We start from the raw sequence: 144,179 nt of genomic DNA on the forward strand, positions 1-144,179 counted from the left end.
GAGTGACCTTCCAGGGAGAGTAGCCCCTAAATCATCCCCATTTATAGACAATTTGATTAACTGTGGACAGCTGAATATCTAAGCTCTTTGAGATAACTTTGTAACCCTTTCCAGCTTTATCTTCTGATTGCACTTTTTTGTGTAGCATGGTTCACATTAAAAGTTGCTTTGTGTAAATAGATACTCAAAATATTTTTGTGTTTTTTATAAGTAGCTCAAACCCACATCTCCAATTTTGTTTTATTAATTGGTTGCCAGGTTTGGCCTCCTGGTGGTCGAGCGGCAGGATCCCGCACTAAGTGGGAGGGTTGCGACAGGAAGAGTATTTGGCGTAAAAACTCGTGCCAAATCATGTGGATCTAATGATTCACTACCAACAGCAGACCCTGCAATTGTGCAGGACAAACACTAGAAAAAAAAATTGGATGCCAGGTTTGCCAATTTTCAACTCTTATTAGCTTTTGTTGAAGTCATTAGGGGCAGCACAGTGGCTTAGTGGTTAGCACTGTTGCCTCACAGCAAGAAGGTCCTGGGCTCAACTAGGCAGGGGCCTTTCTGTGTGGAGTTTGCATGTTCTCCCCGTGCCTGCATGGGTTTACTCTGGGTACTCCGGTTTCCTCCCCAGTCTAAAAACATGTACATTAGGTTGATTGGTAATTCTAAATTGCCCATGTGAGTGTGTGTGGTTATCTGTTTATATGTGGCCCTGTGATGGAGTGGTGACCTGTCCAGGGTATATCCCTGCCTTTCAGCCAATGTGTGCTGGGATAGGCTCCAGCAGTGTGTTATTGTTGATTGACAAAACAGATGAATTGAAGATCAAGGAAACAAAAACACATGATCTTGTTTGTTCTTGGGTGACAGGAGTAGAACCTGTTGTGATGATCTGCTTTTATAGCTCATCCATCTCATTCTGAGATGCTTTTCTGCTCATCACAGTTGTAAAGAGTGATTATTTGAGTTACTATATGTTTCCTGTCAGCTCAAACCAGTCTGACCATTCAATTCTGATCTGTCACCAAAAAGGTGTTTCAGTCTGCAGACCCTCATATCACAGGATGTTTTTTGTGTTTTGCACCATTCTGTGTGAACTCTAGAGATGGTTGTATGTAAAAATCCCAGATCAGAAGTTTCTGAAATACTCAAACTAGCCCATCTGGTACCAACAACCATGCCACGTTTAAAGTCACACTTTTCCCCATTCTGATGTTCAATGTTTGAACATTAACTGTTAACTGAGACTCTTGACCTGGATCTGCATGATTTCCTGCACTGTGATGCTGTTACATGATTGGATGATTGGATAACGGAATAAATGAGTGCTTCTAATAAAATAGAGAGTACGTGGATATTTCTCTGTTGTGGGGACTAACCATAAAGCCTAGAATCATTTTAACCCTTGATTAAAATCTCATGCAACAGGCTTTTTATAGATCCTGCCTCTATGCATCTATGGCTGAATGCCTTACCCCAGATTCTATTACTGCACCTCCCAATATGCAAACATTAGCTCTTCATTCCTCAACAAAGTAGTGTAACAGTAAGCAGCACAATGGGCTTAACATTTTGTTTTAACAGTAAGCATCCAAAGTAGTATCACATTGCAAAGTCTTCTGCAGTTTACACTGGAGAGTTTCACTCCTCCTAACCACAAGGGACAGGGGGAATCACTTAAAAGCCTTCTAGCAGAGATGTATTATGAAATGTTTGCAGTAAAAACTGTTGTCCTACAGTTCTCCACTTTATGGAGCTACTGTATCTCTGAAGGTTCAGGATTCTGCAGGCTGTCCAAAATGTCTCCACACAAAGGGGAAATTCTCTACATTTTTTTTTGTAAACTCATGGAGTTGTATCTCCCAGATTTGGTTACCAGTTTGGGACTGTTACAATCTTGTGACAGTTTCCTGATCCAGCCATGAGAATGATTTCAATACTTTCTTCTTTTCTATATATATAAAAAAAAAGCTATGTTTTTTTCTGTTTTTTTTTTTAAAGACATTTTGCTAAAAAAAAGGGGGGTGGTAATTGCCCCTCTGTATGGAGACTTTTGGGAGACCCTGTGAATAACTGGCTCATATATGAACCCCCACCATGGACTGCTCACATATATGATCGTCATACACGTTATGACATTTAGTCTCACTGTGAAATCATTAATGAGCTTCCTGCTGCTCCTGAGATAACACTCATCAAGACCCCTTCTGCTCTCTGTACCTGCCTGATTCAACCTGATGACCTATTTCTGGTTCATCACTTGGAGGCTCTTCACTGTTGCGGAGGATGCTCCACATGGACAGCCTGGAAATATACAGGATTGCTGTGGATTGTACCACTTAGAAAGTACACAGGCTTTAAACTGCAACTGCCACAAACATTTTGCTCTCAAGTCTTCAACAAGTCTTCAACATGACATGTTAGAACCAATGAATCTCCTGGTTACACAACTGTCACAATTTTTGACCATAGTACAGATAGTAGTACAGATATAGAAGAGAGATTTTTTCTTTTGTAAATCACTGTCCGGTGTTACCCAGATGAGGAGAGTTGTTCCATTTAGAGTTTGGTTCCTCTTATACTTTCTTCCTCATATCATCTTATGTAGTTTTTCCTCAACACCATTGCTGCTGGAGTGCTCGTTAGAGATACATTTCAATTTAAAATGTAAAATTTGTATCCTGAATTGGTATTTTAATCCAAAACTGCTTTGTGTCAAAATCCAGAGTTAAAAGTGCTATAGAAATAAAATTGAATTGAAAATGAATTCATCAGCACCTGCAGCTATGGTCTATGGCCTGCTGTAATTAAAAGATTAAAAGCAGCCTGTTATCAGACTGTGGCTAGACACTAACTACCACAGAGAGAAAACGTCCTCAGGTCAGCAAGACAGACACAATCTTTAGCTGTATTGAGACTGAGTACTGTCCACTTGGGAGCCATTGCTCGAAAAGAGATCACAACACTCACTGGTTAGGAGATGTTGTGGTGACACAGGAGCACAGGGAGCATGTGGAGCTCCACTGTAGGTTAGAACACATTAACCATTTTGAACTGAGAGGTCACGAGGGCAGAATGAGGTCAGATGGTTCTTTTCTGCTGTGCATGAAAGCTCCTCGGGTGGGCCAACACACATATAGCCATACTGTCTACACCCAGAAGAGCTTCCTGGTCTAAAATATTTTTTCCCAGGTTATGTAAAAACCTGTTAAGTGTTAGTAGATAATTAGCACAGAAAACATGACTTGAATGTCTTTAATCAATCAATGTGGATAAGTACTAGTGAAGCTGAAACAAAGCCAATAGTTTGACTAGCTCAGCTTTTGTTTTGATTGAGTATTTTAGGCCAGTTATTCTAAAATGGCTTTCCAATTATAATTTAATGACAACTGCCCAAATTGATGAGCATTTATCAGAATGTGCTTATATATATCATCTACAAATAGGCCTATATTAAATAACTTTTTTCAGATATCTTCAATTACTAAGATTTCATTTTTGGCAGTAAGCACAAATGACTCAAGCACATGATCCATTATAAGGACCAAATGGCTAAGAGTGCAGAGTGCAGGCTCGTTTCAGACAACAAGGACAAATTACTTACAGGGAAATTAGCACATGAAGTGTGCTGAACTGAAACAAGTGTCTGTTTGCTAGTGTTCACCTAGTAATGATTAAAACCGCAGGTATTGGTGGCCATACGACTCGGGAAATGACCTAGCAGGCCAGAGATTCTACACCGTTTTGTAGCCAATCAGCTGACCTCACAGTGTTCCATGAAGGTGGATCCGCAGAGTATTCCTTGTGATGTCCACTCTGTTCACTATGGTACTTTTTGTGTAGTGAAATAAAAATGAATCTTTAGATAAAATGAACATACAGGTATATCATGTTTTGCAACTGTTTTCCATACATCATTTTTCGTACTGCTTATCCTACACAAGGTCACAGCTAACCTGGAGTCTGCCCCAGGGGACACCCTGGACAGTGTGGCAACCCATCACAGGGCACAATTTCACACACTATAGAACATTTAGAGATGCTACAGCAAATGTCTTTACATGTACCATGTTAATAGAACAGTGTTTTACAAAATAACCAAGGGACTTCAACAAAAAACCCTTATTTTGTAGAAAACACAATGATCAAAATGAGAGAACAGCAATTTACTGTAGCATGGAAAAAGATTACAACTAAAATTTCTGAAGGTTACAACAGTCAACAATTAGTAGGAAGTGTACAGGCCCTTTCTTTGAATGACTTTAGCACATTTGCGGCCACAGGACGTCACTAGTCTCTCACACTGCTCTGGTGTGATGTTGGTTCACTCTTCTTCTAGTCTATTCCACAGTTCGGTGACTGTAGTGGGTTTCTTGGCCATAACTTTGTGGCCAAAGATTTTCCAGGGGTTTTCTATTGAGTTTAGATCAGAACTCTGGGCTAACCATTTTATTATTTCAATGTGTTCAGCTTCAAGGAACCACTTTACCCCGTTTTGCTGTGTGACAGGGGGCATTGTCCTGCATGAAAATTTCTGGCTGATTGGGTGATGAAGGCAGGGGAGGAACCCCATGTTGTCAAAGAAGGGTGTGTTAAACATTTGCATTCACTCTGCCATGTAGCTGTATAAAAGGCCCAACTCCTGCTGCAGGAAACATCCCCAAACCATGATGCTTCCCCCTCAACCTTTCACTGACTTCTTTACACACTCTGGGTTCAGTCTTTCCACAGTTTGACAACCAACATAATGTTTCCCATCACTCCCAAATAAATTAAACTTGCTTTCATTGCTAAAGTGAACTTTGGACCAGTTCTCCTCTGTCCACACAACATGTTCCTCAGCAAAGGTTTGTCCAGCCTTTTGATTCTTTCTGCTAATGAGAGGTTTGGTCACTGCAGAGTGGGCTTTCAGTCCAAATTCTCTTCAAAGTCGAGACACTGTATGACGAGACAGATCCTTACTCTGTTCAGCGCTGAACTGGCAAGCAATCCCAGCTGCAGTGTTAAATCGATTGCCCATTGAGATTCTCTGCATTATCCTGCAGTGTTCTCTAATTTTGATCAGTGTTCTTTTTCAAATCTCATTGAAGTTTTTTATTCTGTGCTTCAAAATATATGTAAGTCATGAAACATTTGGTTAAAAAACTGCTATTTATATTCCTGTTTAGATAGTTTCAAATAGCACTAAGCAGTGACCTTGAAAATTAGGAAATTGTAGGTTGTTCTCTAATTTTGATCTCCACTGTGTATATATACAGCTCTGGAAAAAAAAAAAGAGACCACTGCCCAATCTCCAGATTTGAACCCTATTGAAAACCTCTGGGATGTCATCAAGAGGAAGATGGATGGTTACCATCAAGCAAAGCTGAGCTGTTTGCTTTTTTATAAAGTTACCCAACAGCAATGTGAAAAACTGGTGGAGAGCATGCCAAAACACATGCAAATCGGGGTTATTCCACCAAATACCCAAGCATCAAATATATATATATATATATATATATATATATATATATATATATATATATATATATATATATATATATGTAGCTCTAGAAAAAAATAAGAGACCACTGCAAAATAATCAATTTCTATTGTATTGGTGAGATGAACAGTTTTGTTTCATTTTTTGTGAACTGCTGACAATCTTCTAAATTCAAAATATAACTATTGTTATTTCGAGTGTATATTTAAAGGAAATGACAACACATCAAAATAACCCAAGACCATGCAGTATTTGCAGAGCTTTAATAACTCAAATAAAACAAAATGCAAATAATTTGTAAACAAATTGTGTTAATGCTTTGGCTAAATAACATTATAAAAATCAGTATTTGGTGGAATAACCCTGATTTGCATGCGTTTTGGCTCCATGCTCTCTACCAGTTTTGCTGTTGGGAAAATTTATACCACTCTTTTTGCAAAAAAGCAAACAGCTCAGCTTTGCTTTGGTTTGTGACCATCCATCTTCCTCTTCCATCATCCATCTTCCACCATTCTAGAGGTTTTCAATAGGGTTTAAATCTGGAGATTTACTCCCCATGTGCATCAAAGTGACTGATAACTATACTGGAATTAAACGCCTGAGACTTAACTCATCTATTGACTATGTATTTTTGACTACATAGCCTGCAGTAACCATTTTTTGAACTATTTTGAAAGAGAACCCAACAAGATATGAAGTTTATTTACATGCACATATGCTCCCCACTTTATTAACATCATTTGCAAACCTGCTTATTCATGCAATTATCCAGTTAGCAAATCATGTGGCAGTAGAACAATGTTCAATATCTACAATATGTAATATTCAAGATTCTGGCCTATTTATAGGTTCCTATTTTAAATGTAATTGTAAAAATGTAATTTTAAAATGCATATATTTTTTGACTGATGAGAAATTTAATTTGCCCTGAGAACCTGAGAATTTCTTTATTGCTGCTCACAAAGGTGCACAGTTTAGTGTTTTAGCTGCTGCAGGATAAGCTTGGAGGTGAGCGCTTCAACACCTAGGGTGTGAGCTTGAGCAGTCTGTCATAAACTAGTCTATAAACTGAAATCATGTTTTAGAAAGTCTCTATACACTGCAAGCATGTTCATCAGACCATTCTGTGCAGCCTAAGAAAGTTTCACTGGCATCTAAGCGACACCCTGTACATGATTTCCAAATATTCATCAACTTGTGTGATTCAAACTGCCATGCAAAAGACAATGAATAAAAAACATTCACAATACTTGGAAGCTTCTTGCAGTTTTGTTTTTATTTAAAATAGACAGCTGGCTCACTTGAATGGCACTAGGTCTGTGTTTTGAAGCTGCTGTGATGGTGCCATCTGGCTGTACCAACTGGCCCACTGGTTTTATTTTATCCTTTTCTCCGAACATTGCTCCAACTGTTCTTCTTCTAAGCCTGTTTATATTGACTATTGAAACATCCAACTTAGTCTGACCAGTGACCAGCTGCCAAAATGCCGAGCTGATCAAACCGGTAGACCATCTTTCCCAACCGGTCATTTATATTTTCCAGCTACTGACTAAAGTTGATTGGAAAATATCTGATATTTTCAAATTGTCTTAATGTTTTCAATTGAAAATATGTTTCCTTTTCCCCAAGCTGGTAAAGATGGTCTACCAGTTTGACCAGCTTGCTCTGTTTTGTGGCAGCTGGGAGCACATTTGGCTAAGCTGGATTTTTTTTAGCAGGGTTTAGTCCAAATCCCAGGACTACAAGGAGAGCCTGTTTTTGTCACCTAAGCAAGACACTTATCCTTTAACTGATCATAGGGGTGTGTGTGTGTGTGTTTACTAGATCCTGTCTCAGATCTTAGTTGCTTTGGACATTGTGTGAATGCAAACAGTCCAAAAGACGCATTAAAGAAGTGTGCACCTTCAGAGGAGTGTTGTTGCAGGATTGTGTGCAGAAATCCTGAAATGTGAGATTCACACAGACAGCTGCAGATTTCCGTTAGAGCCTCGAACACTGCGCTCTATCGCCCTCCACCGGGAATGCGTGCTCCGTGATCACGTGACTCCGGCGCCATGGCACAGGCGGTGAGGCGTCGCTGTAGCTGAGAGACCTCTCTGTTCTCCGCTGCTGCAAATCACTGGCGAGGGCAGCATCCTGATTTACCGGAGCCGCGTCTTCTCTCCGCTCTCGTGGCTAATGCTCGACCCGGTGATCCTTTAGAGCGTTTGTCGTCTTGAGTCGGATGTTCACTCAGACACTCATGCTGCCCGTTCGGGCTCTGAGAACCCTAACCCGTGTGTAAGACTCAGATACGGGGAGGAGACCGAATGGCGGAGCGTGATGCATTACCGCTGCCGCTGGACATCCGAGCGCGGATCGCCGAGCTGGAACTGGAGCTCTCGGAAGGTGAGTGGCGGTTTTTCCCGGTTGACTAGGCCTACATTACGGCGACTTCGGTGGTTGTGGGATGAGGGTGAAGCGAAGACAGACTAAACACATGCAGCTTAACGTATTTAAACTGCCACGGGCCTTTTTCTTTCGTGTTTACAAGCTCCGTTCAGTGTTCATGCGCGCGCTGATGTGGGCAAAAGGCGGACCGGTGTGCGCGCGACCTTGGATGACACGAATTGGGCCTTAACGGTTCCGCGTTTTTATATTTGGTACTGGTGTCAGAAGAACCGTGTACTGAGATTTTTGCCAGTTCTGACCATCACTCACACACACACACACACACACACAGTCTTTCTCTTTCATGGAGACACAGTACGCTGTCTGAATGTGAATGTTTCCCCCACTAGAGAGAGAGAGAGAGAGAGAGAGAGTGTGTGTGTGTGTAAGTAACGGGGTTTGTTTTGTTCACTCTTTTAAAGGCAGTGCTGTCCTCTCTGTCTCTCTGACCTGTAGAAGTCAGCAGATAAACGAGACACAGATTTGTCTTCCTAATATAACACACATGCTGGCTCTCTCTGTTCCGCTTTCTTTGCATTCTAGTGACTTTTGTCTCGAGGGCTGCACGATGCATCGTTTGCTTATCGTTATCACGATTCGGTTTAGGAAGGTGATGCTGTGAAGCAGTGTCTTGTGGGTTATACGCCATTTTAGCAAGGGTTAGTCAGAAACCTAATCAGACAGGCAGCCAGCTGGTAGAGGAGATGTCATGTGAACTGAGTGCTCTGAGGGCTCCAGATAGAAGAGTGGTCTAGATCTACAGAAAGTCTCCCAGGACCCCAGAATAAAGTATTAACCAACAAAAAAATATTTAGGGTTCCAGTCTGATCCTGTGTCCAGATCCTGATCGTGTGTCTGCTTGGGTTCTCTTCAGGTTTTTTCTCCTGCATGGGTATGAATGTGTTTGTGTGCTTTGATGAACTGGCCTATTCTCACCTTGTGCCTAGGGTTCCTGGGATAGACTTCAGTTTCTCTGCAGCCCTAATCAGGATCAACCAGTTACGATGATGAATGAAGATAGATAGATAGAAAATATGTATACATATGTGGTGAGGTGGTTTATTCAAAAAAATATTTTTTTAAAAATAAAATAAAATTTTGCATTGAATTAAAAAACAAATTAGGAAAGAAGAATTTTAGGTAACATGAGCCTTATATTCTTGTATTTTTTTTTGCCTTTCAGAATTACAGAAACTCCAGCCTGTGCTCTTCCTCCTAAACCTAGTGCATTTTGATTGATAGAATTTGTACCATTAGTTTTAAAGGACTTGGGGAAAATATGTCGCATCAATCTAGTATAAGCTATGCAGCTTTTTTTTTTTTTTTTTTTTTGCACAGTTAGGGAAGTGAAATTTTAATATTAATTTGTTTTCTAATATAATACACTGCCTTGTTCTCTATGTTAAAGCATTAACATTTAATGCAATTCATTATGTTTGAAGTTCCTTACATCACCTCATGTGAATTTGTATGCTGATGTGAATGCTTAGTTACTTAGACAAAACAAAACCTTTCCCCATCTCCTGGCATCTCTACCTTTTCCCCTCCTGCAGAATAGCAGGCAGATAGGGGTTCTTTCTCTAATTTAACATCTCTGCATGCTTGACCTTTTAAATGGTTTTGACAGAAAAGAAAAATAAATAATAATAATCATACTAGATCTTTTAATCTATAGCTGCCAAGTGTAATGTTTTATTTAACTGTATTATTAGCAGGAAAATATCAAGAGTACAAAAAGTAAATAGATTCTTACCTTAATAATTTTTCGATACGTCTGAACAGCATATGCTAATTGCAACTGTTAGCAACAGTCGGATAAACATAAAATTGCTGAGGAGAACAATTAGGCCTCTGTAATGTAATGTTAGCTGCCACACTGGTTTGAATGACTGTTATCACTTTTTGTAATCTTGTGGCTCTGCTGGTTCTGTATGCCGTTTTTTTTTTACTTCTAAATACTGTACATGTGACTTGTAAAGAATACACACTTAAGCCACACAGGAGATGGAGAGATGTCTGGAAATGTAATAGGAAGAAGCACGTCCAGATCGTTACTGCACTTTTAACAATTTGCATGGCATCCCTCTGGAGTTTGTCATGAGTCAGTACCACTGATTCACTCTTAATTATAAGTAAAAAATAGTCCAAATATAAGCTGCACCTCTTTGAGCTGATACTGTGAATGTGAGCATGTTTGTAGCATGAGAACAAAGAACGAACCCAGCCAAAATGGTAGAATGATCCTTTTTAATGCAACGTGGCATGACGTTGATTCCTGAGTCTCACTATAGCAATACAGATATCACAAAAGTCTGCAGTATGCAAATGAGCTCTCTAACAAACCACGTTATCTGTGTTCAATGAGCGCTGTGACCACAGCTTCCAGGACATATTTTGTGGATGGGTTAATTCATGTCATTGTAGTAGTAGTATTAACAATAATAGTAATTTACATAACCCAGCTTTAAGCATCACCTCTTCACTGGTTTGTTTCCAGATGCTGTTAGACATATTGCTTCTCCCAGTGTGCAGAATCATACTCATGCTGCTATTTCTGTCCACATCTTGCAGACTGAGTGACTGGTGTTGGGAAAATGACAGCTTTTTTTTGACCCAGGACAAACGTCTTGTGAGTAACTGGGTCAAAACCAGATGAATGTTGCCTGCCCCTGTATGGGAGTGTAAGTGTAGGCAGACTGAAGCTGAAGCAGAGCAAGTTTCCTGTTGATTGCATCATTCCACCAAACAAAAGGATAGAGCTTTTCCTCATGCGCTGCATAGTGTGCCTATCTTTCTGTTTCTTTGTGGGAAAGAGAAAAGTGCTTGTTAGCATTAAAACCCGTCTCAGCACCGAACAGAACCGTGTCTGAAACGGTCAAGAAATATCTACCTGCTTTTCTTCACAATGATTTATGACATGAGAGAATTTAGCCTTGATCACACGGGATTTTAAAGCACTGTTTTACAGACTCGTTTCGATTTTCTAATGTTTTTTCTAATGTTATTTAGCTTGTTTTTGTGCACGTTAATATCATGGTACGCTACATGGCCAAAAGTATGTGGACATGTGCCATGACACCCGGATGAACTTCCCGTTCCGTAGGCATGGCATTAATATGGAATTTTCTCCTCATTTGCTGCTGTAACAGTTTCCGCTCTTCTGGGAAAGCTTTGCGCTAGATTTTGGAGCGTGGCTGTGGGGATTTGCTCATTCAGCCACAAGAGAACTGATGACATCAGGCGAGGAGACCTGGGCTGTGGTCTGCATTTCAGTAGATCCCAAAGGTGGTGCTGAGGTCAGGGCTTTGTGCACACCACTAGAGTTTCTCCACTGCAGCTTTTGGCACTCCGTGTCTTTATGAAGCTCGCTTTGTGCACAGAGCCATTGTCAACAAGGACAGTTAACACAGGTTTAGGCCTTGAAGCTCCAGTAAAGGAAAATCATAATGCTACAGCATACAGTGTATTGAAAACAAACATGTGCTTCCTACTTTCTGTGCAAAAGTTTAGAAAAAGTCCACATTTAGGGGTCATGGTCAGGCGTCCACATATAGTCCAACAGGAGTTAAACGATGACCGTGTGGCAGTCAGTAAAACCTGGTCACCACCACCACTGATAAATGCACATTTGTTTATGTCGTCACTTACATGATTTCTAATTATATACATATGTCAGTATAGCCATACATTGTGGAATGAAAGATTTACTTCAGGTAACAGCCAAAAACCTTCAGCTTGTTGTATCCCAAATATCACATAGCAGATTTTGCTCTCAGACTCTCGTTGTTTCTCATCACTCTACTTGCAGCTAGTCCACACCTTGTTCACTGCTGAAAAAAATCATACATGCTCGAAAATATTGGAACATCTGTGATCGCTCTTGGGTAGATTTTGGAAATTTTTTTTTTACAGGATGTTTTAATCCAAAACCTGGTTCTTTCTTCCAGAAGGTTACAGACCTGTCGTCTGTAAATTGATTTTTAGCAGCCTAATGACCTCAAACAATACATCAAAATCAACACACACAAGCTTATTGGACACATAATCAATGCTTTGCAGTGTTCTGAATCGAAAAGGGTAGAAAAAGAGAGAATAGAAAGATGCTTGAAATGTTGTTTATGGAGAAGAAGCCTGATGTTCCTCCAGAAGGCTCTCCAAATTATGGGAAGTAGCTCTGTGGTGTTAATGACTTGAATGACCAGCGTTTTGAGAAATGTCAAGCAAAAGAATACATTTGAATGAAAAAATGATTTCAGTAAAACTATAAATTTCCACCATAGACTGAAGCTCGAACAGTAATGTATTATATGTGATGTTTATTTTAGTTCATTTAATGCCTGTAGGCAGATGTTGAGAATTTCGAGATTTTATGTGAATAGTTAAGTACCATTACACATACAGCTAATATATGTGCTAATTTTACAGAAAACACAAGTTAACTTATTAATTCTAGTAAGTATACTTCACTTTACAGTAACACAGACAGTCACAGCAGCTGGAAAACCCAGTTGGATGTCACTGTAGGTAAAAATAAATGATTAAAAACTATTCTTAATCTAAACTATTCTATTAAAAATTTTCTGCCTGTAATATACTTTGAGATCGTTAAATTATAAAAATAAAATGTAATTTTAACTAAACAAAGTGGAAATATATAGGCTTCTTTCCAACCTTGCCTTAGGGTCTACTCAGAAAAAATCAGTCAGTGTAATGAAAGATGTCTGAAACCTTGCTAAGGAAGTGTGGCGCACTAGGGAAGTGTGAGGCTAGGTTTTTTTGATATTTGGGAAGTGTGATGCTAGGGTATTTTAGATGCTAGGGAAGCGTGATGCTAGATATTTGTGATGCTAGGTATTTGTGAAGTTAGGAAGGCATGATGCTAGGTATGCTTCTCATACAGTGAATGTCATGATTTGAATAAGCTGTTGGAGAGCCGGGTACCACAGTGAAATGGACATAACCAGGCACTGTTCCGTTTGTAATCAGATAGTACTGTTGTTTTTCTGTTAGTGGATTATGTTATAAATATAGCAGTAGGAGGGCTGTCCATTAGACAAGCTGGAATGGGATGTAATGCAGTTTTTCCATTTCAGTTTTGGGGGATAAGCAGACTGTAAAAATGTACTTGACTTCTGGAGATGCATGCAAACAAGAAGGATGCTTCACCTCAGGACAACTTCAAGCTTTCAAGTTTATATAGTAGATAATGTCAAAACCACATGAAGGATTTTCCCAGCCCTTCACACTTGTGTTTTGAGTATTATATAATAGCTGAACCTAAATGTTCTTACAGAGCAAATCAGTCACTTCCACTGTGTGTAGATCCGTGAGTATACCAAAACTAATGTAATAACTCACTGAGAAAATGCTAAAAATGTAAGACACGGTTTAAATTGTACATTTTAAACACAATATATATATACAAAGGTATAAATTAACAGCAGATGTGCTTGATGTAATATGTTAAATGTTAATTGAACAGAACCTGACAGATGTGACACATTTTATCTCCTGGTTTTAATGAGAACTAACGCTACATTCACACATACAGCCACAAAACGACCGGAGATCATTCATGTTCAGTGAGAGCTGCCGGCTTTCTGTGACAACAGCAGCAGCGTTGGTGATTAGATGTGGGCGTGTCCAGCAACGCAACGCATTTAATTTTATGCAAATATAGAGCAACTTGCTACAGCGACTACCAACAGGAATGAAGACAGTAAATAGAGAGCACTGATCCATGGCAAAGAGCACACACTGCTTCTCCTTTATCTCGTATGATATGATGCAGATACACTGCTGAGTTTTACACAAACATTTCAGTTTCATTTTAGCCGCAATAAAACTGATTCGAAATGCTAGCTGCCCCACCCACTGATAAATGTTATTACTATGCCAAAGTTTACTGACGACTTCATAGTACAGCAATAAAATCTGTGTGTTTGTGAACGTAGCATAGGAGACGAGACGACTCCTCTTCAACAACTGCTAGATAACTAACCCAGTAACTTTAGTAAGCATTCAGTTTGTACTTAGTGTACTTAGGCTCTACTTTATCATGAGTCTCTGTCAGAAAGTGAAACGAGATTAGCTAGCTCATCTAGCCATCATCACATCGCGTCCACAAACTGTCTGTTTAACCGGAGTGGAATATGACTTCTGTATAATTACATTACGCTCTACTGTATAATGTCCTCATATTCCTTATGTCATCATTTTTCTTTTGGCTGCTGATGCTCTAGATGTGTACTTTGGGTAAAAAAAATGCAGATGCTGCAGAGTAAAAGTGCTGCTGTTTTTCTCACACAGTATAGGTCTATAGTTTGTGTGGGAATCGTAGCAGTGTGTGACATCTGAATCCCAGTGATGCCGCTTGGACAGGAGTCACCTTGACAGCTGATTTTAATGCAGTCCACCATTTGTTTACCTGTTTACCCATGCAGATTGCACACGTGTGGGACTGCGTTAGACCAGTGCTAGTCTCAGCCTCTGATGTTACTCTCAGGAATCGATGGCTTAATGTCTGATAGACATGGCACACAAAACTGGAAACCCTTCAGGAGTTCTGAAGTTGTCATCTGATTGGACGGATTCTACAGGAGACGTGTGTAGTGTATTTAACGCTTTGCCTGGAAACAAAGCCATGATGCTTCACTTCCCTCATGAAAGAAGGAAGTCGTCGTGTTTACAGCTCTCACAATGAGTGCTTATGAGGATCAGCTAATCACTGGATTTTCCAAATAATGTGAAGTTCACGGTATAGACTCATTAATTTACACTTCTTCTTTCCCTATCTTCTGCATCCTCAACACTTGCACCCACTATCTTCATATCCTCATTTATTACATCCATATACCTCCTCTTTGGCCTTCCTCTTTGCCTCCTTCCTGGCAACTCCATGTCCAACATTCTCCTACCAATATACTCACTCTCCTTCCTCTGAACATGTCCAAACCATCTTACTCTGGCCTCCCTAACTTTGTCTGACTCATTAATTACACAACTTTCTTAAATGAAGGATCTCTGGTCGGTTTTTGTAGGAACATCGAGGTTACATTTTCATGACTGTTGAACAGGACTCTAAACAAAACGAACTGTGATTGGTTGCTTTACATGGCAGTCACATACCCTCTTGGGCAGGCCTTGGCCAATAAAAGCTGCTATGGAGTCCAGACCTTCTGCTGTCAGTCTGAAGTTCTGGCTACACAAGACTATCCAGAGCCTTAGTGGTAATGGATTAATGGTGTTGTATGTAATATATTAATGCTGTATCGTGTCTGTTGTTGAAAAACCTCTTACACAGTGTTAAGGAATACAGCTGAAGATACTTTATGCCATGGAACATCTTTTGTTTTCGGCAGATCACAGATTACATCTGATGCCTGATGGCTGACTGTACTGTGTGCTTGAATGTGTCAGCACTTGTGTTAACAACTTGGGATCTGTTTGCTTGTCGGTTAATCTCTCTGGCTCTCACCCAGTCTCTCTCTCTTTTTCTCTCTCTCTCTCTCTCTCTCTCTCTTTCTTTCTTTCTTTCTTTCTTTCTTTCTTTCTTTCTTTCTTTCTTTCTTTCTTTCTTTCTTTCTTTCTTTCTTTCTTTCTTTCTTTCTTTCTTTCTTTCTTTCTTTCTTTCTTTCTTTCTTTCTTTCTTTCTTTCTTTTTCTCTTTCTTTCTTTCTCTCTCTCTCTCTCTCTCTCTCTCTCTCTCTTTCTCTCTCTCTGTTGCCATGTGTGTTGTTACAGGGCAGGTGTTCATCCTGCTCTACAGGTATTTTATGTAAACTAGCGTACACAGACCCCCATCATCTTATTGCTTACCATAAAGTGTGTGGTGTTGTGGATATAGTGATGCCCTAAATCCAGACAGCCGTGAGTTAATATTTTATACTTGAAGTCGTTTACATATTTATTGTGTGCATGTGGGTCATAAATTGAGGAAGGTTTTTGACCTGACCTACATTCTGTGTGTGTGTGTGTATGTGAGAGAGAGAGAGAGAGAGAGAGATGTATTCTATATTTACAGCATGTTATGTTACAGCTTCCTGCGTAGAACATGCGTATATGAAGGAAATACTCCTTCATATACAGATGGGCAAAAAACCCTGTTATCTTGTTCATGACATTTTGCTGATGTGGTTTGGGTCTCTTTCGAGTGTACGGTCACTGCACAGTCAGTAAGTTTTTCGGACCAATCACCTTCAGCCTCTGATGAAACCTTTCTGTTGTGTTCTGCTACGTTCACACATACAGTGATTTTATCCTTGCCAGTCGCTGTACTGTGAAGTCATCAGCCATTTCCACTACTGCTAGGGAGGTAGCCTGAAAAGCAGGGATGGCACGCGATTGGACAAGGTGGTCAGGAGAGCTGGTTCGGTGGTTGGTGTGGAGCTGGACTCTCTTGAGGAAGTGGTGGAGAGGAGGACACTAAACAAAATGCTGTCCATCATGGCCAGTTTTCTGCAAAGCTGCTCAACGGACAGACTTAGGAAATCCTTTGTTCCCAGAGCCATTCAGCTCTTCAACACCTCTCTACAGGGACATGGTAATGTGGACTGGGAGATCTAGGCTAAGGCTCATCTGCTATATAAATCACTGTGTTACATGTATAACACTCTCAACTGTTAGATCCAGGATCTGCTCAGTTACTCTCACTATTGCATATCTTGCCTTTATAAACAGACTCAGTTTCATTGTTACTTTAATGCTGCTTTTTGCAGAATTACTTCGGTATTTGAACAAATAATACTATTTGCACTGTCACTTTGTTACATATAAAACTGCACATCAAGGGCTGCACTGCAATTAACCTCATTTCTCTTATTCATAACCTCATTTTGTCTTATCCCCCCCCCCATTAACCTGTGATTTATATGCTGTCTTTATATGCTTCGTATATATCTTGTAGTTTTTGTTCTTAGCATTGCACTAGTAACTTCTGGTCAGTTATCACATTACCCTGTGTATACTGACTATACACCTGTCTTTGTGTTACTGTCTCTATTGCTGCTGGATATCTGGAATTTCCTTTGGGATCAATAAAGTATCTATCTATCTATCTATCTATCTATCTATCTGCTTGCCATAGTAATAATGTTTATCAGAGCATGGCACACCTAGTATTCCACTTGACAACAAATCAGATTTCTTGCGGCTAAAATGAAACATTCTGGACAGAGATTTGCCGTGTATAAAATTCACCAGTGTATCTGCATCCTATCATGTGAGATGAAGTAGAAGCAGTGTGTGCTCTTTGCCACAGATCACATGAGCTCTTGTTGGTAGTCGCTGCAGCAAGTCGCTCCATATTTGCATAAACTTTCCAAACTTTGTCACTGGACACGCCCACATCTAGTCACCAACGGTTACTATATCACTCATGTCACTGAAAGTGGGCCTCTCTTATTGAACACGAATGAGATCTGGTTTCTTTGCCGCTGCGAGTCGCTGTATGTGTGAATGTAGCATTAGACTGTGTTCTTCACCACCGTCTTCAGTCTGAGCCAATTTGCACTTAACTTGATATGGATGCATGTGGAAGCTTAACACCTTGTTAAGAACCTTGGTGATTTTTTTTTTAAAGTCAGGTCACATTACTTGTGTCTGGTTAGTTATTCAGTCTCAGTATGTTCGTGTGTGTGTGTAAGGTATGTGTTTGTGTATGAATGAATGAGTGTGTATGTGCTGGTCAGAAGGAGAGTGAAGTGGAGAAAAGGACAGAGCAGGAGGAAGGATTTGCTCTGTGGATCAGGTTGCTCAGCTGTCTCATAACTCCTGCTTCTATTTTTAATTTCTTCTTGAGTATGTGAATGGAACCGTTTATCCTGGGCCTCATTTTGCATTCCTGACCTAAGAGCTCAGATGTTCCCAATCCACACCAGTCCATGCTGTTGTTCTGTTCCTGCTCTCAAGTCACCTAAGCAGAGTCAAGAATGTGGAATAAAATTCAGGAACAGAATAAAACAAAATGTTTCTGTATAGTAGAAATCTGTCGTATTTTTTTTTTTTTAATTTATTATAACTTAGATTTAGAAATTTCCATTACTGCCATGCAGACAAACAAACCTACAACCTGCAACCTCTTTAATATAACATTACTAACACTCCCTTGACTATAAAACACATTTGGTCTGCTCTGTTCTTTGTCATGAGACGTCTCCTTTTATTACGACAAACAGAACGACTTGCTCTGTAAGATGGACCTAAGAAAACTGTTTATCACTAGTAAATTTAAAGACTTTTAGCGCATTTTCTTGTTGTACAAATTGTTTTTGTTATTTTTTCTTTAGAAGCTGAATATTTCTGAATGTTTGGAATATCTGATGTTGCATGAGCTAGCCATTGAAGCTGGCAATGAATTTAAATACCAAACAAAACAGCGTAAAGTTTCTGTAGCACAGGGGTTCACTAACCAGACCCCAAATGGGTTTATTTGATTTATTAATGAAGTCATGAGTAACTCACATTCTGCTCTTCGTTTCAGTTCATTACTTTGCAGATTAATATTAGAAATGTAGAGGAGATATTTTGTGTGCAGTTATACTGAACTGTTGGTGGTCAGCCACTTATTTCTGTCACGTTGGTGCTAATTACAGAAGCTTGGACTCCAGCTGACTTCCTCCTATATCCCTCTGACTTGTTGTCAGTCTGACCAAGTCCTCCCACCTGCACACTGGTGCTCTCCTACTTCCTGTAGCTTCCTGCACTGAAGCCAAAACCTGTCCAGCCCCCACCTACCTGAAGGGAATTATCAAACCCCGCTCCGTACCATTTTCACTACAATCATCTTGCGTAGCTTGGACTCAACCCCCCAGTCTTTGACATAAGGTAGACATGCTTGAAGACTCTTCTCTGTCCTGTCACCCAGGTGCTGGAATGAACTTCCTCTGAGTGTTTGAACAGCTGAATCACCATCTTCAAACAAAGACTCAAGACTTCACTAAGCACTTATATGAGCACTTGTTATACTCTATGAAGGGGTTTTAGTTGATAGTGCTTTTAAAGTCTGACCTTTTTTGCGCTAGTCTACAAAACACTTCCACAAGTTGCATCTTCTAAATGAACTACATGTAAGTGTTTAATTACTTAGCAGTGTATAAGTACAGAGTTCTTAAATATCCTCTTTATTATTCAGAGAAATGAATTTTTATACCATTTTCAATTGTAAATCATGTCATCTTTGCTTGATCCCAGGGTTGATTTTGTGCATGTAAAAATAGCAGACAATACTCTATAGATGGCTGTCTTTCTGTGGTTGACCCACCCACATGATTACACGATGATGTCTAACGGCTGAAGCTGCAGGGGTTTGACAAAAGGGTGTGACGACAGGGATCCAGATCACTGGTGTTGCTGTTTAAGGCCTGAAGTCCCAAAACGGAAAGCTGCATGATGGGGCTGCTCCTGTGAAACCCTGTGCTCTGGGCTCTATGAAAATAGGATCATCTGATTTGTGCACATGCACATTACAGTAAATGTTTCGGATGCTTCAGATGCTGTTAGGAGTCGTGCTAAAATTAGCGTGTGCATGTGTGAGGGACACCAAACCTTTGACCTGCAGGTTTATTATGCCACATGACACTGTTCTAGAGAGTGGAGATGAATTCATAAACAGTGTATATGTGTCGCAATGAAACAGGAAGGTTTGAGGAAGACATGACACGAGGAGGATGTGTAATGTTAGTCTTGGCTTGATGCATGGAATTGTTTTCGTTCACTGTGCTCTGTTGGAAGTGTTATTCAGCTCTTAGTAGTGTAGAAATATGCTCAGGATAATGGCGTGTGTTTTAAGGTGTAACACAATGCCACAGTCTGAATCGGTTTAGTGCTCCAAATATCTGTCTTTGTATTCGGCTTTCATCCCCGAGTGGGTGTGAGCTAAACCAGAGAGAGGTTTTCATTTCGATTGATTGATTGATTGATTTATTTTTTAACATTTTTTGTTTGTACATGATCATTTTTTAAATAATGTGCATACATGTCGTTATATCTGTTTACAACAAATCTTTCTATCCCAAATTGTGTAAGTGAAATTTTGCCAAAGAATTAAGATCATGATAATTGATTACGGTTTTTTGACACACCACATTTTTTGGAATGATTGTGTACATTAGTGAGGGTTTGGTTCCTGTCTCTGCTGTGTGTGTGTGTGTGTGTGTGTGTGTGTGTGTGTGTGTGTGTGTGTGTGTGTGTGTGTGTGTGTGTGGGGTAAGCATGTTCCCCCGTGCTTCAGAGGTTTCCTCCCCAAGTCCAGTGGCATTTCTAAATTGTCTGTAGTGTGTGAATGGTTGTGTGTGTGTGTGTGTGTGATTGTGCCCTTTGACAAACTGGCATCTTGTCTAGGTTAAACCCTGCTTTGTGTCCTGGGTGTCCTGTGATAGACTGCAGGTTCCCCGTGACCCAGTAGAATAAGTGGTGTAGAGGGTGGATGGATGGATAGATTGGGTGTATTTATTTAATTGTAACACTGAACCTTTGCGGTGTTTGTAACAGCTGCTTAGGGATTCCGTATTGTTATAAACATATAAACAAATGTACAGTTAAATGAAGTAAAGGGTTTATGAAAAATGAAAAAGAAATAAGCTGCTTGTCGTATTGCTGTGAAGGTCTTGGAGCGCGTTACATAAATGTTTCAATAAGAACATGTTTGATTAAATCACAGCTGAATTGCAACTTCGATTTGAAAATTGCTAAGGGAAAGAATGAGGGGAAAAAGTGATTAATTCAGTCTCATGGCCACAATCTGCACTATGATTTGGTACACTGACATGGCAGAGGAGCTGAATGCTGCTACCGCAGGCTGTTGGCCTGTTTGGGGATGTGTTGCTAAAAACAAGCTGGTAGATCTGTCCAGAATGAAGTACATGCAGGATAAAATGTTAGCTTAAAGCAGCCTGGCTATTCAGATAGCTATCCCAATTCTACTTATCCCCCTGGTACATATTTTAACATCAGTGTACTGTGTTTCTTCCTCTGAATGCACCTTCAAGTATTCCAATAAATAATTTGGTTGTTTCAGATTTTGATTTAGTCTTGCCTGACATTTCTCACCTCATGCTAAACCACTGGTTCTCAATCCTGGACCTGAATATTTACTCTCCACACGGATGATTCAACTATTCAGCTAATTAACAGTCTTTAATTAAGAGTGGTTAACACTACAGTGTGAAGAAATGGACTTGGGCTATAAATCTGCGAGCTAAACAGTGATAAATGATCGATTAGTTTCATCCATTACATAAAACTAAGCACCACTGCTCCTGCTTATTGGCTGCTGCTAATCACTATATAACGTGTTCTGTACATCTACAGATCTGAAATCTGCAGAATTAAGCGAGAAGAGACAATCTTAGATAACTGTGAGTGAATTTTAAAATGACCCCAAAATGACCCCCTTGAAATTAGAAGGAACAAATTTGTCCAAATAAAATCAGAATAAAACCAAAAGGCTTGTATCATGTACCGAATATTAACCTCCAAATACTAAACAAACGATGGCTAAATGTATGAAATGACTGAGGAGAGTGAGTCATGACTGCAGCGTCTATCTCATGAGAGTCCTTTTATCAAGACTGATCTCAAATGATGTGACTTGCCATCAGCAGAAGAAAACAACACGACTGCTTATTTAACCAGGCATCAATACTGCTGATTGCTTGGATGCAGCTTTGTTTGTTTGTTTGCTTACTGATTGATTGATTGATTGATTGATTGATTGATTGAGAAGGGCTGGGGCATTTGTGTGCATTTCTGGCACAACCCATGAAAAAGATAGCACTTTGTTTTATTCTAACCAGCAGATTTAAAAAAGCTTGCAATAATAACAGTATGATGCCTTTATTATTTTATTTCCAATGAATTGTGTTGCTGCATTGTGTTGCACTGGGAGGTCATAAGAATTAAATAAGGCAATCCAAAGGGCACGGATAATTACATTAGCCGTTTGACTCACTACTATAGCCAGTACAATGCCTTATTCTTGTATGTGTGCTACAAGAACACGATCTGAATTGAGACTAAATGGCTATTAGAAAGCGTTTAAATCCTTTTAAGGAAACAGTTAAAACAGTATAAAAATGGTATGGAAATGCATCCCCAGCATACGTTCTGCATATGCTGCCTTTGAGAGAACACGCTGCTGCCACAACATCCTAAAAGCAGCAGATATTTAGTTCCACCAGTTCCATCTCAGGATTCTGTTGCTTTCTGAATTCGCTGGATCTTTTTTTATGGAGACAGCAGTCGAACCCACTGCACAGCTGACAGAATTGTGTTCATCTAGTCTAAAATACTGTCAGGCTAAACAACTAAATACACATTCACTCAACACCCCTAAAGCAGTGTGAGGCTATGCAAATCTGAGCCCAGACAAATGGATGGTCCTGCTCTTAACAATTCAACACAGTACTTTTACTCTGAAAATATATGTTTATAAGGCTTCTGAAATGTCTCACTAGGAAAAATACTAGAATTCTTTATTGTATATTAAACTGAAGGATTATAGTGTATAGCTGCAGTTGAAAAGTTGGGAAATTTTATGGCTGTAATACTGCAAGAATCCACTGAATGTCCTGTTTTACCTGCATGGAGCTTGTGCTAAACATAGCTGATGCTGACATGGTGTAAAAAGAACATTAAATAAACCAACCCCAAACATTAAGGTGGTGTTAATGTCACTCAGTGATGGTGTGAACATTAATTAATGCAGATGTTCATTATTTGGCTTATTCGGTTTATTATTGGGGGGGACAAAAGACATCATACATGTGCTAGTTAGGTTTTTATGTAAATGACAATGTTTTTATGTTGTCTGATATAGTGAAAGCATGTACAAAGTTATTGTAAAGCTTTACTAAGTAAGTAGAACTTGGGGATGTTTCCGTCACCTGAATTCTACTTAACATATCCTCCAAACAGGAAGAGAGCTATTTAAAGAAAAGCTATTTCAAACATTTGACCTTGCTGTGACCTTAACCCTGTTTGGATCAATTCCACAATCGAATCTGCACATCTGCTGGTTCCAGTGATAATTTCATTAAAAATCTTACAAAAGAACCCAAGCTATCATGCTGACAAGAATAGTGGACAGTTGCACAGATGGAAGGACAGACTGATTTCTTCAATAACAGAATTATTGAAAAGGGCTCTTATGTTCCTGAACATGAACGCACAAGAAACATTCCACAAACAGGAAAGAAGCTAGCGATGAAGCCCGTTTAACCGTGCTCTTCCATTGCCCCTGTTTTCGACCCTGGATCCAAAATCTAATCAGCTCATCTTCATGCCTTCCACTGGCATATGTTCGGGGTGATCTGATTGTAAGTGCTAAGTATAAGTGTGTCTCAGATGCACGTTGTGGTCTGATCACTCAGACTGTGTTTGGAGGTGATCTTGGACATGTATAACCACATAACATTTATTGTGTATTATCAGGTATTGTGATACCTGCGTACTTCCTGATCTGCCTAATCTACTGTCCTAGTTGGAAAATATCTAAAAATTACAAGATGAAGCCGTGGAGTTCTCCACCACCAGGCTTAGTCTATGAAGGTGCTGCTGTAAAAGCAGAGACTAAAGCAGCTGCTTTTCATATCGGCTTTCGCCCTCTCAAGTTTCATTAGCAGGCCTCGCGATCGAAACCTTTGAAACAGTCCAGACAGGTACCTGACCCAGGATTTACTGGACATTTCTGCCTGAAAAACCAATGTAATCCAGTGTAAGACTAATGTATTAAATTTATACGACACCATTCCTCCAGCAGAAATGATGTGAAATCCACATCCAGAATGCCACATGTAAACAGCTGACCACTTTAGAGCAGGATGGAGCCAGTAAGAATCCTGTATAATTCCTACAAGCAGTTATTCTTAAGATGCATTCTTGAGATATCACACTAACCAGATTCAGACCTAATTCTGAAACCTAATGCCTCCACCACCTAGTGATAGAGGCATAAAACACTCTGGTGGAGAAACTCATCCCCCTCCTCATTTCCCACTTATGTCTGTCATCATGGTTACAGTTTAAGCATTCAAGATGTAAGGTGTGAATGGATGATAGGAAATTGAGCCAATCAGTGATTTTACACAGCGCGTCAGTAGTTATAAAATTATGATTCATGGTCTTTTTACTCTCTCTCTCTCTCGGTCTCTCTCTGGTTTTATTGGTAGCATGACATAAAGTTCTAAGTGTTGTACTGTATGTGTAGATACATGCTGCGCTCGACTAATGCTCTGCAGATGATATTTAAACAGTAAGAACATTTAGTACACGAGATTTGTTCCTGTGTACCTCACACATTAATTTGTTATTCTGTTTGCAACATATAAATATCACCAAATCAGCGGGGTTGCTTTGAAAGAAATTGACACAGTTTTTGAGTTCATTGAAGTTTCATTCTGCACGTTTTTGTCAGTACTCAACGCTGCTGTTTGATTTGCAGGGGACATCACTCAGAAGGGTTACGAGAAGAAAAGAGCCAAACTCATTCGAGCCTACCTGCCCCATGCACCAGGTACTACACATGTATATAAACTCCCCTGCGTTCAGTCAAATGCACACTGTATAGCGGATGATTAGCTTAAGGTTTTGTGCTTTTCAGTAGGAGCAGAGTCTCGAGTCCCTGTGACTCCTTCTTCATCCTCTTCGTTCTCATCTCGTTACCAACGGCGACGCTCCACTGGCTCACGGGATGAGCGATATTGCTCCGGTAAGAAAAAAAAAGGTGCTAAACTTAACAAGACTCAAGTCTTGTATCTTTTAATATGTACTTATAACCTGTTTAATAATTTAAGGTACATAATTGGACCTTTTAGAGTAAAGATTTAAAGGTACAACACATGCACCTGTTAGATACATGCTATAAAGCTAACATTTGAGGGTACAACCCTGTCTACAAGCAGCAGTACAGTTTAGTACACATATTTTGTACATAGGCAAACAGACACAGAGCAGTTTGTGGCCATCTGTCAGTCACACCCATGTGTGGTTCTTCTCCAAACTGTTACCACAAAGCTGGAAAATCACAATAGTCTTGAATGTCTTTGTGTGCTGTAGAGTTAAGTTTTGCCTTCAATGCAACTAAGAGGCTCAAACCAGTTCCAGCATGACAATGCCTCTAGGCAGAAACTGAAGTCCATTAAGACAAGGAAGTTGAGTGGCCTTCACAGAGCCCTGCCCTTTGCCCCACTGAACATATTTAGGGTGAACTGTATTGACAACTGCATTCTAGGACTTTCTACAGACTTGAGCATAAATCCCTAAAGTCACGCTCCAAAACACAGTGGGAAGACTTCCCAGAAGAGTGGAGCTTATTATAATGGCAAAGGTCGACTAAGTCTGGATTGGGATGTTCAAAAAACATATGGGTGGCCATGCAGTATATCAGTACACACACACACACACACACACACACACACACACAATACTGCTTTGAAATAACGTAGTATTATATTAATGCCTAATTGTTTTTTATTGTTGTTCTCTTAGATGTTCACTCTGAAGCCGTTCAGGCAGCACTGGAGCGTCAGTGTGAAAGAAAGATGGCCGTCCCCATGCCCTCTAAACGACACTCCCTCGTTGTCCAAACATCTATGGAAGCATACACACCTCCAGGTCACTATGATGAGGGTGTGTGTGTGTGTGTGTCCTTGAAAAAGGGTTTATATTTCAGTATAAACTGTATATATGTATGTTTATTAACACATATTCTAGCAGATAAACATCAGCCTCAAGAACATCTCCTTCTGCTGTTCTTGAAGACACACCAACAAACCAAAACTAAAGTCAGTTGTCCCTCTGTTTATACCCAATACGTAGAAAAAAAAAGACGTGTGTGCATGTACAAATCCACACAAACAAAAAGTCCCACCTTTGCACACATCTGAGGCCCTTTCTTCATATGCCTCATAATAAACACAACACAAATACACTGTAATATTAAATTTTCTGATGTGTTAATGTTGTTCACTTGCTCATGTTAAATAATTGTGTTTGTATATATTATGATTTGAAACCAGCATTAGCATGATTGGCTAAGAACAGTAAAGAACACTGAAGCAAACAAAATGATTTGTGTGTGTGTCTGTTTATGCATTTTTGCACACACATATCAGTCCCTCCTGGAATTTGCATAGTTTTTCTGTTAAAATTTTGCAGCCAGAAATGATTGAGTTTTTGTACTTTTTTGTGCAAAACTACTTCAATCAGCCAACTTGCAAGCTAAGAATTCCTATTTTAAACTCCTGTGAAAACACATACAATTTCTTGTTATGGTAGCTGTACTCATGCTCAATGCACATGATTCGAAGAGGTCTTTGGGTGTATGTGTGTTGTGATTGTGTAACATGCCTTGTCTTGGCTTAAACCTGCTAATTTTACATACAATTCTGTGATTGTGAAATCCTAGAGCAGGGGTAGGCACGTTCGGTCCTAAAGAGCCACAGTCCTGCAGATTTCAGCTCCAACCCTGAACATACCTGAACAAGCTAATCAAGGTCTTCAGGATTACTAAGGCTACAGGCAGGTGAGTTTTTTTTCAGGGCTGGAGCTGAAATCTGCAGGACTGTGACTCTCTAAGACCGAACTTGCCTACCCCTGTCCTAGAGGGACTGATGTATTAGTGTGTGATTTTTGTGCTTGGATTTTGTGCATGTTCTGTGTATGAGACTGGCTAGTTCACTGCGCTCTCTCTCTCTCTCTCTCTCTCACTCACAATACTGATAGACTCGTCATCGTGCTCTGAGGGTGAAGGGTCCCTAGGAAGAGCCAGAGGTGCAGGAGTGGAGGCCTGGATCAGCCGAGCACTACGCGGCTCATCATCTTCAACCACATCTTCATCATCATCGCACAGCAATGGATCTGCCAATGCAGCACGTTTGGCAGAGAGTAATGCACACACTTACAGCTGTGAGTACACATGAACACATGTCTTTTTGCATAATACTTTTGAGCACACACACCTGCTGTCAGTGCTCAGGTCTCTCAGGTTTACTGATAGCAGCTGTGTGTAGTTTAGCTACTTTATAAGAGTAAGTCAGATTGTCAGTAGCAGTGTTTATATGATCATTAATCTGAACATCTACATGCAACAAGCAAAAACTGGACTCTTTACTGTCTATGTAATCTTATAAACACACATTGTTTCTTTCTGCCTCCTCTCTTTCCCTCATCAAGTCGGCCAAGTTTCTCATCTGTCCCTCAAGAGGCGGGGCTTAAGGGAGATGGGTGTCTCGTTAGAGAATGGTAACGTCGGGCAACGTTCTTATGACTACCAGTCCGAGCGTCCTTGGTCATCGCTGGACTCAGAGGGTCAGTGTGCCATGTCTCATTAAAGTACGCCTGATCCTGCAGTGTAATCTGTGTTCAGCCTGAAGCACTGTAATTGTTCTTGCCAGCATCAGGAATGCTATCCAAAGTCTCTGTCATCTGTGGCAGGCAGCCCAGGACAGCATACAGGGGCCTGACAGTGGGTAGGCAGGATGTCCTCATTATTCAGAGCTAAATATCTGGTGATATACACCGAAATCAGACCCTGTTTGTGTGAACATTATAATGAACAGGAGATCACTTGTTCACCAAACCTGGGAAATAATCCCATATTATCAGTTTGCATTTGCTCCTGTAGATAACACTGGTATGCAGCAGCTAAGCAGATCACAAGTAGGATGAGAACTGAGTGTACTTCATGAACATTTAAAAGGTAGCTTACCCTCTGGCGATTACTAAACAATCAACTTCTGTTTAGATTAATGCATTTCCTACACATTTAATGATATGAAATGAATATTGTTCAGCGCTAATGTAAGCTAAGGTTCTGTGATTATATCCAGTTATGTCATCATATAGATGCTCAAAGCCAGGGAGGTCAGAGCCAGGGAGCAGATTCTTTTGTAACATTACAAAATGAGTTCATAACAAGCTCCTTTTTCTAATTTACGGATTTTCGAAGAGTTGAAAAATTCCAGTTTGGGCTCTGTAGGCAATGTGACCGACTAAACCTTCACATGCTCTATTCAGTTAAAGAGATCTTCTGCTGAATAAATCATAAGCAGTAACAGTAATGCGTCATGCACTCTCACACACAAAGTGTAGAAAGAAAAAGGATATGTTGGTCATAGTTATAGGACTGAGATATGAGTATTGTTTTTGTCCTGTATACAGACAGTCATCCTGCACCTCCTGACATCACAAGCTGCATGTCCGACCCGCCCCTCGTTACCATGGAGCGCCCGCAGGTTGCCTTGCCAACCAAGCCTATGCCCAAATATGGCAACGCTGAGCTCATGGAGACAGGAGATGGTGAGTAAGGAATGAGTGTGTTTGTGTGGTGTAAAGCTGCCATGGAACAGTTGCATGCATACTTGAATCAAATAATTCATTATTATTATTTTTATCATTATGGCGTGTCACATAACCACTAACAGTGGGAAATAAGATTAATAAGCTCTGCACAGCTACATGAGAATATCAAAGTCAAAGGAATTGAATATTGGTGTCAAAGGAATTGAAATCATGTCTGAAGCTTTCTTCTATAATGATTAATATATACTTTCCTGACATTTTAATAGGAACACCTGCACATCTGCTCATTTATGCAGTTCCCCGGTCAGTCAGCTGTGCAGCAGCATCCCAGTGCCTAAACTCATGCAGATTAAAGCGTTTCAGTTAACAGAAAAAGACCAAGTGTTATATGTATTTTTCTAATATTCAGCTGTCCAGTTTGGGGTAGTCTGTGTCCATGATAGCCCCAGATTCAGCAGTGATTTTCTGCTGTTGTAGCCCATCTGCCTCAAGGATTGATGTTTTGTGATTGCTGAGATACTTTTCAGCCTGCCACAATTTTAAAGATCTATTGTATGTGTTATTGTGTCATTTTTCCCCTGATCTTTTGTTTTTGTTTGTTGTCATCCCCCCCCCTCTTATTGTTAGTAAAAGTGACAATAAGAGACGAGGCTAAACCAAAGCTTAATCAGGGCTTGCCTCATTTGTACATAAGCTCTAATATGTGTAAGAGAATGTGTACATTAATGTGAAGGTGTATTTGTGTATGTGAGTGTATGTTCATATCTGTGTGTCTTTGATTTGATATGTAGGTGTGCCTGTGAGTAGTCGTGTGTCCTCTAAGATTCAGCAGCTGGTAAACACTCTGAAGAAACCCAAGAGACGTCCTCTGAGGGAGTACTTTATTGACGACTTTGAGGAACTGCTGGAAGGTACGGACACAGTGATATTTGGAACACCTCAGGTGTCACAGAGAGACATTCATATGGGTTATTGCAGTCCTTTCTGCTTAACCCTCATAGTTTGTTGTCCTGAAACAATTAGATTTGTAGAAACAGAACATTAGCAGACATTATTTGCTAGGAAAATGATTTAAAGAAAACCCCATAATGCATTCATTTAGAGCTTAACTTTCCTTTCAAGTAAGTAATGAAAAAGGAAATAGTCTTACCAAAGTCCAGCAACCACACGACAGTGAATAACCACCAAGGACAATGAGAATCATCTCAAGAACTTTACAAAAATTGGGTAATAATGACCCAAGGTTACACCGCAACCAGTGCATGCAAAGCAAGGCTTATCGCTGAAGCATGTAATTTACACACTTTTTAGCTGAAGTACAAAAGGAAGACCCAGGTCATCATCCTGTGTAGACTTATTAGGAGAGGACCTAAGGGACTCCAGGACCAATGCAAAATCCCAGGGTGGGACTCATGGTGGATGGAACAACTACAAGTCTTTCAGAAAGATTATAATGAGTTTATAAGCCCTCTGAGAGATTCCAGCCATGATGCTGGGATATGGTGCATGGCCTTCACATAGACTTGCTGCTGTCTAGCAGTCCTTGAAGAAGCATTGGTGGTTTGGGAACTGGGGAGTGCCACAGATCTACAGACACTAGCAAAATGTTTTCTGTTTCCCAGGAAGGAAGCCACCAGAGTTTCCCCCTAAGTAAACGTAGTCACATTGGAGCCATAACCAGGGCTTTGTGACTTAGTTGTTGTATTCTGTGAAATGTACAGTAGACGGTGGGGCCAGTTGAAGACCAGGCGTAGTCATGTGGGTGAGGATGTCCTTGTCTGCCAGCATACTGACGCCTCTAGCCATCAGAGGAGATCAGGTTGCTTGCATATATCTGGAAAACACCCATGGTACTAAAGAGACACAAAAGCATAAAAGAGTGACTTGGAATGCCTGCTCTTCTAATGCAAATGTCAAAAAGCACTGGTGTTCAGGGACAATGGGAAGATGGAAATAGGCATTATGTAGATCCACAGACTTTTCATGGCTACTTTTCATGGTAGCAGGTCCAAAGAGCATTGCTGGCAGTGGATATTTCTCCATGCATGACATGCCTGATGCAGAACCCTACACTCATCAGTATGTCATCATTCTATCTGCTTGGCCACTGCACACTTAGGCACAGAGATTTGTTGTGAGCCCACCTGTGATGGAATGGAGGCATGCGCATTTGGTATGTAGCTGGAACCGACCTGTGGCACTAGCTAAAGCATACTCCACTTAGTGCAGTTAAGCTGTGAATCTACAACCTCCTTAAAGCTCTCGATTAAATCCTGTCTTGTTTTTGGACACTGCTGAGGTCTGAGAGGGACTTGACTCCAGCTCGAATGCTGTGTGTAAGTGGATTTTGGTTGTGTTAGCAGGCTCTCAGCAAACAGCACACTGTACAGTGAAGGTAACCACTTTGGCAGTTCTAGCCAGTTGGTACATAGCAGTGAAGCAAAGAAAAAAATACGTGAAGCCACTTAAGTGTCATGTATGCACAAGTCAAGCTAACAAGACTAGCACCCATTGAATTTCTCAGGAGTGTAGAGGAAAGGTGCTAGAATGTAAAAAAAAATGCACTCATCCTGGCAGAGGAGAAATTAGGAAATGATGGAGTCTGTCACCAGATTGGGAAGATGTGATGCCTGTAGCTACATAGTGACAGTAGAGCAGATGGCTCTGTAATGGTGTACATGTGGTCCTGTACAAGACGAGAAGAAGACAAAGCTAGACAAAGACTAACCCTGAGGCTCCAGATCCACCGTGACCCTGTCACACCTTTTAAAGATCTATTATATTTTGTTTTCTTCTTGAGTGTTTTCAGCAAAATTTTATTTAATGTGTAATTGTATATAATTATGTACATAATGTGTGTGTGTGTAGGGGGATGTATATTTGTACATGAATTTATAACGTAGTGTTGATTTTTCTTACAGTTCGACAGCCTGATCCTTCCTTACCACATCCGGAAGGGGCAGAATCGAAAATATCCCAAGGAGAGGAACTGGGAAGACTTAAGAATTGCCCCGCATCTCTAGAGGCAGCCTTACAGCGCTGGGGAGCCATTGCACCCAAAGCACCATGTCTGACCGTCACACACGCCGGGGCTAAACAACCTTACACTCTCACATATGGTACGAACGTAAACACCTGCACAAAGAGCCGCGTTTTAACATTTTCATATGTCATTTTTTACAAAAATTTGTACACATCTAGAGGAAGCATTTAGAGAGATCCTTTACTTGTATGATGAAACAAGTCTGCAATGACAAAAGCAGGCTGGATGTTAACACCTTTTTTCACTTTTTCAGTGTCCGTCTCATAACTCTTCACGTGCTTACTGGTCCATCCGTCTCTCTCTCTCTCTCTCTCTCTCTCTCTCTCTCTCTCTCTCTCCCTCTCTCCCTCTCCCTCTCCCTCTCCCTCTCTCCCTCTCTCCCTCTCCCTCTCCCTCTCCCTCTCCGTCTCCCTCTCTCTCCCCAATACACACAGTGTAGAAAAAGCCCTATGTTAACTACCACCAGGTGCACGCTCATTCCTACCACTCATTCCCCTGGTTCCACCCTCCAATCACAAACCAGTGCTCGACCACGTCCCCCGCCACCACAGAAATATTAACTTTTTAATATTAACTGCTAAGTTAATATTAACTTAACAGGAATATTAACTGCTTCCTGTATGATTGGCACTCAGTTTGTAACTTACAGGAAAATATAATAGGATAAAATTTGTGACATACAGGAAAATATAATAGGATATAAGAACAAGATGAGGAAATCTGCTCCAACATAAAAGCTGATGTTACTCAGACTGCCATGAAGAGGCTAATAATACAGTGGACTGGGTGTAAAGATGCCTTGTGCCCCGAGTCTCCTGGGATAGACTTCAGGTTTATCATGGCCCAGTAACATAAGTGGGATGGATGGATGGATGGATGGATTGAGTGTAAAGACTGGCATCCTGTCCAGGGTAAACAGTGCCTTGTGTCACGAGTCTCCTGGGATAGACTTCAGGTTTAGCGCAATAAAGTAGGATAAGTGGGATGGATGGATGGATGATTGGATGGATGGACTGGGTGTGAAGCTGCAAAAAACAAAAAAAGTGGAGAAGCTTACAGTTCTTGTTTGCTCTTTAGACATCTTTACTAATCCCACCCTGTCTATATTGATCTCCCACTTACAGGACCAGCCACCTCTAAACATTTCATGAGACACTGAATAGTTCACATGTTCTGATTTTGTCTCCCCATGTTGATTTTAACTTTAATATCATGTAGTGTATCTTAACAGATGCAACTGCAGTTTGCATAATCATTGTAGATTATGATTTTTTTATATAAAGTGCACAGCATAGAGACTGTGGTTTTATGTGGAAAACAGGTGAAAAATCTAAAATCGAGTTTAATATCAGCAACCTGAAGATATTATTCTGGGTAAATGGATAAAAAATGCAAATCTGAACCAATGACGTTTATCATAAAAGAGATATTTTGAAAGGTATGCTTTTATGCAGTTCTGTCTGTATAGCAGTCTTACAGGCTCAGCAATGTATATAAATTCAGTCAAATATTAAATCTTCAAATCTAACTCTAAAACAAACTCATAAGACAACTGAAATGTATTGAAGAGTGACTCATTTTTGCAGCCTCTGTTTTACCTTGCCACTTATCACATTTATGCAGTGTGATTTTATGGGGAATGTATTCACTCCCATCAACTCCCTTCTGCTTTTAAAGTAGTTACTCGATGAGTTTAATGTAGAATAAATTCATCACACTGACTGTATCTGTGTAGGTAAGCTGTGGTCCAGGAGTATGAAAGTGGCCTATTACATCCTCCACAAACTTGGAACCAAGCAAGAACCCATCGTTCGTCCAGGAGACAGAGTAAGTCTGACCTTAAATCACTTCCTGTTACTCACAGTGATGAACATCCCCCAAAAACCACAAACTAATAATTATTTCAGTCTCTCAAGGGACCTTCAAGAGCTGAATGTTTGCTTAAATGGTAAAAAGGGAGGAAGAAGACTGTAATTTTTTTTTCTTTACTTCTTTTGTGTGTGTGTGTGTTATAGGTGGCATTGGTGTACCCCAATAATGACCCTGTGGCATTTCTGGTGGCGTTTTATGGCTGTCTGTTAGCTGAAGTCGTCCCAGTACCCATTGAAGTGCCACTTAGCAAAAAGGTAATAGCCACTTTTACTAAAAAAAACAAACAACAACTGTCATTGTTGTAAAAAAAATGCAAATTCATCTGATTTTCTGTTTTAAAAATATAACTCTTTCTCTTAGTTGTGAAAGTCATGACTTTCACATACTAGTATTCTTCTGTTTTTTTTTCACCCTCATATTTTTGGCTCTTTTATCCCCAAAGGATGCTGGGAGTCAGCAGATCGGTTTCCTACTGGGCAGCTGCGGGGTTGCCGTGGCACTGACCAGTGATGCATGTCACAAAGGCCTTCCCAAGAGTCTCAGTGGTGACATTGTCCAGTTCAAAGGTTGGAGACTCCATCAGAGTGATTCAGACCTCATAATATTAACTCTCACTTCAAGTGCTTTCTGTATTCTCGAACAGCCTTTCTGTTGTTCTAGTGTTCTACCCTTACAGAGCTGCACTTTGTTGCTTTCCACTAGTTGGAACTTGTGCTTATGGTTCATGTTTGCCTTCTTATTTAATTTTTTTTCCCAGGCTGGCCAAAGCTGTTGTGGGTTGTGACGGAGTCGAAGCATTTATCGAAACCTCCCAGAGAGTGGTACCCTCTAATTAAAGATGCTAACAATGACACTGCGTATATTGAGGTTTACATTTTTTCTTATTTTGTTATCTTTTAATATCTGTAAGATTTGTATAGTTTTAACTATTAATAGTTCTGATTATTTATTGATGTTTGTTTGTTTTTTGCTTAGTATAAGACATGCAAAGATGGAAGTGTTCTGGGAGTGACTGTGACAAGAATGGCCATGCTCACACATTGCCAAACACTCACACACACATGTGGATACAGTGAAGGTAAAAGACACAGATGCACACGGTCAGCTGTACACAGTAACAGAAACACACACTCTTCACTCTTGTTTAAGTAGAAAAACCTTTATATGAAACATGAAAACACAGTTATGGTGTGTGTGTGTGTGTTTCAGCTGAGACTCTTGTGAATGTGTTGGATTTTAAGAAGGATGTAGGACTGTGGCATGGCGTTTTATCGGTGATTATTTATCTCCACAGTTAAATATTATATAGAATTGTTATTTCTTTTCTGCTTTTTGACAAACTTGCTGTCCATGTTTGCAGAGTGTTTTCAACATGCTTCACACTGTGAGTGTTCCATATGCACTCATGAAAGTAAATCCATTGTCCTGGGTTCAGAAAGTCTGTCACTATAAAGGTAAACACATTGGCAGCCTTTTTCCCTCTACTGAAAACAACTAGGCTTTGTTCAGAATTTCAGTCTGATCTTTTTTTGATTTTGTCATCATTGTTTTCTTTCTCTTTTTCACCATATTGTGTGTGTGTGTGTGTAGCTAAAGTGGTGTGTGTGAAGAGTAGGGATCTTCACTGGGCTCTGATAGCATACCGAGATCAGAGTGACATCAACCTGAGCTCCCTCCGTATGCTGCTAGTTGCTGATGGAGCAAATCCATGTGAGTGTGTGTGTGTGTGTGTTATGAGGAGTGTTAATTCAGAAATATCTCATCCTGCAACATTCATTCCCTTAAAGATACATCCATCTCCTTGACGTTTTTTCACACTTCTTCTTTCTTTTTTTTGGATTTTGTTCTCAGGGTCAATCTCATCATGTGATGCATTCCTGAACGTGTTTCAGAGTTTAGGGTTGAAATCAGAGGTCATCTGTCCATGTGCCAGTTCACCAGAGGCTCTTACCGTAGCTGTTAGAAGGTAAACCCACTGTCTCCATCATACTGCTATAACTGTGAGAAGACATCTGTGTAACGCTTTTCTGCTGGAGGCTGAGGGAAAACTGGTGAGCTGTTGTGATGCGTGGTGTGTCGTGTGTGCAGGCCGTGTGACGGCAGCTCTAAGCCTGTAGGTCGAGGAGTCCTCAGTATGATGGGACTGAGTCATGGCGTCATCCGGGTGGACACGGGAGAAAAACTGTCTGTCCTCACGCTGCAGGATGTTGGCTCTCCCATGCCAGGAGGTTAGCAGTGTGTGGATAACAGATCACAATAATCACTCAGTTGAGTAAAGGAGTGTTTTAGAAGATCTACATTTGTTCAGTTCTCCTTGTCTTTCTCTGTCTCAGCCCTGATGTGTGTGGTGAAGCTGGAAGGTGTTCCTCAGTTGTGTAAAACAGATGAGATAGGAGAGATCTGTGTGTCATCCATTGCCACAGGAACATCCTATTATGGTCTTACGGGCATGAGCAAAAACACTTTTGAGGTATGAAACTTTCTGATTGAATCCAACAATAAATGCAACCCGGTGTTTTTACTGAAGTGCGTTAGAGTTTGTTCCTATTAGTGTGTTATAGTTTGTTATAGAAGTTTCCAGATTTCACTTATTTCAGTAAATACATCTCTTTATTTTGACGTGATTAGAACACGTTATCAAGAACTTTCCTTTATTCATGGATTTTTACAAATAATCCTTGATTGAGGATTTTACCCCAATGTAGCTTCAGTAAACTTTAGAGTGATTTGTGACTTGCAATATTACACTTTTTTAGAAAAGATTTTTCTTAATAATGTAATGTAGAAAATACAATTTATTCAAATTAACTGTATGATGTTCATTAATATTGCCTTGTTCTTTAATAATTTTGTTTCCTTTCTCTCTCTCTCTCTCTGTTGTAGGTGTGCCCTATATCAGGCAGTGGGGTGTTAGTCAGTGAGTGTGTGTTTGTGCGCTCAGGATTATTGGGATTTGTAGGACCAGGTGGAGCCATCTTTGTTGCCGGGAAGATGGATGGATTAATGCAAGTTGGTGGCCGGAGACACAACGGTGATGACATTGTTGCTACTGCACTTGCTGTTGAACCCATGAAGTTTGTGTACAGAGGAAGGTGTGTGTGTGTTTTGTGTTGATTTTGATCTCTGTAATTCTGTTTATGAAAAGTATAAAAGGTTTCCACCCCAGAGTGTATGTGCTGTAATGTGCGTGGTTGTGTGTGTCTGTAGGATAGCCGTGTTCTCCATTACTGTGCTTCATGATGAGAGGATCGTGGTGGTGGCCGAGCAGAGACCAGATTCTACTGAAGAGGAGAGCTTTCAGTGGATGAGCAGAGTACTACAGGTACATTTGAGCCATTCTGTAGTCATAATGTATTCCATAATTCTATAAAAATAATGCGTCCATCGGTATAGGGTGTATATAAACTATCAAATAACAAACTAGTTTTCCCTCCTGCTTTGCCTAACACATTTATCATATAAAAGAATTAATATAACGTCTTAATATAATTTTTTGTGTGTGTGTGTGTGTGTTTCTAGGCTATAGATAGTATCCATCAGGTTGGTGTGTATTGCCTGGCACTGGTTCCATCTAATACTCTGCCTAAAACTCCTCTTGGAGGAATCCACCTGTCTGAGACAAAGCAGCTGTTCCAGGATGGAGCTCTGCACCCCTGCAACGTCCTCATGTGCCCTCATTCCTGCGTCACCAATCTGCCCAAACCTCGACAGAAACAACCTGGTAAACATCATTTTTGTGTGTATTCATCATTCATTTATGCTCATGTGATTCTGTGAGTGTGGACTGTGTGTAGAGTGCTGTATGTGTGTATTTTGTTCTGACCGCATGCCAGTGGCATTATCAGAGCGGCCTGTTTTTGAGGGCTTGGCCAACTGGAATTGTTTACATGTATGGCATCAAAATAAAAAATAAAAAAACATGAACACTGTGATAGGTTTTGAAAATAGCAGAATTATTATTGAAATGATGAATCCATGGTCCAACACTCTGTTAGATCATATTAACTCAAATATCTACATGGCTATAAAAATATGTACAGTATGTGTCATCCAGTGCATAATGTATGTTTTAAATAATAATAATAATGATAATAAAATGGTCCTTGGGAAATAATGTTTGGTTATTATATTTTTTTACGTTTATATATAAGTATTAGTAAATTTCCACATCTGCTCATGTAATGGTTTGCCTCATAGGCCTAGTCCAAGTTTTCGTCCAGTTTTATTTTTCATCCGTGTGTGTGTGTGTGTGTGTGTGCGCTGCAGAGGTTGGCCCTGCCTCTGTTATGGTGGGGAACCTGGTGGCAGGAAAGCGGATGGCTCAGGCCAGTGGGCGAGACCTCAGTCAGGAAGACAATGATCAGGTTTGTATGCATGCTCATGTCTGTGTCTGATACGTCTGCCTTAATGTGCTTCAATTTTCTATTTGGAGTGAAGTAATGAAAGACGTTGAGTGAATCCCAAATGCTAATAATTTATAGTTGTCGAGAAAAATGTCAAGACACCATTCTATGTGATGTATTCTATGTATGTGACAAATAAGAGGATGTCAGATACAAATATCAGTCTCAAATATGCGTGGCCATTTTAATAGGATTGCCTATATTAAGATGTTTATAAATATCAGTCTTCTACGTTCACACAGAATGATGCAAATAAAACCAAAAGCTGTTAATTAAGCTGTGGGTGAGACTTGTATGCCTTGTTGATGAAAGAGTTCAGAGAGGAATGGCCAGATTTAATGCTATGCTGTGGTCACTCAAACAAACTCTTTTTACAGCCATGGTGAGCAGAAAAGCATCTCAGAATGTTAAACCTTGAGTCCAGATGGGTTACAACAGCGGAAAACCATATTGGGTTCCACTTCTGTCAGCCAAAACTGAAAACTGTAGCTACATTAGGCACAGGCTCAACAAAACTAGACAACTGAAGATTGGAAAAATCATTGCCTGTCTGGAAAAATCTCAATTTCTACCCTGACATGCAGATGGAGGGTTGAGAATTTAGTGTCAACAGCATGAACACATCGACCCAACCTGACTGAAATAGAAACCTGAGCTGACAGGAAGTCTCTAAGACTTTCTGCATTGCGCTGCAGCCACATGATTGTCCAGTTAGATAAATGCATAAATATGTAGGTGTCAAGTAGTTCCTAATAAAGTGCACGGTGAATGTGTACATATGACATTTACTTATTTGTAACAGATCGTTCAGGCCGTGTAGTTGAAATACAGCAACGCAAGTGACTGATGATATGTAGATGTATAAGAACATGTATTGGACACTAGGAAACTTACGTTTTTATTCTGAACATTTTCTTTTTTGTGTATGATTCAGTTCCTTTTCCTGCCTGAGGTGTTGCAGTGGAGAGCTCAAACTACACCTGACCACATACTTTACACACTCATTAATTCAAGGGTAATACAAACACACACACACGCATCACGTGACACTGTAAACACGGTGTGTGGTTCTTTAGATGCCACTCATAGCAGAGCATAAACTAAACTCTCACACACTCATTTCTCTCACTTTAAATTGTTTGCTTGTGTGTTGAAGGGGGCAGTGGGGAGTTCTCTAACATGTCTGCAGCTCCATAAAAGAGCAGAGAAGATTGCTGCACTTCTGTTTGAGAGAGGACAACTGCGAGAGGGAGATCATGTAGCATTAGTGTATCCACCAGGTAACTTCACTTTTTTTTTTTTTTTTTTATTTACTCCTTTTCGGGTTAGTCATAAGAGGAAGAGGACAATTTTAAACCTCACTGAGAGAGTGAAATAAGGACAGCCATGTGGACTAAAAGTCTGGGAGCACTAGTGAAGTGCTTTTATTTTTTGTTCTTTTCTAATTTAATACAGAAAATGTTTTACAAATTATTTTACTGAGAACTAAATGTATATTTAAATATTTTATTTCATTAATTATCAATAATTTTATTTATTGATTTAAGTTTTACATATTATTATTATTATTAGTAAAATGTATTTACATGAATTTAAGTTCTTGCTGTATTTAGTATGTTCCCTCTTTATCTTTTTGTGCATTCAAGCCAGCATGGACGAGTTTGCCTATAATAATATCATCCTTTTCGGAACAAATCAATCTTCAACGGAAGAGATTAGGCATAAGAAATATCGGACCTTTTGGAAATACTGCAGAGTCTTTAATATAGAGCAAAATATATTGAGCAATTACTGTCCTTGTTTTAAACATTTCAAAATGACTAATATCTTCTACTTATTTAAAAATAAATAAAAATAAATAAATAAAGTCTCAGATTTTCAGTGTGGACTCAGATTTTTGGAGACCATTATAACTCTGCATGTTCTGATGTGTGTGTGTGTGTGTGTGTTTGTGTGTCACAGGTTTAGATCTGATTGCTGCTTTTTACGGTTGTTTGTATGCTGGCTGTATCCCCATCACTGTCCGGCCACCTCATCCCCAAAACATCTCTACAACTCTGCCAACTGTCAAAATGATTGTGGAGGTAAATACACCAACACATCCTCATACTGGAACGAGAAATCTATACATGTAGAGGGTTTTTTTTTTTTACTTCATTTTACAGAATTATGAGCACAGCTTATGCAGTGATGATTACACAACCTGCATTAGTTCTGGGTCTGGGCTTATCAACTGGGGAACAGGGGTCCAGGTTTCAGTTTTTGTTCAGTGGTCCGTACCAACTAATTACTGCAGCAGAGCAGATCAGCGTAGGGGAAAAATTACTTGTAGTTCTGTGACTTTTAACTTGAGGTTTCCATAGCAGATCTTCTGTTGCTCCAAACATATGAATTTTTGTATATTATATAACTGAAGAACACTCATATGATCAGAGACTAGCTACCAGACTGGACACTGACTGGACATTGACACTGAGTTTTCACAGACTGTAATAGATTTTTCAAGAGGTAAAATGAAGTGTCTCTGCAAAACAACACAACCACTTGGAAATATCTTATTTACAGCCCTAAATCATTTATAGTTCAACACTGGAATTTCAGCCATGTTAGTTGAATCATTTTTTGTTGAATTCTTCTGGTCTATGTCGCCTTTGAAAAGACTTTAGATGACTATAACAAACAGCCTGCATGAATCTACCTTTTTATATGACAGCCCTGAAAGCCAGCGTCACACATATGGAAAGTACACTGATCAGCCATAACATTAAAAGTGTGGTGAAGTGAATAGCACTGATTATCACAGCATGTGTTGGCTAGATGACTGTGTCAGAGCAGATAAGGTCTTTGAGCAGTTCCCAGTGTGCAGTCACTAGTACCTACCAAACATGGTCCAAGGACAAATGCTGAACCAGCAACAGGGTCATGGAGCAATAATGGCACCAGGATGCACTGTAGGAAGACGGCAAGCCAGCAGAGGCAGTGTGATGCAATGTTCTGCTGAGAAACCTTGGGTCCTGGCATTTCACCAAATACCACATACATAAACATTGCTGCAGACAAAGTACACCCCTTCATCAGAACTGTATATCCTAATGACAGTGGCCTCATTCAGCAGGTTTAATACACTCTGCCACACTGAAAAATCTGTTCATGAATGGTTTTAGGAACATGACAAAGAGTTCAAGGCTCCAAATTCCCAAGATCTCAATCTACTTGAGAATCTGTGGGATGTGCTGAAGTCTGATCTATGGAGGCCCCACCTCACAACTTATTGCACTTAAAGGATCTGCTGTTAAAATTTTAGTGTCAGATACCACAGCACATCTTCAGAGGTCTTGTGGATCCATGCCTTGACGGGTCAGAGCTGTTTTGATGGCACAGGTGGACCTACACAATATTAGGCAGATGGTTTAATGTTATGGCTGACTGATGTATTAAGAATTACACTGGTTAAATTATTGACTATAAAAATGATTGTGTTCTCACATAACTGCAGACACTTAACCACAATTTTGTGTGTGTAGGTGAGCCGTTCAGGGTGTGTTATGACCACACAGGCAATCAGTAAACTTCTGAAGTCTAAAGAGGCATCAGCTGTGGTGGACCTACGATCATGGCCACCTGTCCTGGACACAGGTGAGGGTTATGTGAGAAAAATAACCAGAGCAAACAGACTAGAGAGAACTACATGTTTATATATCTATATATTTATATATATATTTGTGTGTTTGTGTGATTAAGACGATCTGCCAAAGAGACGGTCTCATTTGCTGTATAAGCCATGTGATCCTGAGTCTTTGGCCTACTTAGACTTCAGTGTGTCCACCACTGGCATGCTTGCTGGAGTAAAGGTACTTACACACACTCTCTAATGTAAAAGTAAATACTGTTACAATCGCAGAACATGCTAAGATGAAGGTACACAAAATTCCTGCTTATAATGTTTTTAAAGAGATGGGCATGACTTGACTCTATCAGTGTTTTCACTCAACAGCACACTGGATATAAAATGAAATCTGGACTATAATGTTAAAGTACATTTATTAAAGAGTTTTTCTGTGTAGAGTATATCTGACTGCATGTGGAATTCAATCAGACGTGGCCTTTCATGTAGGAAACGCTGCTTTTTTTATTCTTTTGTCCTCACATTTTTGTATTATGCAACTGGTTTCTGTGATTTGTGGCGTTATACAATGTGCAGCAATGAGTATCATTGCCAGTAAAGCAAATTAAAGATCAGATAATTGCGTTTGGCCTTTAATATCAGAGTGTACTGATATTAAAATGTCTTGAAAAGACCTGTGAGATCAACAGTCATATCCACGTACCTCTTAGTGGTCCATGTGCAGAGTCTGAATCCCAGTGAAAGGGATGCTTTTGATTTGTTTGCTGTTTGGGTTTTGTTTAGGTAGATTAACATCATTAATCTAACCTTTCTTTACATTACATGCATGTTTGTATGTTGCAAACCTGGCAGCACTGCAGCCCTCTGCTCATATCTACAGAAAAATGCTGCCTGCAGCCCACAATACACACTTCGTTCTCTTCAAGCACTCGGGTCGATTCAGTCAGGATCACTTTTTGACATTAATTGAACCACACTAGAGAGTGAAAGTGGAAGTGAAGATGAAGCTGCACTCAGATTATATGCAGAGGGAAGCCTGAAGGAAAAGATCTGCCAAGATGCAAAACATACCAGCTCACATGTAGAAGATTATGCAAGTGAACACTGGAGTGAACTTCCTTTTGCATTAGGACTGCTCTGAACCCTGCTAAACACCCTGTTATCAGGGCCAAAAGTGGAAAATAATCTGCAATTGACTTAATATCTGAATATTGCCAGATATACATTTAAATACATTTCACAGAAGACTTAATAGGAACTGAAAATATACAGAATACAGAGTGTCTGGTTAAGTCTGTTGCTCACAAAATTCAGGGATTACAAATCAAAATGCATTTTCATTGATTAATAATAATGAATGTTTTCCCCAATTTGTCCAATCCCTGATGACCCCTTCGAATGACTGGCTTAAATTAAAAATGTATTTAGATTCTGCGCCTCAATTAATCCAATGTGTGTTATTACAGAGCCAAAAAGTGCGATCCACTGATGTAATTTCGTGTAAATGTAGTCAGTGTGGTTTGATCATTTTCTGGTGGTAATGAAGATGATGACATTCTGTCTCGTTTTTGTCTCTGTCTTTTCACCCCACAGATGTCTCACAATGCTACCAGTGCTTTATGTCGCTCTATAAAGTTGCAATGTGAGCTTTATCCCTCCCGTGAAGTAGCTGTGTGTTTGGACCCTTACTGTGGACTGGGCTTTGTCATCTGGTGCCTCTGCAGGTAGAAAATCACTTTATAGTCGTAAAACCCATCCTCTCCTCAGCCCACTGAATTCTAGCATGAGAGAAGTGAAAAGATAAAATGTTGCTCTGATGCAAATCTCTTGCTGCTTAGGGTAGAATGCAGCTTGATAGAGAGGTAACAGAGTAATGGGGGCAGATGAAGTACTATTCGGCCTGGATACATTTTTGAGACATGTCTGTTAGGAAATCTTGCCAGAGAGAATGTATGTTGCACAGGATAAGTGAACGCTGAAAAGTGAAAATACAGAGATGAGTGTTTCCACAATGTATACATAATCACCACCCCCAAAAGTTTCAGTGTGGAGACTACATAATCTTTATTATAACTGCCAGTTGCAGTTATTTATTGTCACCTATGTAAGAGACAATAGAAAAAGTGAAACTTCCTTATCTCACAGAATCTTTACCAACATATCAGTACAGACAGATTAGATATTTATTACCCAAGGTCATTTCTACTTGGTCATTTTACAGTAGCAAAAACAGGTTTGACTTTTTTTACTGGGCGAAAACCTCGTAGCTCCATCAGTAATACATTATTCCACCTCCACATATAAAACTAATCCTGATTAGGGTTTAATGAGGTTTTATGTTATGTTTATATTATCTGTAATTAATGTAATGTGTGTGTAGTGTGTATGCAGGGCACCAGTCCATACTGATTCCTCCAGCAGAGTTAGAGGTAAACCCGGCCCTGTGGTTGCTCTCCGTCAGCCAGTTTAAAGTGAGGGACACTTTCTGTTCTTACTCAGTCATGGAGCTCTGTACCAAGACCCTTGGCACACTCACTAACTCGCTCAAGGTGTGTATCTACACACACACATGCACACATGGTCCCTTTCACAAAAGCAAGACTCGCATGTATACTACGAATGACAGGATCCGCTCATCCATTTATAAACACCACTTTTAATTGCAGTACCTTACCTTAGAACTTTTCAGCACTCATATGTATTCCTTGTAACTTTAACTCTTTCTCTGTTTATCTGTCTCTCAGGCACGAGGACTGGACCTGTCCCGTGTCCGCACGTGTGTGGTGGTGGCAGAGGAGAGACCTCGCATCTCTCTGACTCAGTCCTTCTCCAAGCTTTTTAAAGATGTTGGGCTTCACCCTCGTGCTGTCAGCACTTCCTTCGGCTGCAGGGTGAACCTTGCTGTGTGTCTGCAGGTCAGTTAACATCAGCGCATTTAACCAAAAATAATACAACTTCATTACTTTAATGGATTCATAGTCACTATATAATGAATACAATATAATAAATACATTGACTGCATGAAGGTGAATAAATAACCTTGAGGAATCCTTGTGTGATACAAAGAAGAATGTTTGTAGACCCAACCATCATAACGATTGTGGGTGGCCACTCCCACATATTTAGCCACAAAGATGGAAGCACACAGTTGTATAGAATGTTTCTGTATGCAGAAGCATTATAATTTCCCTTCACTGGAACTAAGAGCCTCAAACGTGTTCCAGCATAACGATGTCCCTGTACACAGTGGGTTATGGTTTATCAAGGTTAGAGTAAATCAACTCAAGCATCCTGCTCAGAAACCCGACCTCAAACCCAATGAACACCTTTGGGATGAACTGAATTGCTGACGACACCCAGGCCTCCTCGCCAGTGCCTCTGCACCTCATCACACTAATGTTCTTATGGCTGAATCTAGTGGAGGTTATTATAGCACTACACAGAGAACTAACTCAGGAATGGGATGCTCAAAAAACACATAAGGGGTATGATGGTCAGATGTCCATATACATTTGACTATATATTGTATAGCTGAATGGCCCGTTGCAGCATTTGCTTCATTTGTAAAAGTGTGTGTGTGTGTGTGTGTGTGTGTGTGTGTGTGTGTGTGTGTGTAGGGGACCTCAGGACCAGACCCCACGACTGTCTATGTGGACATGAGAGCACTCAGACATGACAGGTAGCACATCCATATGAAAAGTTGACATGCTTTCTGTAAGTAGAGTTTATCTTTGTTGTTGTTGTTGTTGTTGTTTTTTTAATCAGAGCTGTTAATGTGTGTGTGCTGTAGAGTACGCTTGGTGGAAAAAGGGTCTCCGCATAGTTTACCTCTCATGGAGTCCGGCAAGGTCAGAAATCAAATATGCAACCTTTTTCGAAAGTACTTAACAAACTTAAATATATCGTGTGATTTGATGAAAATATTGTATTTGAGTAAATACAAACTCTTTTGCTTTTATATGCAGATCTTACCAGGTGTCCGGATCATCATCGCCAATCCAGAGACGAAGGGGCCAATTGGAGATTCTCATTTAGGAGAGGTTAGACCAATCAAAGGCTGTTGTAGAGCAAATGATATATATTAACATGATATACTGGAATTGATAACTTGTAAATATAGGTGTATGTATATATGACAAGCATATGGAAATTGTGTGTGTGTGTGCAGATATGGGTGCACAGCAGTCAGAATGCTAGTGGATATTTCTCCGTATTCGGAGAGGAGAATGTTCGCTTGGATCATTTTAGCTCCAGACTCAGTTTTGGAGACACACAAACTGTCTGGGCAAGAACCGGCTACCTCGGCTTCCTCCGCAGGACAGAACTCACTGATGCCAGTGGAGGTGAGTGTGTATGCATTGTATACTGTATATATATTGATATATACATCTTAGTGTGTGATGTCTGTACTTGAGAGCAGAATTTTATTTTTCTCCCAAATATTATCTGCCCAATCCTCACCCACTAGCTCTAGTTGCTAACTCTGCACCCTCCACCCACCCATTACACAGCTATCAACTGGGAAAGGTGGGCAAACACCTGCTTCCTCTGAGGCACGTAAAATTAACCTCAGCAACTTATTTGAACTGTGTCACAGAGAAGCATAACAACCTTGGAGAAAGCCTGTACACTCCGTTCTGTATACACAAGTTCACTGACACCCTCTATTGGGTAATGTTACTGTGACTTACAGGGGAGAGGGAGTACACTGTCCCACTAACCGAGGAGCATTTTGCTCTTCTGACTTTCGGCCACGGGCTCAACTCGACTCACGATCTCCCGACCCTGGGGTGAACACTTTTTGAGTGCCCTCCAAAATGATTGACGCCCTTCAGAAAAGTGTGCAAAAATAAATCTAAAAATGCAATCAGTATTTTTTTTTAGCTCAGACGTACAATGGCATGGTGTAGAATTCTATAGACATGTTTATATAGTGCACTCGGTTTAAAATGATCTGCACCCTTACTGTAAATTGTGACACCGTACCCAGGGTGAATATAACAGTGTCTTACAGTAAAGTTTTAACAAGTCTAAAGACACTCCCCCATACAGAGTGAACATATCTTTTACTTTTCTGCATGTGATCTTGACTCTTCAATTCATACCACAGGGATTCATTAGGGTTCAAATCAACAGAGATGGTCATTGCATACAATTTGTTTTGTGTTTCTTTGTCCGTTTCTGTGCTTATTGAGAAATATGTTAGCTTCATCATCTTGTTGAAAGTTCTGCGACCAGGTCTGAGCTCCTGGCAGAAGCAACTCTTAAATATCCTATTTGCATTGCACTTATGGGTGTCTCTTATTTTGGAATAATCCTCAGATTGCTATAATAAAAAAAAAGTTAAATATTGTGAACATTTTTTCGATAGAACAAATATAAAGAGTTTCTCCTGTTTGAGTGGAAATGTTGCAGGGATATGTAGATGGTTTTCATTTGTGATTAGTGTTTGAAGTGTGTTTAACAGATAAATAATGAACGGAACATTAAATACATAGGATGTCAGAACAGCATGCTTACGTATTAATTAAATTTTAAATTTTATGAAAGTTAGAACTAACACAACCGCATGGTTTCTAATAATCTGATGACCAGACTTTTTTTTGTACATATATTTAGTGTTGTATATTTATTGGTTGCCTTAATAAACATAGTGTAAAATGACTGAAAGCATGTTGACTTCTGCCAAAAAGCTACAACTGAGACATGGTTTGATATTCCAGCAGGGTAATGATTGCAAAAGGTAAATTACTACAGAATCAAGGTCACATGGCCACCCAAGTCCCCTGGGGCAGATTAGAAGAATCCACAAGCATGGAGCTTGGATACTTTATTGCTTAGTATATTTGTGCACACAAGGAATTTGTTTTAGTGTCACAAGCTCCAGTGCACAAAGACAACAACAATATACAGACATAAAAAATAGGATAAGAAATAGAAATACACATTTAAATAGAAAACTAAAATTAATTGTAGGTATAGAATAGGATGAGATGTAGGGATGTAGGGTGGTAACAAATAAATATAAGGTTATTGCACATATTTTTATTGCACAATGGGGGGAACATTTAACTGTTCATGAGGTAGATTGTTTGGGGGAAGAAACAAGTTCTTGTGCCTGGCTGTCCTGCTATTTGGTGCTCTGTAGCACCGGCCAGATGGCAAAAGTTCAAAAAGGAGCTGTGATTTTCACAGTGATTTTCTGAGCTCTTTTCCTCACTCTGGATGTATACAGTTCTTGAAGGGTGGGCAGGGGAGCACCAATAATCCTTTCAGCCGTCCAAACTGTTCTCTGTAGTCTTCTGATTTTGTAGCTGAGCCAAACCAGACAGTTTATGAAGTGCACAGAACAGACTCAATGACGGCTAAGTAGACCTGTGTTAGCAGGTTGAACTTCCTCAGCTGCCGAAGGAAGTACAATCTTTGTTGGGCCTTTTTTACAATGGAGTCAATGTGAGTGTCCTACTTCAGGTACTGAGAGATGGTGGTGCCCAGGAACCTGAATGAATCCACTGATGTTACAGTGCTGTTCATGATGGTGAGTTGGGGGAGTGCAGGGGTGTTCCTCCTGTCACCTATCATCTCCACTGTTTTGAGCGTGTTGAGCTCCAGGTTGTTGAGACTACACCAGACAGCCAGCTCGTCAACATCTTGTCTGTAAGCAGACTCATCACCATCCAGAATGAGGCCGATGACTGTAATGTCATCCGCAAAACTTCAGGAGCTTGACAGATGGATCATTAGAGGTGCAGCCATTGGTGTAAAGGGAGAAGAGCAGTAGGGAGAGGACGCAACCCTGGGGGGCAGCAGTGCTGGTGGTATGGCTGTTTGACATGAATTCCCCCAGTTTCACTAGCTGTTGCCTATCTGTCAGAAAGCTGGTGATCCACTGACAGATAGAGCTAGAAACAGAGAGCTGGGTTAGTTTGGTCCGGAGGAGTGTTGGGATGATCTCGTTAAAGGCCGAAGTGAAGTCCACAAACAGGAGCCTCACATAAGCCCCTGATTTATCTAGATGCTGTAGGATGAAGTGCAGTCCCATGTTGACTGCATCATCTACCAACGTGTTTGCTCAGTAAGCAAATTGCAGGGGGTCCAGTAAGGGTCCAGTGATGTTTTTCAGATAACACCAGTCTTTCAAACAACTTCGTGATCACAGACGTTAAAGCAACAGGTCTGTAGTCGTTGAGTCCTGTTATCTTGGGTTTCTTTGGGACAGGGATGATTGTGGAACATTTGAAGCAGGCAGGGACTTCGCACAGCTCCAGTGATCTACTGAAGATCTGTGAAAAGATGGAGGCCAGCTGGTCAGCACAGGTTTTCAGACAGGCTGTGACACCATCGCCTGGTGATTTCCTTCTCTTCTGCTTCAGGAAGACCTGGGGCACATCATCTTCACTGAACTGAAGTGCAGTAGGAGGAGGGGGATTGCTGGAGGTGTTAACAGCTGTGTAGAATGTTCAGATCGGGCAAGGGGTGTTAGACTAGGATTTTAAATCTGCAGTAGAACTCATTCAGGTCTTCAGCAAGTTGTTGATTGGCCTCAATGCTGGGGGATAGTGTCTTGTAGTTTGTAATGTCTTTCAGGCCTGTCCACACTGAAGCAGGGTCATTGGAAGAGAACTGGTTTTCCAGCTTTTTAGCGTAGCTCCTTTTAGCCACCCCCCTCCCTGTAGGCATCCTCTTTGGCCTGACGAAGATGTTGGAGTTTTACTGTGAACCATGGCTAATCATTGTTGAACATTAAATTAGTCCTGGTAGGAATGCATATATCTTCACAGAAACTGATATATGATGTTACAGTCTCTGTGAGCTCGTCCAGATCAGTGACACCAGCTTCAAAAATACTTCAATCAGTGCAGTCGAACAGGCTTGCTCTGTTTCGCTGGTCCATCTCTTTACAGTCCTTACTACAGGTTTAGCAGATTTAAATTTTGGCCTTTGAAGATGAACCAGGCAGTGGTCAGAGAGTCCTAAAGCTGCTCTGGGGACAGAGTGATATGCATCCTTTATTGTGGTGTAGCAGTGGTCCAAAATATTGTCTCTGGTGGACCATGAAATGTGGTGGTTGAATTTTGGCAGTTCATTTGAATACTTTATTATTTTCTTATAAATGTACTCAAGCTACCTATACCCAGGGTGCTAATAATTTTGTAGTTGACTTTATTATCTCACTTTTGGACCTAATAATAAAATGAAATCAAATGATGATTTGAACATCATATTTTCTGTACATGTTTTCTTGTAGAGAGGCACGATGCTCTGTATGTAGTGGGAGCGTTGGATGAGGCAATGGAGCTGAGAGGAATGCAGTACCACCCCATTGACATTGAGACTTCCATCATCCGAACCCACAAGAGTATTACAGAGTGGTGAGTACACACAGAGATGCACATTACTAGTAATACACTAATACACACTAATACAGAAGCAGGTGTATTGATGATTTATGCAAGAAGCTTAGTGCACAAACAGAATAGTTTGGATCTCTCCATTGTGTGTGTGTGTGTGTGTTTTGATCTTGATTGCATTCTGAACTTGATTTCTGATCGTGTGTGTCAGTGCCGTGTTCACCTGGACTAAGCTCCTGGTTGTGGTGGTCGAGCTGGACGGTTCAGAGCAGGAGGCCCTGGACCTGGTTCCCATGGTAACCAACGTAGTTCTGGAGGAGCATTACCTCATCGTGGGTGTGGTGGTCGTCGTGGATACCGGCGTTATTCCTATAAACTCACGTGGAGAGAAACAGCGCATGCACCTGAGAGACGGCTTTCTCGCCGACCAGCTCGACCCTATATACGTTGCCTACAACATGTAGAAAAGACAAACTCAAACACTTCCAAAAAATAAACTTTAAACATGTAGAAGGACTGAGCTGAGTGCATAGACATGGCCCAGAAATGCAGAAAAACAAACATTTATCCCTAAATATGGAAACCCACTGATAGAAACATGCACTTTCTCCAACACACTCCCATATAAATGGCTTACAAATATGTAGAAACACAGGCATATCCATTAATGGAAGCTGAAAGCACTAACCGATACAATGCAAATAATTAAAAAGTGGCAAATTCTGTAGCCATCCACACACACACACGTAATGAGTAGGTATGTGATCACCAGTGTGTCATCAGTCTGTAGTCAAACAGGTTGCACTTTTTGTCTCTCCATAAACACAGGAGAATATGCATTTTTTACTGCATGCAGCATTAATACAGTTTCCAGTGACTACATTGAAGGACACAATGGAAAGAATGTGTTGCACGCAATTTACCACATGAAGCCAATCCAAAAAGTGTAGCTTTAAAAAAAAAAGAAAAAAAAAAAAGATGTTTATCAGCCAAAATATCTACTCCAATTAGCCAACAAGACATTTCTCAGCTTTTTGCAGCAGGTTACAGAGCCCGTAATCAGGATGTGTGCTGATGCAATAGACAGGTTTACAACGTTCCATGCAAAATCAAATAACATACATAATCAAGCACTCACCCATATATGGGCCATGGCGCCTGTGTATATAAGGGACTTGGAGACGTATCTTAAATTTTCTTTGGTGTTTGTGTTTTGTTCATGTGCAATTCATTGTTTTGCTAGTGTTGCTTAATTTTGTTAATCCTGCAATATTTTCAAGTCAGGGAATTTTATAAGATATTTACTGTCAAGTCTGACATACTGCTCATATTATCTGAAGGCTTGCTTTCTTTCTTTCTTTTTTTTTTAATATTTGGTGTTGCAAACGTAGCCGTTTTATACGAAGACATATCAAACAAAACATTTTAATGACCTATTTTCCTTAATATGTTTTAAATGTGATTTGTGCACAGGTTTTTGTCATCCCTTTATTTTATGCAATAGCATAAGTTATTTTTCATGCTATCTTTTATATTTTTGTCTAATGTGTCTTCATGGTTTGGCATCTTGTGTGAATAATATCCAACAAGCAGATACATACATGTGTATATTATGTATAGCTTGTGTTTATGAAGATGACATAAAGCACTGCTTCCTCTCTGTTCTTGTATGTAGCTAGGGTGGAAAAAGAACGAGGCTCCACAAAAAATAATGACACAAGGGAAGGAATAACAGTCAGAGGTGGAGATCACTGTGTGTGTAAATCCTGGTTCATTTTTTTTTATTTTAATTTTTTTCCTTGTGTCTTAAAATTCCTGCAGGACTGTGAGCTGTGGGTTCTGTCATCATGGTAAAAGCGAAAAAAGATGTCTTTTAAAATGTCAATAAAATATTTTCTATTATTCAGTAAAAGCAAGAAAACTGGTCTCTTTCTGGCATGATTGATCTTTCATTTCCAATTGTTCATACATTTTAATGTTTCATACCATTTTTTACTTAAAAATAAGGTAGGTAGGTAGTAGACGATGTGTTAAAGCCTTTATACCATTTTTATAGCAGAGTTTGAAAGGAACTTTTTACTGTCTGAAGAGATGAGTCACTCTACATTCACCTCATAAATGGTATTAGTACGTATAACGTATAAGTAATGGTATAAGTGGTTCTAGAATGAATCTGAGATTATAAACTAGGAGGTAAGGAGGAGGAATTGTTCATATGCTGTAGGTGAATTATTACCGAGGGTTGATTTAAAGTCATGTACATTTACATTATTTATTTTGTGTTCCATTTAAATTCAATATGTTCAAAACTAAATGGATCGATTTAGTGCTAAGGTAGATCTATGTGTCATTGGTCTAACAATAAATGTTGAGATTAAAGTGTCATGTGAAGTAGCCAAGAGGGAGTATGTAAATAATAAAAGAGACAGGTCCCAAGCCTCCTTGAGAAACACTGGAGGGGATAGAGGTGTGGTCACTGTTGTTCCAGTAGAAGGAGAGACAGTCTAGAGCCCTTAATCCTAGTAGTGTCATAGACCTGGGTCTGACAATTTAAGGATAATTGAGGGCTCCAGATTTGAGAAGGTCCCATGCGTACATTACAGAACATACAGATGCTGCATATGACTTAAGCAAACCTAATATAATGAAGATTCTTTGTCACAAGAAAATGCCACAGTCTGCTAACACGTTTGTTGTGTCAGTTCACATTGTTACTAAAGAATGCACTAATTTATGGGCTCATATGTTTCCAGGTTTCCTGACCATTTTATCTGATTGTAAGCTAACACTCTCTAAGCCCTTACCTTATAAAACCATGTAAATATTTTTTATGCATACTCATTCACTCATGCTGATATTACTTTATATCAATATTTTATCACCTAAATGTATTCGTATTGATTAAAATGGCACTGATTCTTCCCTCAGCTATCAGATGAAGATTATTGTAATAACCATACCTGTACCCCCTTTCTCTCTTTGTCGAGCTACACATGCTACTCCTGAGGTGCCAGTAATACAGGTCTCTCTGGACCTGCTTGGACCCTAATGGTTGAAGTTATCAACAACTGGAAATCATTCACTGCTGTTGAGGATAGTTCCATGTGGTCAGCTAAAATACATGAACTGGACTGAACGAACCAAACTGTTTTATTAGGAACTCTGTAAGCTTGAAAACATTCTGGTCCCTGTTGTGTGAGTGTGTGTGTGTGTGTGTGTGAGAGAGAGAGGGAGAGAGCGCACGCGCGAGAGAGAGAGAGTGTGTGTGTGTGTGTGTGAGTGAGTGAGAGAGAGAGAGAGAGAGAGAGATTTGCGTGGTCTGTGCTCACAAGGTGGCGCACTTTAACCGCAGTGCTCGCGCTCTCTCTCTCTCTATTCCCATTACTCACTCTTCCGCGTCACAGCTCTGTTTTTGTAAAATGAGAAGGGGTTGGTCCTTTACCATGTCGTTTGGGTGTGTGCCTGTGCCCGGACTATGTGCGTGTCTGTTCACTGCCCCGAGGAAAAGCACGCCTGTGGCAGGATGTGGAGAGACACTACCGTACACGACCGGAGTGCGACGCCATGCTGCTAGAGCTCGCGCTTCCGTGCGAAAGGCAGATGTGTAGGTAGGTCACTTACTGAGACGTGGCAGGCGCTCGGAGCCGGCAAAATGGCAACCGAAAGTTTTTAACAATTGCAAATTTATTAAGTAAGTACGTGAAAATTTCAAGCCCCTCCCTGTTAGTCAAGGTCAGGCGAGGACGCTGCGTAGTTTTCCAATCAGCCGAAAGTGATTCAATCATCTGTAGTCTCAGGAAGTAGAGGAAGTGCGCGGACGACGCTATGAGTGGAGAGTAGTTTTTCCAGGTAGTGTGCACTTTAATGAAGTTATTCTTTACCTCTCCTGTATTTACACCAATCTCGTTTAGTGGAGGTTTATCACACGGAGTATAAATGACTACCACGGTAAACGGATCGGATCCCAAATGGACTGGAACTGCGCCTCGAGCCCAGGCTCCGGACCCAAACCCTTCTCCATCCAGAACCCAACTGGACCCCCTGGCGGACCTGGAGCCGTCCAGCGAGCCTCAGACCGCCGTCTCAGATGCCAAGAACTCTGGACTTAAATTCGCCAAGTCGTTCCTGCTGGTTCTCCCTGTTTATGTATTGGGTTATTTAGGGTTCAGTTTCAGTTGGATCCTGATCTCACTGGCCGTGCTGTTTTGGGTCAGACGGAACCAGGGCACCAGGTTTTCAGGAGTAAACAAAGCACTGGCCTTTTTCGAGCACGAAGAGAAAGCAGTGAAACAGAGTTTACCAACTTCCGAGCTGCCGCCCTGGGTGAGTACGAGCTGGCGAATTTCACTCACTGTTCCAGTTAGTGACCAATCTTACATTCAGTGACATGTTAGAGTAAGTGACCTCTCAGTGTTTACCATCGGTGCAAAAAAATAAACGCTGGCTGTAACCCTTAACCTATAAAAGTGACGCAATTGCAAACCTGGTGATTGAGAGAGAAGTGCTGAAGAGTCAGGTCTGACTCAGCTGACCATCAACTGTTTCAGCAGTACTGAATTTCAAAACCCTGACTCCAGTCTGCTGGAGGCACTTCACAGTTGGTACCCTTTAGCATGTACACTGGGACTTTTTCAGATAGAATATGCTTGCGTTACTACTTTGTATATAGATCATGTGTATTTGTGCTTGTAATTACTTTAATCTTTCTTTAAGGAACCCCTTGGTGGGTTCTAATGGTGAAGGAGATGTGTGTAATTGTTCTAGTATGTATGTACAATTCTGTTTGCATGTATGCTGCTTAAACCTGCGTGTTTGTGTTACCTGCGATAAATAAAACAAGTTGGTCAGAGATGTATAGTATAAGGGGCTGTCGTGGTGGTGCAGTGGGTTTCCTGGTTCCCTTACACCTCCAGAGTACTGTTTATGTGGAGACTTGCATGTTCTCTCCATGTTCTAATCAGTTTCCCCTGGGATCACTGGTTTCCTCCTACTGCCCCAGAACATGCTGGTAGATGGATTGGTTGAGTATGTGAACGGGTGTGCATAGTACACTTTGATGAACTTTATTCCCATTTCACAGCCAGTATATACGGTATAGGCTCCTGAGCCACTGAGCGAGTTATGTATGTGCAGGGCCTTTTTAAAGGTGTATTCCCACTTCATGTGAAGTTGACCAGGATAAAGGTGATTACTAAAGATGAAAGAATGAAATATGCCACCTATCTAATACTTTATTGAGGTTAGCAAAAAAAAAATGTGGCCAAATCTGACTGTTTGAGCCTACAGGTTTGTTGATGGTGTGAAACTCATTTGGGCACTTTAAGTAAAGTGAACATTAGCAGTTTGACTTGACAGTAGGCAGAATTCAATGGCAATTAAAGTTGGACTATTTAAATGTGGCATTGTTATGGAAATGAATTGGTTACTACTGTGTAGTATTGAAAATGTATAGAAGATTTGATACCTTGTGCAACTCTACTGCTATTGTCATTTTGAATAACCTGGCAACCGAGGTCAAAAGTGTCCACAAGGGATTAGTATCAAGTATCAGCCAATACTAGAACTTTTAAGAAAGTAGGAAAATACTTACTAAGGTACTTCGTTTTTTTTAATGTATTTATACAACATACCGCTTCTCTCGATTTTTTTCTTGTTAATAGTTATTCTTTGTGAAGCAGGAATGCTCAGTAGATAAAGCCACCTGAAGTCATCTGTTCAGGAATCATCAGAACGAAAAATAATGCTCTTGATTCTGGTCTCAGTCTACTGTGAGAAACACATGCAGACTTGGTCACATCAGGAAACATGATCTAGACCAATAATCGTAATCATACCTGCATTAATAAATTCTATTAATTGGAAAGTTCAGCATTGGAGATAATCAGCCTCCAGTTAAAGCCTGTATCTATTGTGTGTTTCTGTGTGTGTTTAGGTCAGTAGAACAGGTCAGTGTAGGAAACCATGACCACACTAATGTACTCTGAATGAAATCTACAGTAGGAATTGTCTTTCATTCCTTTTAGGTCTCAGCAGTGAAGAGCTCCTATGAACAAAAATAGCTTTAATATATCTTCCTATAATCTACCTCAAGGCAGAAATTAATTGAAGCAATGATGATAGCTACAGTTAATTAGTATCTTAAATGAAAAGTGTGAGCCATGAAAAACGTTAGGAATTGTATATGAATGCATAGTGTAAGACACATAGTGTAGGACACATTCTTTCCTCATTAGAAAGTCATAACTTACAATATGAATTGACAAGTTATACAAGTTTTAATTTTTGCAACAGTCTAAGCATAATAGTTAAAATAAAAGCATAAAATGTAGTAAAGCCTAAAGTCCACTGGTCCGTAGTCCAGTTTGTTTACAAAAAGAAATTTGTTGACCAGCCTTTAAAACTATTGAAACAAGGCCATTAATATGATTTTTACTGTAAACTCAAGACATTTGAGTTTGAGACCAATGAACATTTTCATTGACAGACTTTTCAATTTCAGGTTTCATGTCCTGATATTTATATGTAGATGTGTTAAAAAGCTTAGAACTTTTTTTTTTTATCAGATCACATATATTGTAATATTTCGGTGAGCAAAAATTTTGGAACACATGATTGACAGGTGTTTCTTGTTACCCAGGTGTGTCCTGTTAGATTAAACAATAAGTAGCTCTGAATGTCTACTCATGGTTTTAGTCTTCAGTTTCATTTGTGAATACTGCATTTGCTGTTAAAAATGATAAGCAAAACATGAAGCCCAGAGAGCTGTCAATAGGGGAAATCAAGCTGTTTTGAAACTGAGAAAAGAGGAAAAAATCAATCAGAGGCATTGCACAAACATTGGGTATACCAATACAATAATCTAAAAGGTCCTAAAAAGAAAGAAACGGTGGAATTCCAAATGAAGCACAGCGATGAATGACAAATATTCTGTAGCCAAGATTAACCTCTGCCAGAGTGAAGAAAAGGCCAAAGTGTGGAGGAATCTGCTCATGATCTTAAACATACAAGTTCACCTGTGAAACATGGTGGAGGTAGCGTCATGGCTTGGGCTTGGATGGCTGCTTCTTGAACAGGCTCACTAATCTTTATAGAGGAGTGACCCACAATAGCAGAATGAATTCAGAAATTTACAGAAGCATTCAATTTACAGAGAAATGCATCATGAGGCACTTCATCATCCAAAACACACTGCCACCACAGCAAAGGACTTTATCATGGGGTAAAAGTGGAGTGTTTTAGATTGGCCAAGTCAATCACCATACCTTAACCTCCTAACCTAATCAGCTGTACACCTCCTGAAGAGGAGACTAAAGGGAGAACCCCCTCAACACAAACAACAACTGAAATGGTCTGTCGTAAAAGCCTGGAAGAGCATCACAAATCAAGAGTTTGGTGATGTCATTAGGTCACCAGCTACAATGTAGTTGTTGTTTACAGTAATTGACTTGTTTCTATAATTTAGTTCGCCAAAAAATTGTGTGGTCTGATACAAAATGCTCCATGTTTTTTTGGTGGTAAAAAAAAATGAAAGAAAGCTGAAATCGTTAACTCTCGTCTCATGTCCGTCTTTGTCTCTGCAACATAGCACAAACAAATGAATCGGCCTTGCCATTCCAATAGTTTTGTAGGGGACTGTATTTGAAATTTGTAGTGATGAACTAAGGTGTTTGGGTGCACTGGTACAACAGAGTCCAACTTCTTGAGTATGGTTTTTATTTTTTTGTTTTTTAAATGTAAGATTAGTCAGATGCATTTACTGTTTGTTTAGCTTCTTCAATAGGCAAGCTAGAGTTCTTTAGCCTTCCTTGGACAGTGTTATCCATGACTTTGCTACTGTATGCTATAAGCTCTAAGATTAGAATGTGTTGAAAGGCTGTTCAGTTCATTGTAGTCTGTATGACTGCAGTAACGTGTGTGGTAAGATTACAAAATCCAGGTGAGATTATTCCCTGAAGCATGGAAAACACAGTCTTTAGGGTATCCATGTGGTATCATAAACATCAGCAAAGAGTGAGTCATGAATACAGACAGAAATAACAATCAATGCCAAAGTAATCAGATAAATCTAGAGCGTGAGAGGAACTGGGTTTAACACAGCAAAGAAAAACATGCCGAGTTAAAAGATAACATGCAGATTAAAGTACATTTTATGTTAAAATGTATTCATTTCAGCTACTACCACCTTATATTACAACTCAGATAAGCTGTACTGTACACTTCCACAAACAGGAGAAGATGCGGTCACTGCACATAGCCACAAGACACACGAGTTACTTGTCATTTGCTACAGGGTTAGGAAGTTTTACTATTCAAACTTGCCAACCATTGTCAGCTTTACCACTTTACAGTTGTCTTCTATTTCTGGAGACCTGCTCTACTGTGCTGCGTCTGTGTGTGCAAGCTGAAGTGAGTTAACATGGTGGAGGAGAGTTGTCAGACTGTATTTTCTTTTTTTTTTTTAACTTTCAGAGTACGAATGCTGATCCATAACCAGATATGACCCTGGCTATTTAAATAAATCCAGATTGAGCTGCTGTTGAATCACAAGGCCTAGTGATACTCTGAATAATGTAGTAACAGCTGGTGGTGGTTGACAGACCCAATCTTTCAAGTGTGAATATTCACTATGAGACACAACAGACTTGGCTTGCTTTGATAAATATGTAATCATAATCACCCCCCAAAAAAAGGTTAAATGTCTTTTAAACATTTTCAGTAACAGGCTATTGTGGAAATCAGAGGAAATTAAAGTGTTTTGATTGAGGGGTCTCCCTTCCTTTAAATCAATAGAATTACCGATGGAAATAGAAGACAAGGAAGCAGAGAGGAAAGAATGTGTGCAGTATACGTGTGACATCATCAGGGTGTTCCCTTTGCGCATTTCTAAAGCAAGAGCCTGAAAATAGAACATTCTCTCTGTCATTCTGTCTGACCCTGTTCTATTCCTAGGCATCTGTTAATGATATTAGCTTGAGCTTATACCAGATGTGTCTGAAAATAAAAAGGATCTGATATGGATAATGATACTGAAGGATTTTTTTTTAATGAGGTGGATTCATGTTCATGCTCAGAAAAGTGGAACTGAAAATGCCTCCATGCATTCCAGTGATTTCTAATCAGCAGCTGTACACAAAACCTTCCTGCACATTTCCAGTCCAACCTGCCAAGTGTGGAATTTTTTATGCTTCAACGTTTAATAACAAACAGGTGTGTTGTGAAGAAGCCCATTTTTGAGCAGTTCAACTCCTGACCCCTGATGAAAATTCAGCTCCTGGAGTTCCACAACCCTACAGAGACGTACTACCTCTTACAATTCAGCTAACAGTAACAGGTCGTCGCTGGCATGCTGCATGAAATCCTAGCTAGCCTGTAGAATGCTAATAGCTAATTAGCATCTGCACTAGCTGAACAATGCAGTCTGACCGCTTTAGATTTGTACCTAGGTACTCAGTGTGTCTTTGAGTCACCAGGCTTTCTAGTTTAATAAAAATCCTTCCTGGTTTATTCAAATAGCTTTCAAAGTATGTATGTACTTTAGCTTTACGTGGTAGCACAGCCAGTCTTTAAAAAAATCATACCCAATTTTTCATATCTGCAAATCTATACAAAATGGTTAAATGTATTATTTCTCTATTCAGTTTGAAAGCTAGAATCCTCATTAATTAGTTTCAGCTTAGTTTTGAATAGCATGAGATAGAGACAGAACCACATAAATGTAATAGCTCATACTTCAAGAAAGTACCAGCTGTGATGTGCTTTCCCAGTCCGTGTTTGAAACTGACTACACTACATAAAAATAACTGCGTAAAAGCATAATGCAATAACATACGGTAAGCTAGTTAACTTGTTAAGTACATTAATACAGAATAAAAGAGCAAAACGAATTGGATTCTGATCTTTTTCAGTTTCTGATAAAGAGTTCGACAAAGAGAAGGCAAGATGTTGGACAAGGTTTAAGCTAGAAACTGTGGTGTCTTCTCACAACACACAAGACATTATTTAGTCTCATTAGCTTTAGTTTCTGTTGACTTTTAACAGTGAGGCATCAATGCATAGCAAGGAGATATTTTAGTAAGACGTCTTCGTCTTTCGTTCATTTTTTAGCGTTGTATGTGTATAACATACCCCTACATGTCGAATCTGAAGATCATTTGTAATCTGTGTACGCAAATTGATTCACCCAGTAAAATGGTTCCACTGCCTACCAGATGGGATTGGTGTGATTGAGAATGAGTAACATGACGTATAGCTGCATTAAATCATGCCATAACTGTAATCTGCATTGAGAATGGGGAAGAGAATCAAGAAGTGAATGAGAACAGCATTGTGGACGTTAAAACATAAACAAACTTGTATGTTGAAAGCTTATGACATGCCAGTGTGATCAAAGTATCAGAACCATTAAAGGTATTGTTAAGGGCTGAGCAGGAAACAAATAATTCATCTAAATTTGTATGGTCTTTAACACACACCAGTGAGTGTGAGCAACCACAAGAGGTTTGAATGGTTAACAAGTAGGACTGTAATAAGGTGGTGTATCGTATTGTATCATTTGAGACGAGGATCTCCATTCAATACATCAGTGTATGAAGTAATGCAAGGTGCATAATGTAAGTGTATATTGTGTAGTACAACCATTGGAACACAGCTATAGTCAGTATATTTACATATTTATATATAGTCAATGTCAAAAAATTTGTCCCCTTTGTAGCATTTTTTCCTAGCAGAGATGCTCGAACGTGTTTGGAGCTGAACTCTGGAAAATTGACTTGGAATTTTCCGAGTTCCAAGCATAATGGATAGCAACATAATTCCACAGACACGTCCATGCATCTGCTCTTACATCTCACAGCATCTGTGTGTGAAATTAGATGGAAACACCAAGCACACACAGTATAGAGGAAGCTTTTACCAGCTGAATAGTTAAGGCATTTTTTTATTATAATGTTAACATTGATATTTTTAATAAATTGAAAATGCAAACCTTTGAACCTTTGCAGAAAAAGGTGCTGTAGTGTGTTCAGTAGTTATACTTAGTACATTTGTTCTTCACGTTTTCAGTTTTTGGTTCATGTGGGTAATGTGTGGAAGCCCCACCCCTCCTTTGCAGTGTGTGTGTGCGTGCATGTATGTGTGCGTGCATGTATGTGTGCGTGCATGTATGTGTGTGCATGTGTGTGCGTGTATGTGTGTGGGAAGGGTGTATGGGGTGGTGCACATGTGAAAAGGGTGTGGACAAAAAGTTTAGTTTTCTTCTTTTCCTTAGGTTCTCTAATACACGTGAAGACTTGACTTGTTCAAAAGATGTTTTTTATTAAGTGGTGTGGATAACAAAATGTTGAGCATCACATAATTACCTCAAAAATAACACCACTTCCTTTCAGAGGGACCACCGAAACCTAAACCAAACATTCAGGCCTCTTTTTTTTGTCAAGGTTTTTATTTGTTATGTACACTTAACACTGTAGACAACTTGGAGTGAAATTTGTGGATTGTGAAGTTTCTGAAGTAGACTTGAGTCAGTAGACTTGAGTCTGAGTCGATCCAATATAGAATGTTCTCAGGATGATGGGGAGATCCTGAATTTCCTCAGCAGTCTCAGGTGGTAAAAGAACGAAAGTATGAAGCTGACAATTAACCAAGTGGAGCTGCATGTGGTCACAGGGAGAACTTATGAAACTAACCAGGATTGAAGCAGAGACCCTGTAGCTGTGAGACAACAATACCTTCTAGGCCTCCGTTAACATTTCCCGTTTACAAATAGACGTACTTCTTAAAACACATTTGTGTTGTACATTTTGGTAAAAAAAAAAAAATGCAGTGCATGATTACATTAAACACAATACAGGTAACAAATGCATCAGTGATTCACCAGCATCTTTTACACTTAGATATTTTTCTCTGAATGCAGAGTTTTTACCAAACACAATGATGAGGTTCATGAATAAAAAGTGGGATGCTTTTATTTTTATCTGACAGCAGACAGGAGCTGTATTTTGTGGTGTGCTGTCCTGCTGGTCTTGCTCTTAAGGAAGTGGAGTCTGATCAGTAACATACATAAAAAGATCTGATTTTAAAGATTATTTAAAAAGTATTATATATATATATAGTAAATAAATGTATGGAACAATTTTAATAATAAAAAGAAGCCAGATGTCTCCGGTATGAACACTACTGACGGTGCAGTGCTCACTTACAGTCAGATATTTAAAACTTTCACTTGATTTGTCTGCTTCATTCTGTATCTGCATAATCAACAAGAATTAATTCAACTGAGCTTTAAGGACAATATAAATCTAATTTGTTAAGCTAGTTGGAGTGAAGAGCGGGTTTTATTCACTACGGAGGAGAGCTTCTGTTCAGCTAGAAGTTAAATGCGTTGTTGCTGTTTTCATTGTGTCTGAATCGCTCGTTGTCACTGATGATTATAGCGGCTTCATCAAGAACAGTGTAAGAGCTGGTATTTTACACTCCCCTAAGGTTGTCGATGGTTTTCCTCACCTACCCCGTGTCGGTTGCTGGTGTCTGCTTTATGTTTTAAATAACTTTCTGAAATTCCGTACCAGTGTCAATATTGATCCACCTCTAGCTTTCAGTAACTTTTTCATGATGTCCATAGAAAACGTGCACTATAAGAAATACAGTTCATCAAGGTTACACTAAAAATGCACCAAAATTAACATGAAAAACTTGCACAAAAACATACTCAGTGTTTCAGTTGCATAACAAATAGGTGTTTTGACTTCATTGTCTGTCTGCTGGAAAAAGTCCCATGTGTTCATAGTTGACTAAATTTGGTGCGAGCTACATTGAATAAATATTAATGAAATACATTTTCATAGCTGACAGCATATATTTCATGCATTCATTTAGGAATGTTTTATGTATTTGTTTTCTGGATGTTGGAATAGAATCACATTCATTTTAGTCTGTTTTTACCTTCACACAAAAAAACCCCACAAAGTTTGTTTCTTTTAGACATTTCACTGTGTGTGTGACATTACTTTGTAAATCTAAATTACTTCCTATAATTACAGAAAGTGGCTTTTCCTGTCTCAGAGAGTGAGAAATGTAGAGAGAGACACATCTCATGATTTACTTCTTTAAAAATAAGCAGAATATCATGACCAGTCATGCTTCTTAACTGTAATAATTTGATATTATTGTTATGTTCTTGGGTTGCAGGTTCATTTTCCTGATGTGGAGAGAGTGGAATGGCTCAATAAGGTGTGTGTGACCCTACTGTTCTTATATCATATAGATGAAGATGTATGCAGGTCTGTATTGTTTTATCTTGCTGTAAACCTGAATCTTTGAGTATGCGGTGGCATATCTCAAGATACACTCACATTTCTAGCAAGAATGCAAAACATCCAACACACACACACACACTTTTCTTATGATCTTTCTAACTTCCTGAAAATCTGAAACCATGAACTTCTTTGTAATTTGATCCACATTTAAATTAAATACCACATTACATTGCCATGGATGTGTCCAGATTTTGTTGTGTGGTTTCAATCAAGTCATGATTTTAAAAACTGTCCCACTTACCAAAAACATCTCGAAATATATAAAATTTGCACATTTGATCTTACAATCCTGATGCAAATCAACATTTTTTTAGAACTCAGCTCTTCTAAAGTAAACAGATCTGTACAGGACTTTAGATTGCTTTAAAAATGAACTAAAAAATGATTTTAAAAAATCATCTAAATCAGCTGAGGATTTCATTACACTGTGTCTGTTATTTTAACTAGCTAGATGACTGGTTCATATGGGCTTTATTTGTACTGTCCAGACTCAAATGAGCAGTCAGTCTAATCATTTTAAGGACAAAAGACCAAAGTGAAAGCATGCCCTCTCACAAGCCATTCTCATGCATTGTGGTTTAAAAAAGGTCTAATTTTCTAAAGCTCGCTGTTGTAGCTTCTTGTTTTTCTGATGAGATCTCTGGGCCCAGGATTGATTGATTAACTGCTGCTTGGTCAGCTTGGCTATTTTGAGTGAATGAACTCTTTATCTGGTGCCCATGCAGCTTCACATGGAATGTGTTTTCTAGAGCTCACACTTAATAACAACAAAATACAACACAAATGTCCACACTGAGGTTCACTGAGGTGTGTTTGTATATTATCCAGGCCGATGTTAGTGAAATTTTTGTTTGTTTGTAATTCTATTATTGGCTCATTATCAGCTGTGGCTTTGAGTATCTCACTGAGGATTTTGTTGCTTTACATTAAACTTTATTATGGAAGACTTATATACACTTGCTGACCACTTTTAATAAGAAAACCTCAACCTCAAAATGTGATCTCGGTGAGATTGTTGGTGCCAGATGAGTTGGTTTGAATATTTCATAAACTGCTGCTCTTCTGGGATTTTATTTTCAGCACTATTTAGAATTTAACTTCAGTTTAACAACAACAGAAGATAACATTGGGTCCCACTCCTTTCAGACACACAGGAATTTCAGATCACAGTCTGAGGACACAGGACCACAGAAACCAGACAGCTGAATATTCAAAAATGTGAATTTGTGGTTTTTCTAATCTTCAGTTGTCTAGCTCACTGTTCTCACTGTAGCTGCAGATACTTGTTCTTGGTTGTCAGGAATGGAACCTGATGCAATCTTCTGCTGTTGTAGCTCAACTGCCTCAACATTGCATGCTTTTCTGCTCATCACGGATATAAGAAGAAGCAGTTGTTTAAGATACTGTTGCCTTTCTGTCAGCTTGAACTAGTCTAGTCATTCTCCTATGAGCTCTCTCGTGACAAATAGCATGTACGCCCACAGAACTGGCATTCACTGGATGCTTTTCCCCTGCAGCACTCTGTATAAGCAGTATAGAGTCTTGCACCAACAACCAGGTCCAAAGTTACTGAAATCACATTTCTTCCCATTCTGATGTTGGATGTTATCTGCATGATCTGTGCATTGAGCTAATGTCACCTAATTGGTTGGAATAAAATGATTTGGCTGTGGCTTCTTATTTCAAGTAAAAATATAAAATGCACTCTCTCTCTCTCTCTCTTTCTCTCTCTCTCTCACACACACACACACACACACACACAAATAAATTACTGAACTGGTCTGGGTTGGCTTGAAGCACAGTCTGTGTTGAATTGAAGCTGCATCCATTATTGTTTGTCCAGCAGTTAAATTCTCTCTGGATTAACACTTAGATACTGACCCCTCTCTCCCTCTGTCTCCCTTTCTCTCTCTACCTTTCTTTCTCTTTGCCTCATTTTCATTTTCTCTTCCTCAGACAGTTCATCAGATGTGGCCGTATATTTGTCAGTTTGTTGACAAACTCTTCCGTGAGACCATCGAGCCATCCGTCAAAGGAGCCAATGCTCACCTCAGCTCCTTTTGCTTCTCCAAGATTGACATGGGGGACAAGGTCTTCATACACTTCATACTTCATACACTTCCTCACTTTTAAACACCAGTCCAACTCAGAAACAAAGGCATACAGTATAATTCTAATAGCTGCTTATTACGTAGATACAATTTCAAAATGTTTAAAAAAGTCTAGAATTTTCTGCTTAGTATGTCACACACACACACACACAGGCTAAAGCTTGAAAGCTGTTTTGTGAATGCTAAAAGCACTAAACAGATAAAATTAAAGTAAATTTGTATTTCCCTATTGTTTCGTAGTGCTGCTCCTGAAACATATGTCTCTGTGCAATATTTTAGTATTTTGCAGTGTTTAGTATTTTCCTGCAGGAACACACAAATGATGACGGTTAATTTAGCTCATTTAGGTCAGGGAAGTTGGGAATAAAATGTGCAGTGCATGTGAGCACCAAGACGGAAACATACTATACCTTATACTGTCTAGATCAAGATGCACAAACACAATTGTAGAAAAATGCAAATGCAAGCTGCATAAGCAAATCAGGTACACAAAGGGTTGATCTGTTGCTGTCCTTCAGGATTTGATGGTACTTGTGTTTTCTTTTCTTCCTCTTCTGTCATTGTGTTCTCGCTCATGCTTGCTTCTTTTTCCCCCTTTTCTCTCTGCAGGCCCTGAGAGTGAATGGAGTGAAGGTTTACACTGAGAATGTAGACAAACGACAGATTATCATGGACCTACAAATCAGGTGAGATGCATGATGGGAATGGTATTAGTTTAGTGATGAGTTGCTGCAGTGTTTAGGGCACAGCAACCTCTGGCCCTTTCAGACAATGCATTATGGACCAGTGAATGCTGCCATGCTCTTTGCTGGTGAGCTGGTTTTAGCATGCACTAGTGGTGATGTTCTAAAATGTCTGAACATGATTCTGATTTGTTTGTTCACATAACATGTAACATCTCAGTATATGAGATATCATTTTCTGTATTTGTGTAGCTTTGTTGGGAACACCGAGATCGATGTGGAGATTAAGAAATACTACTGCAGAGCAGGCATCACCAGCATTCAGGTAAAAATTTTAGGTCTCTCTCTCTCCTTGTTGCTGAGTATTGGCTCGACAGACTGTATGAGTCTGGACGTCTGTGTATATCTATGTTTGTGTTTGTGTGCATGCTTTGAGAATCGAAAGTGACTTTTTGCTTATTTCTTCAATCTAATACATTTTATTTGGTCATGTACGGTGGTCAGTTTTTGCCAGAGATCTGAAATATACCTGGCTGGAGGTCAGAGAACAGAAAGGTTTTTTAAGGAGATTGGGGTTGATCCAGCTGTTAGTAATTTGTTAGGAATTTCCACCTTTATGTAATTTCTGTTCAAATAACTAATCCGGAATATTTTAATAAAACAAAGTTAATACTTTAAGAAACAAAAGTTTCTTAGTCTGAGCTGTTTATCCAGCTTAGGGGTGTGAACTGAAATCAACATGATCTAATTTACAAGAAATTGATATTGTTTATTACGTTTATATACCTGGCCCTTTCCACAGCTTGAAGGAACAATTACAGGTAGTCAGGACAGGATGCTGGATGAACTTCAAACTCAGTACTCATACTGATGATGTGGATTCATGAAACAAGATGATTCATGTTCTTTATAACAACTGTACCCGTCTCTCTTGAAGCTACGAAGAAGGGGAAAAAACAAATCCCTTTGTCTGAAAATGGAACAGTTTTACTCTGAGGCCTTTCTACTGACATAGAATAAACTTCACTACAGCTTCACTTTTTACTGCTGAATAACAAAACTGTTGTTTGATCCATTTATTGTAAGACTTACATTATGGGATCATCCATCTTACTAGTTGTTACTATGGAAACAGTAACGTATTTACCTTGCCTCTGTGACTATCTGAAATAATAGAGAATTAATCCACATTTTTTGGCCAATTAGTTTTAAATTCCCTCTCTTGTGGAATACTAAATAAAATGTAATGGGAAGAAATATATGTTACTTGTTATAAAGTGATCCTTAACAAATGTAAATGTAAGTAATTAGCTTTTGTTTTGTTTTATTTATCTTTAGCTTCATGGGGTGTTGAGAGTCATCATGGAGCCGCTGCTGGGAGACATGCCTCTGATTGGAGCACTGTCTGTTTTCTTCCTCAAAAAACCCGTAAGACACACAGACACAGACACATATACACACATGTATATGTACATGTATATGTATATATGTGTGCATTTCTGTAGGCTGATTCTCACTACTGTCTATAATCTAATAAGATTATAGACAGTAGTGAGAATCAGCCTACAGAAATGCACACATCTTTTATTAACAGAACTTAAGGATCAATGTGAGCTATAGAGTGCATAGAAAAATGAAACAATAAAGTTCTGAAATGAAGTTAGCATATGTAAGGAATAAAATGTGACAAGCTGTGCTTTTATAAGAAAAGTTTTTTTCCACCTGAAGTGGTTCGTAAGTGGTTTCCTGTAGCAGATTTCCCAGAGTGTGTGATGCATTTTCTATCACAGCAATTGGCCAGCTCTTAATAACACATATATAAAACAGTGTTTATATAAATATGAAGCCAGTTTCTCACCAGCCTCTCTTTTTTATCTTTTTAAGTTTTGTGTATGAGCTGTTACTGTAGAAAGAGTAACACATTCAAACATGCACATAAACACAAACCTGTCATTTATGTTCCAGCCAGAACTGCTGTCAGAGTCGTGCTCTTATAGAAACCTCTGATTCAGAAAGTGTTGATTAAGTTTCTATAAAATCACCTCTCTAACAGTCACTCTGACTGTAACCCTTGAAAATGATTTAAAAGCCATGAAAACCACAAGATCTATATGTAAATTCTCTCATTGGGAGATGAAACCATGGATCAGCCGAGGTTATGTTTACTGTTTAAAGTGAATTCTTCTAAAATTGTCTTCTAATGGTTGCTCATTAGAGGAATATTTAGCGTTATCAGCTGGCCCCATCTTTAGTATAATTTCAAAGAAAATAAAACTATTTTGCTTTTCTGACAAAACAGGCCCAAATGAAAGTGCCTTTGATACGAACAAAGCTTTCCTGCTAGTTAGCTAGTTACCTCAGTTGATGAACTCTGTAGAGCCAAACGTTTGTGGGAACCTGACCATCACACCAATATCTGCTTTAAAAAAAAAAACCCATCCTATTCCAGTTTTAGTCTCCATTAGCTGTCCACTCTTCTGAGAAGGCTTTACACTAAATACTGGAACATGGCTGTTGGAATTTGCCCAGTGATGTGCATTTCAGTTCATACCAAAGGTGGAAGTCAGGGATCTGTGCAGACCATGCAAGATCTTCTTCTTCAAATTTGGCAAACATTGTTTCTGTAGCTCTGGCTGGGTGCACATAATACTATGTGCACCCAGAACTATAATACTACAGCATACTATAGTATTATAGTATAATACTACAGCATACAAAGACATTCTAGTTGTGATCTAACTGTGGAAACAGTTTGGGGAAGACACCCTTATGGGTGAGATGGTCAGGTGTTCCAAACCTTTGGTTACATAGGAAAACTGCAAAAAAAGAAAAAAAAGAAAGAAAGAACAAAAAGTGTCCCTGGTATCTAAGGAAGGTTCAGGGCTTGCTTCTGCTTAACTTTGGGATGTTACCTCAGGTATTAGGGTGTGACAGGAATGAGGAGTATACATGAAAATGCTGTAGTGTAGTACGCCTGGTTTCTGTGGCACATACACACCCTCAGACATATTCTTCATCATCAAGTAGTGTAGTAACCTCACACCGTGATCCTGATCAATGAGGTTTATTAGATGGGAGTCTAAAATCTAATATTTCTCTATTATATGAAACTATTGTATTTAAACAATGCATTATATCACAAGGACTCACTGATGCCATAAAAAAGAATGATGGGGGAAATTATCCCAGACATTCACACTTTAGCTAATAAGCAGCTGCTAGGATTAAGAATTTGAAGTGTGTAATACTCTCCTGGGTTTATGCTGTTTCCTCCTATTATCAAGCAGTAGAGCTGCAATCTGTTCATTCAAATAAGAAACATACTCAACTTTTTGTTGGCTGTATTTTTTCATTTTGATTGGACAATGCATGTTTGGTCTATCTACCTTTGGTTTCACCTTGAAAGGCTTTTTGTGGAATTAAAAGCGTGATTGAGGACATATTACACTGTGTTTATGCCCAGTACCCCTGACTGTATCTCACATGCACCTTCTTAATACTGATATTGACATGTAATGGATGTGTCAGCGACAGACCATATAGAGGTCAGCTGTAGAGGAAGGTTCACTTGACTTGATTAGCACTGATAGTCTGTGTGGGCTAGACAGAACCTCACTTTTTCATATGATTCTGTGTATTTGTCCCATAATTGGTGGTGATGTTGAACTGCCACAAAAGTTCTAAAATAATTTGTTTTAAAACTGTTGCTAGCATGTGATTTATAAAAAAAAAAAAAAAAAAAAAAAAGAGCGATGTCTCAGCCCTGCTAGCCGGGTTCTACCAGCTGCCTCCTGACCGTACCGGCTCCAGTGTCAAATCACATTTCTAGTGACATTAGCTTCCATCCTCAAGATCCAATTTAACCCCAGAACTGAAGAAACCTAATTTGATTGTCTGCACAAAACTAAAACTAATCAAAGCAAGAAAGACAATAAATCCTACCGCTTGGATTTGGTCATTTTACTGTTTTGAATTTGTCATGTTGAATTTGAAGACAACTGAAACAGTCATATAGTGAGAAATATAAACATGACATCAGCGTCACTGTAAAAATGAATGCAACTCTTTATATGGTCAGAAATCCTTCTGTTTCTGTTCATAAATGTGGCCTGTGTGTTCAGAAAATTAAATATTTGTGCTGGTTGAAGGTACTAACAAGTTAGGCATTTTGGGGGTGGGATGTTTTTCTTCAGTGTTTGCTGTATAACATGTGCAGTGGAACAGAACTATCTGTACTGCTTGTGTTAACTTTCCCATTTGTGCTCTACGCCATCCAGTAATAACCTCTTCAGTGTTCTGTGCCGTCTCTGCGGAAACAGCCTGACCGTCACAGGCATGCCCATGTTTGGTGAAGAATGTTTTGCTGTGTGTGTGTGTGTCTGTTATGTTTCATCCCTGCCCTAAGGGCTTGGGTGTTTACCTACTATATAACACATTAGGGTGTGGCACAAATGTTGTGCTGTGTTTAGATGTGTGCAGTGTAATCAGAACATTCAAACAGCAAAAAGAGTATTATTTAAGAAAAAAGGTTTAGCAAGCATTAGTTTATTGGGGGAACATTGATCAGGAGTTGGTGCTTTGTCTTTGCAAGCATGTGTGGTTAATGTTCAGTACAATATTTAGCTGTAGAGGTGTTACTGGTTTTGTGTTATGTCTGACGTAATGTCTGGCAGCGTCCTCTGTGCTTTTACAGATTCACTCACACAGTTCTCCTTGTTTCCTTGCCAAAGACACCGACTCCTGCCTGAGCCTTACAGAGTCTTACTTTTTTCTGATGTCAGTACAAGATCAGGGGCCATTTTTCACAAAGACTCTTATGTTGCCACTAGCATTACTTCACATAAAGTTCTATACTGTTTCTTTTTTTTTTCATAAAACCGCTACATAGAAACATGACCATGGAGTTTATGTTACAAGTGAAGACAAGTTTGACCTCTGATCAGTAGGTTTTTGTTTTTGTTGTGTTTTTGTTTACTGAAATGTTAGCATGCAGTCGGTTTTCAGCTATGAGTTTAGCATGCAGACCAACAGTGGAGTTTAACTTTATTGAAAATGGGAGCAAATGTCACATTACATATGGTACATATGGTGGTTGTGTAGCACATTTACAGCTTTCATGCAGTTGTGGTCAGTAGCTGATTTAGTCACATATTTTGACAATACATACATGTAATCAACAGAAGTTACTGTGGGAGGGTATAAACAATAACAGCTGCTACAGGAGTGGGTGGGAATTTCTTTCTTTCTTTCTTTCTCTCTCTCTCTCTCTCTCTGTCTCTCTCTCTCTCCCTCTCTCCCTCCCTCTCTCCCTGCCTGTCATCCCGCATACACCTCTAGTGCAGACTTCTACATCAGCCAGCCACCGTCAATATTCAGTTATAAAATAAATGCTATCAGTGATCGATTAATATTATTTTGGACAGGATATTTGTTTGCCTGATGTAATGTATGACTGCAGATGATATTTGCACATAGTTACTGGGTAAAGTGTTATTAGGTCACAGAATTTAATGGCAGAACACCCAAATGATGATGGGTTTCATTCTGAGCCTGGTTTCTCTTAAGGTTTCTCTCATGGAGTTTTTCATTGCCATTATCGGCTCAGGCTTGCTCATTAGGGGTAAATGTTAGGGATAAATAGTAACTTTACTTTAAATTTTATAATTTTTATTACATGTTTCTATACTTCTGTAAAGCTGCTTTGAGACAATGTCCATTGTTAAAAGTGCTATATGAATACATTAAATTGAACTGAACACGACATTTTGCTGGATGATATAAATACTCTAATTAATGAATGATTTGTGTGCAACACATTTCACTGCAGTTTCACTATTAGTGAGTCAGGTTGGTAAACAATAAAGTTTCTGCCTGCAGTATCACATAATCCTGTGTCCTTTATACAGTATGTCCTTGAATTCTCTTAGTGTTAGTGTCATATTTATACCCTTTTAGGGTAGGATTTATCTTTATTAGAAACAGCTGTGTATCTGCACATTCATACCATTATCCTGATCTTCATGATTAGGAGTCTTTGTATCACAAAAAGCTATAGTAAATGTTTACATCAAACATCAGAGTAGTGAAAAAATGGCAGTGACTGTGATGTTTATTAATGACAGGAGTTACTGCTGATCTTCTGGGATTTTGACACACAACAGTTTATAAATTTAGACAGAATGGTGTGAAGAAGAAAGAAACATCCAGTGAGTGGCAGATCTTGATGAATGAGATAGGATGGGCAGAGGCTTGAAGTAAGTGGACAGTTGATAATTGTAAGGGAAAAAAAACAGGTTAGCTGTTAGCACGGGTGTAAAGAGCTGTTTGAGGGGTTATGTATCCTGAAATAACATGGATAACATTTGAATAGTAGTCATCTCCGTCTGTCTTTTCCTGAGACAGCTGGTGGTGTGAGAACATCCTTTTTGCATGGACACTCTACTGGAGAACACATGCATTTTAACTGTGATGTGTATCAGAACCAGCCGCTTAATCTTGAACCCAGACAGCTTTGTATATTTCAGCAAGCTGATATTCATACTGAATATAGCGCACTCATGTAGGGTGCCAACAGTTACTACAACATTGCTAACAGCTGAAACATGCTTTAGGTAAGAAGGGTGTTGGAGTAGCAGTGTTATGAATGTTCATAAATGTTCCATGACGAGCAACTGCACTACCATTCAGAAGTTTTGGTACTTTTTACCAAAGAAAAACCCATTTTTATCCATTTCCAAAATGAATCAGATGATTTTTAAAGAAACATCTACATTGTCACTCAGAGGCCCATTATCAGCAACCATCAGTCCTCTGTTTCTGTTTCTCATCTTATGTTTGCTATTCCAAACTAATTATTTTATAAGGCTAACTGATTATTAGAAAATGCTTTTCCAAAACTGAAAACTATTGTACTGATTAAAAGAGCAATAAAATAGCCATTTTTAGGTTAGGTTAAATATCTGGAGAATCAGGAGTTGTGTATTTGTTTACAGGCTCAAAATGGCCAGAAAGAAAGAACTCTTTTTTTTTTTCCATGGTAAGAAATTATCTTACCATGCTGTTACCCCCTTCATATTACAGTACAAACTGGTTCTAACCAGAAGAGAAAATGGAGTGGGAGGCCTTGGTGCACAACTGGAAATTTCCAAGTGATCCCAAACTTTTGAATAAGAGATGTATGTTAATACTCGCAGATCTATGTATTTATATCTCAGAGGCGAGGCATGCAGCTGCTTCCACATTGGGGGCACCGACTCAGGAAAGCATTTTATATTGGGAGTGTGGGAATTTCAGGCAGCATACATGTGGTGTGAGCGATGACATCAGACCTCAAATTATAGCCCAATAATTTTTAACACGATTGTGAGTCTGTTACAGTAATTATACCTCAGCATGGCTGAATTCTTGAATGGTAAGATGTGGATTAAACTGTTGTAGCAGCTCAAATCGGAATATTAACATAAAAACATACATGACAGGTTTATATTTAGATGTTTATGTTTAGACTAATGCACTCATTTTAATGTTACTGTTCCTCTAACAGCTCATTCAGATTGACTTGTATGGCAGATAATCCAGATAATCTGAGGCTTTAAAACATCATGTGTCATGATACATGAAACTCCTTTGTCCTGTAGATGGTTGCTGGCGCTCATGTCGGAAGAAATCACCAGCTCTTATGATGGTTTCTGGTCGCTTTGTTGCAAGTTGCTGTGAATGTAATGTTAAAAATTTGTTAAAATTTTATCCTAAATTTTTATACAGTTGAGGGATCACAAGCTGTGATTTAACTTAGAAATATGTTTATTTGTGTAATTTTTTTTTGTGTGTGTAAATGACTGACCATATAAGTATGTTTGAATATATATGATCATAATATATAAGTGAGCTTCATTCACACACAGACTAATCCATTTAACAGATACTTATCCTTTCGGTCTCTTCAACATTGTAAGCACTCTCTCAGAGCATTAATAATAACAGCAGTCGCATTATCCGTTTTTTTTTCCTGGGGAAAGATGACTCTGTGTTAGATGAGTCTGTTGTTGGCCAGCCACAAAGAGTTTCCATGCTGCACTCATTATACACAATAACAGGACTGATAAATGACAGGAACAGATGTGTACACAGAGTAGCTCTCCAAATTGATTTATGACAGTGTATAGAATTACTATAAAAAATTGTACAATAGAAAATTGTTCATATAAGCCAAATGTTAAGCTCTAATAAGTATTAAAGTAAAAAAAAAATGTTATATATTTAGTTTTAAATTTTATGGTACAAATATTTCTGCAACATGTTCCTGTTCTCTTTCTCTCTCTATCTTTTTCTACCATAGCTGTACGAAACAGTTGATTTAGGTTTAAGTTTGGTTGATGTTAGCAAGAAAAAAAATTTACGCCATGAGCACCACAGCTGTGCTCTAATACACCCCGAACTTAATGCAATACACATCATTCTCATAACCACTCTGGGAAAAAAGCATCAATGTATACAGACCATGAAGCATTAAACCTGTATTGATTTTTATATATACAGTAATACTTAAAATCGGATCACCTTACCTTAAGAAGTACTAAATATCTCAAATAGTATTTTATTAAACCAGACAGTGCTTACAGATGCACAGATTATTGAAAGTGCTATGTGGAACCCATAATGAAAAAGTTTTTTATTGGTCAGTTTCCAGTTAAACCCGCAGTAATTATTAGAGACACAACAGCTTAAAAAACCCAGCAGCACAGCTTCATCAGAACCATCATTCATCATTTGTGATGAATGTACACATTCCTAAATATCTGGTCTGGTTACTGTTTGTGTTTTAATACAGAAATAATGCTTAATCAGAATGATTTTGTGTAATCAGTGAGAATCTAGAAACCCAAATTGTCTTGATCTGTCTATATAAAAGTGAAAACTGAAGAGTAAGTGGATGTGTGTTTTTCAGATGTTGGATATTAACTGGACAGGTCTGACTAACATGCTCGACATCCCCGGACTCAAGTGAGTAATTTTCCATTATTACCTTGTATTTTTTTTTGGACAAATGAATTCAAACCATGTTTCTTATTTACAGTAATTGCCAGGCAAAAAACCTGAGGCAGTCTCAGAGTTTTGGCTCATGGTTTTGACTCTTGCTATTACATACACTCACATAAACTCACTACTTTATGCTACAGTTCTGGTTATTCTGCTCTCCTAGTTAGACTGCCTGTGAGAGCCACACCAAGAGTGGAACAATTTGCATCATTCACCAAAGCTCCCACCAGCTGTGTGTGTGTGTGTGGTGATTACTGTGGCTGGGTGGTGGTATGTTGCTGACTTTTGCTCCCCGTCACACTTGAATTTCAAATGTTTATTTCCCATAAAAGGTTATGGATGCCTTTCCTGGATGTCGTTTTGTTTTTATCTTCTCTCCTCTCTCCAGAACCCCCTCTCTCCCTCCCTCCCTCTCTCTCTCTCTCTCTCTCTCTCTCTCTCTCTCTCTCTGTCTTCTTCTCTTTCTTTCTTCCTCTCTTTTCCATTTTTCTGTAATTGTATAAAGGTTATACTTATTTGTGGTGGTGTTTTCAACACACACAAACACATACAAAAGAAAACCCTACTAATCAAATAATAAAGTTCATGCACACCCCCTAGACACCAGTCTAGGAAACTGCAACAGAAATAAATGAACCACTCCCACTTCAGGCAAAAGTCCTATTTTGCCTTGCATATTGCATGTCTGTACAACCAAGAGGCTTTCAGGAGCATGTAGACTGTAAATATAGTGCAAATATGTCATTGAGGGTGGTTGATATTAAGATTAGGTGAAGAAGATTGTGGGGAATTGCTTGACTAACAGTAAAGTAAATATTAAATGCAAAGAGTTTCTGGACATCCTCAGAAGTCTCTCTCTCTCTCTCTCTCTTCCAGTGGACTGTGTGATGGTGTGATTGAGGACATTATTTGCAGTAACTTGGTTCTTCCCCAGAGAATCACCATTCCACTAGTGGGAGAAACACAACTGGCCCGATTACGCTTCCCAATGCCAAAGGTATCCATTCAGTGTTCCATACATGGTTTATATGTACTGAACCTATTTGATTGCTATAATAAATTTATTAAACTTGATTGCATAATTTGTATATTTAATTTATAGTAACTTATCTGCATATGATATGATTCAACTTTAGATAAATGAACTTTACATTAGTTAGTCTTCCTAAGCATTTTGATGTGTTTGTGGTTTGAACCTTAGGCAAAAACCCTAGCACCAGTAGGCAAAAATAGGTTTAGCATATTATGCAAAAACAAGTCCTAGGGTTTAGGCCTTGCTCCTAGCTCAGGAGAACATTGCCCCACACCACCCCTTGTAATCTATCCAGAGAATTGCACTTCCTGTCCACAAAGTTTGCTGACCTAAAAAAATTGTACTGCCTGCCTGTGTATATGGATGTATGTATGCATGGCTACTCCCACATATGTGTCTTATAATTTGTGTATTTCTGAATTTTAGGGTGTTTTGCGAGTACATTTTCTAGAAGCCCAGGATCTGTTGGCTAAAGACCGATATCTGGGTGGTCTGATCAAAGGAAAGTCTGATCCATACGGGGTCATTAAGATTGGCAATCAGCTTTTCCAGAGCAAGGTCATCAAGGACTGCTTGAATCCCAAATGGAATGAAGTATATGAGGTTTGTTTTGTCATGTCTTATAGTTTTTAACCATCGATCACCTGAGTTGTTAGTGGTAGATATAATAAAGGAGTTAGCTGAAGATTCCACACAAATGTATGGGTAATGCATACTGCAAGAGTACATTGATAGATTTGGACTGTAAATATTTAAGCAGTGTGTTGTGGCAGTAGTGTATTGTCAGGAAATATAGGAAATCTTATCTCTGAGGTGTGTGTGTGTGTGTATTACAGGCACTGGTGTATGATAATTCAGGACAGTTTTTGGAAATTGAGTTGTTTGATGAAGACCCTGATGAAGATGACTTCCTTGGCAGGTAATGTTTCTGTAAGGTTATTGATTTAGTCATATAGAAGATGACAACAAAGAGGCTAGTGATATTGGATGTGGCTATTTCAACCATGACATACATCATCACAGTATAACACCCAAGTTAGTTAAACTTCAGGGATATCAGTCTCTAGTTAGGAAGCATAAGTGGTGTGAATCACTTTCACCTGTTGTGACAACAGGTGCACCAGAGAGGCAACAGCAAGACAACCCCCCCAACAGGGAATGGTTTTACAGATGGTGGCTAAAGACAATTTGTCTCTCATTATCCTTCCTGATTGATTTGTCTCTAGTTTTTCTACTTTGTTAAGGTCCTACTCACTACTTGTAGCATGATGCAGTATCAGTCAGGTTGCACAGGTAGTCCAGCTCCTACACGGCACATGCTAGCCAATAGTACCTTTGTTGCTATTAGGTACCAGGATGAAATCCTCAGAGCCATGGTCAGACCTTACTCTGGTGCATTGGGCATATGGACGTCTGAGTCCATAACACATCTGCTTATGACTTGTTCTGAAGTATCAGTGAAACATTGGAAAATCTCAGTTTACGTGAAATCGAGGAAGCTTTTCATGCTATGCAGTCACCTGACCAGACTGTCACTGATAGGCTACTATGCTGGGCTCCACTGACACGACAGTCTCTAACATAATTTCTTACCATTGTGTGTGTTTTTTCCTACAACTGTGCTCAGTTCAAATAAATTTAAAATATTTTTCTTAATACATGTGTTAACTGCAAATAATGACATGGATGCCAAAAATAAAACCTTATATTCAAAGTTTTTTAGTATTTTTTTTTTAAAGTTAGCTTAGTATAATCTGCTTATTTTAACTTGTGATTTAAGAAGATTTCTTTTTGCTTCCAGGATTTCAGTTGACCTGAATGAGTTAGAGAAGGAGCAGAAAGTTGATGAGGTAAAACCTTTTTTTTTTTTAACATATTTAACTTCATTTATTCTTGTTTTTCTTGAGTAATATTTAGAACATAGGGATTTTATGCCAACTGAAACTGATCCCTTATAGTTTTGGAAACTAAAGTACCATTAAAATGAAAAAATAAATGGGCCAAATTCAATAATCATAGTTCACAAGGCTTTTTAAGCATGCAGTCCTGTTGTTGATTTTGGAATGTAGAATTTGCAAATCCCAGAGTATCACATGGGAAAATGATGTGATTTATAATCAAAGTTATAATCAAAACTGTATATCTTCTTTTTATGTGGATGTGTATATATAGTGGCTTGTGCTGGATGAGGTGGCATCAGGAAAACTACACTTAAAGCTAGAGTGGCTCTCACCTCTCGCTACACCAGAGAAACTGGATCAGGTAACACCTACAGTTACTGGATAGATCCTGTGTCTACCCTGACCCTGACCTTTCAGGTTATTGAATATAATTGAATGAAAAGAAAGGTAATAAGAGGCTGAGTGTTTGATGTGGCTGACTGAATACAGACCAAATCTGTTTATATTCATCACACAGTTGTTTTTGAACATATCACCTGTAGCTTTATCATAGTAGGTGCATAACTTGAGCCACAAATGTGGAGACTGTGAATTGGAGAGAAATTTTTATTTGGATTTTTCTGTAAGTTTGCCTCTAGTTGTCATGCCAAGGGTCGTCATTGTGGTACAAGCTATTATTATTATTATTATTATTATTATTATTATTTATTTATTTATTTATTTTATTTTATTTTTTTTTAAATATATGATGGTCCACTCACAAGATCTTCTGTGACCTGTGAAGTATCAGTAAAATGAAACTACTTCACCCTCAGCAACTTAATACACTTTTGCTAAAGCCACAATTTAATAAATTGTTTTTTTTATAATCTTCCAGGTAATTTATTAAAGTAAATTAGTAACACACAAAAAAACACAAGTACTGAATCATTTGGAGTTTTGCTTGATGACCTGTAAGAAATAGAAGAATGTACACACTGTGTGTGTGTGTGTGTGTGTGTGTTTGTTTGTGTGTGTCCATTTTAGCTGGTGACTTAGTTGATGTTGAGCAAGTATGTGCTTGTTGCAGGTGTTGAACATGTTTGATGTTGCAGGTATTGAGCAGTATCAGGGCGGATAAAGGCCAAGCGAATGATGGTCTCTCCTCAGCACTACTGCTTGTACACCTAGATTCAGCCAAGAACCTGCCTGTAAGTTCTGACACACACATAAACATGCATACATATTCGTATATATATATATACACTATATTGCCAAAAGTATTCGCTCACCCATCCAAATAATCAGAATCAGGTGTTCCAATCACTTCCATGGCCACAGGTGTATAAAATCAAGCACCTAGGCATGCAGACTGTTTTTACAAACATTTGTGAAAGAATGGATCGCTCTCAGGAGCTCAGTGAATTCCAGCGTGGAACTGTGATAGGATGCCACCTGTGCAACAAATCTAGTCGTGAAATTTCCTCGCTCCTAAATATTCCACAGTCAACTGTCAGCTGTATTATAAGAATGTGGAAGTGTTTGGGAACGACAGCAACTCAGCCACGAAGTGGTAGGCCACGTAAACTGACAGAGCGGGGTCAGCGGATGCTGAGGCGCATAGTGCGAAGAGGTCGCCAACTTTCTGCAGAGTCAATCGCTACAGACCTCCAAACTTCATGTGGCCTTCAGATTAGCTCAAGAACAGTGCGCAGAGAGCTTCATGGAATGGGTTTCCATGGCCGATTAGCTGCATCCAAGCCATACATCACCAAGTGCAATGCAAAGCGTCGGATGCAGTGGTGTAAAGCACGCCGCCACTGGACTCTAGAGCAGTGGAGACGCGTTCTCTGGAGTGACGAATCGCGCTTCTCCATCTGGCAATCTGTTGGACGAGTCTGGGTTTGGCGGTTGCCAGGAGAACAGTACTTGTCTGACTGCATTGTGCCAAGTGTAAAGTTTGGTGGAGGGGGGATTATGGTGTGGGGTTGTTTTTCAGGAGCTGGGCTTGGCCCCTTAGTTCCAGTGAAAGGAACTCTGAATGCTTCAGCATACCAAGACATTTTGGACAATTCTATGCTCCCAACTTTGTGGGAACAGTTTGGAGCTGGCCCCTTCCTCTTCCAACATGACTGTGCACCAGTGACCAAAGCAATGTCCATAAAGACATGGATGACAGAGTCTGGTGTGGATGAACTTGACTGGCCTGCACAGAGTCCTGACCTCAACCCGATAGAACACCTTTGGGATGAATTAGAGCGGAGACTGTGAGCCAGGCCTTCTCGTCCAACATCAGTGTGTGACCTCACAAATGCGCTTCTGGAAGAATGGTCAAAAATTCCCATAAACACACTCCTAAACCTCGTGGACAGCCTTCCCAGAAGAGTTGAAGCTGTTATAGCTGCAAAGGGTGGACCAACGTCATATTGAACCCTATGGATTAGGAATGGGATGTCACTTAAGTTCATATGCAAGTCAAGGCAGGTGAGCGAATACTTTTGGCAATATAGTGTATATATATATATGTGTGTGCGCGTACCTTTTGTTCTTGCCATGGTTCCTCTCTTTTATATGGTTTCTCCCTTTTGGTAATTCTTTTCCTACATGTCTTGTCATTCCTATATTTCTGATCCCTTATATCCAGTGTCAGCTTCTGCCTCTTTCTTTTCCTCCCTTGCTCTCGCATGATGTTTCTTGTGGTGAAGAGTGTGTTTGAAGGCAATCTGTCCGGTGGCTGTCTGAAGGAGCGTCGCTCTGCTGGGTTCGTGTTCTGTGAGAACACAGCAACACTATACAGGACTCTGTTTGTGAGTCTTTGCCTCTGCTTGTGCTTGTTTATCTTTGCACTTCTGTATGCTTTTCTTTGCTTGTATTTTGAGAGCGTTTCCTTGTAAATGTTTCCTGATGACTTTTGATTTCCACGGGACTTTGGCACTTTGTCTGTGTGCTTGTTTTTTAGTAGTAGTGTTGCCACAAACCTTTTCTAAGAGTTTTCTTGGAACAGAAATGCTGGTGTTGAAATAGTGTCTGTAAAGCCAATTAACTCTGCTCGCATACAAAATGTACTTGATCTGCTAATACTGTCATTCAGATCCACAAAATAACACATCTCTTTTTCATGTTTGCCTTCATGAACTGCAACTGCATCTAAATAGCCATTATATTCATTATACTCATGATTTATACACGTGGCAAGTTTTAGTTTAGACCTTTCATTCCTGCTATTAGGAACAGTGAAGTCTTTAAAGTGAGAAAATCACTGTGATTTAATGTAAATGCCTGTTTTCAAAACAGTATAAAATGAACAAGTAGTTGGATTCTCTTTTTGTCAGAGATTAAATTACCAGTTCTATCCTGTTAACAACGACGTACTGGACTTTGATGTGGGTGTTTGTGACAATGCATAACATGCTGTCCTCAGTGGCTTGTGACCCCATGGTGTTGATTAATTGTTGATTTAATAGTTTTGATTAATTGACACCATGGTGTTGATTAATTGTTAATAGTTTTGATTAATTGACACCATGGTGTTGATTAATTGATTAAGGATTAATAGTCTTTAAGTGTCTTGCTTGCTGCCTTGTTTTCTATGCTGTTGGTAAAGGATCTTATTACACACCAATTTGATATTTATCAATGTAGCTATAAGAACATGATTTGAGAGGGATGTGTGTGTGCCCTCACCCAGGGTGGATAGAGCAGATAAGCGGTACAGACAATGGAAAAAAGTTTAAAATGAAATGAATATTTATCCTTAACTTTTATCCCTAATGAGCAAGCCTGAGGCAACTGTAGCAAGAAAAACTTATTGTAATGAAAATTACAAAAAACTTTTGTCAGAAATCTAATGCCCCTCTTTTCCTCTTTTCCTGCTTATTTACACCGGCTAATACACTGGGAGTTATGGGGCATGTAGGGCAATTACAGATACCTGTATGATGTCTTTAAAAATTGTCCACATGGAGGCAGCACTCTAAACATTCTGTGGCTCAGTGCATTCCTACTACAGAATACACTTTTGCTAGGCATCTTTTTGTCTTCAAGATTCAAAGAACTTTATTAATCCCAGGGGAAATTGCTTTGCCATGTAATAGTTGCTGTAATAAAAGTGGAAGAGAGAAAGAAAGAAATATATACTATATACAAGGAGAAAACTGAAAAAGTAAAGAAGGAAAGGTAAGAAGAAAGCAACAACAAAAAAAAACCCAAGTGTTAAGAAATCGTAAAATAAAATAAATAAGTACAGATACTGTACAAATAATAGTGTAGAACTGTTATATTGTACACAGGGAATGTAAATTGGTGAGGTTAATTTTTTAATAGGTAATAATGGTGAAACTGTATTGTGCATGAAAGGCCCGTAATTACCATTGCACCCATTATTGAGTGTCTTCAGACACACTCTGTGAACCTGTATGCTGCTTTTCAATTTGCAATGAATACAAACCCAATTTTTCCAAATAATAATTCAATATGTGCAACCAATGACAAGCCTGCCAGCTTTTATCCCATTATGATAAAATGTTAGACTGTTGCCAGTTTGATGAATATTAATAATACTTAAACAAATAACGATATCACAAATAGATTAAGAAACAGAAACACTAAAGTCAGGAATAAAAAAACAAGAACTTGGGCAAGGCTGGGTACAATAAACATGCTGACATCAACAGAAGCTAGACAAAGACAAAGAAGTGAAATAAAGGAGCTGAAATCAGGTAGCTAACCACAGGACACAGAGCTGAGTTTAATAAACAGGGGAAACGAAAACTGAAGGAGATTTCAACTACAATGTGCAAGGTTGCCCTCTGGTGGTCTGGCTTGGAAATGTCCAAAGTATCCATGACAACCAGCTCTGATGGACAATTAAAACACTTGGAGGCCCAAGTACTTTCCTTCATGTCAGGGAAACCGGCAAAATCTAAAGCATCCATGTCTCTGATAAATCAGAACATGAGCATGCAGCTTGGTTGGTTTGTTTGTTTGTTTTTGGTAAAACTATTTTTTGTGGTTGTTTTCTACATTTATGTTAGGTTACTGTTAAAGCTGTTAAATGTGAGTTTAAATGACTTGTTTAATGTTTTTTACAAAATATATTCCAGCAAATATTTCATTTTGTTCTGTTTGTTTATGACGATTAAAATTGTGCCAATTAATATGTAAAGTAATGTCATTTCATGAAATGCTAATCACTGAAACTTGTTACATCCTCGTCCTTCTGTAGTCTGCGAAGAAGGTCACCAGTGATCCCAGTCCCTTGGTCCAGTTTAAAGTTGGACACACAGTTTTCGAGAGTAAGGTGAGAGTAAAGTGCATACTTGCACAGTATTGTTGACTGTGTTCATCATTTGTGGTTTTATATTTATTCCTGTACACAGCAAAACTGTTAGATTTATTTACATGTACATTCATGAATCAGTTGCATTTCATCTATATTACATATAGCTCAAGTAAAAAAAAATCTTTTTTTATTCTTTCCTGAACAGTTGGTGTATTCATTCCGAATGTATTTAGTCATTTACTGATTTCTAATTTTACTCGCACAGATCTCTGCACAGCTTACAGGCTTTTAAAGGGCTGTATCTTATTTACTCAAGCACTGTGTAGTCATCATTGTGCACAAGATGTGCTCAACTATTGTAACATATGAATAGTACCGCCATATTAAAGTCACATTAAGTGAAAGTATTGCTGTAGACTTCTAAAGACTTTTAAATGTTTAAGAACAGAAACAGACTCATGCATGAGAATAAAACTGAAAAATCCTAGAGCTTAACATTTGTATTTGTGTGCTATGAAGGGCTTTATTGAGCTGTTGTCATAAAATAATGTTGAGACTGCTGTAATCTAGACACTGTGAATTCCATCCCTATCACCACAATAGCCAATAATGACCCTTTTGAAAAGATGTGTCCTTGACTACATTATGCATCAGTATCAGATATCAGAACACAGTGAAGGATCACTAAAAAGCCCAGATATATTGTGTGCATACAATGGTAATAGATGAGTGACAACATCAGGAATCAAAAACGGAGAGAACAGCCTAAACTTTTTCCATTTTGTTGACTGAGATTTGAGGAAGTAATTAAAAGCATTTCAGTCAGTTTTTGTACAACAGCATTACATAATTTTAGGAATGGAATTGAAGTATTCAGTTAGGTAAATATAAATGTTTTCTCAGGATGAAATGATCAGTTATTACATTATTAGTCTTCTCAGTAAATGTAGTACTAACTGATGCCTAATGTTGGGGTGACAGCTAGCTATGAGAGCTCAGTCACACCAACTGCAGCTGTGAGAAAGCAGTCAGGAATGTCACTAATATTTCTGTCATCTGAAATCTTCAGTGTCTTCAGTGTGATATATTGAGTTATATTGATGTGTTTTTGTTTGTTTTTTTCTTTTACTAGACACGTTATAAAACCAATGAGCCTGTTTGGGAGGAGGCCTTCACATTCCTAATACATAACCCAAAGAGTCAAGACCTAGAAGTGGAGGTACACACGCCCACACACACACACACACACGTTATGTGTTGTGGCGGTCTGGGAAAACTGTGGAATATTGCTGTACCTGTACAACTTTGTTTTATGAAACCATCAACAGACAGGTTAACACAATAATGTCACAAAACAGTGAGTCTTAAACCTTGCAAGTTAAGTGAGACTACTGCACACAGTGAATATCAGGCTTAGACCATTTTTTTAAATAATAAAAAAAAAACATGCTATAGAAAGATGCATATGGCCCTAATCAATTCAGATTAAAGCCTGGATATATTGTGTGTATTTTATGTTTGTAATCAGATGCCAGCTGTCAAAATATCTGCAATGCCTGCAATCTGCACACTGGCATCATCATCTAAACCAAAAAGCACTTACACACTCTAGAACAGTAGAAGTGTTGAAAAATATTAAATTAATCAACGATGATGAGGCTAGATATAAGACTTCTTAAAGACAAACATCTGTATACCTACACATTCGTGCAGTTTTTAATCAGACAACCGTGTGGCAGCAGTGCACAGGATATGGGTCAGCAGCTTCAAGTTATTTTCACAGCAACCATCAGAATGTAGAGATGTGTGATCTCAGTGATTTTGACTGTGACATGATTGTTGGTGCCTGATGGGTATTGTTTGAATATTTCTGTAACTGCTGCTCTCCTGGTATTTTCACACAAACGCTCTATGGTGCAATAAATAACCATCCAGTGAGCAGCAGTTCTGCAAACATACCTTGTTGAAGAGAGAGAGGTCAGTGGAGAGGTACTTCAGACAAGGCTGTACAATTGTTTTGAGCAGAAAAGCATTTGAGACACAAAGATGGTAGGGTCAGAATTCCGCACCAACAGCATGAATCCAGGCTCACAACCTGCTTTGTGTCAGCAGTTCAGGCTGGTGGAGGTGGTGTGGGGAAAGTTTTCTGTTTCTACAACCTGTTTTGAGTATTGTTGCTGCTCATGTGCATCTCTTCAAGTCTACCAGCTTCTAATGGCTACTTCTAAAAAAGGATGATGCACAATGTCAAAAAGCAAAAGCTGTATCAAACTGATTTCCTGAACACAACAATGAACTCTTCAGGGGTTTTCCCAGTCCCCAGATCTGAATCCAATTGAACACCATTGAGATGTGATATAGAAAAAGGAGATTCCATGCATGAAAATACACCAGAAAAAGATCTGTCTGTGTCATGTAATCATGACAACATGGACCAAAATCTCAAAGTTTCCAAAACTGTCTTGAGAGCAACAGGAGACCCTACCCATTAGTAGGAGTATCTGTGTCCCTAATAAAGTGCTGAGTGAGTGTATTTGAGCAAAACAGTGTATTAAAAAAGTATATAGCTCATTTCTATTAATGTATAAATGCAGTTTGCCCTTCTATAAAAAAAAATGAACTGAATTATCTTGTGCTATTAAACACAGAATGGCTGCTGAAGGTTGATGGTAAAAAGTAGACAATGTTTTATGGTCATTATTAGAATTAATTTATTATTATTTGTCATTTATTTATTTATTATGTATTAAATTAAATGCAGATGTGTTTGTGTCTGTCAGTAGAGTTGAAATGTGAAAGGAATCTTGAACAGTATTTTCCTCCCTGTTCAGTTTTAGGAATAATTTGTCTTTAAAATGTTATACCTTTGCTTCTGGTTGAGCAAATGAGAAACCTCTTTCAGAATTTTGTGTAGTAACACATGTCAAAATAATATCATGTGCTGGGTGTTTCCAGGCATTAAACATCCCCTTATTCTTGTGGCTTTAGGTAAAAGACGAGAGACATGAGTGTACGTTGGGGACGTTTTCTCTCCCGTTGACTCAGCTGCTGCAGGCCGATCAGATGACTGTGAGTCAGAGATTCCCACTGAAGAGTGCAGGACCCAATGCTACTCTCAAAATGAAGATTGCTCTAAGGGTACACAGAAAAACTCATACCCATGAACACACATTATCACATTCCTAACATAAACTTGCAGTAAATAGTACTTTGTTTAGATTCAACAGATCAGCATTAATTGAAAATTTGTTTCTGGCGCATGTGTGTTCCAGGTTCTTAGTTTGGAAAGGTTGACAGTTTCAGATCAGCCATCATCTGTGCAGGTTCGCAGAAGTTCCAATGTCATTCCGAGTGCATCAAATTCGAAGAACACCCCTAAAACCTCAGGTTCTGGTGTCAGTTCCAAGCCTTCTTCACAGGTCCCACATGTTTCTGAACATCAGTCTGTCCCGGACCTCAAAGGGTTGAATGAGTCCGTCTCTAGCACTCCACTGGAGGACTCACCTATTCGACTCTCAGATGCAGGCAGGAGTACATCTAACTTGGCCATTTCAGGCTCCCAGATGAACCTGAACAGCAAAGAGCCAACACCGAGCATCGCCTCTGATATCTCGCACCCATATGCTTCCCAGGAGCTACAGCAGAGAATTAAAGATCTGCAGAAGTAAAGGACCCATCACACACACACACACACACACACACACACTTGATCTATGAGGATCTATCTCTGGGATCATTCTTTTTTCCTGATTATAATGTGAACATGGGGAAATTGATACTACAGTAAATAGTAAATAATAATATGTGTGTTTACAGTGGTTCCACTCCTGGTCATTTTCCCCTGGGAGAGATTGAGCTGACAATAAGACACAGCTCCCAACGGAACAAACTTATAGTAGTGGTACACCGCTGCAGGTAACCCAACAGTCCACATGCATGCATGTATACACAAGTCCAAAGGGCCAATTCATAGTACTGATAAACAACTAAAGGCATTTAGGTCACCAGCTACATGTGAAAGTGAGCCAAAGTTGAAGTGCCAGAAAGTAAACTGTAACAGACAGAGGAGTAAATGTGTAATATGACGTTCAAAAAGCACACATGGGTGTGATGGTCTACAGACTTTTGACCAAATTGTATTCATTTATCTGCTATGGATAGTCTGCTGTAATACTTTGTTGGGTCCACTTGTTGAAGACCCTTGCTATAGACAAATTCATAAACACACACACAGCCTTAAACATTGTTGCACAAAAATACACACAAACTGTTATGGTCCGCATGCATTCAAAGAAACATGAGTTAACTCCTAGTGATGATCCCATTCTTATTTCATCTTATTCAGCTAATCAGGAGAATGGAAATATATTAGTGCCACATGGTTTTATTAGTAGGGATGCAACCCTATTTAGTGTGATGGTGAATATTCATTTATAGAGTTTGACATTGTCATGCAGCCTATTTGACCTGTTTCTGTGTCTGTCTGTAGGAATCTGATATCATTCACAGATAGCGGTTCTGACCCTTACGTGCGTATGTATCTGCTCCCGGATAAGCGACGATCTGGACGTAGAAAAACAAACATGATCAAGAAAAACCTCAACCCAATCTATGACCAAACGTAATCCTCATTTTTCCCTCACCTCTTCATTATCTTTTTTAATCTTTCTCTTTTTTTGTGATTTAATTAACAAGTTTGAAACTTGTGGGTTTTATATGTACATGGCTATGTATTTGTGTAGATTTGAGTTCAGTGTGTCACTGGTGGAGTTACACAGGAGAACGTTGGATGTAGCAGTGAAAAATGGAGGAGGACTTCTGTCTAAACACAAGGGTCTTCTGGGCAAGGTGAGGGAGAGAAGAAAACAGATGATGTTGACTGATTAGTAAAGCTGTTTTGTATTTCAGAAGAATCTCATGAAAATTAAACGTTTAAGACGGTGAAATTTAAGACAAATATAAAAACACTAGTATTTAAAAAGTTCTTTGAAAACAACATTAACAATTGTAATTTAGGCATTATGAAATGATTACTATGCAGTTTACCTGAGATTTTTTGCATGTCTCAGGTGATGGTGGATTTGACATCAGAGGACATATCAAAGAGCTGGACACAATGGTGAGTCATTCTTGAATATTGTTTGTGCAAACCCTTTAAAATCACTTTGTTCTGATCATCATTTTCTTTTCGGTAGGTATGAACTGAGCGAGGATGGACTGAGAAAACCATCTGTTTAATCCGAACGCTCAGTTTCCATCTGCTGGCCAAAAATCAGGACTCCCTGCATGGATTCCCTGCACAGATGACAAATGTCAGCCATGTTTAAGTGTTGTAATTTTAATGAATGGACATTGTCTCTATATATAATATGTATAATATTCATTTTAATCAAGCTCGGTTTTATTTAGATGATCTGCCAAAAGAATATAATGCTTTAGATTTGATTTCAGAAATGCATCTGATGAGGTTACTTTATGGTCTCATGGTTTAATTTGTGCAATAGGACGTTTGTGTGTGTGTGTGTGTGTGTGTCCATCTTTATAAGAAAGATGGAAAATTAACAATTACAAATCAAATAAATATACAGAATATGACCTTTTTACTAGGAGTCACAGCCAGGTGTGTGTGTGTGTGTGTGTGTGTATATATATTCATGCATAAGTGTGCATTTAGTCCTAAACTAATAATGAACCTATACTGTGTACTAGACATGTATGACATTTTGCACTTGCAAATGTGTTTATTTGCTTTGGGTTTGGGGAGACGGAAGATAAAGTTTTGAGGGTTTTTTTTTGCTTTGTTTTAATATTTACAATGATGTATATGCTCACTGCTTACTTGCAAATGCCTTTATAAAATTTTGTAAGGCTTGTATAGATGCAAACCAAAGCATAGTCTCTCCTGCTGGTTACTGCTGTCCCTTTAAGTCCTCTGAACTGAACTTTGTAGGAGACAGGGACACATTCTAATTTTTTATTTTTTTCAGTAAGGAGGGGGGGGGGTTATCAGTAAAAATGACTAAACAGAGTGAAGTAATAACAAAATGCTGTTGACATGCTCCTGTGTGATGAGCTTTCCTTTCAGGGTTCTATGTTTGTGTATGTATATATTTTTCATGTGCCTTAGCCCTCCTTGGGTGTATCAAGGTATCAAGGGCAACTGCATGCCCCTGCAAATTTGTGACATCACAACACATATGCATTAACTAAATATTATTGCAAGCCATATCGTTAACAACACGTAAGTAGGTTATAGATTAGACAACACGTGAGGTCATCTGATGCATGTTTTGATTAGACAAATAATGCACATCATCATCAATTTTGTCAGTTTCATTGTTTATACACACCAAATCTATCACTAGTCACCGACTCATTAGCAGTTATCAGAAAGCTAGCAGCAAATCACCAAACATTAGCTAGATTCTGTAGACATGTGGCTCATACTGCAGCATTATTGAGACTGAGACTCAATAAACATAAAACTATTGTAAACCATTGTCTTGTCTTTAATCTGGGCTGAAACAATTCTCTAAGGCAGAGTGATCCAAAATTCCTTTGGAGCAACTGATATATCAGCATAATTTCAGAGTTCATTATAGATTTTACAGTAAATCCTTCCGGCCAAAGTCATCAAATGTTCAATGATTGAGACCCAAGTGCAAAACCAACATTCTAATATTTGAAACATTCTGATGTGGTGATCTGGCAGCACGAGGAGATGCTGTTTGCATGCTGTTTGAAATACTATTTTAGTTTGATGCCATGTATGTTCTAAATTTTTGAATGGTCTGTTTTAAGGTGTGTGATCACCACTATACCAGGGTGCTAATTTTGTAATTCTACATTATCTAGAGTGTAGCAGAACATTGACTCCAAGCATTCAGTTGCATGACCAACTGTGCTGTGGGGTTACAATCATAGTTGATAATGCTAAGAGGTATTGATAACGTTCTTTTACATTATGATTAACCCCTACTGACACAATCATTCTCAGAGGGTCTTCCAGATTATCAAAATAAACATTGTCTGCTCCCCGGTCTTGGATTGTCATCAATTAACAAGGCCTGTTCTGAGACTTTGTGCTATGCTGCAAGAAATGCGATCAACACCTTACCTAGTGGGACAGATACTATCCCTCTTTAACAGGCCAGTCTTGACCTCAAATCTACTGTAATTGTTTTTAGAGCACCATCACCAACACAAAATCAGCAGGGGATCAAATAATAATTTTGTATGTTTGCCCACTGACAAAGAAATGATCAGTCTGTAATTTTAATGGTAGGTTTATCTGAACAGTGAGAGACAGAATAACAACAAAAAAATCCAGAAAAACACATTTCAAAAAAGTTATACATTGATTTGCATTTTATTGAGTGAAATAAGTATTTGACCCCATGCAAAACATGACTTAGTACTTGGTGGCAAACCCTTGTTAGCAATCACAGACGTCAGATATTTCTTGTAGTTGGCTAGCAGGTTTGCACACATCTCACATCTCAAGGAATTTGGGCCCACTCCTCTTTGCAGATCCTCTCCAAGTCATTAAGGTTTTGTGGCTGACCCTTCAGCTCCCTCCACAGATTTTCTATGGGATTATGGTCTGGAGACTGGCTAGGCCACTACAGGACCTTAATGTGCTTCTTTTTGAACCACTCCTTTGTTGCCTTGGCCGTGTGTTTTGGGTCATTGTCAGGCTGGAATATCCATCCACGACCCATTTTCAATGCCCTGGCTTACTTGGGGTCATATGCAGCATTCCTCCTCCTCCTCCAAACACGGCGAGTTGACTTGATGCCAAAGAGCTGGATTTTGGTCTCATTTGACCACAACACTTTCACCCAGTTCTCTGAATCATTCAGATGTTCCCTGGCAAACTTCAGATGAGCCTGTACATGTGCTTTCTTTAGCAGGGGGACCTTGCGGGCGCTACTGGATTTCAGTCTTTCACGGTATAGCGTGTTACCAATTGTTTTCTTGGTGATTATGGTCCCAGCTGCCTGGAGATCATTGACAAAGTCCTCCAGTGTAATTCTGGGCTGATTCCTCGCCGTTCTCATGATCATTGAAACTCCATGAGGTGAGATCTTGCATGGAGCTCCAGACTGAGGAAGATTGACAGTCATTTTGTGTTTCTTCCATTTGGGAATAATCGCACCAACTGTTGTCACCTTCTCACCAAGCTACTTGGCGATGGTCTTGTAGCTCATTCCAGCCTTGTGTAGGTCTACAATCTTGTCCCTGACATCCATGGACAGCTCTTTGGTCTTGACCATGATGGAGAGTTTGGAATCTGATTGATTGCTTCCTTCTGTGGACAGCTGTCTTTCATACAGTTAATGAGCTGAGATTAAGAGCACTCCCCGAGAGTGCTCCTGCTGTAATCTTAGCTCATTACCTGTATAAAAGACGCCTGGGAGCCAGAAATCTTTCTGATTGATAGGGGATCAAATACTTATTTCACTCATTAAAATGCAAATCAATGTAGAACTTTTCTGAAATGCGTTTTTCTGGATTTTTTTGTTGTTATTCTGTCTCTCACTGTTCAGATAAACCTACCATTACCTACCTACCTGATCATTTCTTTGTCAGTGGGCAAACGTACAAAATCAGCAGGGGATCAAATAATTTTTTCCCTCACTGTATATAGTGCAACTGTACAGAAATACTTTACTGTACTGAAAAAGAAGAAATCTTTTTTTGTCATATTTACATTACAGCAAAATTCTTTCTTCACATATCCCCGCTTTTGAAGTTAAGGTCAGGGTGCAGGGTCAGCCATGATGCAGTGCCCCTGGAGCAGAGAGGGTTAGGGGCCTTGCTCAGGGACCCAGCAGACCTTCTGGTCAACAGCACCTGGCAAATCTAAGATCTTGCCTGTGAGGTATCATTCATAGAACAATAACCCATTTTGCCACAAAACAGCAGCTAACCCACCATCGAGTTTACACTTAAATGCAGTTTTACCCCATACTAACCTGTAAAATACAGGTATAATTGAGCAGCAGTAAAAACAAGGAGCTTTCAAATTGCATCTGAAGGACTAATGGGAGTCCCTTCCCTGAGGCACCCTGGGCAAAACTGCTCCATTACATTACATTAGGCAGACACCCTTATCCAGAACGACTTACGTTTAACTCATTTATACAACTGAGGCTTAAGGGCCTTGCTCAAGAGCCTGGCAGTGGCAGCTTGGTGGTCATTTGATTTGAAGTCACAACCTTCCAAGCAGTCGTCCAGTTCCTTAACCACTGAGCTTTCACTTCCTTGTGCCCGCCTCAAAAGTTCCTACTGGGTGCTGTTCTGCACTACCATCTTTCTTTACAGTTTACATTACAAAATAGCAGTTCATGGTTAATCAGTTAATGGTTGAAATTAAATCAAAATGGTGACCAACGTGGTCATCATGTGGTCATGTTTTGGTTGTGTTACACACTCCCTGACAACAAAAGATGTGTTGTACCTCTCAAAATAACATATACAATGATATACATTTCAAACATACATCCCCAAGGTATGCAACTGTTAAGTCATGATATTATGGTTGACACAAATCTATCAGTAGTACATCTTAATTGGACTGGCAGATATGTTGAAGGAATGATATGCATAGGCTGGACTGCATAGACGGTTGGCTGTGGGTGTTGGTACGTATCTCTGTAGCGCTAACAATAATGTGTGGCTGGTATATGAGTTGCCCAAAAGAGTTGTAATTTAGCCTGGGATCTTGCATATCTCCATTAGGTCATTATCCCAAGGCAGCTCCTGCTCCTTATAATACTGGATCTCGTTTTGTTCTTCTTGTGCCTCTTCAGCTACACATTTCTTTCAGGTTCAGGTCTGTCATGATCAAATTCCCCATTATGCTATCCAATTGTTGATCTGTGGCTCACTTGTAACACTTTGGTGAGGAATAAAAGTACTCCTGGTACTTCCCTTGGTATCCAAAGACAGATACCAGCTGCTTCTTTGTCTTCTTTGGAATTGCTTGTGTCACCTCATGTCTGTTCAAAGGTCCTTAATGGTTGTGCTGACTTTGTTTTTCTCTTTTGTGACTTATAGGTAAGACATTTGCTGCACAAGATCAGCAAGTTTCATGGATGAAACAACTTCCAGTCTCTGGTCTAACCTTATAGACCGGGTTATCACCAATTAAGTTGCTCTTTGGCAATGCATACTACCTTTTCCCACACCCTCTCACTGTGTTTGCCTCTTTTCTGCTTTCAATAGTGATGTGATGTAATCACTCACGAGGCATCAGTGATGATCCTATTTCAGGTTTGATATTACTTCATTGTAATTTGTGAGACTGAATGTGTAAGCGTCAAATATCTACACAGGCCACTGGTAATTTCACATGAAACCATCCTGTGACGGATTGGCATGCACTATATGATTGGACATTCAACTGCAATTTACTGTAAGGCCACTGCTTTAGTGCTATGACCTTGTCATTGCATGACATTGTAGTGGTGAACACATTCACTAAAGAATGCAACTGGTGGTTGTCTGTTGTTCACAGAACCATAGTTACATACATAACTAGCATTTTGGTGTCCTGAGTAAATATCCAATGAAAGGAAACATACCAGGAGCACCAACAACATCAGTTTTATTTCTTTCATTAGATATTTTGCACTGACATTAGACTACAGGAAAAAAGAAGGACTTGTGGTCTTTCTGGGGGAAAAAAGTAATAAAATGGACAATGTTAAGTATTGGTTATAATGGTTATGTTCTTCATTGTTTGACCAGCAGCCCTAATTACTGTGCATTCCCATTCCTATTCATTTTTTATGTAAATACATGATATGTATGTGCATGTATAGCATATATTTTTATTTTCCTGGGGACCAGATGTCCCCACAAGGATAGAATTATCTGACTGGTTTGACCTTGTGGGGACATTGGTCTATTCTCTTTGAGGAAAGCTTCTTATTTGTCTTATTTCTTATTTATTTATTTTCTTTTTAAAAATGAATTCATTTTTTAATTAATTTACATCTATTTTATTTTATATTTTTTTATTAAATGAATAGGCATAGCGTTAATAAGTGGCATTCAGCTCTGTGTGTGTGTGTGTGTGTGTGTGTTTGCGAAAGATGAAGATAGAGAAAGTGTTTGACGTCACTGTGAGTCAGGGAGGGCCTGCAGGAAGAGCACTGACAGGTTTTACGTCTCCTCTTCCTCCCTCCTCCTCGTACGTCAATCGCTCCATCATCTCTGCCTTCACATCAACATCGTCCTGGAAATATATCTATCTATCTATTTATACACACACATACCCGAAAAAACATCGACATGGATTTTTAGCGCATTTGTGTCATGGATGTATGAGAGAAGAAATGGATTCCTTCTACCTGCTTCTTTCTCTTCTCGTTCTCCAAGTGCATCTGATCGCCGCGGCCGATAGAAAATTCGGTGGGTGTGCGTGTATGATGGGGGGCGGGGGGGGGCGGTTGGTGGTGTGTCTGATTTTCGGGGTTCACCGGCTACAAGATGTGGGATAAGATAGATAATATTTAGTCGGTCATATGTTTATCACCGTCGTGCATGTCTTCTTCTAGATCCATGTAGGTGGTTAATAACAGCGCTACATGGTGCATGGATAAAATCAGCGCAGGCTTCTAGCTAAATGTTCTAACTGTGTTCTCTATGTCTTCAATAATGTCTCCAATAATCTGCCTTTCACATGCTCAGCCTGCCTTATTATAAGATGACTATAATGTATGATTTTGTCGATAGATTAAAGGTTAATTCTGCTGCTGTTCTAATCGCTTTTCCCTAATTCCGGAGAAGAAAGCACGATGTAATTCAGGCTCAGGCGATTTTTATAGATGATGCGCTTTAAAAAGAAGAAATGATTCACGTACACAGCGTACTTTACATATAGCCAGAAGGAAACTGGACAGGAGGCTGTGTGTGGAAAGACTGGCCTGGGCCTGTGGGATAAACATAAACCTGCTTATCATATACACATATTCACACTAAGACGAGGCCTTGATCTCGTGCTGTTGTTTACGTCTATTTGTAAATTATGTTGGTGTCAATAATGCGGTGGTATCAGCTGGAAAGTATTACATGAAAAGACTTTTTTATTATGGAGATAAGTGTGTGTGTGTGTGTGTGTGTGAAAAGGAGATTCAGATTCAAGCTGTTCTAAAGGTTACCCTGTCGATAGGGCATCCCATAACCATAGCAACCACTTTGAGCATCCTTAATTCATAGAGGAGGCCTGTGAGAGAAAGCGGACAGTTGTTTCCCCAAATAGCCTTCTGTGTCTCCTGTTTAGGCCACAGCATGTCAATTAACCCTGATGAGGTCTCTGTCGACGATCTTCAGCAACCAGCACGGTGAAAACCTTACTAAAAAGTGTTAAAAAGCCATCTGTTCAAATGCGCAGCTTTCATTTAGTTCTATTATAGAAACCTATTGCTGTACTCTTTAATTTTTCACTTTTGTTGGGAATTTACCCGATTTACCAGACAACCTATAATGTTCGTTTTATGATCAAATTAATCAAATAGCTGGGAGGAGTTGAATTGGCCCAATCTCCCCACATGTTTCACAATTGCATTCTTCTGTGCATACAAATACAATGCAAAACCTATTACAGATCTGTGCGATCTCTTCTTGTTTATATATAATGTGAAAATATAGGTGTTAGGAGAAAAGCAGCATTTGGTGTATATATATATCAAAACTCTACTTGATCATTTTATCAGAGTGTACCTGATTTTCATTTTTAAAGATTGAAAACATGTCTGGCAGAAGTATTGAAAAACCCTGTATTATTAAACTTCAAAATGGCAGACATCAAAAAGTCACAAATATTATTAAGTTAGATGCAAATTTTCCCGACTGCATAATTGGACAAGTGATTTAAAGTTACAGCACACCCTATAGCGGTTTCAGACAAAAACACAGTAAAGTCTGTCAGGTTTTACATGAAAATAAAAGCAAGTGTGACTGTCAAAGTCTCCAGAGGAACTGCGGCAGATTCATACCAGACAATTTCCATTAGAAATTTAAGTTCAAACCTTTCGAGTTGAATTTGATATTTAAAAGGAAAAGCAGTATTGAGATGAGAAACTAGATTAGGAAAAAAGCAAATACACCCTTCCTACTTCCACAATGATTTAGAGAATAATTAGAAGCCAGGTATTATTAATAATATAGTAAAAAGTAGATTTTCAAAATAAGAAATAATCATCAAGAAGTGCGACTAGCTCTATAAAAGCAGAACTTTTGTCTGGAGCACTCAGATCTCTGTGTCTACATCATGCCAAGAAGAAAGGACATCATCCATGATCTCAGATATGCAATTGTTGCTGCTCATCCGCCTGGGAAGGGTTATAAAGCCAAATCCTAAAAACGTCATCATTCTAAACTAATTGTTTATAAATGGAGTGCCTTTAAGGCAATTGCCAATATTCCCAGTAGAGGGTCTCCCAGCAGATTCGGTCCAAAGTCAGACTGTTTTACCTACAGAGATATAAAGAAAAAGCCACAAGTTTTTTCTTGTCGATAATGTGACCTACAGTCCTCTGTGAGCACATTAAATGTTATATTCATTACAGCACAGTCAGAAAAAGGCTGAACAATTTTGGCTTTCATGGAAGGGTGTTTAGGAAAAAGCTCTTCTCTCCATATAGGACTGGTGCAAGACTTATGGTTGCAAAATTACGTCTGAACAATCCACAAAAGTTCTGGAACAATATCTTTTGCTCTGATGAGACCAAGGATGGTGATGGAGGCATGATGATTTGGGCTTGTTTTTCAGACGATCTTGCAGTCATTGAGACAACGATGAACACTTTATAGTAGAATTTTCTCGAGACAAATGTGAGGCCATCTGTCCAGCAGCTTATGCAACATGCAACGTCATGCAACAGGGCAATGATTCTGAGCAAATTTGACATCTAAATGGATAAATAACATTTGACGTAAATGCACCTGGCCATCCACATGATGTAAAAGAAAGTATGATTCATCAGACCAGGCCACCTTCTTCCATTGTTCCATGCTCCGGTTCTCATGTTCACATGCCAATTGCAGGCACTTTCAGCAGTGTACAGGGGTCAGCATGGGCACTCTGACCAGTTTGTGGCTATGCAGGCCTATACACATAAAGCTTTCTATTATAAGCCATCATTAAATATTTCAGGAATTTGTGCTACAGTAGCTCTTCTGTGGGATTGAACCAGATCAGCTAACTTTTGCTAACCACATGCAGCAGTGAGCTTTGTGCACCTATGACCCTTTCACCGGTTCACTGGTTGTCCTTCCTTGGACCACTTTTGATAGGTATTAACAACTGCATATTGGGAACACCCCACAAGAGCTGCTGTTTTGGAGATGTTATGATTCAGTTATCTAGCCACAAGTCACTCAGATCTTTTCAGAGCCCCTTTTCCTGCTTCCAAAATCTTTGAGAACTGACTGTTCACTTGCTGCCTAATATATCCTACCCATTGACATGTGCTATTATAATGAGGTAATTTATGTTATACTTATACACATAGAAATTGTGTGAGCCATTCAGAGCCTTAGTGGTACATGCTATGAAATACAAGCTTTACATTAGAATGTATGCATGGCTAATTCAGATAAGCTTTCTAAGCATCTCAGTGTGTGTTCATGTTTGTGGTCAACCATATATTTGCAGTGTTAGCAATGTATTGTACACATATTCTGTCCTTACTCTTATATTACATAGCCTTAAAGTCTCTGTTGTAAAGAATATGAGTTCTTGCAAAAAATATATAAAACATTTTAATACTGACTATCTATATTTAATAAATGAAGTGTTTTGTACCATCTGTTGATCCAGAAATACCCATTACAATAGAATGCGTGCAATGCCTATACATAACAATGCCTGCTTTAAATTTACTATTTTATTCTCTCCTTCCATCAGGTTGCCTGTTTGAGGAGAATCTGTGTATGAACTATGAGATATGCGTCAATGGTAAGACATGGAGTTACAGACAGTGATATATAAAATAGAACAAAGACACCTTACACACATTTTATTACATATATATATATATATATATATATATATATATATATATATATATATATATAAAATGACATCGTACCTTCACTCAGTGGCAATTAACAGTAACACTATTCATATGTACAGCACAGGAATAGAAGCCTTTGAGTGTAAATGATGAAAATAATGAAATAGTCTTTCAGTAAAATGTTTATTATCCCTGCATGCTGCACACACACACACACACACACACAAGCCATTATTGCCTAACAAAAAAACTAATTATAACAACTTCAATCACAAAGGCCACAAGGATAAAAAATACTACTTGTGTTAATATACGGAGTTTAGGCTGCAGCCAGAAATGTAATGAGAATTATTTATTTTGACACCTATAGATAGATAGTTAGATAGCTAAAAAGAAATGAACTGTAAAAAGTATTTTATTCATTCCATGTTTATTACATTTTATTTCTTTAATCTCTTCTCTGGAAGTGGATTATTTTTGTATAACCACACTCTAGAGTATAATGTTCTGCCTATCCCACAACTATTTGACAATAATGACAGCATTTTTCAAAAAATGCAACCTGTGGTAAAATAATAATTATTAATAATATATTTAATATACAAAAATAAATGAAATTATTTATTGAACACAGGATTTGATTATATTGTTTTTAAGCAATAAGCCACATAGCTAAAAACACTATGATAAAGTCATTGTAATGCACACCCTCAAGTGGCTTATTGCTTGAATACATGAAATGCAGCTTATGAAGGCCTTAGGGATCAGCTGATTGATTAGTAATTAGATTATTTGAATCAGATATGTTAAATGAGGGGGAAAGCTGCACTCTGCAGGGCTACATCACTCTAGTACTAAAGTCTTGCTTCATTTAAATCAGGATATAGGTGATGTGCCTACACAGCATGCTCCCACATTCCCGACCAATATCTGCAAAACCACTTAAATTTTTGGGAGATGTTGTACAATCATACTTAAAGCTGTCATTGTTTTGCAGATGGAATGTTCGGCCGTTGTCAGATGATGATGGGAGCAGATGTGTACAGATATGATATCTCACCAGCAACCCTGCAGAGATTTCGCACATTATTCTTGAAACTTTCACTTCGAGGTAGGTAGCAAATAATGATATACACTTATATGATACATATAGAATGAGATAAGGATCTTTTCACATGCTCCTCCATACATCTCAGAACTTTGTTGAATTAAACTAGTCATAGTGACAGTGGAGGAGTTGGATGGGATTGATGCAGGATGAAAAGAAGCACAGTGCCTTTACCACTGTAAAGTGGATTATTTTCACAATACCATGAAACCCACTGTCTGGATGGTGTTAGTTCCACGATTTCCAAGATTCTTTTGCAAAATTAAGGTGACCCAAGACAAAACAAAACTTTCCTGAAAAATGAGAAATTGGACAAGGTATAAGTATTAGAAATGCAAAATCTATACCTTAGCTTAGGAGAAAACTCTGTACTGCAAAGTAGAAGAAAGCTGTTTTCATGAGTGCAGTCACATAAGGTGCAGGAGACAAATAGGCCAATTAATTGCTTTTAAATGATGCACTTAAATGTGTACAATCCCATGAGGTGCAACAGAATCGTGTTTTCTTCATTGCTGAGAGATTTTGATTAGTAATCCCAATAATGCAACAGCCATTTGTGGCCCAGCTCTCTGAATGGGAAGAATGGCATTATTCTCTCCTCTGACAATTAGAGCAGCACTAGCAATCTAGAGAGCTTGTGATGGAGAGAACAAGTGTTGATGGGGTAATTAAAACTGGTAGAAAATGAGGTAATTAAAAAAATTCAATGTGCAGTAAAAACTCAGAGTGTCAGACAGGTTATGTTCTAGGCTTTTGGTAGAGATGCATGCATGAGTGCAATTGTTAATCATCTTTAACATATAAATATTACAAATATATATATGCACCAGAGCTAATATGCAGGTGATGCCTTAAGTCAGGATGAGGAAGAATATTTAAGAAGCAAGTTTTATGGCAATGTGGTCTAATTTGTTCATGACAGTGTGGTCTGATTATGCTCCCCCAGGCCTGTCATGGCACGACGACATCACTCAGCAGGTCCTGTCTAAAGAATTTTCTAAACTACACAGGATCCCTCTGTCACCACCTGACTCAAGGTAATATACTCACAGAGACATAAAATTTAAAAGCCAAATGCAAAGCAGAATTATAAACTGTTGGGGTTCCTGGGAAATGAAGGTAAAAATGTTGTGCATATTCATTTATATTTGCTTGTTGAAGACTCTGCAGTGATGTGGATTCTCTGTGTAGCTTATTTTCATTGGATAGTAGGGAAAAATGCTTTATTTAAAGTGTTTTATTGTTGCAAGAACTTTCCATAACCATGTGTCAAAACCAAAACGCATGCTAGACTTCAAATAAATACCATCTTGGATATACACTATATGACCTGGACCTCATCTTGTGCAAAAGCATTGTCATACACCTCTCAGTTCCAGTGATGGAAAATTGTAATGCTTCAGTATACAAATACTTTCTATACACATTTGTGATTCTAAATTTTAAATTGGATATGTTATGGGTGTTATGGTCAGTTGGACATGAACTCTTGGACATTTTACCATATGGGCTGGCTTGGGTTGGCAATGATCTCTGGTTAGCATAAAATTCATATTAGTGAATATGGAGGAAGGCCTCACTACATTGCAATGGTTTCCCTGGTGGTGTAATTTCTTCTTTCACTCTGTAGCTTGCTGTGGGTTTCAGCTTTCAACCCAGCTGCTTCTGGTAGCAATAGGTTTTCCATGATTGGTGCTTGTGATGAGTGATAATTATCTTATGATGCTACTCCTGAGCACATCAGCAGCAGCCAAATATAGATGCCATTATGATGCCATATTATAATGCAGAGCTGATCATGTTAAAATGTTTCTTACTATGCAGACAACTGGTACAGACGGCTGCTGTGGAAGGTGAAAGACTGAAGCCACTGGAGGAGAAACTTAGCAAAAGTCTACAGAAGTATTTGCTGAACATGAGTCTGCTGCCTAAACTGAATGGTCAGGTAAGGGAGTCTTAGGTTTTTGTGTTATTACTATCTTGCACTTCTACGTTTGCCGCACATGTGCTCGAGCAATGATGTGCTCTACTGTTACTCAACCATAATTCAACCCCTATTGTTTGCTAAGTGGCTGTATAGATGTAAGGATGTAAGTGTCCAGATACTGGCATATCCACATACTTTACATGTATATGACAGATTATATAACATCAATTAATGATTATTTTATATCATTTTATAAATCCCTACACAAATAAATTGAATCGAAATTGATTTGAGTCATATAATATGTTTTACAGAATCCTTAAGTAGGATTAAACATATATGTAACAGGTCACTAACTACAATATAATAATGACATTTATTATCTGTAGTCTATCATGATATAAATATCACCAAGTGCTTATGTTTTCCACTTTTCTTCAAGTCAGACACAGAAACTAACAAAAGGTCACAGTTTACTGTAAATATTTTCTGGTTCTGTGTAGTTGCCATTTTTTGCAATTTTATGCATACCTATGTCAGTGGGTCAGAATGGCCAGTTACCAACATTTCAAGTTACATCCAACCAAATTAAAGGCTAATCCAATGGTTGTCTTCCTAACAAACAGTAAGTTTCTAGACTTTTTGGGGATTATATTGATATTTATATGGATATTTCGCAATATAATAATGCAATGCCACAAAAAATATTTGAATATTTGTTAGCAGAGTTTAAGTTTCAGCTTATATGAAAACCCCAGCTACACACATTTAGACATGGAAAGCAGAGAGAAGCAGTCTAAAACCTGTAAAGGACATTTGCAGCACTAATACTGATTTTTGAGGTTTTCTCTAAATTGATGAGAAAATAGACTAGATATAAAAATAGACAAGATGAATATAGAAATAGAATACACTAGAGTTTTAACAGAATAGACTAAAATATTTTTTATAAATGGCACTTCAGACTATTTACACTATACTGTATGGCAAAAAGTATTTGACCATAATATCGATACATGGACCACAACATTGGAAGCAAATCTTAAAGTTGTAGCATAAAGATATCCTTTGACTAGAAGGAAGTTGCCAAAACCTGTTCTGTTAAGTGCTTCATAAAAAATATAAGAAGATGGAGTGCAGATGTTGATGGGCATGGGATGTTTAACAGATTGTAAGTAGTTGGAACACAAAGGAGAGACTTAAATGAAGAATGCAGGGGTAGATTTTGAACAAACTCTGGTGACCAGTGAACACATAGGCAGTGATAAAAGATCTGTTCAAAAAGTTGGTAGATCTGTTTTTGAAATAGTCACTAATTGTTTTTAAGAAATTGAAAAATCTAGCGACAAACTCAGTAAGTTGGCAGGCTTGGCTACATGTGCTTTTAATAACATGTCTTAAATCAATTTACTCTACTGTCACTGAACAGACAAAGGAAATCTTAAAGAGTATTAAGGTTGTCCCATAAACTGTGTGTGTGTATGTGTAAATTCAACAATTATTACCAGCATAAATAATAAGTGTTTATATTCTTTGGATTGTACAGGTCACCAAAATGAAGTCTTCTCTGCCATCAGCATATTATTATTCTGGAAAACCAAACGTTAAAATCAGCACGATCCCACCTGAGTTCACCCCAGATTCACCCTATCAGGCTGCTTCTTTCCCTGACCTTACTCGTTATCAGAGTGACAAAGTGTACAACACACAACAACAGTTGGATGGTTCAGACTTCGCTCTTACTGCCTTAAAGCAGTATGTGTCTCAGAAAATGTCATCTGGCCAGAGAAGACCAAAACCAGAGCCAGTATTTCCAAAGGGTGGAGCCTCACAATTGCTTGCCAAAAAACCTCTGACTCCAGTAGATGGTATGACCTGTTTCCTCTATATGTAGTTTATGTATACTCAAACTGTAATTTCATCTGATACAACTCTTTAATTGTTTGCAGATAACATGACTAATAGGTCATATTAATATTCATAAGTTCATTGAATGATACTTTCCAACGTACAAATATTATACAAAAATGTATTTAATATGTATCACTTATTTTACAAACACTGACAGCATTTTAATGTTTAAGCTCTCCTTGGCAACACATTTGATTGTCTCTCATTCATGACTAGGAACCAAATTAACAAAATTGGTCAATGCTCTCTTGATGGGAGGGACTCTCTGTCTACCCGTTATCAATCATGTTAACATTAGCTAAAACTGGCCTTTTGTGACCTCATGTATGCATTCTTTTGGGGATGGCATTTTTAAAAATGCATGCATGTGTCTCAGAGGAGGCATTTCACTCTCACAATTTCCTATCTGTTGCATGATAAAGGAGCTGGCAGGTGGGTGGGAATTGACAGTTTTAGAGTTAAATAAATATGTAAGAGATGTTGGTTCAAATGTAACTTGCTGCTCTTAAAAATACCTTGTTTTGGCAACTAAATGCCTGTTGGTTTTGTTCTTCACAGAGACCTTTATCCGAAATGTTTTACACAATGTAGGAAGGCACAATGTAGATGTGGAGAGTTTGAGTGCAGCAGATCTGGACCAGCTGGCCTCTCTCATAGCTGATGCTCTTCAGGTAGTGGAGAAGCAAGCAGAAAATGGATACAAACCCCGAGACCTGCAAACAGAAGATCTGCAAACTGAAGAACAGGAAACTGGAGAACTGCTGCCCAGTGATCAGGAGCCAGGAGTAGATTCATGGAATGAAAATACCTCAGAGTCAGTAAAGCAACTAAGTGAAGAAACACCAAACAGTCAAATGTTTGAGACCATGCCATCTATGTCAGGTAAATCTCCTGGATATTATTAAAGGAATATAATGTTTTTAATATATACCTTTATTAATATAAATCAGATGTGCTACTCATTCTGTGCAGGGAGACAAAGCAGAAAGGAGCAGAGATCTAGTGCAGACCATAAGGTATTTATATTTGCCTGTGTTCGCCATCACTTTTTATATACAATCAATATTCAGATTGCTAAGATTTAGGGGTATGAAACCACACTTTGTGATTAAAAGCATGTGAACGCTTGAGCATCACACCCGTGTATGGGCCAGCCCCAAACTGTTGCCCCAAAGTTGGAAGCACAAAATTGTATATGATGGCTTTGAATGCTATAGCATTACATTTTCCTTTCACTAGAACTAACATATTAGTGCTCATGTGAACAAAGTGAGATCCGTGGAGAGTTCTGACCTCAACCCCACATTAGTGCCTAACCTCACTAATTCTCTTGTGGCTGAATAGGCAATTCCCTACAGACACGCTCCAAAATCTTAGAAAGCTTTCCCAGAAGAATGAAGGTTATTAAAACAGCACAGGAGACGGGGTTTAAATCTGGAATGGGATGTGCAAAAGAGCACTTAGATGTGAAGGTCAGGTGACCACAAACCAACACTGAAGAAATGACACTCTGCTACAATGTAAAGTAGTGAGTGTACAGCCTGTATAACAGTGTAAATTTGCTGTCCCCTCAAAATAATTCAACACTCAGCCATTAATGTCTAAACCGTTGGCAACAACAGTGAGTACACCCCTAAGTGGAAATGTCCAAATTGGGCCCAAAGTGTCAATATTTTGTGTGGCCACCATTATTTTCCAGCACTGCCTTAACCCTCTTGGGCATGGAGTTCACCAGAGCTTCACAGGTTGCCACTGGAGTCCTCTTCCACTTCTCCATGAAGACATCACAGAGCTGGTGGATGTTAGAGACCTTGCGCTCCCCCACCTTCCATTTGTGGATGCCCCACAGATGCTCAATAGGTCTGGAGACATGCTTGGTCAGTCCATCACCAAGGCAGTGGTCGTCTTGGAGGTGTGTTTGGGGTCGTTATCATGTTGGAATACTGCCCTGCGGCCCAGTCTCCGAAGGGAGGGGATCATGCTCTGCTTCAGTACGGCACAGTACATGTTGGCATTCATGGTTCCCTCAAGGAACTGTAGCTCCCCAGCGCCGGCAGCACTCATGCAGGCCCAGGCCATGACACTCCCACCACCATGCTTGACTGTAGGCAAGGCACACTTGTCTTTGTACTCCTCACCTGGTTGCTGCCACACACACTTGACACCATCTGAACCAAATAAGTTTATCTTGGTCTCATCGGACCACAGGACATGGTTCCAGTAATCCATGTCCTTAGTCTGCTTATCTTCAGCAAACGGTATGTGGGCTTTCTTGTGCATCATCTTTAGTAGAGGCTTCCTTCTGGGACGACAGTCATGCAGACCAATTTGATGCAGTGTGCGGCATATGGTCTGAGCACTGACAGGCTGAACCCCTACCCCTTCAACCTCTGCAGCAATGCTGGCAGCACTCATACACTATATTGCCAAAAGTATTCGCTCACCCATCCAAATAATCAGAATCAGGTGTTCCAATCACTTCCATGGCCACAGGTGTATAAAATCAAGCACCTAGGCATGCAGACTGTTTTTACAAACATTTGTGAAAGAATGGGTCGCTCTCAGGAGCTCAGTGAATTCCAGCGTGGAACTGTGATAGGATGCCACCTGTGCAACAAATCCAGTCGTGAAATTTCCTCACTCGTAAATATTCCACAGTCAACTGTCAGCTGTATTATAAGAACGTGGAAGTGTTTGGGAACGACAGCAACTCAGCCACGAAGTGGTAGGCCACGTAAACTGACGGAGCGGGGTCAGCGGATGCTGAGGCGCATTGTGCGAAGAGGTCGCCAACTTTCTGCAGAGTCAATTGCTACAGACCTCCAAACTTCATGTGGCCTTCAGATTAGCTCAAGAACAGTGCGCAGAGAGCTTCATGGAATGGGTTTCCATGGCCGAGCAGCTGCATCCAAGCCATACATCACCAAGTGCAATGCAAAGCGTCGGATGCAGTGGTGTAAAGCACGCCGCCACTGGACTCTAGAGCAGTGGAGACCCGTTCTCTGGAGTGACGAATCGCGCTTCTCCATCTGGCAATCTGTTGGACGAGTCTGGGTTTGGCGGTTGCCAGGAGAACGGTACTTGTCTGACTGCATTGTGCCAAGTGTAAAGTTTGGTGGAGGGGGGATTATGGTGTGGGGTTGTTTTTCAGGAGCTGGGCTTGGCCCCTTAGTTCCAGTGAAAGGAACTCTGAATGCTTCAGCATACCAAGACATTTTGGACAATTCCATGCTTCCAACTTTGTGGGAACAGTTTGGAGCTGGCCCCTTCCTCTTCCAACATGACTGTGCACCAGTGCACAAAGCAAGGTCCATAAAGACATGGATGACAGAGTCTGGTGTGGATGAACTTGACTGGCCTGCACAGAGTCCTGACCTCAACCCGATAGAACACCTTTGGGATGAATTAGAGCGGAGACTGAGAGCCAGGCCTTCTCGTCCAACATCAGTGTGTGACCTCACAAATGCGCTTCTGGAAGAATGGTCAAAAATTCCCATAAACACACTCCTAAACCTTGTGGACAGCCTTCCCAGAAGAGTTGAAGCTGTTATAGCTGCAACGGGTGGACTGACGTCATATTGAACCCTATGGATTAGGAATGGGATGTCACTTAAGTTCATATGCGAGTTAAGGCAGGTGAGCGAATACTTTTGGCAATATAGTGTATGTCTATTTCCCAAAGACAACCTCTGGATATTACGCTGAGCATGTGCACTCAACAACTTTGGTCAACCATGGCAAGGCCTGTTCTGAGTGGAACCTGTCCTGTAAAACCGCTGTAAAACCACTCAGTTTCAGGGTCTTGGCAATCTTCTTATAGCCTAGGCCATCTTTATGTAGAGCAACAATTCTTTTTTTCAGAGCCTCAGTGAGTTCTTTGCTATGAGGTGCCATGTTGAACTTCCAGTGACCAGTATAAGAGAGTGTGAGAGCAATAACACCAAATTTAACACACCTGATCCCCATTCACACCTGAGACTGTGATTCCTGTGACTGTAATACTGACAAGTCACATGACACCAGGGAGGGTAAATGGCTAATTGGGCCCAATTTGGACATTTCCACTTAGGGGTGTAGTCACTTTTGTTGCCAACGGTTTAGACATTAATGGCTGTGTGTTGAATTATTTTGAGGGGACAGCAAATTTACACTGTTATACATGCTGTACACTCACTACTTTACATTGTAGCAGAGTGTGATTTCTTCAGTGTTGTCACATAAAAAGATATAATAAAATATTTACAAAAATGTGAGGGGTATACTCACTTTTGTGAGATACTGTATATAGTGTATGTTCTGTTTTCAGTTTGAGCTGGGTTTAAAATGAGAGTTGGTTACTGTCATGTGCACAGACAATGCAATAAAAGTTTTACATATTATGACATTTCTAAAGCTTTGAACATTCCCAGGCAGATAGTGGGCTCCATTATTGTTAAATGGAAAATGTAGTGGAATCCACCAGTATTGTTACCTGAGCTGCCATCTGGCCAAACTCAGTAAATGAGCTAGAAGGGCTTTGATCATGGAAGTGACCAAGAACCCAATGGCCACTCTAACTGAGCTTCAGAAGACCTCTGCAGAGATTCCAGAACCTGCTTGAAGGACAACCATCTTAGATGTACTTTATGCGTTAGGCCTTTATGGTAGAGATGCTAGATAGAAGCCACTCCTGAATGAAATGCATTTGGCAGGCACATAAAATACTCTGAGCTAGATATTATCTGAGAGAAGAATGTGAGAAACTACCTGCACTTTCATTAATATTACAAATGTAAGGAAGCATTTTAACAGAAATTCCCAGGCTGATTTTTGTTCCCATTATCTCCATGCTGCTGGTACTAAAAGGCTAAAAGTCTTGATGATGACGCATAGATCTGCTGCTGAAATTTAAGAGAATCGTAGACATTTAAAAATATCTAATATGAACAACAGTAATGGCTGTCCACCAGACTTACCAGATTACCACTATTTATGTGCAATATATGTGATTTCTAGGTTGAATGAATATTATAGAATGAAAACTATTACTCAGTGCACTATTTCTGACAGATAGAAAGTAATATTTGAGTATATTCTCTAATTGTTTATATTGGCTTTTTTTCTCTCTTTGCAGGATGTGGAATTGTTGGGGAAGTTGTTAGAGTATCTGGATAAAACCACCACCTCACAGCCGAGCCCGTCTGTAAAGGAGCAGGGCGTATCCGTGGAGAGAGTACACAGCAGAACAACCGAGCTGGGTGTAAAAGTACAGAAGAAGGCAATGGAACAGGTGGAGGAGGTGGAGGGATGGGTAGAGGCTGCTGCTCTAGCGCCCTCTTCTGTTTTAGAGATGGATGTCACACCACACCGCCAAAATGTGAAAGTGCAGGATCTACAACTTGATGTACAGGCCAACAGTAATGATGATGTCTACGGCTACATCATTACAGATACTGAGTAAGTTTCAAACACAAATATCAACAAAAATACTAAAATAATTACAAACTAATGACTCGCTCCCTTTTTTCTCACTGTTTTTTCTTTATCAGTTCTCTTCCCACTGATCAAGGTTTGCACCTGATGGAGCTGTTGTGTCGTAAAGCAAAGATCCAGATGACTGATTTCCTTGAGCTTTCGTGAGTCTTCTCTATGTGTGTGTGTGTGTGTGTGTGTGTATGTGTGTGTATGTGTGGGTGGGTGGGTGTGTGTGTGTGTGTAAAATCCTCATTGCTGCCTTTACACTTTCAGTGTCGAATTAACTCTCAGTTTAGTTTCCTTTATTTCCTTTATTTTTTCATAAACATGTTATTTATCATTTATCAGGTGTCCTACTAACAGCTCATTGTTACTTCAACATGCAACACCAGTAACTCCATTACAAAATCTTAAACCAATTTTCTGTGTGATTGTGTGCAGAGTTGTTGGTCCAGCTGTGACATTCCAGGTCCGCACTAATGATCAGAATGTCACCACAGCTGCCATTGCCAATTTGGCAGGTAAGAATTTTTCACATGTGCACACTCTCTCTCTCACACACACACACACATACACACAATCACACTCTTTTTGCCACTCTGGAATAATGTGCATATGTCATGACTGACACTTCTGCTGTCGGTGTAATCAGTTAAACAGAAAGCTGCACTAGAGAAGGAGGCTGGAGTCACCATTTTGGAGGCAGGAGTTACTGATGTAAGGAACTTCTCAGTAATGTTTCTCACTTCCTTTAAAAGTAAATGATTTGTAGACTTATTACACTGTATGACTAAAGTTTGTGTACACCTGACCATCACATGCCATCTCTTCAAAGTTGAAAACAAACAGTTGACAGAATGTCTTCGTTACTGTCCCTTCACTGAAATTTGAGCTTGAATGTATTACAGCATGACAATGCCCCTGTGCATAAGGTGAGGTCCATTAAGACATGGTTTGTGTGAAAGAACTGAAGTGGCATGCACAGAGCCCTGATCATAACACTGAACACTTTGGGGATGAAATGGAATGCTTAGTATGAAGCATTCTTGGCTTGACATTGATGTCAATTCAAGATGTCAAGCCAAATGTCTTATAGCAACGTAAAAGAGCCAACTTTGTAATGGGATGTTCAACATGTGCATATAGGTGTGATGGTCAGGTGTATATCTGATCTAATCTGGTCCTATAGTGTATATCTGAGACTGATGAGAGTAGCCTGTATATCACGATAAATATTCTCATACTCAATGATTTGGAATCTCCAATTCTGTCTTTCTGTCTTTGTGTCTGTAGAAGACTACGTTGAGCCAAATTCCTACCAAGTACAGCCACTCTGAATCTATGAAGTTCCTAATCCTTACAGTAGTATCCATCGTGTGCATCATCGTGGTCCTGCTGATCTCTACTATAATTTACTGTCTGCGCCATCGATCACATCACAAACTCAAAGAGAAACTCACTAACCTCAGCACAGACCCTGCTACTGAGGCCACAGCTACCTATCAGGTACGAAGTATTGTGCTTGTGTGTGAGATAGGGTGGCTTGCATAAACAGGATCATAAGAAAAATACCCAGCATGGTATGAAGAAGCAATGCTGAGGCTGTATTCTAAGACAGTAGATTCATTACCGAACAAAATATTAACCAAATTCTGTTATTGACTGCTGAAGGGTTTTCTGTGTATGCAAGTCCATTTCCTGCATTCTTTTACTAGTTTCATCTTTCATTACACATCTGTTCCACTCCCCCATATGTGTAGGAGTTGTGTAGACAGCGGATGGCTGTGAAACCCCCAGTGGAAAGGGCAGAACTTCGACAGTCTTCTCGAATTAACAGTGTGTCTTCTCAGCTGAGTGATGGACCGATCCTTAGCCCCTCTGCCCGCACGAGCACGTCCTCCTGGAGTGAAGAGCCTGCCCACACAAACATGGACATCTCCACTGGACATATGATACTGGTAACCAGTCAGATGTATAGTCCCCTCCAAAAGTATTAGAACAGTCAATTTGTTTTGTTTTTGCTGTACAAAGAAGACATTTGGGTTTGAGATCAAAAGGTGAATATGAGACGATAGGTCAGAATTTCAACTTTTGTTTTTTTTTCTGAACACGTTGGACAATTGATTTGTTACAGTGCCCATTGCTAAAAATGCTATGCAGATTGAATTAAATGAAACTGCTATGGGGGGGGTGTACCAACGTTTACAGACCAACGTTTTTTTGCGAGTGACTTTCAGCATTTTACTTGCAGACACACACACACACACATATAAACACACTGAGTTCAGCACAGCTCTCTCTCTTTCCAGTACACTGATGCTTGACCACACTTCTCCCTGCCACATCCCCCCAATGCCCAACTCAAGCCAGGGAGCTATCTGGCCTGCAGCCGACTGTTGGAGCTCAAACATAGAATAGTTGACCCAGACATAGAAAATGACTAGTGTAGGGTACAATATTGACAAAACATACTGTAATTACATTACTACAATTATCCAACATAATAATACTCAAATTGAGTGAACAGTTAGAGATGGACTAAGTAAAGAATATCTAAAAAAGAATGTAGTATTGTTCTATAAACAAAATAGCGTACCACACAACGCTTTCTCTTTTCTCTCTGTCTTCGTGTTTCCCCTTCTCTTCTGTTGGTTTATAGTCATATATGGAGGATCACCTGAAGAATAAGAACAGGTTGGAGAAAGAGTGGGAAGCTCTGTGTGCATATCAAGCAGAACCAAACAACTGCAGTATTGGCCAGAGAGACTGCAATGCCAAGAAGAACCGCACCACCGCTATCATACCTTGTGAGCATGTGCCTTTATTTATCCAGAGACTCTCTGTTCATGATAAACACTTAACACTTTTGTTTTTTTTTTGCAGACAAGTTAATACATAAACCTGTTTTCAGGGAACATCTTTTATAATGCTAAATAAAACTGAACCAAACCCTAATCTACATTTGTGCGTGTACTTGTGTTTCAGATGATCATTCTAGGATTTGCCTGAAAGTGGAGAACAGCCAAGGCAATTCTGAATACATCAACGCTAGTGCTATTGTAAGTAAATTCTATAAAATTCCACTTACATTATTTCTTACTGTACCCACTGCACTCCTGTTCCAATACAAATGAAACAATATTATACAAAAATTTTGTGATGGTGTGTTTGTTTCTTAGATGGATCACGACCCTAGGAACCCAGCTTACATTGCCACTCAAGGTCCTCTGCCATCAACTGTTTCTGACTTCTGGCAGGTAAATCTCTCTCTTTCTCTCTTTCTCTCTGAGTGTGTGTTTGTGTGTGTGGGTGTATGTGTGTGTGTGTGTGTGTGTGTATAAATGTGAGAAATTACCTGTATGCATGAATCTTGTGTGTTTGAGATATTAGTGTGAATGCGATACACAATAAATAATCAGAACTGCACCTCAACCCATTACATACCCAAGTGCCATCACTGGGTCCAGGCACAGGCTACATGCAGGTTTTTTAGTAAGGTGTTGGGCTACCACAAGCCACCAGAACAAATTCAGTGTAGATTAGTGTAGATTTCTGCGAGTCTGATGGAGAGCACTGCCTAACATGATAGTCCAAATTCTCCCTTAAGTGTTCACCTTCACTGAGCTATGGTGATTCAAGCTTCTTGACTTGACTTGACGTGATGGTAATGGTTGTAACATACGATTTACAACATTTTCCTACTCATCAGACAATTTGGTGTGGCCTCTTTGGTTGTCACATTTGGTAATAACATTCAACTACTCATTTTGACATTCTGTTAATCTAAATGCAATCCTTTAATCATTGAGGAGTTTAATCCTTTAATCATGTTCTATTAATTTGCATTTGTGTATGAATTCAGGAATGTATTTTTATATATATTTTTTTTAAGCTCAGTATGTATTGCTATTTAATTTGCACTTCTCTGTACATCTGTGTGAGCAACGTGTGTGTTTTTTTTAGATGGTGTGGGAAAGCGGTTGTGTGGTGATCGTCATGCTGACTCCTCTAACAGAAAGTGGAGTTAAACAGTGTTACCACTACTGGCCAGATGAGGGCTCCAACCTCTACCATATATATGAGGTACTAAACACAGATAAGCAACCACAGACAAAGAAAATATATACACCGATCAGGCCTAAAATTATGACATCTGCCTAAAATTATATTGGTCCCCCATTTGCTGCCAAAACAGTCCTGAACCATCATGCAGTGTGGTTTCTGACATCTTTCTATCAGAACCAGTATTAACTTCTTCAGTAATTTGAGCAACAGTAGCTTGTCTGTTGGATCGGATCACATGGGCCAGCCTTCGCTTCCCACTTCTCACTTGCTGCCTAATATATCCCACCCACTAACAGGTGCCATGATGAGGAGATAATCAGTGTTATTCACTTCACCTGTCAGTGGTCATAATGTTATGGCTGATCCTTTTATTATCGTCTAAAACTCTACACAGAGTTTAGACTGCAGTAATAATTAGACTGAATAAAATAAGAATTCATAAAGTGTTTGTTTTATGGTGTGTGTCTCTGTAGGTTAACCTGGTGTCAGAACATGTGTGGTGTGAGGATTTCCTGGTTCGCAGTTTTTACTTGAAGAACATGCAGACCAATGAAAGTCGCACAGTCACCCAGTTCCATTACCACACCTGGCTCAGCCAGCACACACCCGAGACCAGCCAGGCTCTACTCGACTTCCGCAGGTACACATCTGTGTGTGTGTTTGTGTGTGTGTGTGTGTGTGTGTGTGTGTGTGTGGTCACATGTTCACATGGGTGATTAAACATATGCATCTGCATTTTTTTAAACATTGTTTCATTTATTGCAATTAAAGGAACTTTGAAGACAACACTGCCACTTTATCCATTTTTGTTCATGTTCTATTTTTGTTCACGTTATAACTGTTCTGTATAACTATCAGTTGTAACTCTGTTATGCTCTGTCACCCTGCTTTTTTCCATTAAATTTTCTCATTCACATTCTCACTGTCATTCTCCTGCTCATTCAATCAATCTCTCTATCTCTGTCACTCTTTATTCATTGTGGTTGATTTTGAAAGGAAATATTACACTGTATACAGCTGTATATAATTACAAATTGTAGAAGGAATTTTGCAAAGATTGCCCAAAAATAGTTCGGGTGATTTTGCATGTTTAGCAGCCAAAGTATTTGTATTTCCCACTGTAGCTTGATATTCGATTAAATTCTGTTTTATTTGTATAACACTTTTATAGCACTTGTTCCAAAACAATTTTATAGGAATATCCATAATAAAAATGATAACGTTTTAAATTGATATGCATTATTTTGTTTATTTATCAAGTATTTCAGTCCACACTAGTTGTGTGTTGTGTTTCCCCTCTGCAAGTTTCCCCTCTGAACATGCATTCCAGTTCTTATAAAGATGAACAGCATCTTTTTCTTTTTGTTTTGATCCTTTCTTCTTTATTGTTTTTAGCTTTCCCTAAAGGGTCTGTGTATTTATAGTCTTGTCAAGTGCTTCATGTATTACTAATCCTTATTTTCAGTTTCTGTGTTCCAATGACCCAGAGCTTCAAAGTCCCCTTCAAATGTCTGCTGTCCAAGTAACATAACAACTGCAGTACAAATCTACACACGTAACACAATTACGGCAAAGTCCAGGACAAAGTCATTAAAGCACACTAGTAGCAAAATGCCCTGTTTTAATTTTTAAAGTTGGTCTTGAGGTACTGAACGATATAGGGCAACACAGTCCAGCTATCCCATTCAGACCCAGTACACCACTTTCAAGGGTCCATTTACCAGGACACAGGGCCCCTCCTAGATACTCTGTAGCTTGGAGTTGCACCACTGACCAATTATGCCCGGTTACCAACACACATAGGCTGAAGCTACATGCAGCCTCATTGCTCTGTGTTGACTGCAAACATTTGCATCAACGGCCAGTGTGAGGAATGGAGATGGTCCATCTTGCCATTGGCTTATCCCCCATCTGCTGTTGGCTCTGTTCTCTCCACCAGCCCATACTGCCTTCAACTAGTTTTGCATCATGTGATGTTTCCTACATCATGCAGGATGCCTTCCTGCCCTTGTAAAGTCACTCCATCTGGCTGCACCTCTTGGCCCAGGAATCGTACCTTAAATAGAGGGCTACGTCATGAAGTTTGCCCTCTCAATGCACGCTGTTGCATTCTGCAAGCATCATGGCTTGCAGCACAAACAGTGCTTCCTTTGTGTTGTGTTTTGTTTTGATCACTGCCCTTGTATTTCTGTGTTTACACTTCCATGTTCATTTTGTGCCCCTGTCCTGTTATTGGTATACATGTTCACCTTTGATTAGATCATGTTCTAAGCCCTGATCTTTCAGTTTTTCAATGTGGTGTCTCACAGGACCTCTGTGTCGTGTTCTGAGCCTAGTTTCTTTGTTGTACTAGTTCTGTGTTTCATGTTTTCTAGTATGATTTCCCAGTTTTGACTTGCACTTGTTCATCTTGTTTTGATCATGGATTACTATAGTGTCACATTGTCTGCTTGTGCTCTGACTCCCACCTGGATTAAGAATGCTGATTTCTCATTTACCCTAAATAACAAGCACACTGATTTTATACAATTCTATCCTGCTTGAACTCCATACTGCATGTTACAGAAGCTGGGCTGTAGTCCGTTTTTTTCAGGCAGTTAAAATGGAAGTGCTAACTATTAACAAGTTGTTACCAAGTTGTTTCTTGGATCAGATCTGGAAAAAAGAAAAAAAAAAATCAATGTCTCCATAGTCACACTTACCAGAAACAGCATATTGTTGTGTGCAACTTAACAGTGTAACATGATCAGTTAGTCTGTGACCTTCCAAAAACAGACTGGATCTGAGTCCCATCCAAATTTATGCTAGAGTTTTGTGTTTTGTTTGGAAAGTTTTTTTGTTCTTATCTACTGGTCTCAGTGGCAGTGTGCTTGACATCACCCCAGCCAAAGATTGGTATTATTGAGCTTAGGTTGTTTTGTACCTATTTGGCAATGAAAATCCATGTCATGAAGCTGACTCATAGTTCTTGTTCTTGATTCCAGAGGCATTTAGGAACTCTATTGACTGATGCAACAGAGTATAGATTATTTTTATACTGCTGTGTGGCTGAGCTGTTGCTTTTCTTAGGTGCTTCCAAAATAATGGCACTTACAGGTTGATTGGGGCAGATCTAGCAGAGCAGGAATTTCACACACCGACTTGTAGCAAAGGCCACAATTTTAGCCTTATATTGTTTGTTTGACTCAAAAACAAGAGAGCTTATCACCCAAAGACTACCATACACATGATGTAACACAGTGGCAGCAGCATGGTGATAAGGAGCTGCTTCTCTTCAGCTGGGCCTGGGAGAGTCTGTAGGCCTCTTTTAGACAGCTGAAGATGAGGGAAATGTCACCTTCTGTCTTCAAATGACCCAAAGCACATACCAAGTCAACACATAGCTTCAGAAAAAGAATACACACACACACACACATCAATGCATCAGTGTGTGGAGGGCTCCTTCTCTCCTCTCTCTGCTTTTACTTTTACTTAATCCCTTGCCATTTCCTTCTCTCTGTTTCATTGTTTGAACAGTTGCCAGTGTCATTTTTGTGCTAATGCAGCTTGTGCACTCTGACCCCAGTTGCATAGTCACAAAAGTGATCACTGACAGCTGTTACTCCACATCCTAGTGCACCTTGGGACATTACCTCTTCCCTTACCCCATGAGCACTCTTCTGGCCTTTGCCCTTATTCTACTCTTTATCTTTTTTCCTTACCCATTGAACTTGGGGGACTATGTTTTCTGTCTCTGTCTGCCACTTTTTGATTTCTGTCCTACTATACTCCTTGATCATGTCGCTTGTTTAGTCTTCATATCACAGCATTTTGCCTAAATGACTAAAGAACTGGACCTTATGCAAATGCAATTCCTTTTGTGTGAACTGTGATGTTCTAACACTCACTGACAGCACTGAAGTGTATGTGTGTTTGTGTGTGTTTGTATATATGTGTGCGCACACTATACTGTATATATGTAAATGTGTTAAGTATCCATTTGTATTATCACCAGCATGTTTGTCATGATGTGTTTTTTCACAGAAAAGTAAATAAATGCTACAGAGGAAGATCTTGCCCCATCATAGTTCACTGCAGGCAAGTATAACACTAAACTTTTCATGAACATATAGGTTTTGCAATTAAATAAATCGGTAGTCTCAGTATCTCTCCTCTTTCTCTCTCTCTCAGTGATGGAGCAGGGAGGACTGGGACATATATACTGATTGATATGGTTCTGAATAAGATGGCTAAAGGTAGGTGCACATATACCTCTTTTTTGACCTTTTTATAAGTGGCAAATATTCACTGGGAAAAAATTTCATCTCTGCAGCAATGATCACTTAAACCTGGAACAACTCCAGCCCAATCTCCAAGATTCAAGCACTAATTACTTTATTGGTTGTTGTTGTTGTTTTTACATGCAGTGTGTATAGCAGTACACTGTGTTGAAATAATGCTTTTAGCTGTTTAGTCAGTCAAATTAAGAATCTAGGAACATTGAAAAATAGACTTGTGTCTCTGAAGTCTTTTAGGTTAATATTTCTAATAAATATTCCTCTCTTCAGGTGTTGAATTGTTAAGTGCTTGGTTAATAATGTGAGCAATACACAGATTCCATTCCATAATTCAAGGCACATTTTACTGTATAGAATGAACCACTGCAGTTATTTATAAGTAATATCATCTTTGGAGGATGGTTGGCACGACCAAGTGCAGGGAACAACAGCAGTGCCATCATCAACTGTCAGAGGTTAAAATCCTCAAAGCAAATCATCAGCTTCATTAGAACTGGAGAAAAGTAAAGAACAACACCTAAAGAAACAGCAGGGTTTCTCAATACAGCACAAGACTGGCACTTAACGGTGGACCTGGACAGGCAACTTAGGTTTCCTCAGCATATCCTTAAGACCATTCTAAGACCTGACCTACTTCTGGTGTCAGAGGTAATGAAGCGGACTTACATGCTGGTGCTTATTGTGCCATGGATGAGGCCAATGAACAGAACAGGCAGAAATTTGAACTGCTACTGTCAAGGCTGGAAGGCAAGGTGTTTACCTCTGGAGGTAGAGTGCAGATGTTTTGCAAGAGTGGGGCTTACACTGCACTCAGCATCACAGGCAAGAAGAGGAGTTGGACCATCTACAAGAACCTGAGAACCTCAAAATTGAGTGAACCTCATGAGTGTCAATGAACCTATTTAACAATAACCACAGTTAATCAGATATATAATGTTTTCACAACAATCTTGAATTTTCAGGATTTTATCAGGGAAAAATGCTTTGCTTTTATAGAAATTAAGATCTTACTCTGCTAATGTAAAATCATTGATAGCACTAGGCATAAATGAAGGTTAAATGCATAAAATACTCACAAAAAATACTTCTAAAATCAAAGAAAATTTAGGACTCCCAATTTGTAAAGTTAATGTAACAGATTACTTCTTTTTATGTAAGATGAGGTACATCACTTATAATTTCAGCAGTTTCACCCTGGTGGATGAATAAAATACATCAATTAATATCTACCTAAAACTTACTGTAGGTTTTAGGTAGATCCGTACAGGAGGACAAACATTCTATACAAAACACCTTGCAGTGTTTAGCATGGCATTATAGTCAAACTTGTATAACAGATTTCTTCCTTCCTCTTTCTCTTCCTCTTTAAGAAATAGGTTAAATGAATGTTCAATTTAATTTTCACACAATTCAAAGAAGGAATGAAAAAGCAAACAGAACTAACAGATAAAAGCAGTAGAGGATGTAAACTGAATTGATGGCATAATGTTTTGAGAGAAATGATGTATTGTGATGAATTGTTGTGTAGTGGTTTCCTTACATAATAACTGGAAGGAAAGATGGAAACCTCTACCATGTAATAGTGCAAGGGATTGGTTGATTGGTTTGGAAGATTATTTCACAAAGATGTGGGAGAAATGTCTCTCACCACAACATAAGTACATAAGAACATAAGAACATAAGAACATAAGCCTATATTCGAATATAGCTTTGCACATCTATTGTTTTCCTATCTGTTCTCAAGACTGTATAAAGAGATTTTTTTTGTTAATGTCAGTTTTGTCTTGTTTAAGACAAACTGTGTGTGTGTGTGCGTGTGTGTGTGTGAGAGAGAGAGAGAGAGAGAGAGAGAGCATCGATTAAAGCAGCACATCACAGTCATCAGCTCCTGGATACTGAAGTGTGCTGTATGCTGATATTCATTTCCTCTCGGTTTCTTTGTAGGTGCTAAAGAGATTGATATCGCTGCTACACTGGAGCACCTGAGAGATCAGAGACCTGGCATGGTTCAAACCAAGGTACAAATGCAAGCATAGAAAGGCATACATACAAAATCATACATCGTCATTCTAACCACGCTCTTTCTCTTTCTCAGGAGCAATTTGAGTTTGCATTGACTGCAGTGGCAGAAGAAGTGAATGCTATCCTTAAATCCCTCCCTTAGTGAGAAATCAAGCAGCAAGATACATCCTGTCTCCCTCTCCTTCTTTATTTTCTTCCTCGTTTTCTGTCTCATTCTCTCTATCTGCCTAGTGTATATAAAGTTAGGACTCATTAAAAGCTTTTTCCTCATTTTTTTGATGTATACTGGCCTTGCAGTGCAGACAGTCTACTTAATATATTAAAAAGATATTATATGTTTGGATATATTAATCATACATCTTTAGATTTTTACCCACATGTAAATGTGCATTTTTCACCACTTATTTCTCTGTTGGCTGATGGCCCATGTTTAGTCATTGCCAAATATAATATTATGATAAGCTGCCAATAGCTTGTTTCCAATGCTGAAAAGGGTATTTAAAACATCGCATCTAAATTATGGTACAATAAAAATAATAACTGAAGTTAATATTGTATGCAGCTAGAGAAAATGCTCTTGAAAATGTACTTGGTAAAGGCCCAAATGCTGGTACTTCTCTTTAAAGGAGTACATTTAGTATCATAGTCAGCAAAGACGGTTCTGTTTCATACCTCCTAACCATCAGAGACAATAAGAAAGGCCTGCATACCTCCTTTTGTCCATGTGCACACCTGGCAAGACATTCCAAAAAAGTCATAAAGTGAGCTATAATGCAGTGTATATTGCAATAAATCCTGTTATCTCCTTAACAGCTAGTTACTACACTGGAAACCACAGGTAACCTCCGAAGGAGCTCCATGGGTTTGCTCACTTGCAGTACTCATATTCAGTGAATACTTTGCGGTTAGTGAGGCTGAGAGGTTCCTCTTTACCATACAGTCTGGTAAGAGGCATCAGGATACTGCCATATTTTGATCCTTTGCACCCCACTAATAAACAAGCCATACAGGACACATTAACCATCCTGAGAACACAGTATAGTGTTTTGTGTCATGGTGAACTCAGAAGAGGTGCTACAGGACCTAAAGCACCCCCTGTTACAAGCCAATACACAAAACTTCAAAAACAGAGACAAAGACTCACATCTGGGGTGAGTCTGTGACCACAAGTTTTCAGCTCAAAGTCATGTCAACCAATTAATTCAGTACAATTTAAATCAATCTTATTTGTATAGTGCTTTTAACAATGGACGTTGTTGCAAAGCAGCTTTAAAGGAATAAAATTTTTTATTTATATTTATCTCTTACAAGCAAGCCAGAGGCAATGATGGCAAGGAATAACTCCCTGAGACGATGTGAGGAAGTAACCATGTTAAAGAGGTTCTAGAAGGTTCCAGGACAGGATACCTTAATAACAGTAGAGTTTGTTGTAAATACTGCATCAAATTTCACTTTATGACTTTATGTTGCAAGGTCTTGGCAAGTACAGTAGACCTGATGAAGGTATAAGGTAAAAAGAGATACTAATTCAAGAGTAGAAGATGATTAGCATAAATAATGTATGAAAAAGGATTAACTAGAGTCTCAAACTGTACACCAACAAGGTGGATGAAAATGGTAGGTGTGTAGTAAACAGTAACTGTTTGATTATACACTTGATACATATGTACCAGCCCTAAACACACTAACATGCCACGTGCTGAGAACAGTACACCAATGGTCCAATGGTGGTACGGATGATTAGGTTGAATAAAGCTTACAGTGTACATTGCACCAGAGAATTAACCCAAGTACACTTAAGAGGGTGTACCTGCTAAAATGACCAAAGTGTGTACACTGCAAAAAATGACATCTTAGTATGGAAAAAATTTTTGGAATATAGTCAAAAGGATCTACTATTTCTTATTATAGGATTACAAGAAACCAAATATAAGATTATTAAATCTATTCCTAGGCATATTTTACTGTTTTCTGCTTTACATTTTCCTGTTCTATTGGCAGACTGTTTTGCTTATTGTAATCTTGTAATCACTAATTGTGAGAAAGAAAGCAGCAAAATTATCTGTCAATAGATAAGAACCTTTTGAGCTTAAAATGAAAATGTTCCTAGCTTTTATTAGGTTTATTGTAAATTTATAATAAACAAACTAACAAACTATATATATATATATATATATATATATATATATATATATATATATATATATATATATATATATATATATATATATATATATATATATAAAACTAGATTCCGGATATCACTCATTTATTGCGGTGTAGGAGCAAAGTGTTGATACCGAGTCTCTTACACTAGTTGGTTTTTAGGATTTGCTTGATATAAATAAAATGTACAATGTGCTGTGATGGTGATTGCAGACTGTAGAAGCTAGTAAACATTTTACTATCCTGTTCTGCTAGAAGAATCATTACACCTCTTAATGATTCTGATTATTGTATATACCACCAGAATTCTATTATAATCTATTTTGCTCTCTGAACAGATGAAATGCTGCCGTCCTGTGATTAAAGTTTAACTGAATGTGAAACAGTAATACATTTCTGTGCCTTTTTTTGTGCTTGGAGCGCTGGGAGTGTTTCCTTTCTACTTATTATTCTGTTTCTTTTCCCAAAAACAAATTGTGCTAAACATGTAATATGAAATGAACTCGATCCAGATGAAGCAGAATGAAGTTTTATTTTTTCTGATTACTTCTGAACCATATTTTCAGCTAGTTTGCATTTGCATAATACAAAAACCTTACTTTTTCTACATTTTTATCAAAAATAAATAATAAATAAAATAATAATAAATAATATAGTGCCTTCTCACAGCTGACTGCTCAAGCTATAGTGTCTGCTGCAACTCTTTTAGCTAATACTGGATGAAAACATCTTAATTCTTCCAGAGTGCTGATGATATAAAGGTATATAACAACAACAACAACAACAATAAAAATACATTTATAAACATATACTTTTTATGCTGAATTTATATATTTTTTTCCTAAAGCTGATGAGACAGTATCTATTATTAAGAGCACTATGCAAATAAAAAAGGAACATAATAATAATAATAATAATAATAATAATAATAATAATAATAATTAATAAGTACTTAATGGAAATAAGATTATTTCTATGGAAAAATATTATTTCTATGGAATAGATTATAGATTATTTTCTCTTCAATTTGGCTTTGCCTCTGGATTTGTTTTGTGAAGGCCAGACAACATTGTTTTTGGTTTCAATATTCTTGAACCACTGGTTTTACGTGACAACCTTTTTTCTGTAACAAACTGCAATCTTTGCATGACAAGGCTACTTTGGGACCTGTTGCAGGACACGATTGTTTAATTTTTTGCTGTCTAATGAAAGTCGAAATAGCTGGTTGAACATGGACCTTATATAACCCTGTTACTGATTATTTTAGAATAGATAAACTCCCCCTGGCCTGAAGAGTCAAGTTTTGGCAACTTTCCATAAAAAGTAGACTGTTTCATTCACTTATCATTGTACATTTAAATGTGGATTCTTTGCAAAGAGAAATATTCTGTATGTAAATTGTATGTAAAGTATAACCCAAAGGAATGACTTTGATCAGTGTTTTGGAATGGACCAGTTAGATCCCATACCTTAATCCAAGCAAAACCTGTGAAAAGAATTAAAGAGGTCTGTGCTCAGGAGATCATTTGATAGTTCTGAAGCATTTTTGCAAGAACGAGTAGAGTGAAGTGAATAGATTCTCATCCAAAATTCTTTCTGTATTATAACCTGTAATATGAGATATACTGTAAGATATAAGGTATAGTTTAATATAATTCATTTTTCTTTTCATTCTTCCAGTCTGAAATGCTTCTATTTGTTTTCCACTTGAAATTTGCTTGGAGGGCTTTTTTATTTTCTTGCCCTAAATTCTCTGCTTCACCTGTCTGATTCTTTCTTTATTAAATCGACACTGCTTTCTTTTTCATCTTTTTTACAGACATTAGGAGAAATGTGCTACTTCATGTAATGCTAACCCATTTAAAGGGAGCACTTTTTGGGAGCCATACAATCATTTTAGAGCTGGTGCCTGGAATCTTTTACAGGTCAGTGATCCCAGACACAGAAAATAAACATCAGTTTAATAAAGTTTAAGAAAATAAAGTCCCACTGAGATGCTGTGGTAAGATCTTAAAAGAGCTGCACATAATTGAATGCACGCAAACAAAAATGAGCTTAAGTGACGTAAGGAAGAGTGGGAGATTTCTCTAAAACAATGTGAGAGACCAGTAAACTACAGAAAACTTTTACTTTAAATTATTGTTACAAATGTTGGTTACTGGCAGCACGGTGGCTTAGTGGTTAGCACTGTTGCCTGGGTTTGAATCCCGGGTCGAACAGGCTGGGGCTTTTCTGTGTGGAGTTTGCATGTTCTCCCCGTACCTGCGTGGGTTTGCTCTGGGTACTCTGGTTTCCTCCCACAGTCCAAAAACATGTACATTAGGTTGATTGGTAATTCTAAATTGCCCATAGCAGTGATTCTGAGTGTGTGTGGTTGTTTGTCTATATGTGGCCCTGCGATGGACTGGGGACCTGTCCAGGGGGTACCCCTGCCTTTCACCCTATGTGTGCTGGGATAGGCTCCAGCAGACCCCCGTGACCCTAATTAGGAATAAGTGGGACAATGAATGTTGGTTACTATGTTACTAAATCATAGAATGTACTAATTTTTTTCTGTTTCTGAATGTTGGTTTACTTTGGGTAAAATGACTACAAAATGAAACCTGTTGTTGTTGTTGTTGTTGTTGTCATCTGAGGTTATTTGTTTCTAGAACTGTCACTCATGCCCTGATAAATAAAAATATAGAATTGAATTTGGGTGTACACTCATTTTCACAACTGTATGTGTAATGTAAGTGCCTAAAACACATATGAATATTACTTGCACTCAGCAGCAGTGAACAAGCATGAGGATGAGTTTTTGAAATAGACTACAAAGTGCCTATAAGCTGAATCACTTCAGATAGCTTCTGCTAAATTCTATGTATATATTTCAGGGTCTGGGTCTGAATGCAACGCAGTGATAGCCAGCAGGATAACATTAGCATAACCTAGCTAGCACTATATACTCTGTGTCAAGTGTTTTAGATTAGATTAGATTCAACTTTATTGTCATTGTGCAGAGTACAGGTACAGAGCCAATGAAATGCAGTTAGCATCCAACCAAAAATGCATAATTGGCATATTTACAATTAATTACAGTAAAGATATACATATATTGGCGTGATATGTACAGAAGAATGGATGTCTTATGTACAGGTGTAGTAGGAATAATAAATAGGTATTTAAAAAAGATTATCTAGCTTTTAAAAGTTTTAGCATTTACCTCATTCATCTTTTTCACACTGAAAGTGTCTACTACATCCCAGATAACCTAATTTAACTTTATTCAAATATAACGTGAGTTCATATTATTTTCATTTCTAAAACTGTAGGATCCTTATTTATATAATCTGACAAATTACTCCTAGCAAGTTCAAAACAAAGACAAAAAAAAGTATGATGTATATAATAAACATATATGGAATTAATATTCTAATATATTGTCAGTCTATTTCTTGTCACATCACACTTACATGCAGTATAAAAGATAATATAAGTTAAATTAAAATATCTTGTTTTACAGACTATTATTGACCATTTATGCTTCAAAATTATAAATTATAAATAGTTTTTTTTATTTCTCTCTCTCTCTCTCTCTCTCTCTCTCTCTTATTTCACATAAAGCACAACATTGTTTTTTAATTAATAATGGCATTAAAATGGCCTTACAAGACAAACGACTTTTATTTTGTCATGCATGCCTGAACTTTGTATCGGAAGTTGTTTATTATCCAAGCCAATATCAAGTGCAGTAGACAGTGTTAGGTACACGCAAAATTCCGTGGCATCTAGCAGAATAAAACTAAAGCTAAATAGACCTTTCTGTTCATTAAAACCGTGTAAGTCCTCTTTTATCCGCCGGAGAAAATGTCTGCTATGATTCCTCGCATCGAGCAGCTCTCCTGCAGGGTTCTGCGCGTGCTGGGCTGCAATCCCGGACCTATGACACTACAGGGAACCAACACGTACCTGGTGGGAACTGGGAAAAGGTACTAATATATAAATATATACCCATACACTATCAGAGGTAAAACTGGTGTTCATGATGTTCACAATTTCTTTTCTTAGTAATCAAACCAATAACACGGAAGTGTGTAATCAAACTGCATGTGGGGACAGTTTGGGGATGACCCTTTCCTATTCCAACATGACTGTGCACCAGTTTTGTGACTTTGTTTCATGTTGAAATGTACATACTGGAGTCAGTTTGTGGATAATGAAAATTCTGGATTTTGCCTAATTGTTATTTCATAACAAAAAGAGAAAAGGATTGTCTTTTAGACTTATAGAACATCCCCTGCTAAACATATCTTTTTACATGTTTTGTTGAAAAACTTGAGGAACGTTTCAGACTGTACAGGCATGTATTTTTCCATGTTTTTGTGTAATATATTGTTTATTCATCCTAACAAATTTTTTGCTAAACCATTTATACATGTGTATATTGTTAATGTATATGTTACTCAAGGAAAAAAAACAACAACCACCCCATTTGCTATTTCACTTCCTCAGCATTGCGTATAGAGGCTGTAAAATTCAAATGGAATCACAATTTGTATTTGCATTGCTGATGCACAGAAACCTGTCAGTCAGTATTACAGGTGAGAATATACTATGGGGCAGGTTTGTGTTTGGAAGTAATGTCAGCACAAGTGACCACATTTTAGAGCTATTTCTGGTTGATGTTCAAGAAGGTACATGTACTTGTGCAGATGTAGGAAAATCTTTTAATCTCTTGTTCAAGAGAAAATTAATAAGCTAATAAAATAAGTTTAATAATAATAATAGTTTTTTGATTGACAGGTTTCTGTGCAAAGCATTGGAAATGCAAAAGCAAAGAGATTCGCGATTCCGTTTGAATTTTGTCAGGGTTTATAAGCAACACTGAGGAAGTGAAATGGCAAGCTAACCTAGTAAAGAAACGGTAATTTTATTACTTATTTTAATTTTATTTGCTATTGTTATTTTGATATGACAGGGTCATAACTCATAAGACATGGAAATGCTATTTGGGCAGACATTATACATTCATAAATAGTAATATTCACTTAATTTATGTCACAATTTATATGTCCAAAATTCTTTGTTTAATTATTATGCAATTAGTTTTGAAAATGGTCCAAAAAATACCTCCATATGCATATTAGTAGTTCATTTTATATACGCTGATGAACCTAGCAGCAAAGATCCAGGAGAAACTGCAACAGTTCAGGGGAGTAGGGTGGCATGGGTTGGGGGGGAAAGTAGTGACCTAAGGTTTGGGAATGATCGTAAGTTAATGTTCTTGCAACTGAAATCTTATTCAATCAACAACAACTAAAATATGCAAAGTTCACAATAATTTGAAATTAGCATTTTTTTCAGTTTACAAAATATAAGGTGTTGAATTGTCACAGAAAAGCAATAAGACAATTTCCTCCAGAATATCTGGGTGGTGTGGATGAGAATGGCTGTTACTTTTCAATGTCTGTGATATTATTCAATGTCTAATATTTACATGGGGCATTCAGACACTGAATAAAAGCAGGGCATGTGCACAAGTTTTTAAGGAACACTTTATTTTTAACTTAGTTATTCCATTATGCCATGTCATAGGTTACGTTTGGTTCAATATCTTATTTCTGAGAAAACTAACAAATAAGCAAAACCAGTATGTCTATATAGTGATCTGATTTTGCACCACTGGAAGTACTGGACACAGTAGAACGCAGTTTTTGCAAATGCAATAAATGAGTGTGAGAATGAGTGTGAACACATCCTGTCATAAGGCATTTTTGGGGGGCAATTTTTCGGTGGTGCAGAATGACTCTTTTGTGAGGGATTTTTAATGCATTTTGCTAAATGCTAAAATTTTTATTGTTAATGTTTTTATATGTTGTGTATGTGGTTCTAAGTGATCGTCTGCTCTATGGGGGTATGTGAGGCGTGTGTTAATAGATACGGGGGAGCCTTCTGTTCCTGAGTACATCTCTAACCTGAAGCAAGCTCTGTGCCAGAGCGAATCCTCTATCCAGGAGATTCTGGTCACACACTGGCACCATGACCACACAGGAGGAGTACCCGACATCCTTACAAACATACACTCAGGTCAGATATTTTCACATACACCTGCACTCATATACAGAATGGAATATAAGACATGCATATTTTCAAGCCTCACATTTACCTCTTAATATTTATACTGTCTCTGTAGTCTAATTGCTCTTTCTTTTCATTTCACATTTTGAATTTTTGTGATACACTAAACTGTAAATACAGCCAATAAACAGTGGAAATAGTTTTTAGTGTTCAACTCTATGCTAGACTGTGTGGAGCTCTTGCTAATACTGCATTCAAGTTTTTTTTTAGGTTGTATGAAAATTTATTCTGTTGAATCTTCATTATGTGTGATTGTATGTATATGTGCACTATTCAGATTTGCAGGTGAGTAAACTCCCTCGTTCTCCCCCACAGCCAGAGGTAATTGGAGATGAGAAGAATAAATACACATACCTTAAGGATGGGGATATTATTAAGACAGAGGGAGCCACATTAAGGTGAGTGTACCACATAAGAGGAAGCATGTACACTATGCAGGTGACAATGTGTTTGCACATATGTATAATAATTATGTGTTTGTACAAGATGGGTACATGTTAAGTGCATATGTGCAGGGTCTTATTCACCCCAGGCCACACTGATGACCACATGGCTCTGTATCTGGAGGAGGAGGGAGCGGTGTTCTCTGGAGACTGCATTCTGGGGGAAGGGACAGCTGTGTTTGAGGACCTACATGATTACATGCTCTCACTTCAGATACTGCTTGACATCAGTGCAGACATTATCTACCCAGGTGTGTGTGACAGCTTTGACAGCTGTCATGAAGTTAAAACATTAATATCACATTTGGATGCATTTTAAAAACTAAGCTGAATTTACATCCAGACAATTATCACTAAAATACATGCTCGAGGCTCTGTAATCAACATCTTATTAAGTTTAATTAAATTTTATTTGTATAATGCTTTTGTTACAAAGAAACTTCAGAAATCAGGATATAATCCAAAATGAGCAGATGATAACACTAAACATCTAACACTATGTATATAAATATAGCAGCACTTTAGCCAGGCCTAACTATTTTCTCTGTGTTGCCGATGTAAAAAGGTGGACAAGAAATAGTAAATTATTGATTGTTGTTTGCTTCCAAGCTCTCAGTACAGCCCACAGACTACCTTTTAATGCACCTTTTAATGACGTAATGCAGTGCATATGTTAGATTGCTGTTGTGGGCATGTGCAGTAATGCAAATTAAAGTTCTATTTAGTCTGCATGTAATGCAGTTGCACTGTTTGAACACCAGAGGCACTCTCCACAACACATCGAGGTGAAATAAAGAGCACGCTGGTCCAGAGAGCAGTAGCTTTACTAACATCCATGACACCAAAAGACAGTTTAAATCAGGCATAAAATGGTAAACCTGTAGCACATTTTGTTTCCAATATTAAAACCTTTGTTCATAGCATATTTTTATTTAATTTTATACAGACAAATATTGCTTTGCATTTTTATGATTCAGAAATAGTTCTTCAGTCATAGTATTTTTCATTCAGATTTTGAATGAAATCAAAATTGTGAATTAAATTATGACTGGAGTGTATCATCGCACCCCTAACTGCACCAATCTATTCTGTTAGTCTTGACTTAGTGTTGACTTGTGTCCCTCATCAGGTCATGGCCCTGTGGTGTTAAGTGCATGCAGTAAGATCCAGGAGTACATTTCCCATCGCATTAACCGTGAGCAGCAGATTCTGGCTGTGCTGAGAGATAACCCTGGGGATGCCTTCAGTTCCTCTGCCCTGGTTAAACTGGTGTACAAGGTGTTGTGGTGTCTACCGATTGGGGTTATGTCATCATATGGTTTTGGATTAGTGCTCCTTATTTATTTTGTATATTTTGATTTTGTTTATTAGGACACCCCTGAACACTTACACAGAGCTGCAGAAATCAACCTGGTTCATCACTTAAAAAAACTACAGAAGGAAGGAAAAGTATTTTTGGGTAAGATCCATGTGTAGATCATTGAATATTAATAATCAATAATCACTGAACTTTTATTTGCCCAGTCCACCTGTTTTAATATGATTGTTCGTTCAATTTCTCATTTTTGCTAATAAACATTTTTGTGTGTTTGTATTTTTGCATATTTATAGTTGGAGAGTCAAAAAAGTGGAAGAGCAACCTGTGACCACCATCATAGCAAACATGCACAAAAAAATTAATTGTGGAATAATTAATGTGTGTACTACAAATGCATTTGTTATATTATGTATATTTTTAGTGTTGCAGAAAATATTTGAAAATGTAATCAAATCTGTCAGCACTTTTACTATTAAACTTCTAACTATTATATACCTACATGCCAGGTTGTGCTTTACTGTCTTAACTTGGTGTAAAACCAGTAAAATCCTTTTCTACACAGCACTCAATATTTAACTCTAGCTAAGTAGCTACAGTCATCTGAAAGAAAATTATGAGGTTAGTGAAACAATGTGAAAAAAAAAAGTTAGAATAAAGTAAGTCAAGTAGATACTGATAATAGAATAGAAAGTGTTGGTGAAACTGGAACATTCTGCAGACATGAACTAGCCTGGCACAGCAACACACGTGTTATGAGTGAGTTCAGTGAAGAGGAAAACATGATGCTGACTAGTTGAGCTGACTAGCCTTAACTAAAAGAATGATCGATGAACAAAAAAAAACAAGGATCAAATTTGTACCAAAGCCAATGCTAAATTTTATTCTCATTTAGTTAATGTATTATGAGTTCTGTTGAGACTGTTATTGCCTGTTATTTTATGAAATAAAAGATTAAAAAAAAACATAGCCCAACAATAGCAAAGCATACTTTATTTATAAGGACTGTTAGTCATATTAGCCATGTTGCCTCTTGCAATACTGTTACCCAGAGTTAACATTAGAAGCGGTACATCATAGTGAAGAAGGAAATATACTTTCATAAAGTAGTGGAAAATGTGTGAATACAAAATTTGGTCTTTGTAATTTATTAATCATATGTTAGAATTGTCATTTTTATGTTTGAATTTTGAAGGCATTATGTTTTCATCTGTTCCTCCTTTCAAGATTGTGAATGTCCTCTTCTAAAATGTCACTTTAGAAAATGTGCCAAACGTCAGAGGCAGCAAAAGCTTGCAGAACTTTTATTTGGAACCTTTGGCACTAAATGAATTCCATAGTCTCATGGAATTGGTCTGGAATGTACACCCGTCAGCCATAACATTAAAATGACCAGAACAGCACTGACCCATTGAGGTATGGATTCCACAAGACCACAGTATGAATGGTTTTAGGATTATAATTTATGTAAATGATATGATATATTCTTCAAAGTCAACAGATCTCAACCCAAGTGAACACCAATGAGAAATGTGTAGAGACATCAACAAAATGGTGTTCCTAGGCCAGTTCTAAATCTCTTTTGATACAGATCTGCAAAATGGATCAATTCTTATATTGAGCCTTGATGCAGATAAACATATACTGGCTATACAAAACCAGAGTAGAAGCAACACTACATTTGCTCCTTTGGTGCAGTGTTCATTTGTTTTGTGAGTTTTAGCACATCCTGATCAGTTGGCTCCTGATTCCACCATGTTTGTTATTCTGAGCACTTTAGATTAGGGGGAATCAATTAGGGGGGATTACAGAACAAATGTAAATGCAGCTCAAAAGTCTCACCGGAACATAGGTGCCAGAAGCGGTCTGTCAGGGCTTTGAATCCTAGACATAGTAATAACTTCCAAATGTTGCAAATTTTGATAATTTAATTCACACAGTGAAAGAATGTTAGAAAGTTTACATGTATGACATTTAGTGTATGACAATTTCACTGAGAATCAGCTCGTCAGTTTTGATCATCAAGCCATGAGCATTTAGTTAGTGTGCGAATTGTAGGCAATTCTAATTATTATGTATGCACGTGCAATTGTAATTGTTATTGTACTCTTTTGCACACGTGCATTTGCACAAATAAATATAAGAAATTCAAATCTAGTGTGAAGAGGAAACTAACTGTTCAGAGATAATTCATTGTTTTGAGGGGAATTTTTTTTTTCATTCATTCAAGAATTGAGCCAAAGTAAATGAGAAAACCTCTAACCAATGGACTTTTAACGTGTTAAGGCGGATTTAGCAACATTATTTTGACACCAATGGCTTTCCACATAATTGACTGAACGCCGCAGTGAGTACATTCCTCCCGCGAGCGATGCATCGTAAACAGCAATTCATGCGACCCCTGTACCAAGGACATATGACAAGAACATGGATCTTCTTCATTTTAATGTGGCTATAAAAATGTCCATTTTCCGATGTTGAGATGGATTTGCGCGTGCTGAGAGGAGAAACACCTTCGTCGGTATTACACGAGGTGTCGTTTTTGTTGTTTTGTCGGGACGTTTGCAGTGAGCTTGAAGCATGCTAACTGCGCTAAACTGCTGAGCCGTGGAGTTGCAGCACTACTGCTGTTGAAGACATCAGTCAGTATTTGACAGTATGTTTATTTGGCACTGATAGGTAACGGTGATGTTAGCTGCCACATGGATGTTTAATCAATTGTACGTTTTACTCTGCGAGTGAAGTATAGATTCCTGGATGATGCTTTGTGTCGGGATCATCTGAGTTGTCTTGTCCGTATAAAGGCATCTGGCTAGATATAAATCTGTTGTATTAGTCTGTGCCATAATATTAACCTGTGCTATTATGAAATGCAAACATTTGAGCTGTTTATCAAATTTCTAGTTTGTGGCCACAATGATGATCGTCGAGGAACAGAGCATCACTGCCAAAGCCCTGTCCTTCACAAGGCACTTTGGCAAATGACTCCTTCCACCCCGGGGGTTTTGGCTTGGAAGCAAACGCAGTCGCCTCCGACATGCTAATCTATAGAAGACAAATTGTAGTATATGGCGAATATTTTCCGTGAGATCAAACCGCATTTTGCTGTAGGGAGCTGCTACCGAAACACACCACCAAATCCTAAAAAATCGCACCCCCCTGCTCCAGAATGGCCTCCTGGGATCGTGGAGACGGCTCGGATGCAGACCCCACCGCTTGTGTCCAACCCTCGCCTAATGTGTGTGAGGACTCTGTCCAGGCGCAAAAATCGAAAAGCCTCCCAGCGCTCAACGAAAGACAAGTTTCGGAAACAGATGGACCGGAAAACCCCGAACAAGAAGATAAAACAATCGTCTCAGCGGCGGATGTCATCTCCAGCTCCAAAACGGAGGGGTCTCCTAACTCCATCAGCGGGGACGCGGCAGGTGTGGCTGGGAGGAGGCGCCGCCTCACAGCGCTGCTGCCCTCTCCACTGGCCTGTGTGTCCATCAGGCGCTACCTGCGCGTGTTGTTTTCGGACTCCCGTTGCTTCTTGTTTTACATGTGTTACCTCACATTCATTCAGTCCCTTATGGTGTCCGGCTACCTCAGCAGCGTTATCACCACTATAGGTAAACAGTTTAATACTTTACTTAATGTCCCTTCTTATTTATTCATTCATTCATTCATTCATTCATTCATTCATTCATTCATTCATTCATTTATTTAAATCTGTTTACCTCAGCCACTCATTTCTCTTCCTTTCACCTTTTGCTTTTCTATTGCTCTCACACAACTTCTTAATTCCTTAATTGTCTCCTCCATAGTTTTCTGTGGACCTAGTATTGATATCTCACTGCACTTTCAGGCCATGAGACGGCAGGAACTCACTTATTAGGTATCAGATTTCCTGGAATTCAGAGGTCTATATTTCCTGGTAAAGCATAAACATGAAGAAAATCTTCACTTCTGAAAACATGTGGATATTCTGTTACAAACGTACGTTAGGCAATAAGGATCAAAACCCATTGTCTGCACTAATTCTACACTAGCATCACTAATATCGAGCGCTACTGCATGTCACATTTAATGATTCGTTTTTAATACTGCAATGCTCAGACTATTTTTAACAATCTGAATATTCCTATTGCTGATATCTTTTGGATTAGGCTCCTTAGTCTGGTACATAGCAATAATATTGTCATTATTGTTTATTTCATCCTCTGTAGCTGTTCTGTCCTGGTCAGAGATATGTCCAGAGAGCCCTGCTGGAGTAACGAATTTCATCTGAATGGGTAGTTGGCAATTGACAGAAGTGTATTGTAATCAGTGTTTTGTGAAGCCTGACACTGTAATAACCCTAATGCACTACATAATCATTTGCAGACTCAGTTACATCTAGGGTCATGACATGACATGGGAGGAAACTCCCATGGTCAGAACATATACATACATACATTTCAGACACTTGACTGTTTTGTGCTTGTTTCAGAATTGCTCTACTATTTGCTGTTACAGTAACCACCAATATTCATGGAAGATTCAAGACCTCCTGTTAATGTTCATGTCAGTCATCAGAACGGGGACAAAAAATTTGATCACAGATTGATATCATTCTGATATTTAACATTCACTGAAACATTTGATCTGTATCTGCATGATTTTATAGTCTATTGCTGCCACATGATTGGTTGATTGGATAATTGCATAAATAAGCAGGTGCACAGATGTACCTAATAAATTGGCTGGAGAGTGTATCACAGCCATTGTCAGATATACTGCAGCTGTGTTTGTATGACAGTATTGGAATTGTACTGCAATTTTTTATTATATATTTGGGTGAAATGTAGATTCAAGATTCAAAATTCAAGAGGTTTACTGTCATGTGCACAATGGAAAGACAGCAGTTTAGACCATGCAATGAAATCTTTCATTATATTTTCAGATTTTAAAAATTTATTTATTATTTTATAATTATTTTGTGTACGGAAGACCTGGAAAGAAAAAAAAATCATTATATGGTCTAAACTGCTGTGTTGTCACTGTGCACTTGACAACTTCTTGAACCTTGAACCTAGATTTTAGCAAATTATTAAAATAATATTTATCCATAATATTTATTTTATTTACAATGGAGGCTGTACAAATAAATAGGAAACAGTAAACTGCATTTGTTATACAGCCTCCACTGTACTTCACTCATTCTGCCGGACAAAACACTGACCATGTACGATGTCCATTTTTTATTGCACAGTCATACTTCTATGCTAAATGTACATTCAGTTCAGATAGATTCAGCAGCACAGATACACAACATTGAAACTGTGTTAAAACACAATCTCCTAAATCTGAATAAAATGTCAGCTAATGATAAGGTTGCCAGTTTAGTATAAAGCTTGATGACTGTTTTTCAATCCCAAAGCTACAGCTAAAGACCTTGAGGTCTGTTTATCATTTGATTCTAATATAAATAACTTTTGTGAAAATGTATATTACGTGATAAATATAATGACATATTTTCATGAACCTAAAAAGCTAGTACATGGTTTTATAACCTGCAAATTGTAGTATTGTATTGTAGTAATAGACAGTTATTGTTGTTGAGTTGAAATTAAATAATAATGTTTAGCACCAGCAAAATGCAAATGGTGCATAGTATATTGCTTTAATCTAAGGATGGCTACACCAGTCAGCGATACCATAAAAACCACCTGCCTAATAGTAGTTGGTTCCCCTTGCTCTGATAATCACAGGGTCACAGTTCTGACCCTTCAAGGCAAGACCTGTAGTATCTGGCATCAAGACACTAGCATGTCTCCATGGCCTCCATGGATCTTCATGGGTCTACTTCCCAAAGTGGAAAATCCTGGTGTCCTCTGTTCCCCATGTATTCAATGTAAACACACCTGGCCTTCCACATGATGTAAAAGAAAACATGAATCATATAACCAGGCTGCCTTCTTCCGTTGCTCCATTGCACCATTTCTCAGCAATTTGTTTTACAGTAGCTTTTCTGTGGGATCAGACAAGACAGGTTTGGGCTATCACTGGTTAGCCTGTTGTTCTTTCTTTGACCAGTTTTGGTAGGTACTACTAACCACTGTATACTAGGAACACCCCACAAGACCTGCAGTTTTGGAGGTGCAAGTTTGGCCCTTGTCAAAGTGGACTTCTTTTCAGTTTTGCCTTGGCAAGTGAAATGCTCAATTCTGGATTCAGGTCAAAGAATCATTGTAAATATAAAAAGTGTTTTGTCTCTGTTACTTTGCTCCCTTAAAAAAGGTTGGGGACCACGTATGAAATATGCTCTAACACAGTTCACCTGATTTGCATGCACTTTGCTGACTATAATTCAGTCATGATTAAATTTGAATTCCTTTATAATGTGGTGAACAGCTAAAATAACCTTTATTAACCGAAAGCCCTTAACTAACACTTTGTTGATGCAGCTTGTATTCAGCACTCATCTTTTTGGTTAAGAGTAAACCAACTTCTTGATTCTGCAGGTTTTATTTCTTTGTAAATATGCTTCATATCTATCACATTGCAACATGACTTAGTCATTTTGGAGGTTTTCAATAGGATTTAGATCTGGACTCCATTCCATTGTTGGCTTGGTTTGTGCTTTGATTTATTGTCGTGCTGCAAGCTTCAGTTGTCTAACAGAAGCCCCATAGCATGATGTTGCTACCAACAGTTTTCTCTGTGTTTTTTTGGGTGATAAGCTGATTTAGTTTTATGTCATTTCTTTTATAATTTTTTTTAAATTATTATTTCAGTATTATTATGCTGAAAAGGTTCTACCTTGGTTTAGCAACATGGCAGATGGAAGGAGCCCTACCCCAGACTTTTAGAGAATAAAAGTGATTGCTGTCACATGCAGTGAGTGACCAGTAGTTGCCAGTGTTGCTGTGGGACTCACTGATATGTTTTCATCTTGTTCTTTCATTGATTTTGGAGAGACATCCTTTTCTTGGTAATGTCACTGTGGTACAAAATTTTACGGTCTTCCATGACACATCTAATGCTATGGAAATTCTTTTGTATCCCCTCTCATCTTTGATATCTTTTACCAATAAGATTCTTTACATGCCGAATTCTATGAAATTAAATGAAATCAAGTGTGTTATGTTAGTTCGAATATAAAGCTATTTAAAATCTTAAATACTTTTAGTAACTTAAATAATCAACCACTTAAATATTTCTGCCTAGGATGTTTCGAAATCCTATTGTCTTGACAGATTTTATATCATCAGAGTGGGAAAACATGTCTCTAATAATCATAAGATTCACTACAGGTTTAAGATCACTACAGGAAAACCATCTCAATGTGTAGGGCAGTGGGTCCCTATTTGGAATGAAAAACTGCAGCCCCACTGACTTTGCAGATTGTGTTGGACATGCCTGTACTACCAAAGTCAGGTAACTAACTACTGAAATGTGTGTGTTTCTGTGTTTATTACAGAAAAGCGCTACAGTCTCCGTAGTTCAGAGTCTGGTCTACTGGTCAGCTGTTTTGACATAGGCAGTCTCCTCATTGTCGTCTTCATCAGCTACTTTGGTGGACGGGGTCGGAGGCCACGTTGGCTTGCCATAGGGGGAATGGTCATTGCTGTGGGCGCTGGACTATTTTCCCTCCCTCACTTCATCTCTCCACCTTATCAGCTGGAGCAGGTGAACACTACAGGACGAGGGGAGGGGCTCTGCACCATTACCAATAGCAGTAGGAGGGACGGGCCGGAGGCATGTCCACGGGACCAGGAAGATAGTGACCATGCTCTGTATGTGGCACTGTTTATTTGCGCTCAGATTCTGATCGGCATGGGGTCGACACCCATCTACACGCTTGGACCCACCTACCTGGATGATAATGTGAAAAAAGAGAATGCGTCGCTTTACTTGGGTGAGTAACGCAGAGCTGAATTAACTAGCTTTTTTGTTTCTTGCTTTTTTTTGTTGTTGTTGTTGCATGAATGTGGCATGTGGAATTGATATCTTCAGCCTCTGTCAACAAGAACATAATCATATAGTACCTAGAAATACTAAGAGGTGTTTGTTCTGTTCCACTTTGCAGTGGAATTTAAACTGAAAATCTAGTATAATTTTGTATAATAGTATAATATTAATTAACAAAACATCAGACATTAGAGATGCTTTTCTTCTTATCAACTTGTTTTTTATTAGAGTAAAATGTATATGCATTAGAATTAAAGTAATATATATGAATAATTTGAAGTCTCAGCAATAAACTGTAATAATTAGGTTTGTGTGTGTGTGTGTGTGTGTGTGTCTGGGTGTGTAAGCAATCATGTATGTAATGGGAGCTCTAGGTCCTGCTGCTGGCTACCTGCTGGGTGGAGTTCTGATTGGGTTTTACGTGGACCCAAACACTGCTGTGAACATTGACCAGAATGATCCACGTTTTGTAGGAAACTGGTGAGAGGCACACATGGACTCTCTTTTCACACCTATTAGTCTGATTGCTGAACCTGCATTAGAGCTAAATTGACAGTTTTGGGTTCTTTGCTTCTGGGTTTGTTTTCTCAATGCACATAATTAAACAAGAAATACAATAACAGAAAAAGGAAACAACCTTTTAGTTTGTCAGTCCAAATATTCAGAGCAATCATTTTCTCAGCACTTAGCTCTGTACTTTGTCAGTTTGCATTTCCCTCTAGGCCAGAGCTGCTTGTATAGTGAAATGTCATTAAAACACATGGCATGTTTAGTTCACCAAAACCCTGAAATGGGACCAGTACAATTACTGTGTTCTTACCTTCACAAACAAACCACTAATCCACAAAAAATTCAACTTTAGCATTAAAGATAAAAAATAAAATCAAAATCATCACTTTGTCATTTAATCTTTATTGATTTTAATTTTTATTTATCTCATTTATATATATATATAAATGAGAGAGAGATAAAGAGAGAGCACTTCTCACCTGTGCTCCATGTCTAATCTTCATCCTGACAATAGCTATCTCTTGCACTCTTGCATGCTGCTGTGAGCTGCACTCATGAGCTCCATATTGTTAAATGTTTAAATGTTGTAACCCAAGTTGACATTGCCTGTGTCTTTACCATGCTAAGTGTGTTGGTTAAACTTGGAAATGAAAAAGTATGAAATTGAAATAGCATTTCTTTCCTGTCTTCAAGTCACTGTTTCCCTTCATTGTAAAACCCTGTATTTTAGAGACCTACCTCAATTACTTTCTTTCTGTGGTGATGGGTTCTTATTCATAACATGAATCTCTCTCTCTCTCTCTCTCTCTCTCTCTCTGGTGGCTTCCTGCTATGATGACCTACCTCTGTCTACCTTGCTCTATTCGTCTACTCCCCAATATCTTTTTCTCAGGTGGAGTGGGTTTCTTTTCTGTGCTGTGGCTATGCTGCTAGTGATATTCCCCATGTTTGCCTTTCCAAAAAAGCTTCCCCCTCGCCACAAGAAGAGCAGCAGGAAGAAAAAGTGCATAGGGGACCTGCCAAGTGATGATGAGGTGATGAAGGAGAAAAGCCAAGCTGTCTCTTCCTCCATTGGCTTTGGAAAAGACATCAAAGGTAAAAGTAGCTAGCAGACAGTGGAGGAACTGTGTTAAGTACGGAACTGTGTTTTGTGCATGTTGAGAAGCTGCTGCAGGTGTTAGATGTTTCTTTTTTGTCACTAGGGGACAGTATGTACTATGGGATGGTTCTAATGTCTCGTATCAGGTTTTTAACGTATCAGATTAGGTCATAGGTCAAAGACATTTTGTTATATAAGTTTATTTTTTAATGATCTTACTGTAATGAAGTTATTTCTTGTTTTCTGCCCTTCTCTATCTTTAACACTTTATTTTCAACCCTCTAGATTTGCCTAAGGCAGCCCTTCGTATCCTGAGCAATGTGACATTTTTGTTTGTCAGCTTGTCATACACAGCAGAGTGTGCCATCGTTACAGCCTTCATCACTTTCATCCCTAAGTTCATTGAATCTCAATTTGGGGTTCCAGCATCCAGTGCCAGTATCTATACAGGTGATTAATTATGCACACACACACACACACACACAGTCTTTAAATTTTTATCCTTGTCATGTTTTTTTCTTCTCCACATCTTTGCTGTAGGTTTGGTAATTGTGCCAAGTGCTGGTGTTGGCATAGTACTGGGAGGATATATTATTAAGAAGCTGAAGTTGGGAGCAAGAGAGTCAGCCAAACTGGCCATGATTTGTAGTGGAGTGTCTCTGCTCTGTTTCTCTACACTCTTCATTGTTGGCTGTGAGAGCATTAATCTAGGAGGAATCAACATACCCTACACTACTGGGTAAGAATATTACATGCTTACAACCAGTTCCTTATTTTTTATGTGTGCTGTAGCTCTATTAAAGCATAATATCTTTTCAAGTAAAAATGGGAGAACATATGTTCCGACAAAAGAATATATAATAGTCTCGATAGGAATATTTTTTTGTTTGGCAGTGTAGGCATTTTGCCCCTGGATTGAACTGACTGATAAACAGTTTCATGGCCTGGTGTGGCCTGTTTCCTCGTTACTTCACGACAAGTTAAAAAGAAAAAAAGTCTGGAGTTTATTCCAGGTGCTGAATTTGCACTTGGTAGCTATTCATGGGAACTTCCAATATGCAGTCCAAATGCAAGTGAAGGAGGCCATCATTGGGCTGAAAAAGAAACAGTCCTGTCAGAGAAATATGGGGGAAAAACCCTTAAGAGCAACAACAATTAACAATTTGGTATATTCTGAAAAGAAACAATGCACTGGAATTCACCAACACCAAAATGAGAGTAGAAGACCACGGAAAATGTAAAAACATATTCTTTCCTTGGTGAAGAGAAAAACTCTTCACACCATCTAGCCAAGTCAAGAACACTCTACTATAACCTACAAAAATAAACACCTTATTGACTTGCTCATCCAAGTATTAAAAATATTTCTTCTATTTATAATTGTTAGTTTGTCCAAATACCTGTGAAAATGGCTTTAATTCAATCTAAACTGTAACTCTAAATAGTCAGTGCAATAGTTTTTGTTAGGCCTCTTGAAATAAAGCTGAGGTTTCACACCTTTTTATGCCCAGCATTTTTGATTTTCAGTTATATTTAAGTCAGGGGACTGTGAGGGACACTTCAAAAGCTTCAGCTTAGAAGTAAGTAGTTGAAGTATGTTTTGGATCATTGTCCTGTTGTTCTTGACAGACTGCGTTGCATTTTCTTCCAGAATTTGCTGGTTTAGTGGAATACATTCTTTTATTCTACCCATACCATGTTTCCTGTACCAAGTGTCAGCCACAAATCCCCAAAGCAAAGTATATTTATCTCATTCTCAACAGGTGGCATAATGTGTTTATCAAACTTTGTTCCTTTCTTTCTCCAAACAAACCATTTTGTATTATGGATAGTTCTTAACTGACATTAATTTTCAGATCCTTTACCAGTTGTATAGGAGAGCTCATGGTTTTTTATTTGTTAGCACAAATTTCAGAGCTTTTTAAATGACAAAAACTATATCTGATTGAAAAGCCTTGGGCTAAACCTTTACTATAAACTTCTCCTACTGCTTTTTGGGCTCTGTTCCCACCACCCTGAAACTAGCTACATCCACTCTGGTTCTTACTGCTTCAGGTATTTATTTGTGTTTCAGACAAAATGACTCCTTTAGTGACTTCTGGGCCTGTGTAAAAGACTTCTGCAGCTATTAGTGATTAACACAAAGTGTTTTTTACAGGTCTTCCACAATGGCATTTAAGCAAACAAACTGAAACCAAACCAATCTGTGGTAATATTCAGAGTGACTCACTCTGAATGTTTCTATGGCTTCCACATCTCTGTACCAATTTGCATCCCCAATTGTGGGCATTATCTCCTTAAGCACCAGGAGCAAATGTACCATTATATTAGACACAATTTACATTCACCAGACTGTCACTTGCTTTGAAAATAGGAGTGCATCTCTTTTATATTTGAGCTATATGTTACACAGATTCACCCAGAGGCTTCATCATCCTGTATAACTAAAGGGCTCACTGGTGTTGCTACTGGAGGCATTGATCTCCAGGCAATGATGTTGAGAGTGGGCCTCAAGCTTAGAGAATGAGACCAGTCACTGAGATTAAACCAGGGTCTGTCTGTATATCCAAAATGGCTGTACAAAGCTGCTCTGAGCTCTGCACTTCATTGCCTGACTAAAACCAACAGTAGGCTATTTATTCATTTAAATGGCACAGTACAAAATGGCAAGAGTAGTAATATCACATAACCTTACCTGATCAACATGCATTTCAGAGCACTCTCATATGATGATGTCCCTGTGGTATAATGATTGAAATTGCAAAAAAAAACAAAAAAACAACTGATAACATTTAATTCATAACATATCAGAAAATTTTGTCTCTATATGCTTTTTTGGTCGTTTTTTTTGATAAGAGAAATGTTATCAGTATATTCTGATCTATATGCTTGATCTTTTTCATCTCTCTGCAGGCCCACATTGACTCTGTCCCATCGGAACCTAACAGGGGGCTGTAATGTTAACTGTGGTTGCCGGATCCACGAGTATGCTCCTGTGTGTGGTTCTGATGGAATTACGTACTTTAACCCCTGTCTGGCTGGCTGCAGTGGTGTCTCCAATCACAGCACAGGAGTGAGGGCACATAAATCTGTCTTATGAGTGTTGATTGTTGCAGGGCAAGTGAAGGTGAAATGAGTGAAAACTCAGTATTAACATTTCAAATCAAATGGCTGTACCAAGTCATGCTTTTCTTCCCTGAATGTGTATTTCTGTAGTCATACTACAGAAACACTTTAAACCAAAATCCAAAATGAAATCTGTCTCTGAATGACTTTCACTGTGGAACTGAATGGCCCAGAACTTAGAACTCAGTGTCTTATTCATATAATTATATTCATAATTGATGCTCAAAACTGAGTTAATTCTGTAATATTACATGAAACCTATTTCTCGTTTCTCTGCAGTTTACATTGTTTGCATATACATGTAATGTATTTTTTTTTTCCAGATCAGGAATTATTCAGACTGTGCTTGTGTACAAAGCAGACAGGTAATCACTCCATCTGGAGGGAATCACGAGTTGCAAGTGGTCATCGTGAAGACGTATCTGAACGAGAATGGCTATGCACTTGCTGGCAAGTGTGAGCGCACCTGTGGAACGCTCATAACCTTCCTCATCTTCCTTTTCATTGTCACACTCATAACAGCCTGTGCACAGCCTTCTGCCATCATAGTCACGCTAAGGTGTGTTCCTCCCTTACCTCTCTTTCTCTCAAAACCGATGATCAACAGAAAATGTTTTTAATATCATAGCTTAAATGTATTTGTATTAGTGCCTAGCAGGCATAATAAGTGCATTTATACCAGTTATTATCAATATAACTGTAATAACATTATTTATTAGAAAATAATAATTACTTAAAATCTTCGGAAAATGAACAATAGCATTTATGTGTACAATTCTTTGTCTCCACATAGGTCTGTTGAAGAGCAGGAGAGACCATTTGCTTTGGGAATGCAGTTTGTTCTTCTTAGAACTCTTGGTATGACAGAAATACACTTAAAATATAAAGCATATACACAGTTTCCATAAAGGCTAAACTGTGTTTGACAGCCTGGGAAAGCCCTTCACATGGTCAAATTTATCACTGTGTTATTAAATGGCTCCTGTATAATGTGATTTTTGCAGGCAGACAGGCAAGAAAGGGTTAAAAAAAACAGCCTAAATCAAAATATTATAAAATAGATTTAGGTTTTCATAGAGAGGTCACAGTATATTTATGACATAGAAACAGTTAACATGTTTTCTCTCTGTTTTAAATTAGCAATCTGGGTAAGTTACTGGACTGACTAAACTGTTATACTGTCAGAGCTTGGGTTACAAAGATTGAAAACTAAACACCAAAAATGACAGTAATAATAATCAAAAATAGATCAGTGGTTACAATAAGTTTTAAATGTTATATAAAATATAATATATAAAATAAATGATCACATTTGGATTTCCTGCCCTTTTCCAGCCTATATCCCTACACCGATATATTTTGGCGCCGTGATTGACACCACCTGTATGCTCTGGCAGCAGGACTGTGGTGTTCATGGATCCTGTTGGGAGTATGATGTGACATCACTGCGGTTTGTCTACTTTGGCTTGGCAGCCAGCCTGAAGTTTCTGGGATTCTTCTTCATCTTCCTCACATGGTATTCACTGAAACGGCGTGATGAGCAGGGACACATTCATTCACATCCTGTATCCCCACTGGACACAGTGAGCCAGTTGATGTGCCATGCAGGGTGGCAAAAAGGTCATGCTCGCACACGCTCCTGCCCTGTCTTCCTACCCCGCCCCCCTGAACACTGCCATGCTCCTGCAATGGCAACTGGACCTGCTCTAAGCCGTGGCAACAGTTGCCCCAGCAATGGCCTGAAAGCAATAACCTTGCCCATCAGGTCTTTGGAGAAAGTGGTGATATGAGAGATTAGTGCAGATACACACATTTACACACCTGAATGCATAGACAGGGCGTATCTGAAAATCAAGTGGAGTCTCCAGCTCCTCTATGTGCCACTGCTGGTGCCTTTTTTCCCCTCCAGAAATACACTACAATAAACAGAATTTGTACAGTATTGGACTTAATACCTCAATGGAATTGGTACCTCTCTCATTCTTACACATTTACATAGACTCTTTGTCCTCCACATGGTCTGTATGAACAGTTTGTCCTCATTATACATACATAAAAAAATGTAAAGGGACAATAATGAACCTTTTGTCGATCTTGTGCACACATACACGCACATGTTCACTACTTGATTTTGGTTTCTTTTTTCTGTCAGTAGTGTAAAAGTAAGGTGATGCTGCAGGCATCTGCACACTTGTCTATCTCCCACTTGCTTGGTAGCTTGAATGATTAGTTAAATGATCTGATTCAACATTATCGGGAAAGGAGGAATGGGTATGCAATTGAAGCTGAATCCTGCATTATGCAAACTTTTCTCTCCTTCCTACACTAAGCCTGTTGTTTAAACCCAACAGGACAATGCTACAATACCTTTCACATCCACTGAGTGTTTGCAAAATGTATTAATTACATTGTCACTGTTCTTCAGTACTGAGGAACTATGTGTCTGTTACACTGGATTAAAGTAACTCATGGGTAATAAAATATCATTTCCAGAGGTTTGACTGGGTGTTTTGATGTCCAAATTAAAGATATTTTAATAAAAACACAAAATAATGTTGGTGTCATTTTTAAATAAATAAATAAAACTTTTATTGTCTAGGTACTGCAGAAATGGTAATTTGAGTTAGTAGCTCAGTCTTGAGTCGAAATTAGGGAAATTATATATTCTCATTCAGCCTCAAACAATGAGCAGTACATGACCAAAGTAATATGTGCAAGATAAAGGACAGCTTTTAATTCCATTAGGCATATACAGCTCTGGAAAAAAATAAGAGATCACTGACCAATCTCCAGATTTGAACCGTATTGAAAACCTCTGGAATGTCATCAAGAGGA

At 38.8% G+C, this 144,179-nt stretch overlaps 5 protein-coding genes across 8 annotated transcripts; all 5 read left to right on the forward strand.

Annotated features, from left to right (window-relative positions):
- Positions 1-7,518: 7,518 nt before the first annotated feature.
- Positions 7,519-51,408, forward strand: dip2cb (disco-interacting protein 2 homolog Cb). 2 transcript variants are annotated; one of them, XM_058418670.1, is made up of 38 exons: positions 7,519-7,864; positions 24,344-24,415; positions 24,503-24,610; positions 25,390-25,530; positions 26,626-26,808; positions 27,076-27,210; positions 28,063-28,200; positions 28,995-29,114; positions 31,125-31,322; positions 32,982-33,073; positions 33,262-33,372; positions 33,561-33,684; positions 33,876-33,985; positions 34,094-34,196; positions 34,328-34,392; positions 34,479-34,572; positions 34,709-34,828; positions 34,970-35,084; positions 35,207-35,346; positions 35,452-35,588; positions 36,002-36,210; positions 36,326-36,440; positions 36,638-36,839; positions 37,385-37,482; positions 38,456-38,536; positions 38,678-38,801; positions 39,484-39,605; positions 41,046-41,157; positions 41,263-41,372; positions 42,740-42,870; positions 43,527-43,695; positions 43,891-44,061; positions 44,764-44,825; positions 44,937-44,994; positions 45,112-45,186; positions 45,315-45,489; positions 49,395-49,518; positions 49,709-51,408. In XM_058418670.1, the coding sequence occupies exons 1-38, from the start codon at positions 7,786-7,788 to the stop codon at positions 49,959-49,961; spliced, it is 4,776 nt and encodes a 1,591-aa protein (XP_058274653.1). In that variant the 5' UTR covers positions 7,519-7,785; the 3' UTR covers positions 49,962-51,408. The 2 variants fall into 2 exon arrangements, with proteins under 2 accessions (XP_058274653.1, XP_058274654.1); XM_058418671.1 differs by having other exon boundaries at positions 25,390-25,515.
- Positions 51,409-52,939: 1,531 nt separating this feature from the next.
- esyt2a (extended synaptotagmin-like protein 2a) lies at positions 52,940-89,332 on the forward strand. 2 transcript variants are annotated; one of them, XM_058418365.1, is made up of 23 exons: positions 52,940-53,820; positions 62,683-62,724; positions 64,767-64,901; positions 65,531-65,607; positions 65,857-65,929; positions 66,943-67,032; positions 74,552-74,607; positions 75,520-75,640; positions 76,103-76,279; positions 76,513-76,595; positions 77,478-77,526; positions 77,849-77,938; positions 78,672-78,767; positions 80,262-80,363; positions 82,781-82,855; positions 83,970-84,056; positions 85,826-85,975; positions 86,110-86,501; positions 86,654-86,752; positions 87,327-87,458; positions 87,580-87,685; positions 87,907-87,956; positions 88,033-89,332. In XM_058418365.1, exons 1-23 carry the CDS (start codon positions 53,434-53,436, stop codon positions 88,073-88,075), a joined length of 2,712 nt encoding a protein of 903 aa, XP_058274348.1. In that variant the 5' UTR covers positions 52,940-53,433; the 3' UTR covers positions 88,076-89,332. The 2 variants fall into 2 exon arrangements, with proteins under 2 accessions (XP_058274348.1, XP_058274349.1); XM_058418366.1 differs by lacking the exon at positions 80,262-80,363 and having other exon boundaries at positions 52,942-53,820.
- Positions 89,333-94,021: 4,689 nt separating this feature from the next.
- slco5a1b (solute carrier organic anion transporter family member 5A1b) lies at positions 94,022-121,185 on the forward strand. Of its 2 annotated transcripts, none has more exons than XM_058372747.1 (23): positions 94,022-94,258; positions 97,758-97,808; positions 98,864-98,977; positions 99,921-100,011; positions 100,799-100,919; positions 102,448-102,769; positions 103,371-103,694; positions 103,785-103,828; positions 107,926-108,248; positions 108,341-108,427; positions 108,708-108,787; positions 108,919-108,983; positions 109,560-109,772; positions 110,027-110,224; positions 110,926-111,073; positions 111,252-111,325; positions 111,446-111,523; positions 112,230-112,349; positions 112,805-112,971; positions 116,355-116,408; positions 116,502-116,566; positions 118,553-118,626; positions 118,704-121,185. In XM_058372747.1, the coding sequence occupies exons 1-23, from the start codon at positions 94,171-94,173 to the stop codon at positions 118,770-118,772; spliced, it is 2,970 nt and encodes a 989-aa protein (XP_058228730.1). In that variant the 5' UTR covers positions 94,022-94,170; the 3' UTR covers positions 118,773-121,185. The 2 variants fall into 2 exon arrangements, with proteins under 2 accessions (XP_058228730.1, XP_058228731.1); XM_058372748.1 differs by having other exon boundaries at positions 103,404-103,694.
- A 3,306-nt stretch (positions 121,186-124,491) lies between these two features.
- lactb2 (lactamase, beta 2) lies at positions 124,492-129,175 on the forward strand. Its single transcript, XM_058417911.1, has 7 exons — positions 124,492-124,767; positions 126,702-126,865; positions 127,194-127,314; positions 127,432-127,610; positions 128,489-128,637; positions 128,731-128,818; positions 128,971-129,175. Exons 1-7 carry the CDS (start codon positions 124,646-124,648, stop codon positions 129,003-129,005), a joined length of 858 nt encoding a protein of 285 aa, XP_058273894.1. The 5' UTR covers positions 124,492-124,645; the 3' UTR covers positions 129,006-129,175.
- A 1,830-nt stretch (positions 129,176-131,005) lies between these two features.
- On the forward strand, positions 131,006-143,879 carry slco5a1a (solute carrier organic anion transporter family member 5A1a). Its single transcript, XM_058417853.1, has 10 exons — positions 131,006-132,285; positions 136,119-136,556; positions 136,957-137,089; positions 138,012-138,214; positions 138,504-138,668; positions 138,759-138,957; positions 141,132-141,291; positions 141,668-141,903; positions 142,138-142,202; positions 142,680-143,879. The coding sequence occupies exons 1-10, from the start codon at positions 131,844-131,846 to the stop codon at positions 143,132-143,134; spliced, it is 2,496 nt and encodes an 831-aa protein (XP_058273836.1). The 5' UTR covers positions 131,006-131,843; the 3' UTR covers positions 143,135-143,879.
- The last annotated feature ends 300 nt before the right edge of the window (positions 143,880-144,179 follow it).

Source organism: Hemibagrus wyckioides, linkage group LG20 (genome assembly GCF_019097595.1).
Source record: "Hemibagrus wyckioides isolate EC202008001 linkage group LG20, SWU_Hwy_1.0, whole genome shotgun sequence".
Taxonomy (NCBI): domain Eukaryota; kingdom Metazoa; phylum Chordata; class Actinopteri; order Siluriformes; family Bagridae; genus Hemibagrus; species Hemibagrus wyckioides.

What these genes read in the sequence shown, in the direction of transcription:
- slco5a1b (XM_058372747.1), top strand. Translation starts at nt 94,171, where the DNA reads ATGAGAGAAGAAATGGATTCCTTCTACCTGCTTCTTTCTCTTCTCGTT. An exon ending in CTGTCACCACCTGACTCAAG is followed by an intron (nt 100,012 to 100,798) that starts GTAATATACTCA and finishes CTTACTATGCAG; the next exon opens with ACAACTGGTACAGACGGCTG. An exon ending in TACATCATTACAGATACTGA is followed by an intron (nt 108,249 to 108,340) that starts GTAAGTTTCAAA and finishes TTTCTTTATCAG; the next exon opens with TTCTCTTCCCACTGATCAAG.
- slco5a1a (XM_058417853.1), top strand. Translation starts at nt 131,844, where the DNA reads ATGGCCTCCTGGGATCGTGGAGACGGCTCGGATGCAGACCCCACCGCT. An exon ending in TCTCCAATCACAGCACAGGA is followed by an intron (nt 141,292 to 141,667) that starts GTGAGGGCACAT and finishes TTTTTTTTCCAG; the next exon opens with ATCAGGAATTATTCAGACTG. An exon ending in TGTTCTTCTTAGAACTCTTG is followed by an intron (nt 142,203 to 142,679) that starts GTATGACAGAAA and finishes GCCCTTTTCCAG; the next exon opens with CCTATATCCCTACACCGATA.
- lactb2 (XM_058417911.1), top strand. Translation starts at nt 124,646, where the DNA reads ATGTCTGCTATGATTCCTCGCATCGAGCAGCTCTCCTGCAGGGTTCTG. An exon ending in TGGTTAAACTGGTGTACAAG is followed by an intron (nt 128,638 to 128,730) that starts GTGTTGTGGTGT and finishes TTTGTTTATTAG; the next exon opens with GACACCCCTGAACACTTACA. An exon ending in GGAAGGAAAAGTATTTTTGG is followed by an intron (nt 128,819 to 128,970) that starts GTAAGATCCATG and finishes GCATATTTATAG; the next exon opens with TTGGAGAGTCAAAAAAGTGG.
- esyt2a (XM_058418365.1), top strand. Translation starts at nt 53,434, where the DNA reads ATGACTACCACGGTAAACGGATCGGATCCCAAATGGACTGGAACTGCG. An exon ending in AGAATTAAAGATCTGCAGAA is followed by an intron (nt 86,502 to 86,653) that starts GTAAAGGACCCA and finishes GTGTGTTTACAG; the next exon opens with TGGTTCCACTCCTGGTCATT. An exon ending in GTAGTGGTACACCGCTGCAG is followed by an intron (nt 86,753 to 87,326) that starts GTAACCCAACAG and finishes GTCTGTCTGTAG; the next exon opens with GAATCTGATATCATTCACAG.
- dip2cb (XM_058418670.1), top strand. Translation starts at nt 7,786, where the DNA reads ATGGCGGAGCGTGATGCATTACCGCTGCCGCTGGACATCCGAGCGCGG. An exon ending in TAATGCACACACTTACAGCT is followed by an intron (nt 26,809 to 27,075) that starts GTGAGTACACAT and finishes TCCCTCATCAAG; the next exon opens with TCGGCCAAGTTTCTCATCTG. An exon ending in GAGATTCTCATTTAGGAGAG is followed by an intron (nt 45,187 to 45,314) that starts GTTAGACCAATC and finishes GTGTGTGTGCAG; the next exon opens with ATATGGGTGCACAGCAGTCA.